We start from the raw sequence: 144,179 nt of genomic DNA on the forward strand, positions 1-144,179 counted from the left end.
TGATTTACGACTCTGCTTTTAATCAGTGCGTAGCCTCACAGGTGCTGCTGCTGGTGATGGTATATATATATATATATATATATATATATATTTTTTTTTTTGTGTGTGTGTATGTATGTTGTATGTGATGAGTCAGGGGTTGGAATTTACCTGCAATTTTTAAGTTGAAAACAAGTGACAAACAAACATTTTACCTCGTAAATCACTTTAACAAATAATGCACTGATATCTCAAATCTTTAGTTTGTCCTGTGACTTTTATACTTTTATTTTTTGTCACCTTACCCGGCGTACATTTATGTTAAAGAGATGCACAAACATGTGAAAGGCTGCTTGAGAAGGTCAACTTTCCCACCTTGTGAGGTAAAATGAAAGGTTTTGTCAAGAGTGTCTAGACTTTGAACAGAGAGGCAAAATAGCTGCATTTTACTGGCAGAAAAGGCTGTCTGATGGCAAGATAGAGCTATAATAAGATACCATTGATTAAATAAATTGTGATTTTTATGTTTTATGTTTTTGTCTGGGTCTTGCCGCTGCCACATCAGCACTGCATTGCATAGAATATGTGGCAATACTCCTGACTGCTTTTCAAAACTACAGGTTCCAGACCCCCTGAGATCACCTGTAGATGATTTACTATGAATATATACGCTCCCTTAAGCTCACTTGGACCCTTTTTCGAAGACACCAAATTGTCCCTTTACATTATGAGCATCAATGGATTATTGCTACATAGCCTGGCCAGAGGTGTAAGGAAACCCAATTAGCTACAATAGCATCCACAGTTTCTGTGAACAGTGACACTTTTAGTTTTACTCATTTAACAGACAGATGTATCCGAAGCAACTTACAAGTGAGGAACACATAGGGGGAGCTCTGATGAGGGCATTGAAGACACGCTACGAGAAAAAAACAACAGAAAACCCACCCGTATTTAGTTGTATGTTTTAGATTTTCTTCCAGCTTTGAAGTTGCAAATAATCTGCAAACCATTGAAAAAAGAACACATTGATTTATGAACATGTGTATAATTTTTCCGAGTGGCCTATATGATAGTCGAAGAACATTGAACAAACAACCAGTAGGCTGAGATACTGCAATTTTAAACTTTAGTTTCCAGCCCCACATCCCACTATTTTGCTTTACATTATTCAGTATATTCAGGTAGTCTGCTGGCCTAATGTTTGGGCACACTCCTGCTGAACTCAGACCTGATCAAGCGAAGCAAACCCAAATCATAACGCTGTCCCCTTGAGTATGTGGGCACAATGTGTGATGGGTGCAGCCCTTAATCACACACTGCGAAATGGGGTCAATCTGGACTCGGACCACATGACCTCTGAAAAGTCCTTTTTCCTCATTATTATTATTATTATTGTTTCATTCGATTAGCCCAGGTCACATTGTGCATAAGGAAATGCTCCTACTTTTACTAAAGAGTAAACATATTTCTTTTTTTTCTAAAGTATTTTTTTGGGCTTTTTATGCCTTTAATGATAGGATAGTGTGAGAGAGACAGGAAGCAGGGGGCAGAGAGATGGGGAAGACACGCAGCAAAGGGCCGCTCGGTGCGGGAGTCGAACCGGGGCCAGCTGCAACGAGGACTCTGTACATGGGGCGGGAGTAAACATATTTCTATTCCATTTTACTGTGCAACATTGCAGAATACTTTTGATTTCCTTCGATTTGAATTCACCAAATGTTTAAGCGACCTATGTTCACAACCATCCAATACTTTCTACTGCTCGAAGATGATGGTTTATCACTATCTGTACAGGTTGTAATGATGCGCTGAGGGATTTTTAATCCAGTGTTAGTGGTTTCAGCAACCTTTTTTTTTTTTTTTTTGCTTGAAGAAGAGCAATGTTTTCAATTATTTTGGTTCTGAAACAGGGTAACATTTTTGATGACTACTGGATGTGTCCTCCGACTTGGCTGTTTGAGGAATACGAAGCGATTCACAGTCATCACTTAAATGGCTTCTTTCCTCTTTTTCTTTTCTTCACGCCAGGGACTGATTCTATAATAGATTTAGAAATAAAAGGAATCATCAAGCATTATTTTGTAACCACGAACCGGAAGTCCCCTCTAACTCCGGAGGCTTGACAGTAGATGTCCGGGAGCGTTGAGCGCGCACGTCTCCACAACATCTCTCCACTGCGGTAGGATCGGGAAGGCAGCAGACGAGGAGTAGACGGCAGGTACAGTTTTACTTGTTCCTGCCTGACATATTCCAGGAGGCGACTGTGTCTCTCTGCCGACTTCATCACTTAAGAGCTACTTCACCCTGATAGGACATACACCAGCATCTCCGTGGGCAATATTGCAGCCTGAAGAGAGCGGAGGAAAGAGAACTTTTGGCCGTGTGATTTTTTTTCTTCCTTAAAGCACATTCCTGTAACCTTGGAAGTCACACCTGACGGTTGCGCGAGGATGGGACCGCTGCTCTTTTTCATCGTGATGTGTGTGAGCGCCGCTGTCCCACAGCATGTGAGCGGTGAGTGGAAAAGTGACAGACTGTCACTATTGTTGTTATAACAATTTCACACCAGGAAAATGAGAATACCACAGAGCGACTGGTAGTGGTTGGGACGTCTTTATCCTTGTTGAAAGTGGTGAACTAACTATTTCAAAGCGAGGATTTCACACAAATAGCTTCATAAATATAAGGTGCATATTTGTGAGTCTATTGTTAGCTGCAGCCCGGTGTGTGTATGTTCACCACTCGTTAGTTAATAGGCTTATATATGTGTTTCTAGGACACTTGTTTGAGTCGATCAGACGGACAGAGGGGGGTTTGATCGTGCGTGAATTTCTTTTTGGTCGCAGCCAAATCAGTCTTCGCACTATGGTGCGCACAGTTCAAATAAAAATGGGCACCGCTCCGGTATGTTTGCGCGCCCTCACTGGGATCCTCATCAGCTGCATGCCTCCCTCCTCTGTGATGCTTCCACGGGATAAAATGAGCTGAGCGTCCAGATTTAGCGTCCTCGACTAACGCAGACAGGGCGTCACTCCTTTTTAACTAATGAAATTAGGAGGAAGAAAACGATAAATGGAAAGATTCCCTGCATGAGGGTCAGAGACGCACCAAAATGTTATCAGTTGGAAGAGGAGACAGAGAGTCTCCTCTTGTAATTATTGACGAGGATGACATCACTAAAAGGTCAATTGGACGTTACAAGTCTAATTCAGAGTCCTACCATTACCTGTCAGATTGCCTTATTTAGAAAGGAAATTTGTTGAAAACTTATAGATTGACCTGTACACCTAGATCAGCATTCAGATCACTCCACGTCCTTGCCTCATTTGCTCTCTGTAGTTCTCTGGGTGATGGGAATGTGTGAGCTTTTGCTTGCCGTATTTTGTCCACAAACAGCAAAGAACAGTACCTGTGGGATCTTCTGTGAAGAAAAGAGCGTACTGTAGCCCTAATAGAAGTGGGTCACGCCATCCTCCTTGTCTCTATCCATTTAACTACATGCTTGCCTCAGGAGTCACACATGTCAGACAGACCTCAGTCTCTACACAAGGAGTGTGCCTGAAGCAGAGTTTCTAGGGCTCCCTAAGCCACAGTGTCAACTCAGAGTCAGCTTTTACAAGACATAATACTCCCTGGTAGGCCGGGATAATGAATGTGGAGGAAAAGCAAGAGCCGTGGTGCTGTGGGTCGACTTGTTTCAAGGCTCACTGAGTTAAAAATACAACCCAATGGTCGCTCAATTAATCATATCCCAGTTAAATTTATGGTATTGGGAAGGGATCTTTGTCCATCTGTTTCCAAGCTGGGTACGGCTGTAAACTAATCCACTGTAAGGAGTTGGTATGAAAAGGTAGATGAAGGATTTATTATATATGATCTATGATTTACTAGGACTGAACTAATAGTGATTGAAAACATCACAGATTGACTGGGCCCCAAAGTATTCATACTCCATGTCTCAAAGAAAAACGTTATTCTTATCATTAGAAATCTTTTTTTTTTTTGCACTGAAGAAGCATTATGCTTACCCTTTGTCATCAGTCAAAGATAGCAGCTGTCTACAGAGATAGCTGGTAACAAACACTCTATTGGGGATGTCACGGAGTGCCACTGAAACAAATTGATGTGGTAGAAACGTTCGCCTTCAGGTAAAACAGACTTCATTGTTCCAAGTCAGTGTGCAATACATCACATCCTCTGGTTGGTTGCTGGTGCCGACTCTCACACATTGTTTGGGATTGTGCCTGTCAGGCCCGGACAAAGCACACGATTGCGCCCAGTGTATGGAAATGTAAGATGCTTTTGTGTCTGTATAGCAAGCGAGTTTTAATGAATTTTATGCATCTTAATTTCAGCTCCATTCCTATTATAATGGCTGCTAAATTAAAGCCTTTTAGGCAAATGGACAGCCATCTGGAGTAGCAGGGTGATTGTCTGCCATTGGTGAATCGTGTTTAGTGCTAAAATTGTTGGTTGCTTTTTATTTTGGACAGAGATTTCACTGTGTAATAAGGTTCAAGAAGTTTGTCAAACAATCTGCTGATGTAGAAATGTTGTCTTTTTTGGAATATTTGCAGATATATTGACTTAGATTGGCTTGATCATTTGCTCTCCAGGCGTTCAGACTAATTTGAGAGAGAAGGATGCTTCTTTGGCAGTGACTGGCACATTTGGATTAAAATAAATCTGTGTGGAAATGGAGAGATGAAACCTCAAATTAATACTTTATTGCTTTGTTACTTTTTGAGACAAATTACAGGATTAAGTTAATTGCTTACTAATCCTTGAGTTACTTTAAATTAAGATATTTCAAATCAACATGTCGCCCCCTGCCCTGAGCAGAGAGACAGAGCTTTTGTTTGCAAACAGTTAAATGGCTAATTAATGGAAGATGGATGTAGATGATAGCGATTTATCTAAAAGCTCATTACATTTACTGGCCACTGAAGGTTATGGCTGATGTATGGGTGACTTTTAGTAACAATGACTTGTGACCTACCTCCATGGTGTCCTTCGCTCTGGTTTTAAATGGCACAATCTTCAATCAGTGGAGAGAGGTCAGACCTATGTCAGATCGCCAGCCATGATAACCAAAGGAATCAAAGTGACTCAATGGACGAGGTTCCACGCAAAAGGAAATTCAGCATGGAATACAGGGAAACTGGCGACTGGCTCTCTTTCTCTTTTTTTTTTCTTTTTTTGGGATGTTTGTGGAACGTAATTGGGCAATTCATCGTCAGTACAGATGTCCCCTAATGCCTTTAATATTTGAGGGAGAGGTCATTTTTCTATTATGGTGACATGTTAATGGATAAAGTGCAATTGGTCTCGTGCTGTAGTCAGACCTCTGTCGTCCTGCCTACATTTCATGCTTGACATAATAGGAGGGCACTAGAGGGACGAGTATAGGAGCTGCAAGGACACACAGAGGAAGCGCTTATCAAGATCTTTGACAAAGCAACAAGATGAGGATGGTCACGCGGGGAGAAACATGCTCCTTAAAGGATAAGACCGTTTTTTTGACATTGGGCCCTTGATTTCACATTATAACATGATGTTCTACTCACCCCTGCTTGTTGTTGAACATTTGGAGCTGTTCCGAAGATATTCGCGAGGCGTCTGGCTGCTCTCTTGAGATATTCGGCCATGAAACGGTTTCCTATGGGCAAGTTTATACAGGCACAAACTATGCTGTTTATAATTTATTAATTACTCTACACTAGCACTGATAACGTGGAGGTGCGTCGCTTACTTAAAAAAATCCGGGTTACTAATTTTGAATTTTAGCCGAATGAATAAATAGGCAGCAGGTCTGTGGGCTGTCTGTGGCAGTAGCACGATGAGGACGTCAGTAACACCCACTTTACGACAAAAATTCAAAATTACAATAACCCGGATTTTTTTAAGTAAGCGACGCACCTCCACGTTATCAGTGCTAGTGTAGAGTAATTAATAAATTATAAACAGCATCGTTTGTGCCTGTATAAGCTTGCCCATAGGAAACCGTTTCATGGCCGAATATCTCAAGAGAGCAGCCAGACGCCTCGCGAATATCTTCGGAACAACTCCAAATGTTCAACAACAAGCAGGGGTGAGTAGAACATCATGTTATAATGTGAAATCAAGGGCCCAATGTCAAAAAAACGATCTTATCCTTTAAGCCAACACAGATTCATGTAAGCTTTCAGACAGAAACAAAATGTGAGCGTCTCTGTTGTTTTTGCAGTGCCATTGTATCTGATTTTCTCCTTTGAAACTGAGAAATCATATGACTTGTCTCACTACAATACCGACGTCAGTGATGTGCTGTGCTTCAGGCCCAGTTTTTAGATTTTCAAGGTGACATCAGACTTATCAACGTAGCCTTTGTACCTCTGAGAATGAAAAAGAAAGGTGTTTCAACATCTCACACAGACAAAAGACAAACACAAAAGACTGATCAGTAGTAAAAATAGCCTCTTTTCACACACAACATTGTTGTTGTTTTTTTCCCTTAATCCTTCAAATCAATGTCTTCTACTATTCACAAAACTCTGAAAACATTGACTCTGAATGTTCTCAGACATGTTGACAGTCTCATTTACTGAAAACAACATTACAATGGCACTCAAATCAAGCCAGTGCCAAAATTCAGAATTTTGCTCTGATAGGAAAAAGAGACCCCTGGATATAGTAATCTTTTATATTATATGAGTTCTTTCTAGATACTTTTTCCCACAGTCTGACATCATGCATGTTTGGTTATTTGGCCATTCTAAATGTAACATGAGCAGCCATGGTTGCTTTTCTTCTTTGTCTCTGTCATGGACTGGAGACACGTCCAGGTGTACCCTGATGGCTGTTGAGATAGGCTTTAGCTGCACCTGTGACCTTGAATAGGATGAAGCGAGTATGGAAAATGGATGATGTTTTGTTTACAGTAGATCATGTTGAGTGTACATTAGTTTTATACATAATAACACCATCATATAGCTTGAGCTTTAATAGGATCACACTGGTTTTAAGTAATACCACTTGGTCATGATTAATGACCCAACTGTATTTTAATGAGAAATAGATAATGGGAAATAGAAATGAAATTTTACAATGTAGTTTTATTCTGAATCTGCTGTTTCTGTGATCTCACAAATCGTAGTCAAAAAATTTGTCAATCTTTATGTCTCAAAAACAAAACAAATCCTCAAGAGAGACAACTAGAACTTTAGGAGTGGGCATAACAAAGGTTTGGTACGTTCAGAGGAAGATACAAGGCACTGAAAACTTGTCAGGCTAAAAAAACCTAGACGTCTGCTGGAGACAAAATCGGTGAAAGATCACACTATCCATTCCGTGGTAAAGAAAAACCTCCTTAATTACATTCAGCCAAGTGAGGAAGAAAGGCACGGCATTATCTAAGTCTACTAAAAAGAGAACGTTTCACAAGTGCAAATGAAGGGTTCACCATTGGGTTAACAGCACCCACAAAAGAGATTAGAACTTGCTCCAATAAATGAACGAATGACTAAATAAATCAATACATGAATAAATACAATTTAGTTGTATTTATGTAGTTTACAAACACTTTTCTGTGGACAAATCAAGTCAAATTATTCAGCTTGTACTAAATTATTGGGAAGATATTGTTATAGAATGCTTGGAAAGGCTCTGATTTAAATCATGCATCTTTACCTGTAAAGCATGTGGAGGTTGGGGGATGACATGTACATTGAAGGTTTCAAAAGTCACTGGTTCTCCTGTAGAAATACCCCAACTGTATTTTTCAAGACTGATTCTGATTTCAGAAGGGCTTACCTTGCGATTTAGGTTATGGTCTCTATCAGTTTTCATAGAAAAAAAACCCAGAAACATAGAAACAAAGATAGAATTTATTTTTTTAATTGAGATAGTTTTAATTGTCGTCACATTTGAACCATGACTATAAAGAATTTTCACATTTTCTCCAAAATGGCTCCAGTTTACTGAGCCCTCCGTCTCTATCACTGGAAACCTAAGAATCAAGTGCTGCATGTTTCTTGATGGAATTATTATTGCAAAAAAAGCATTTCTCTTAAGTCTGATCTACTGGTCACTGGTCACAGCAGGTCAAACTAAACGGACTCCAGCCAACAGTCAGGCAATCAGCATATCTCTAATCACTAGTGTTTATCGACGATATGACAGAGGAAGCTGGGTGAATTCTGATGTGCTTAGTGATATGCTGTCTGCTCACATTTAGCCTAATGCAGCAAAGTTGATTAGCCGCTGCTTCACAGTACAGATGGATAGTGACCCAAAAAATTCTGAAATAGTCGAGTCAATCACGCGAGCTCAAGCACACCAAACTACATTTCATTTGTTGAAGACAAAACTAAAGGCAGAAAAAAAGCAGAAATTTAAGGCTTCAATTTATTCTGTGCAAAGTAATAAAAATGAGAATCAAATTTGTGACCGTGTTACTTTATCCAATCAAATTTCACCTTCTGAAAAAAGTGGGTTCTACATCTTAAGCAGCTTAAACGTTCTCCCAAATTAGATTATGAACACACGTCTAAAGTGAATGTCAGGTCCACGTCACCAGCTAAAAAAACCTAAATCTTTGGGATCCAAATATATTAGGACCTAACAGCAAGCATGTTTTCTGATGATTTGTTTAGTAGGAGTCATTAAAATGCTGTTCTGTGTTATACACACATTAGCTGATATGTTGCTTAGTGGCTTTTTCTTTGCTACAGAAATGATATTGAATCACATCAAAATATTTTTCTTCCACCATGTGTTCAGGCAGTTGCCAGTTATAACAACTCATCCAGTTAAAGCTGCAGTCTGCAACTCTTTTTCAAGCATAATGCCTGGAACTGTCCGGTGATTCTGAAAGTAGTACATTAAATACCCCAATACAAAAAAAAATGAGTTCTCTAGGTCCCCTATATGTCCCACTAGGTCGCTCCAAAGCCAGCAGGTTTGTTTACAAAATTGCAGACCGGACCGGTAAAAGGTAACCAATCAGGTTTACGAGCTGGGCTCTGCTGCCTGTCAATCACCGATTGTGCACGCGTGATACAAGGTAGGCTCGTCCCCACGCTTATTTATCTGGACTATTGAACTTCATTACGGGCGAGTCTACTTACTGTGTCTTCCATGATCGCAAATGACAGGTGAGTTGATGAATGAGGAGTCGTGTAGGCGCATCTGGCGTGCACGTCTACGTGCACGAGTTCTCATGTGTTTTGAAGGGGCGGGACAGGAAGTTGAATAACTTTTTATTTTTCGGTTAAAAAATAAGCATTTCTTGCATTTTGCGACTACGGAGGTCACCGTTTTCAACTTCAAGCGTTCTGATAGATCATGTAAACTCTTAAAATGCCAAAAAGTAGGACTTTACGTATGACAACAACAAATCTTGCAGACTGCAGCTTTAAGGCTTACGTTGCAAACTTCTTTTACAGGCTATAATACCCACCACTTCACCTATAAACTAGAGGCCATTGTATGTGGTTTCTTGTTCACTTGAAAATTGTAGTACTACAGTAAACTGTAGTAAAGGTCCATTATTCCATTTGAAAGCATTTCTTAGACCTTATTTTAGAGAGTGAACCCGCATCATAGAGAAGGACTATTAGACATTTAATAAAGAAAAATAGTTTTTTAATTGGTCACATTCCAAAGACTCATCATTCTGCTTCTTTTGCTTCCACATGAAATGTAAAAGCCCAAATTTCATAATTTTCTGTTCTATTTAACTTCAATAGTATAATTACTTTGCAGCCCAATTTTCCTTTTGGGAATCAGTAAAGTGTTGCAGTTGGATGCAGAAAAGTTTGATCTCTATTCTTAGAGAGAAACAGAGAACAGAGGGGCTGCCTCTTTAGTTAAAATGTTTTCTTGTTTAACTTCACCACAATTCTATCTACGTATATCTATCTATCTGTGTCACCTTTTGATTTGTTAGTCCTTTTTAACTCCTGCCTGGTGCAGAGTCAGCGTAAGTGAGCCTGTTTGGATATTACCAGGCATGTCACACATGCCTGTGGGAAGGGAGTTGAATAACGAGACTTCATTGAGCAATGTCAAAGATCAGGGTGGATCTTCACTGCATTCCTTATGCAAGCCAAGCAAAACTTTTACTTTGTAGTGGGCGTGGCCCCTTCGTGCTTTAAACCTATCCCATTTGTCAGGGAGGTGTCTCGCCAGGATCAGTCTCTCCTTATCAGTGTTGGCTATGAATTAGGGAGTGCACCTCTTTATGGCAGATCAATGAGCGGAACAAATTATTTTGGATTCAGGTCAGAACTGCAGCAATTCTGTGAGGCTGAGGAGGCGTTTGCAGTTTTAGTTGGTTTAGGTTTTACCGGCAGACCAAAGCTCTGAGACAATGAAGTTTAAACTGCATTTGAAGTTTTTAGACTTTGAAACTCATTTACGGATCGGATGATGATGCAAAGGATGTTGAATATTTGTTGTTTGCACTGAAATGTACTTCCTGGCACATTTTTGTGATGTGCCTTTTACTTTCTGTGAAGGCATAAGATCTTTTTGCACTTGAGTGTAAGCTTGTAATCCTCTTCTTGTGCAGGGCTTGTTTAAGATTTTAATGGAAGGAGAGGTTGACAGTTAAAAACCAAAGATAATAACATTTACGATTGTATTCATTACAAATCCTTTAGCTGCCGTAGACTGCATTTAAGCCGGTCTTAGTCCAGACAAGATGGAGGAGTTAAAGCAATGAGCTTTGCTCTGGTGTGATAAAGTTTATCTTGTGGGCTCTTCAACACAATACATTTTAAACAAACCCAATCGATTTATTCTAGATCAGACAGGTGCAGGTGGCTTTTTTTCTCATGTCCAATGTGCCTTTGGGAGATGTGGGCCACTCATTCTTGTGTGCATATTCCTATAGGATGGTTGATGGCTCTGATGTGGAGCGGGATGCACATATTATGTCCATTCATCGTATCTGTCATTATTTTCTTTCCACTCCTTGTAAGGAGTTGTAGTTACATGCATTATTTGAGGATTTCTTTGTGCGTAATGTTTTGGTTTGTAGAATTTTAAATGATATACGGCCATATTAGTACCTGCAAAGACTGTGTTTAAATGTGTGTGGGTGCACAGAGGTGTGATTTTCTGTGTGAAAAATGTGTTCATGCAGAAATGTGATTTCACAGAGTGATTGCCTCATTTGCACAACCTGTATGTGTATCGATACTTTACTCATTTTCCTAAAAAAATAATTGAATAAATACACCCCTTTAATTTTCATGCCACACTGCGTTCTGCTGAGAGCTTGCAGGTGTGCTTTCTTGTCAAAGACTAAAATTAAGAGAAATAAGTATCTGCTAAAACAAAAGTTGAAATGTTCTTGGCTACCAGCCTGTATATATGCTTTTATCTCAAATATAAACAAACTTCTCCCAAAGACTTGTCTTTGGCAGGGGTGTTTTTGGTAATGGCATGTCCATTGAGAAGTGAAGTGTAATTTGCAGTGAAATATCTTCAGCCCAGGTGTTTTAGAATACCCCGAGGATGTATGGTACCAGACCAGAGAGGAGAGGGAGGGAAAGAGAGCTATTAGAGCCAGGATGGAAATTCCCTTTAATGTGCAGTTGAATGGACAGAAACCACTCACCTTCAAACTTCAAAGTACAGCCCGTTAGAAAGCTGAAAAATAATCATCTTCCCCACTGTGGTAATTGCTGCAACAAGTTGCATCGTGTTTTGGAGTTTAGTAAGATTCAGATATGAATCAGACGATGAGGATTTTTGCACCTTCGGATTCTTCATTTCAGTAATATTTGGAGTATTACAGGCCGTATACACAATAAAGTTCCATTGAATCAGAGGAGTTGAACTGATCATGATCATTGCAAAACAGTGAGGGAGAAAGAATAGGAAAGAAGTGAAGGACAAAGTCACTTCTAACATAATGGCAACTGGCAGTGATTTTTTTTTTTTGCGATGGGCAGTACTCAGTTCCTCTGAATATTCCTTTCTTACATTGGCTCCCAAGTAAAGCCAAGGTCAACCTGCATGTTGTTTTAGCTACTTGTGTAGATAATGCCCCTGCCTGACTTATATTAAAGAAATGGAATGGAGGGTTTGTCCCGAAAAGGAAACATGTAAGTGAATAAAAGACCATATAATGTAACTGTAAAACTGTAAAAGATAAAAAAAAAAAAAGTGTCCTCAGCATGATCACCCAGGTTTATGTACTTCCCAAGAGCCTTTGTGAACAGCAAAGCCCACGAGGAAAATGAGAACCATTGAGATTAGGTGAATCTGCTTTGCCTGTGTAGAAGGTGTTTTCAAATGAAATAGCACTCTGTTGACTGTACTCTAGTTTTGTTTGTATTAGCTCTCTCCTCACATTTGAATTAAGTCCTTCTATTAACCTGTTTCCCATCCACGCCTCAAGTGGAGGCTCAGTGGAGGCTTAATTCAGTCCTAGCATGTGCAACGCAGCCTGGACATTTTAATCTGGCCCATCATGCTTAAACATACATAAACACATCTTCATTTGTACATTATTACACAATCAATCAAGTAATTCCTTCTGTCACTTTTTTATCTTATAGTGAACGTTGTTTTGTATGTAACTGCAATGTACAAGATGGACTGTGCAGAGGCACAATCATCTTTATATCATTGCTTGTATTGAACAAATGAAAAGAAGACTCCAAGAAAGACTCGTTAGCGGAAAACCTTAAATAAATCTGTGAACACTTAGGTTTTGTTGACTTAATCAAAAGTGACAGAAAAGGGAAAACGTGTAAAATATGCCTACCAAACGTTGATGTAGGGCATTAAAGGGTTATTTGAAATGTTTGACTTTAGTTTCGTTTCCATATTAAACACCCAAAATCATTTCACCAAAATCATTCAGCAGGCGGATTATTTTCTTCATCTTTCTGTTTTGCAAGTAAACCATGCCTGGGTCGTCTGTATTTTTTACTACTGTTTGAAGTACGTCAAATATTTACCTGCATATCAAATATTTATATATGCCACCCAGTCATCCTTGCTGGGTGTATTGGAATGCAGATGCATTGTGAACAATGTGTCTGCCTTATACTGTATATATAATATGAAAACTGTGAGGAATCTGACAAAAAAACAATAATAGAAGCAAAAAATCATAATTAATTAGCTTCACTGCATTGATGAGGAAGCTTTGTGTGATATTTCACCTTCTGTTTCATTTTTTTATCGTACTTTCACACATGCTAACTAGAGGCTATTTTGGTACCACCTGAAACAATGGCTTTTAGGAACATTATGCTGCTGGGTGAATATTAGATTTAATGTTATAAATAAAACTGTTGGCTGGGTTTTACCTGCACCTTGCATTAAACTGACGTTTTGTGGGGCAGGGGCTTATTTCACAATGGATTCTTGTTTGTGTCTCATACTGTTCAGCTTTGCAGTAAATCAGCGAAGCTTTTAAAGGATTTCTGTGAATACTAAGTTTTGAGCTATGTGTGTCCATCAGAATAACCGCTGAGACGTAGCTACGGTATAATATTTGGAGGTTCAGTAATGTCCCTCAGAGACACATCATCACTGATAAAGCTGCTGTGTACACAGCCTTTTATTGCTTCCACACTCTGGCACTTGGTAAGCAAAAAAAAAAAAAAGGCAAAGAAATCAAAGTTTCTTAAGTCTGCCCTTTCCAGTGCACAGAGTGCAGAGCTTAGGCCAGTGAGGGCAACAAGTATTGACGATATTCTCTGACTCACCCTTCGTCTTCTTACCCTTTTTTTATGTTGTAGAGCAAGATGAGATGCAACTTCTCTTTTTAACTTTTCTGACAGTTTAAAGGACAAGACCGGTTTTTTGACATTGGGCCCTTGATTTCACATTATAACATGATGTTCTACTCACCCCTGCTTGTTGTTGGTAATTTGGAGCTGTTCCGGAAGATATTCGCGAGGCGTCTGGCTGCTCTCTTGAGATATTCGGCCATGAAATGGTTTCCTATGGGCAAGTTTATACAGGCACAAACTATGCTGTTTATAATTTATTAATTACTGTACACTAGCACTGATAACGTGGAGGTGCGTCGCTTACTTAAAAAAATCCGGGTTACTGTAATTTTGATTTTTTTTGTCGTAAAGTGGGTGTTACTGACGTCATCGTCGTGCTACTACCACAGACAGCCCACAGACCTGCTGCCTATTTATTCATTCGGCTAAAATTCAAAATTACAGTAACCCGGATTTTTTTAAGTAAGCGACGCACCTCCACGTTATCAGTGCTAGTGTACAGTAATTATTAAATTATAAACAGCATAGTTTGTGCCTGTATAACGTTGCCCATAGGAAACCGTTTCATGGCCGAATGTCTCAAGAGAGCAGCCAGACGCCTCTCGAATATCTTCGGAACAGCTCCAAATTACCAACAACAAGCAGGCGTGAGTAGAACATCATGTTATAATGTGAAATCAAGGGCCCAATGTCAAAAAAACGGTCTTGTCCTTTAAGAGTTTCCATTTTAAACAAATAAGCAATTCCCACGATGTGACTCAACTTCTGTGCAGCCTTACAGTAAAAAAAGTGTTAGCGGCAAAGGTTACCAGGTCATCCATACTGTACGTATGTTGGCATTATATCACATCTGGTCTCATGCAAGACTCAGTATATGTGCTTATTATCACTAAGACTAGGTATGACATATGCTTCATTCTTCCTCTAAAGAAAATATATTTTTTAATACTTATTAACAATTAAATGCATCTTAGTTCAACTAAGATGTTCAAGCATCAGATGTTGCAACCGATTCTAAAAGTATATACTTTATGCATTCAGTCACATCAGCTTAAAACCAATGTTAGTGAAATGGAAAGTGATAACTCTGATAAAGCCGTAATGATGCTCATATGCTTTTTCAAATCGAATGTTTAATGTGTGAGACATTCAGAGAAGCTTTTAAAACAGTTGGTTAACCTCTTGGATAAGCGTGCTCATTTGCTTTGTTGTCAAGTTTTAGGCAAACAGATTAAAACCTTTCACAAAGCAGTTAATTGAATATGTGGCTACAACAGACTGCTGCCGAATGTGTCATTTGGGATGTCTCCATCTGCACATAGATTACAGTGGAAAAACGTACATTTTTACCACTTCTGGAAGTCTTGTTGTCTCTGTGAGAGCACCAACACACCAGCTGAGATTTCAGATCGGTCCTTGGCCAAGAATTGGGCTTGGACAGAATTTCACAGTAAAATGCAAATTTTAAACTTTTTTTTTTTTTGCGAGGATTAGATAAACAAAATGATAATTAGCGAGCTTCAGAGCTGCTGATAGTGGAAGATTGTTTTTCAGACAAAGCAGGGCTCTCAGTTTGCTTTATAGTTAACTAACTGACTGCAGGCTCCAAGAGATGAGCTATTCTTGGCAACACAGCAAACGTCAAAATTTTCCACAAATCTTTTTATTCTTTTAATCATAAGAAAACTTAAAAATATATATAAATGATCAAAAGGACATTCCTGGATATATCAAACGTGAATAGCTCATTGAAACTATCTTTGTCTCCCTTCACAGCAAAAAAAAAAGACTAAACATTTGAATTTGCAATGCTAGTTCATCCTTTGTGAATTTTGAATCAGGGCATTTCTCAGTCACATTATGTAATTGTGTGGCATAATTTCCCTCTCATCCAAAATGCCACATAGAAAACATGATGGCAACAAGAGAGCTAGTGAGCAAAACATTTAACAAACAGGGTCAAATAAATGCCTCAGTGTGCTGTTGAATATGTATTCATCCTGCAAACTGACACACTTTTGAACGAAAAGGCATTTTCTCTTTGCCTATTTAACTTTCCTCGCCCGTTCATCTGCAGTGGCCCGTTCCATCACAGACACCGTCGTCTGCACTACGAGGATTCAGCTGGAATGTGAGCTCCTCTTCTTTATACATGTTTGATGAGTCTTTTTAGGCTGCTCCTGGGAAAAAAGGATGAATGTGGGAGATCTTGTCGGGGAAAAAAGGTACAAAAGATGGGAGGTGTCAAACTTTGTAATGAGGCTAGCGACGCTCTCCTGGCTTCCAAGCAATCTAGGACATCTGTAATGAGCATGCAGAGAGATGAGGGGATGGGGGCAGAGAGAAGAAAGAGAGACATGTTGTGAACTTGCGTTTAGTCACGCAGTAACATCAGCTGTTCGATGCATGCTGGAGGAATGGGGTGTCAGTCATGCTGTAACTCCCACTCAGCATGGGATGCTGAGCACATTTGGTAATTACAACTCCCCTCATACCTGACGGGTGTGTTTTCCCAAAAACTCAGCTCGCTTGGTTTTTTAAAGGACATGCGGCAAACTTTGATGGATAGTCAAACACAGGGCGCCACTTTTCAGAGAGACAGAGAGCACAAACAGTTTTATGAAATATTTGCCTTTATTTTTGAGTATCGACTGTTGTTTGATCAGCACAGTTTTGCGCGGACATGTGCATGTATAGAGTGGCATTATAATCAGTTTTTATTCTATCCAGCTCTTCCTTGTTGATAATGGCAAAACCCAACCAAAAAACTGTTGCTCATGCTTAATCTAGAAACGGCAACTATTCACATTGCCAACGTGACACGTAATGGCAGAGATATTGTGAAACCAGTGAAATATTTATGTAACCAAATTCGATTTGCCAACTCTTAATTAGCAAGAACCTGAAATAGAGTGCGAATGATATTAATTAGCACAATTCATCAAAGGACGTTGTTGTTATGTTTCCTTGCCAGTCTATGATTTAGAATGGAGAGGAGATTTTACGACTGTTCATTTGTTTAGGCTTCCTACTTTTGATTGCTGTGGCACATACTGCATGAATAGATACGTTGGATGTATGCAAGTCAGAATTTCAAAAGCATGTTTATGTTTTAAGTTTCTTCCAAAGCTTTGATTAGTTTGGTATATATTTATCAAATGGGTGTTTTGACTTAGATTCAAGTTTAAATCATATACAGAGCAAAACAGTGTCATTATCACCATTTATTAAACGTATCTGTCATTCTAAAGGGATATTAAATACTGCCTGATCAATTTGCCTCAGCTACAGTACATATTTAATAAATTGGATAAAATCAATTATTTATCGTGTAAGACCACCAAAATGAGGTTAACTAACTAATGACTCGAGTTAGTGTTGTTGTCAGAGACTGAAACAGAAGGGCTCCATTTGATACATATACATATATATATATGAATATCAATTAGTCAGCTACAGAAAATTGTAATGGATCTGAAGGCCGAACCATGAGATTCACCCAATAGACGCTCAGTGCATGAAGTTGATAAGTTCAGTTTTAATTATATGATTGAGTAGGAAGCATAATACTCACAGAGAGGAATTAACTTTGTTAACGTTTTTTGGCGCTGTTCATTCTAATAGTTGGCTATTTCAGAGTGACTTACAATGGCAGCATGGCAAAAAATCCATATTTCTTACCTTTTGAGCAAGCTTAACCTCGTAAGGTCCTCACATCCAAAATATTAATGCTGTTTTGGAGACATTGTGAATTTTTAGTCTGAAATTACTTCCTGGTTTGTACTGCTCATGGGCTATGCTATCACCCTGGGGAAGCTAGAGTCCTGAGTTGCTTGAAAATCTTGTGAACCCTGCAGGTCCAGGGCTGAGTGCATTATAGCTGCCCCTGGCCCATGATGAGGGGAGGTATCGATCTTATTCTGAGACAAAAGCTCTTTGTGCACCTTCGCAGGGCTTAGAGTTGGCTGTGGAAGGATGCACAGTAATGAGAGCTATAGAGGGCAGAATGGGGGACCAGCTTAAACCTAACGAGGGTGGAGACCTTTAAACTAAGGAAGAAAAGATGCTAGCTGCGGTATTTTTTAACCCATTCCCTCAAACCACTCTGTTCTTTTTTTTCTCAGAGCATAGTTCAAGTCTTAACCAGCACAGTTTACTGTGGCCTTGATGATTTTACCCAAATTGTAAGATTATTGTGGGATTATCAGCTTTCTGAAAAACAAATTTGATTTACTTCCAATATTAAGTATGAGTAACAAAGGAGGTGGTCCAAGACAATTAGAAGCATTTTTAAGAGAAACTCACCTAAACATAGGGTTTTAGGATCCCTCTGGCTATGAGGAACATTCTCTCAGCTCCCTGCCCGTAGACTTTTGTGGCAATAGAAGTGTTTTTTATGACAAGGACTGGCCTTTGAGTTGGGGGATAACATAATACCGAAGCCTCACCTGACAGTGACCAGAGCTCAGCCACAACATACTGATTGTGGATGCTGATTATGGGCCACAAAAGCTGTGCGTTTTGGAGAGGCTTGCAGAGAACTTAAATCCTATTCAGTGGTGGTGAAAATGGTAATGCAGCAGACACAAAAAATTATTTGTGCTTCTAGGGAGAGAAGGAGGAACTGGAACCCTAATGACATTTTACCTACATGCGTTACCAATTGGAAGTAGAGGAAATTGTTTGACATTTTGCTTCATTTCTATCATGCTGAAAGTTATTTGAAAAGATCAAAAACACATTTTAAAAAAACACAAAAAGGGAGATACAGATATGTTCTCAGAGTAAAAGCAAAGCACGCCTCATATACATAATACCATTTACTGCTTAAATTTAGTTTGTGAAACAATAAAGGATTGATTTTAAAGCGTCTCTTTCTAATCTGCAGTCATTTCAGTTTTAGTTGAATTGGATCTCTCTGACAGATATGTGTCCATTTTGACAAATTCCCAACTAGAGATGAATGTAAATACATACGGGATGGAACATTTAGGATGGATCAAATTTGATAATCATTTTGGCTATAACTGAAATTCAAAACCTGCTTTTTCAGTTGAAAAAAAAATCTAAAGAAAATAAATGACCCATAATTCTGTGTGTGAGTCTGCACACTCTTGGATTATCAATATACTCTGACACTATCACGCTGCCGCCACCCCAGGAGACATTCATCATAACATGTACCAAAGTATTTTGTCATAAAATTCATTGTCAGCTTAAGTTATTAGAGATAGGAGACTGCTTCAGCAGGGTTCACGAGAGCACTTATGTTCTGTTGTCTTCAAATGTAATAAAGACTTAGATCTCCTCTCTGGATCAAGATCATCCAAAAAGCTTTCTCAGACTTAGTGACCAGCATGTTCTTTGTTATCAATAACCATCCATCTCTTTGATGTGCTGCTTTTTAGGATCTCCCTTTAGTCTCTCTTTTAATTCCAGTTTCTTTTTCTTCTTTTTTTCTTCTTGATTTTTGCCTCTTTGTGCATTTATCTGTACAGAGCGCTTTCTTCACAGTTGGCTGTGTATGTGTTTGGCATACTAAGACCGCACTATGTTTCTTTAGTCTTCTAGGGATATTTAGCATTTTCAGCCCTCTCTAAACATCTTCTTTCTCTTCTCACTTCCCCCTCCCTTAGGCCAAAGCAAGTTTATTCCCTCTAGCGATTACATCCAATTAGGAGGAGTGAGGGTTTCACCCCTCCTTCCCACACTAACAATGTGGAATACAGTGGGATGAGTCGGGGCTTTCTCTTCTCTTCTTTGATGTGAACAAATTACACTTCACACACACACTTGGCAAGGAAACACAGATCCAGTTTACTCTTTCAAGTTGGGATTCTTTGTCATTTGGTGAACGACATGATACACAATGAAAGAAGAGATCATTTTATGTGGACTGATGCTTTTTTAGGCCAGTTACAGCTTGAAAAATACCAGCTAAAGCTTGGATTTGAATAAAAGCGACATAAACGTGTACATATAATAATTAAATTCAAAATTGTCTAGCTTTTCTCTGCGTTCCCAGGAACAGCATCAGCTGTTTAGATAGTATTGGTGTCAGATACGCTGACTTACTGCGGTTACTTCTAGTGGTTTCCCATGATTGTTATTCTTGTAACATGCTATGCATGAGCCAAATCTCTGCATGATCTACCTTCAGGGGCCCATCAGTTACATGTAAAGCAGCACTGCATATGGGACAAGTATCCATGATGATCTATAAACCTCTTCCTTTCTCACCCAAAACCCATAACCATTAGAACACCTCGACTTAATCTTTCCTTTTTCCTGTATTCTTCATTTGCAAAACTAGAAATGTTGGGGAACTTTATGATCTTTCTTGTTAAAGAAGCAGCACAAGTACTGGCTTTGACTCAGCATTTTATCTCCGGTAATGTGCAAAATGAAGAGGAAAAAGTACGAGGTGAGAGCTAAGTCCATTAAAACAGATGCCATCTAAAGTGGGTGTTTGCATTCAGGGCAGCCAAAGTCCATGAACGCAGCTTCAAAAGCCACAAATGATAAATCATTTCTGACAGTTTTGTATTTCATGTTTACAGGTGATGAATAATTACTGATTTGACAACTGGAGACAAACTAAAACTCAGAAATCCATGAGATTATTTTTAATTTTGCGTCATATATATATTTTTTAAAGACATTAGGAGTTAACCTTTAGAGCTCCATGTTTGATAATTGAAGCAAACACTAGTTTCTGATAGAAAAAGGGTGGAAAATTACCATAACATTTCCTGGAACAGCTTGTGCTGCTTAATGGACTCCATGTGCTGCAGCACTCACAGATATTATTTGCTTTAGTTTATTGTCTTTACATACTTGGGCTGAATTTCACCTGCATACATGAGGCTGAAGGCAGCATTTCTTTTTGGTGTGAGCCGCTCCTTTATGGTGGTGCCCTGTAGAGGCTTTTGCTGCCTGGCTTGTTCTGCTGGGACCTGTCGTCTCTTCTTCTTTCTCGTTCTTCTTCTCTCAGTACCCCACTCCCCCTGATATTTCTCCAATCTTAAATTTGATGTGCTGTGTATTTGCTGCCGCATAAAGTGAATCCAGAGACGCTAGGGTTTTTAATCTGACCACATATTTCAAGTAATGTTGTTTCTGTCCTGTTATATAAAACAGTAAATTGTAGGGGACAGGGTAAGAAACAGCTCCCTGAAGTGAGGACTTCTTGTCAAGACATTTCAATAAATAAGTTCGAGGACTATTGTTCAGTTAGGAGGCATTTTTGGGATGACAAGCAATAATAAATCTGACTGAATCATTTTGTTTGATGGCTTACCATATGTTTCAGTTTTCCACCTCTTCTATGTGGAATCAATCTAATTTCAGTACACAACTCTTATTTGCAACATTCGTTTTTGCATTTTATTGATTTTTGAGTAAAACTGTCAATTTTGTCTAACTCTGTATTCTTCAGGTATCTTCTCATGAGGTACTGGCTGTCAATATTGACAAAAACAAGCCTGAGAGCATATGTTATTTGCTCACATTTGGTTTTGCACACAAACACTTAAAAAGAAAAGAAAAATCATATCGATTTCATGTCAAAAACACAGTATGAATCAGGCCATGGATGTGTCCTCACTCTGTATTGACCACATTACCGAAACACCTTTGTTCCAGACAGACTGATCCAACGAGCTTCTCTTTATATTATGTTTGGAATAGCAATTTGATGCTCTATTTGACTGAAAATCCCTGTTACAACCAATGTCATACTTTACACGATTCACTAAAAAAATGTGATGTTAGGGATTTGTAACAGTCTGTTGATTTTTAGAATTATTAACATCCATCCTTCCATTTTCTTTACCCGCTCACTCAAATTCAGGGTTTAGGGGGTATTTGACTCTATCCCAGTTCCCGTTAGGCGAAAAAGATGGTACACCCTGGACTGATCGCCAGTCCTTTGCACGGCCACACGGAGACAAACAAGACAAACAACCATGCACACTCACACTATCTCCTAGGTTCAATTTAGAATCACCAATTAACCTGACATGCATGCTTTTGGATGGTGGGAGGAAGCCAAAGTACTCAGAGAGAACCCATGCATGCATGCACGAGGAGAACATGGAAACTCCTCACAGACATGCCCCGGTCGAGATATTATTAACAATATTTATTAAGTTCTATTTGGGACAGTTGTAAAAAGGAAATTATCTCTTAGGCCATACACTTTGTCATCATTACATTATTTCTATAGTTATTAGTATAGTTAGTATTGTATAGTTATTAATAGTTATTTCAGAACAGTATGTACACCACAAAGGTTTTTGTAAAGTGCATTTTGTTTGAATGCCTTTCGTAGACTTGCACTGATAGAGATATGTGCTGTGGTGGTATACTGTATTCACCAAGTTACTAAAGCTGGTATTATCATTCAATGCAGTGGCTCAGTGTCATCAGAAAGTGTGTAACTGATATGTTTATTCAGTTGTCCATTTGTGGGTAAGAACGCTGTATAAAAATGTGAGAAATCTTGAGTGGGAGGGGAAATGGGAAAGAGCAAAAACTGTTGAAAATGTGCATCCCCCTTCTCAAATTTGAGATTTCTTGCATGCACCTGTGTAAACATTACCACAGGATGTCCTTCAGTATTTGCAGCTTGTTTTTTTTCATTTATTATTATTTTTGTTACTCCTTAAAAGAGGCTGAAATGGCACGTGAAGCATCCCTGGAATGCGGATTAAATACGGGGAAAAAAGAAAGCTATATCATTTGAAGTTCCACGTCCAGGAGCTACTCTTTAATGGACACCTTTACAATGTCATTCAGCTTCTTTGACAAAAAAGAAAAAAAATGAGGATAGATAGGTTATTTACTTACAAAGAGATAGTGTTTACTACAGCATTTGACATGAAAGTTATGCTATTGTGTCTCGTTGTCATTAGTTGGAGATGGCTAATGATAAAGAAGTGCCTCAACAATACCTCCTTAATTATTGTTGGTATTGCGTCTGTGAGTTATTTCACACCCCCTCCATAGCAAGATGATTTAATGTTAATAAGCACAGCTGTGATGGAACAAACACTTTGAATCGTGATGGTATGTGGGAGATAGATCTGCTGTGAGCATCTGTTGTTGGTTTAGGAGAGTGTTCGCACGTGTCTGTGTGTTTGTGTATGTTAGAAGGTGGTGCAGGTAAAGACCTAATGTAGAACATGCACACTGACTGTCAGTCAGACATTTTCTTTTCTTATTTGTCAGAAAAAGTATATGACAAACTTTTAGAAATACATTTAAGAATCTAAAATACTTTTTTAAAAATTCAGCTAATCTGTCTCGTCGAGATTAGTCTAATCGGCTTCCCTACTCTGCCCCTGCCGTGCAAGTTGATTATCATATTTAATATTGCCCTGTTATTGCTAGAACACACGCACACCCACAGAAACACATGGAACATTTTAAGCTGCGACTTGAGTCATGCGCTAATTAAATGCAGATCTGTGGCAAATTGAACTGTTTTGTGTGATAAATTGATGGACTGCCTTTTTCAAGCCACTGGATCCTGATGAAAACTTCCCTTGTCTCCTGCTCGCTTCTGCATACTGGAAAGAAACACAAAAAGTTAAACAATTTTACTTTCAGAGAATTATAACTAGACACTTGACAGACAGAAACATGATTTGTCAGCCTCAGTGAGTGGTCTCTGGGCTGCCAGCAGTGACTGTCATTCTTGCTGCAACGCTGCTAAATGGGAATACAATCCATTAACTGAATTGTTTTTGACCTTGTCATGGCCTGACTCGCAATGAAGGTAAGAGTGACAATCTTTACCAATTCTACATTTAGGTGGAACTCAGCCTTCTGTCTGGCTAATACTGTTGGCTTTTCCCTTGTTAAATCTGATTTAATGCTTGGCAACATAATCTGTGCAGAAGTTGACTGCAGCCAACTGACAAACAATGCTGGTCACCAGATTAAGTTACAGTGCAACCTGCCATCTTGGACCGTTTGCCAAGAGTTGGGCAAGAAATTTTATGTAAATTTGTGGGACAGCTGCTCATACAAGAACACCTACTGAATGCAAAATCTCTGCTCTGGTAAATAACTGATATGAAGCTGAAGTCCCTTGTCAACCTTTCCAGAAAACAAAGCATCCACGGGGTCAGTGCCATCGTAAACGACATCATAAAACAGATGCTGGGTCTCACAGCTGTGCAATCCACTGCTATCATAATCACAGTTACTGCAAGCACTGTGTTGACCCCTCACACAGACAAATGCAGACACATCAAAACAGTAATGGGGTTACATGGTTAATGCTAATGCTCTAAAAACAACACTGAAGAAGGCACAATGCATTGTTAATGCGGTGTGGCCTGACTCAAAATAATCTGAGTCAATCAGATTCTTTTCATTGAATTTAATGGAGGATATTTTGTAAGTCATACACACACACATGCACTATATATATATTGTATATATAGTGCATGTGTGTAAGTATGCATATATAAGTTTTTTCTAAGAAAGCCTGTCTGCTATATTTTTTCTTTCTTCTCACTGAATTTCACCTTTTCTGGTTCTATTTCAAGGTGTTTGTCAGCTTGTAAAAATGTGATCACATGGTTTGTCTGAGGTCCAATTGCATTTCACACTTCCATACACTTCAAGTGAGCCTCTTTTCTATTGTCTCCTCTAACAAATATATCATGTTTACCTTCGTTATGTAAATCTCTACATCTCTGGAGCTGCATTACAAGCTTTTTTTGCCATTCATTTGATCTTGCAAATGTTACGTTAAATGGCAGTATGTGACATATCACTATGTTTGTACCAAGGTTTGGACTCCTTTTTAACTCTTACTGCCATTCTAAATAAATTAGGTTTCCTTCTTCTTTAACAAATGAAGCCCGGACATTTAGATGCTACTATAATTGTTTTAAAGTAAACTTGATTGATCTCATCCCTCTGATTGTACTTTGTGCATGTCCGCATGTTCAGACTGAGATTTAGATATGCTTTATTAATTCTAGATGGAAGGAAGTTATTACTGCCTATTCAAACCACCACATAATAGATTATTCTACAAAAACTCTTAAGTTCAATTATTTGATTTAATTAGATGAGCTCCTTCCTGGTTTCATCACCATTTTTTAACAAAATGATTAAATCAAAACTAAGAAGATTTTACAAGCTTACATGTCTCTATCTCGTTGCATTTGACACATTTATGTGTTTTTATTATGTACTGTATGTACTGTAGACATGCTTTGTGGGGTTTTTAGACTTGCTCGTACCATGCACTGGCTCCTCTATCTGCACAGAACACCTTGAGGTCATATCAGCCATTTGTTCGACAGGCTGGCTGGTTCCTATTTAGATTATGGATGGTCATTGCTGCCTCTTGGCTGTCAGTCAGATTAAACCAATGTCTCAGGATGGAAGCTTATCATGCCATAGAGTGGACATTCCCCTCCCAAGAGGAGTGGACATTTAAATAAGTCATCTGCAGAGTCCTCCATGTTTTACAAATGTATTAGCAGCATTACAACATATATGCATATACATCAAAACGTCAAGTGTTTATAATATAAAATGGTAATATTGTGCTTACCTAACAGGATGCCCCTCTAGCCACTGCTTGGATTTATTTGTACCTACACTGTTTATACCTGGGGTTAAAAACTGGAAAAAAATGCTAACAAGCATGTTGATGTTTTGAGAACTTCACATGTTGAATTTGCAGAATAGTTTTGATCTCAAGCTCGATTTTAGCACGAGAGTAAGCGATCCAACCTTGTCTAGCTTTAAGCTGACACAAAAGTCCAGACCAATTATTCCCCTATAACCACTGACAGCCCCTGTGCACTGACTGGCTTCATTTGGAGTGATTCGCTACACTAATTGTTAGGATTTCTCTTATGAGAATGATGGAGCGATGATTCGTCCAGTCACCTGCTAAGCATTGTTTTGAAGGTGTCTGCCCTTTTGCAAACAGTCTCCATAGTGGACTTCCTACATGTGACTAACCAACCATTGGCCGTGTCGGGCTTCTTTTGATAAAGCTGTGGAATTACCTACATTTTACTGTATAAGTACACTTTTGAATGAAAATAATTTCGTTAGAAAAACAGCATGATTGAGAGGAAAACAATTATCATGTACCCGTTTATTTGACAGTGTGTTTTTGGATTTTCTCTAAACGCCCAAACTGGCTCCGTGCCAAGCTGTGTTTAGTCAGGCTTAAAGTTGATAGAAAGAAAATATTTGGTTAAAGAAAAAAATAGGTTTCTAGATGCTACGAATGAACTTCTGAATCTTTCAAAGAGTTAATTACAGTGGGAGTATTTTACCTCAGAAAAAACTCTCTCTCTCCTCAGCAGTCTCTCCTGAAACTGATTTTCCAAGGCTAATGGGGTGGCTTGGAGGATGACAAGGAAGAAGAATGACAAGCAAACGAATACTTGTTTGTTGGCAATAGTGTCAGTTTTGTATGATTAGGAGGTTCATTTGGGAAATTCAAACAAGCTTTGACTGATGAGCATGTTGTCAGTGCCACTGCTTGGAATGTCATGATGGTATTGTTATAGTGGCAACAATAAATTTTCCCTTGTTTTTCTCCATTCATTCAAACAGCGAAAGGCTAGCTGTCAGCGTACTGACACAGAATTACATCTATCTCTGAATCAATCCATTTCAGATTTAGAATGTAGGAGATCACACAGGCAGGGATGCAGGTAGTCGTGTAAAGTTTTTTTATTTTCTCTTTGTTAAATAAATTGCGATGCTAGTGTCTACTGGAGATAAGCCGTGTGACGGAGCTCATACTGGGTGATTTTATAGTATTTTGTTCTCTCTCAGTATTTTATGAACTCTTACGATTCACCACTTCAACACTTGGATAAACAAAACAGTTCATTTTCTGCGTCTTTATCTTCTCAGCATGTGTATTTATGTGTGGGCGTGAGTAGTTGCCCGCATTTTGGAGGCATATGTTTTTGTTTATATATTTAGTTTTTCTTGTTTTTCCTTTGTAGTGAATAATTGCGTGTGAATACAGTGTTTGTTTAAAAACTTGCAAGTTTTCGCCTTGACCCTTATGTTAAGAGAGGAGAAGAAAGCAAACCCCACTAAGCGAAGCGTGGAATGTGCTTGGGGATTACATTGGCCCATGTGCACTGGAAGACACAAAGGGAAGCTTCTGCTGCCAGACTGATGAGAGGCTGGCAAAATGCCTGGCTTTGGCACTTTGGTTGAAACTTATAAAGGAATGTAAAAGACCCCCGCTCACTCTTTCATTCTGTTGGTTTATCATTGTTGTCTTGAAGTGAATCGTTTTCCTCTTCAATTTGAAGATGTTGCTGCATGCACTGCGACCCTGGGGAGGCCAGAGACACCCAAAAGTTTGTCACTGCCATCAGTCCAGATTTAGTGCATCTACTAAAGGTCTTAGTAGATATTCAGTGGATGCACTGGATACAGACCCCTTCCACAGAAACAAAGTACCACATGCAAAAAGAGAAGTAAAATAAGGCATTTGGAAATTATTTTAAAACCATCTGAACACATTTTAGATGTTCACAGTCAAAAATACCTCAGGAACACAAGTTAAGCCTTGATGGTTGATTTTACAAGAGGAGAAAATCGACTGTATGTTTCAGAGTTATGATGGGTAATCAGATCTGATTACTTTTTTAATATGGATTTGCAGCTGTATGACATGCAGGGATTCTCTAATTGTCTGGTGGCCTGCTTCATAATTTATGTGGCCTTAACTCTCTCTATGCTAATACCTAATTAGTATTCATTTTAATTAAGCAAGAACCAGCAAGCAATACCATTAGCTGTATTTAGAAACAACATACATGTATAATAAATTTGTCCCGTGAAGCAGCAAATCCCAATCCATTCAGGCATGGTTGGTGTATCTATCAAATTTCTGATCATCCCCAACAATAATGGGAGTCTTTTTGTCATCCCCTGCATCTAATGGCCTTGGTCTGATGCCTCTGTAGCTTTGTCCAGCTCTCAAGCACATATTTTGGAGCAATTTCATGAGCAATGATGGAGACGGAGGACTGCTGTAATGATGGTAGACAGGCCAAATCTGAGCTGGGGCTGTAGCAAGCAAGTGTGTATGCCACAGGGGCTAATCCTACAGTGGTGCAGAATGATGAACACGTATTAGTCAAAGCCAAGTGACCAGGACAAAGCATCTAAATGGTGGGATGGGCTCTGTCAAAGTGCCAGGTCATGTTCCATTAAGTATTTCTTTTGGCAGGAAGTGGCCTACAGGTGGCAGGTGGTGTCTGGCTCTGCTTACTGTATACTCCAGTGAATTACATGTGAAATGTTTTTTTACTGTAAGTATGGTAGAGCTGTGCAGTTAACAGTTGAGTTAATGCAGCCCTGAAAACTGTTGCGAAAAAGCTAATACAGTTTATTTTTCTCTCTTCTCCTCCCTTTTTTCCCCTGTTTTTTTTTTTTTGTCTCCACAGCAGCAGATGGCGAGGAACCAACTTCAGCAGGTGGGCCATTTTTATGTTTGGTAACATGATCTCCCTTGTTTTTTGTTTGTTTAGATAAGGATACAGACAAAAGGAGGTGGGGTGTACATTTAGTTTCAAGATCTTGGTCAAGTCCCTTCCTTCCTTCATTACTTATTTAGTCGAAACCCTTCATCATCCCACTGATCTCGCCTGATCAACAGCACTCGTGATTATATCATTTGGTAGTTCTGTTCATTATTTAAACTTCTTCTAATAGTGTGGCTCAGAGAAATATCTTGTCTCTGAGCCACACTCTGGTGCCACATCTCAAGTTTTGAGATTCAGAGGCTCGCAGTTCAATTTGGTGCACTGATTGCTTTTGGTTGATTGTTTTTTATTGCAAGTAAATATTCTGAACACCTGAGTATTCAGCATGATTTTGGTTATGAAAATCATTTCTAGTGTGTGAGTACAGACTTTATATTCCATTAACATTCAGTAAAAGCAACATTAAACTACAGCAATTTCAGCATTTTTATTCCAGAGGTAAATGCATTGTCTCCTAAATACACACAAATAACATTAGTCTGAATATGCAGCATATCCACTTCCAAAGAAGTGCATCTAATCAGTGTAAAAGTGCAGATCTCATACATGCAGACACTTCTATCACAAGAAATGTCTCTGATTGACAGGACTAATGTATGACTCCCAGCTCTGTTACATAAGGAAACCCACCGAGAGCAACACTAAACAAGAACCTTATTCATCTTCATCAATAATGCAATTAAAATGTCACTTTACATACTGGGGAAGTTCCGCAGCTGAATACAAAATTGTAGTTCTAAGTGCACTCTAAGCAACTAATTGTCTTTGTCTGTGTTTCTGTCATTAATATTAATTCTTGGTAGCTTATTAGAGATCAAGTAGGTTAAATCTTTTTTTGATTAAGCATAATATCCCAGGAATCAAAGTAGTTTGCTGTTGCAATGGAAAGATTTGTGTCGTCTCAGATTCTTATGACTGAAAAAATGGAAACCCAAATGCATTTGTGCATGTGCAGGCACATATTAGCAAATGTCAATTGATTAAACACTTGCTACCACAAAAAATCTTTGCAATTCCAAATGCTTTAAAGCTTTATTTTAAACAACAAGTATTAGTTGAAAAAATGTTTTCTGGAGAAGTAAACATCACACAGAACAGACTTGTTAAAACTTTATATTTATATTTATCACTGTAACATATCAGTGTTGCTCTTTGATAGTTTACTGTCATTTCTTAATAAATCAGTCTAAAATTAATCATATCAATACACTTATTTCTATATGAGTTTATGCTAGCAAGCTTCTGGTACAAAAGGAAAGCAAAACGAAACAAAAACAGTAATCTATGTAACCAAAAGCACTTTATTTATTCATTTATTTATTTTTTGGGGGGATAATTTATTCATTCATGTATTCCTTCATTTGTTTATTTATTTTTCTATGCACACATTTCAGTTCAGAACAGAAATAATGTGACAATCTGCTCAAGAAGTAATAATCAGATTGGAAAATGACCTGAATTAGGTGTGATTTGTGACCACTGACCTGGAACTGGACTGTTTGAGAATATAGGGCAGAGTGATGTGAAAGACCAAATTACTTCTGACAGGTTTGATGTATTTAGCATATCAGCTGCTCTTTCACAGCCTTCATATCTGTGATCTGCATAATCTAAAGCTTTGTCTGCAGTCTTAAAAGGGGGTATTATCCAGCATGTATGGCCAGTATTTATTTGCGTTTATGTGGATTTGATTGTACTGTTTCTGTAAATTGGTCTGAATCTTCATGGAATCCAAAGCTGATGTTTTAGTTTGAGTGGGAAAACCTGCTTTGTGTGTTAACTTGACAGCATACTAAATATGAATTTGTTCTCTCAATCTGGGTGGAATAATAAAATAAGGAAAATGGCCGCATTGTATCTACAAGAGTTCTTTGAGCTTTGGGCAAAGCAGCTCCGGAGGATGGCCGTCTGCAAATCGGAAGGTTTCTTACATTGGGAAGTGTCCTTGGTCAAGATACTGAACCCCACATTGGCTCTGATGCCTTTATCAGTGTGTGAATAGGTGATAGAGAAAAAGCACTGTGTAGCCTGCTTAGAGAATAACAGGTGCTGTGTGTGTGTGTGTGTGTGTGTGTGAATGGGTGAAGGTAGTGTAAAAGCTTTAAGTGGTCAACTAGACTAGAAAAGTGCTTTGTAAGTACATTCTATTTACCTTTAAACATGTTTTGGAACCACAAGTCTTTAACCAGTCACTGCAGTTACTGGCTTGCACCTGCATGACTGTGCTTGAATGGTTTACAGAATTGAGATAGTGTTGAGTTCTTGGTTTCACTGTAAAACCATTTTATAAAACCATAGATTCCTTAATCTAAGACAATCTTTTGAAATGAAAAGGTCTTTAATGAGCCTGTTGAGTGAGCAGTCAATTGATCTTTTCGTAAAGGCAATTTTGTCAGATAGCTCAGATTATCGCATGCTCAACACATATTTTGAATGCGCAAGCCCCATGTTTGCAAGTGCTGTCAAAATACCTTAAATACTAGTGAGACTGCTAGAAGCATTCTTAAGCCTCAAGGTTAAGTGGATAAGTACAGTAATGGTTCCTAGGAAGAAGATGAAATTATTGTAAAAGTAGCATCAATCCCCATATACAATTTTCTATAGCCCACAAACATTAAATGAGAAATTACAGTTTGTTTTTCTTTGGAAACCCCTTGGTTTCAGGATACAGCCCTGACATTTCACTGACATTTCGCCTCCACCAAGAAATCCTCTATCTTTTCATTTCTCTGGATCCTCAACTGCTGCTCCGCTGTACGACCTCTCCTTTTGGATATTTATTTGACATATTCCAAACCATTTTGTTTTTGCACGATTCTTACCACTGTCCTCGGTAAATGCATTTATCTGACACCGTCAAGTGCTGATGGGCTGAAAAATTGTAAGGGCATAAAAAGAATGGGAGACCAAGCACTCACTAAAAGCCTGGGCTCTCATGCTGAGAGCCTTGATGCCTTATCGGTGGTGCAGTGCCAACTTTCATCAGTGCTAGAGCAGGATGGATGTAATCATCACGAGCCCAAAAACCAGTAAAGCCATCGTAGAAAAAGAGGTTGGGTTAAAATAGATTTGACACAATTAGGCCATGTTAGATTTTTCAGCGGTGTGGCTGGTTGCACATTCAGAGCTGAGGAGATAAAATGCTAATTTCACACTCTTAATGCAGGTGATTTTTTCTTTTTTTAAACAGTGTGGTAGATGGGTCAGATTTCCGTGCTCAATTCAGTCCTGTGTAAGATGGACAAATTTGAATTAATTCACGCTCAGCTGCTTTGTCATTGAAAATTGCTTCTGTCAGATATATTTCTCTTTATTGAAATAAAGGTTTTTCAATAAAACCTAGTGAAGTATTGCTCAGTGCAGCTTTTAAGACGAAAGAATTGTGTTCATACACCCCAGCACAATAAATGCTCAGCTAGCCGCACGATCTCAGACACTTCACTGGGATCAGCACAAACGTGTACCAAGGAGCAGGCAGCAATATTTTGTTCGCTTATCTCTGGACATTTTTCTTTCTCTGGCTTTTGTATGATGTGTTAGGTTTATAGATACAAAGCACACCTACACTGGTTCTTTTTTCCGAATGAAATCAGTCATTTTTTTGTACATTTAAAGTGTCCAAAATGTTTGTGGCAGCTTTCAGCAAAGATGCAAGAGCACACATGGGGCCTTACCCTGAAAATGTCAAGTCTATGAGATTAATCTCCAAGGAAACGGAAGACGCTTTCTTGTGTTTAACCATTGATCAAGTTTTCACAGCTGATTGATTGGCCTCTATTTGCAGCCAGAAAAGAAATCACAGAGCTTGTGCTGGACGCGACACAGGCTCACATCAATCAATGAGGGTGCATTGGCTTGTACAGCAGAGCAGCAGCTGACTTTCACACAATGTAGTTGCTAATGGCTTTCTGGACATGCATCACACAACATACAAAAGTGAAGAGAACACCCGCTGATGGCATGTTTGTTTTCTTTGTGTTTTTTGCTGTGCCCCATCCCAGCTGATGGCTATGGCTTAATATATGAAAGCTTCATGGAAATTGACAGAATGTATTGGGGATTTGATAGCTTTAAAGAATTCGTCAGTTTTTCAGGAAGAGAGAAATAGAGACTTTGTTTGTTTTTCAGTGACCCTTGGACATGATAGTAACAATAGCAATTGTGCACTGTTGTGACTTTGTTCACACCTCATCTGTGGATGGTCTTTTCATTACCCGAGCTTGTGCTATGGTCAAATAATAAACAGATTTTTCCTGTGTTGGTAGCTGTTACTTCCAGCTTCAGAGCTCAAAAAAGAGCCTACAGATTACAGACCTGACCTACAGACCTAAATCCAGCTTCAGTCTGTGGGTCTGTAATCTGTATGTTCTTTTTAAATGCCTTGTCTGCTAACCTGCCTCATGTATGTCAGCATTTAGGTCCCGTTTTAAGTCATAACAGCTCTATTGTGTTTACCTATCAGTGGCAACGCAGCCGAGTCGTTATATAGTAATACAGTAAGCTTATTGGATGTTTGATTTTTTTTCTTGTGTGTGTGTCCATGCGTGTGTGCGGATGTGACTGGCACCTCATCCTGACTCAGCCTTTCTGAGACATGCCATGTAAAGATATGCAGTGTTTCCAGCAGGCTGAAAGATTTTGGCTGAAAACTGACATGCAGCTCCATACGTCAGAATCATTCAGTCTCTATAATTTACTCCTTTATAATGTTTTAGAGCTGCTTTTAAAATGAATAAATAAATAGAAAAAGTTCAAAATTGACTGGACTCAAAAGTAGCTGTCAAACAGAAAACACTCTCTATGAAACACACTCTCTCTCTCCTCGGGTTTCTCTGTTTCCCTCCATTCTCCTTTCTTCCTGCTTTTTGCTTTACGCACTCCCTATTAAAAAGGCTGTCAGCACAGCCTCGTGCAACTATAGATCATCACATCAAAACAAGCCTAAAACCTGCCATTCCACCTTCCCTCTGAAAGCAGGACCCCGTTGAAAGCTATTATACGTCTCTCTGTTCAACTGATTAGCCACTGCTCTCATTATTACTGATACAGGGCCTGGCTTAGAAATGGCAGAGCTTTGATAGGATTACGTCTTTTTTAATTCACATCCAGAGTCCCACTAATACCAAGGAGAGTAATAAGCTCGGTAGTGATGTTTATTTAGATGTTTATTTTCTCTACTGAGCTCGTTTTCAATTTGGATTTGGACTAAAGCTAAATTGTTGCCCTGATGATGCTGCATACAACTCAAGGCACCACTTGTTTCCGTCACATTGTCAAATGTTGTGCACATGACTATTGATTTGTCAAACTCACTTAAGAGGGCACGATGCTCCCACCTTTGAGACTCATTAATGTTGTTTATCACTTACAATGAAATAGAAGAGCCTGTCAAAACACAATTCACCTCTCAACAGTAAGACATGACTGTAAAAAGGCCAGAATAGATGAATAATAGTATGAAAAGATAGCTAGTTCACAAAAGGACGTGCTCATGGGACAAAAATTCTTTAGTTTCGTCTTGTTTTTCTCTCAACAGACATTTAGAACCTTTAAACTAAATATAATTTAGCATATAAACTACTGGAGATTCATTTTATATCAAACTTTCATTGGTGAACATAGCCGATATCCAGTGACAGATTTCTTTATTTTTTTCTGTCCCGCCTCATTCTGCAAAGTTTTGACAGTCTTGGTGTAGCTCTACAACTCAACATATAAAAACTGGGCGTGACTGGCCTGTCTTTGAGCCAATAACTAGTGTCAGGTTGATTATATTTAGCCAAAAGCTGCAGGTAAGTCCAGGAGAAAGTTTAGATGACAGTCATATAGCACAATCTTCTGGACTCTGCCAAGTTTCTGTCATTCAAACTACTTCTGGTTTTGATAACTTTATCATTTCACATCAATGGTGCAAATTATGACGAAAGTAAAGCACCCCAAAAACCGAAAGTGAACCAACAGAGGTAGTGATTGTTGTATTTCTTTGAGGATTTATTTATTTATTTTTTTTCATTTTATGATTGCCAATTTTTTTCTCTTTTTGGTTCCTTTGATTTATTTGTTTTTTTTCGCTTCTTGAATCCCGCAAAACATGAAATTACAATTGGCTTCATGGTGTTTTCTACAACTGATTAATCAATGGGAAACAATGTTAGTGAGCAATGAATGCTGTATACACTGGACAAATGGAGGTGCTTAATGACCAAAAATATGGTTTCCCTTACAAATTAGTGTTCATAAGAGCTTTTGTATGCTGGGCTGTATTGATGGTCTGCCAGGAACAGGATACACAGCCTCTGAAAGGTGTTTGCTTTACCTTTGAACAAGTGATTTATACCCAAAGACACTGCAGGCTGTCCTCCAGTACAACTCTGGAAAGGTTGTACTTTTGTAATCAGTTTTTTTGTAATCAAAAAAGTTCAGGAATTTTTTTCTGTATTTTAGAATGTTTAAGATGCATTTTAAAGTTAATTATATGTATATATTTATGTAAATTTAATATTAGCATTAGATAAATATGAAAGTATGTCATATCTGATCCAACACATATCTTGACCCTTTCTAAAAGCACATTTGGCAGCAATGCCTGGCACACAATTCCTCACAGTTTCATGATCAGATCTCTTTGGAAAAACTACTGAGTTCAGGACCAGATTCCAGGGCCCAGATGTATAAAACTGTGTTTAATGTCATAAGTGAATGTGGTTCTCTTTTATAAATGTCAATCATTGTGAACTTATATGCATGTGCACACACTGATGCCCCTACCCAATTTTAGCCATGAATGGGAGACACTCCCCTATTTAGTCATTATCATATAGAAACATCCTACACAGTATGGAGGGAATGGATGAGGTGTTATCAGACATGTGACTGGTTATGCCCAGGTGTTGTCAGTGAGTGTCAAAAAGACATCAGGCTCAGGGGGCGCAGACTGTTCAGGTGGAAAACACAGAAAACACACCTAAAGTGATGAAGAGCTGTTGTGCAGTCAGCTGTACCCACAGATTCACAAAGAAGTCAGGTTTTCGTTTTACACAACTCTACAGAGTGACGAGAAGAGTGCCAAATGGATTTCTGTCATTCATAGAAACAACTGGAATGCAGGCTCAGAAATCTGTATTTGCAGTGAACACTTTCTAGCCAGTATTCATCATTGTACGATAGTATAACAAATTGTAACTGCTCTTTTTTAGGTCTGCCTTTTGGATGAGTCAGAGACAACAATAAAGGGTCTATTCTGACCAAATGTTTTAAAGTTAGCTGCAACTAGGTTTAAATTAGGTTAATTATTTAAATTGTGCTGTGGGATCACATCGCACTCCCAACCTGCCCATTGTAATCCTGACCCCCAAGAGATGTTTCCTCAGTGTTATGAGCTTAATGGAGACCACAATAAAGTAGCAAAAAGTTAGCCCCTCAAAACCTTTTGAAACTGTCTCGTGACTTTGTGGATTTTATAGTATATTTTTATCCATGCTTACAGTTTTCTATGATCCAGTCATCAGTTGCATAAGGTCAATTATTAATCATCCAGCTAACCTGCGCCTTGCATCCAGTGGAGCAGCAGAATTCTCACAAATGCAATCACTTAAGTAATCACATTTTCAGAGGACTGTTTTCCACTGTGGAATATAAATAAGGTACACTCTTAATAATTAGCCTTTTAGATTGCAGATGCAAAGACACGAACTAAGAAATAAGAAATAAGGTATTTTTATCTAGTAAGTTGTGCATTATGATGGCCATTCTTGATTCATTTAACAAGAAAACTTGTTGCAGCTTTAACGAATACCTTACTAACTGCCCATTTTGTCTCTGCATTTTTTGTCCCAAGTTTAAGTATTCAGTCAACTAAAATTAAACTACCGTGATACTTTCACATGTGTGTATGTGGTCATGTCAGTGTATGTGAGTGGTTGTTGCCTTCAGTAGTTTTAAGTGCATATATATGTGTGATGGGGCTCTACTGTCGCTTGCAGCTAGTCTGTGCTCTCTTCTCAGCACTGTCAGAGCAAGGTGTTGCCTTCCCATAGGGGACATACGCAATGATTTCTAGTCCGTGCCTTGGGCCGCACTCTAGACCACTGAGACCAGCAGCAGTAACTTAACCCAGACTCTTCCCACTCCCCTGTGTCAACCTCACATTTGCCTGTCAAACTGTTTTACATGTGCACAATCTCATGGGATCTCTCTATATATGATGTATGGATCAAAACGTTTCGACTTTTTTAATTTCCCTTCAAAACACAACGAGTCCTAAATACTTCTGTTTTGTGGGGTTTCTTAAATCACTCTCTGTGGGAGGTGGTCCGAGGTATAAATTGTTGACAGTTTTATTCATGCACACAATGAAAACCTATCTGCTATACAAAATTGCATATATGTCCTAGATTCAATATGTTTTTATCTACACATTAAAGATGCATAAAGTGAAAGATGCAGCCCACTATACCTGTCTGCTTCCCTCTTTTTTCCACACAGGCCCTTGCCATCCAAACCCTTGCCACAACAGAGGAACATGTGAGATCAGTGAGACCTACAGGGGTGATACCTTCATTGGTTATGTATGCAAGTGTCCCCCAGGCTTCAGTGGAGTTCACTGCCAACACAGTAAGTGGGGCTACTCTACATGTCATGTCTGTGAAGCTATGGGAAACATTTGCCTCCTCTGAAACACAAAAGAATATGATTTTTTATCTTTGATCAGAGCGATGCTCCAACACAATTAATGACCTTGTGTGGTGACTAAATGTTGAACAACTGACAAAATGTGACTAAGTGTTGAAAAGACAAGTTCTGCAGAATAAGCACGAGTGTGGTAGACAAAAAAAAAGCTGATCTCGCTTTCTTTTGGTGAGCCTTCTCTTATTAAAAGATGTCAAAGTTGTTTTTGCTCACTGTGAGATACCACTGTACATTTGACTGTGAGTATTGTTCTTACTCCCAACTGACACTTTGGACTTTCAAACCAGGTACACATTGTCCTGAGATCAAGGAATAATGTAAAATGTGGGTGACAAGCACAATATCAAATGCAGTTAAATGGCAGATATCGCAGTGTGTGAGGGCGCGTTTTCAAGCAATTTTTCAAAGAAAGAAAGAAAGCAAAGGGAAGGGAAGGGAAAGGAAGGGAAGGGAAATTAGCATTACTGCTTTCCTTTAAAATATTGAACACTTGTATTGATTATAATTGCAAAGCTCTGTCCAGTCTGCCTAGACCTAGCAGCCCTTAGTGACAAGAAACATCGAAAGGGAGCTGTCTTGGTATTTTATAAACAGTATTTATGCAAAATTCACAAAAAAAGTAAGTTGTATTCACAAAATTTGCAGTCCATATCATTAAAATAGTCAATTTACTGTAAGTAAATGTGGCTACTTACAGTATTTGATGATGAAAGGAGGTCTTATAGCAGCTGGAGGCAACAGCAGCAAGCTTGTATTACAAATATTCACATGCAGCATCAAACCTCCACATGCATGTCATGCATTTTGAATATATCCCTGGATTTGGAAATTGCATTTGGCTTTGTGTGTTAGTGCTAAATCTTGCTAAATCCTACAGTTTGATATATAGGCCAAGTTCTGTGGCTTCCCTGCCTGCGTATGTGCTTGGCTGAGCTTTGCATTAGCTCACATAACACATTTGTCCTTCATTACAAGTGCACATGTAAGTAATGGATTTAATGTATCACTATGCAAACTGCAGGAGGTAATATATCTTTATTGGTTTGATGGAGAAAGAAGGTTAGGCAAAATGACAAGTGCAAAGAGATTTTAACTAATAAAGTACCTAACAGATAACATGATGGTGGTGCCAAACTTACAAGGTTGTACAAGAGAGAAATTGAATGGCGGACTCAGAAAAAGAAATATGCTTCTTCCCTGGGAAAGTTTTTGTCAGTCATTTTCATTACTCGTTTTCACAGCACTGATATATAGTGTTTTCTGTTAAAAGGCACAAAACATCCAAGGAAATAGAGCGAGTCACTATATCAACTCTTTGTCACTGTGTTTGTTTTGTTTGCAACCAGAGAAATTGAGAAACAGTCTAGCATGTCATAATTCAGTTATTGATTCCTATTAGGGCCAAAGAGTGGTGAGAAACTGATTCCACATGGGCTGAACACACATAAATATCTGCCAATTGGCTTCATGGTCATTTTGGCTGAATGTAAGTGAATATATCTGAAGACATTAATAATCAAACCTGCATATCCCTGCAATGGAATTATGAAGACACATAAATAATAATTCCTATTAAATTACAGCTGAGCTGGCTTAGTTATGGCATGGTGGTAGCTATGAATGAATGGCAAGCTTAATGAAAAGGATAAACGTGAGAAAAGCATAGCCTGAAAATTCAGTCACATGAACGAAACGGCAACAGATAAGGTTCTTCTTGAAACTAGAAGGAAATGCCTTACAATGACAAAGAGCAGAGGTAACTTTGGGCTCTGTTTTTACCCCCGATTTAAGGACAGCAGAACATTCCTGAATTAAGACCCCTCGTCACATCTTCAGTAATATACTTATCAAGATTGGATGAAAGGTTGTTTGAATAGGAAAAGAAACAAAGAAAGTCAGACAGATAGAAATATACACATTTATTATCAGTGAGATTCTTCAGCCTCCTTTTTAATATGCTCTCATATCCTGAGAAAATATTTGACTAGATCTACTCCTGTGTTTAAAATCGCTCTTTATTTTCCTCAAATTTTTTGGAAGGGGGTGCTGTGTTCTATACTGTTCCAACCTAAAATACATGTAGGCTTGGTTTAGCTTTTTACTGTTGCGCTTAATATTTTCCTGCTCTGGCAGAGCCAAATCCAATTTCACACCTTCGAATGTTATCCTAAATACATGCACGACATATACTGCTTGTTAGACTGGTTTCATGAAGCACAGCGAGGAATGAGGTCGCACATGGACAATGAGGAGACATGGAAGACATACAAACTTATCCAATGAGAGGGAATTTTCTGTACCCAATTAATGATTTGATAATATTTCTTTCTTTTTTTTCTTTTTTGTCTCCTTTGGGGCAGGTGTCAGTGTGATGGAGTTGTAGGCATGCAATTAAATGATAATGTTCTGTTGGGTTAAATTTACTCAGCCAGTTCATTTGCAATTAAAACTCCCAAGATCTTTTTTTTTTATCCAATGAAAGATCACCTGAATCATGTTAAATGGCGACTTTTTTTGTTTGTTCTTACTGCATTGGATACTGTTTCAGACCATTTCTAAATCAGTACACGTGATAGTCACAACCACAAATGAGAAAACCAGGCTTAATACTGGGTTAGTGTCACTGCTTGAGCCATTATTATCACCAAGTCATTTATCTTTGGAAAAGTGTTGCGTCATGTCCCTGTGGTGACAAGCGAACAAGTGTGGCATTATTGGGCGAGTAGCCAAACGGTGTAATGAGCTGTCACAGTGTGAAGATTGGGACTGATTGCCTCAGATGTCATGAGGTGGCAGATCATTTTTTGGGGACATTTTTTCAGTCTATCAAGGACAAACGTGGTGTGGAGTGTTGGAGTTGTACTTTTCTGAGCTAGAATTTTGCTGCACTGCCTCACCAGAAACAGGGATGTTTCGATCGATATGAACATCATCATTTGTTGTGATACGGCTTCTGATTTAGCCTGATTCATTTAGGTCTCGCTCAGAGATTCAAATCACGTCAAAAGTTATGACTAATGACAAAACTGTTTTCTGATAGTATGAGCCAGTATGATATGTTATGCAGGATTATACTGTCTCCACTCACTGTGAGAAGAAAAAAAACCATGAAATTAACAAGTTAATGGAGCTAAATAGCCTGTCTGATGACTGGCATTAACTTTCTAACTCTATATCTCCAACCTTTTTTTTTTCTTTCCTGTGAATCCTTTAAATGTATTTCATCTTGCTCTTTGATCAATATGAGTCTTGAAACACATCAGCAGGGCAGGATAGATTGAGGCTAAATGTAGGACGTGTGAAATTATTACTTTTTTTCTTAAACGTGGCCTCTATTTGATCCTGTATCGACAGTGATATCATGCTGTATTAGTCCTGCTGCTTGTACAGATCCTTGGCACAGGATAATATGTAAATGGCTGTGGCCTCGTGTAAAGCCGTGAAGAACCATTACTTATATTCCGTTCACCTGAGGCAGATCCGAGGCTGCTTTTTATAAGCCCGAGAGAAAGAACAGACCTCATAAAGACCCACTCTGAGCTTATCCTTTGGTACCCCGCTTAGAAATGCATTAGTGGCCTGTTTTGAAGCTGTTGCACCTGGTAAAGAGATATCTAATGGTAATTGCATTTTCTTTTGTTGTATCTTTTATTTCTTCAAATGGATTTTATGCAAAGTAAGTAAGAGAAACTGAGATCTGAGATCTGACCTTTTCTGCTCTCATTTGTGTCTTCTGTGCTAAATTTACTTCTTTATAAAAGATAGAAAACACAATAGCAGCACTGTATCCTGAGGTAGTATGAACGAGTATCAGAACAACAGCAGTTCTATAAACATTTGATCGAAATAAGACGCTGTGCTTCCCAGGTACAATGCAGTGGACTGACAGTACAGTGATGTCTGCCTTAGTGAGCACCTCTAAAGTTGTACACCGAGTGGTTACCTGCATCTTCTCCAGAATAAAGTGACTGGCCTTTCTCAAAATTGCCACTGCATCGCAGGTGATGAGCCGGTACAGTGACAGCAGATCTACCTTACTTTGTCATGGCACAAGTGCAAAAGAAGGGAGGTTTGTTAGCGCACACCCCCCACTCCTCCCGTGGAGTGCAACATCAGACTATACAGTCAGAGACAGACTGGGTGGCTTGTAGAGCTCTGCTTCCTCTGAGGCAGTTGTTTTATGCCTGACTGTGAAGGTGGGCTGTTAAAGTTACTCAACAAAGATCACGATGAAGCATGTGGCCATTTTATACTCCTGTTGCTGTTTTTTAAAATTCTAATAGCAACTCATCCTTCGAAGGGGTGAAACCATATTGAGCATCTGGCTCTTCAGCAGATCTGCATATTTCAGGACTTTGCATCTCATCAACATTGTGAGCACTATCAATCCTCTTCTGACGGATCATGGAATTCAGAACATGGGGGGCTGAATATGTTTTATTTACTTGCAGCGCTGTGCCCTCTGTCCAAACTTAGCCAGTAAATATATTTCTAGCATGTGATGCAAATTGTCCCTGTGTCCACAAAATCAGGTTCCTATTCATCTCAGTTGCAAAGCTTCACAAAGTGCTGATGCTCTTCAGTTTGTAGCTCCGGGGTAAGTTGCTCATTTATAAAAATGCACTAAATGTCTCAGATGATATAAGCTGTGCAGCTAAATATTGTTTAAGGGCAGATTTTGAGTTCAAGTTTATTAAATGACTGTTTCAGGCCAGGCTTAGCTAAATGGATTAAGATTATTTTAAATACAAGTTAAGTTGGTGAAAAAGTTTGCTCAAGGAAAACTCGGTAAATAGGCAGAAGCAGCACTTTCCACAGAAAGCTAATCTGCTCTCAAAATAAACAGAGCCATTGGTTTAGTCATAGCGCCCGAGTTCTGCACTTGTAGGTATAAATCTGTCTCGTTTTTACCAGCCTCTGGGTTACAAGAGTTGAAAAAGTTTTACTGAAATTATGCTAATCCGAACACCACTCTTTTTTTCTGTATGCATAAAATTAATATTAACAACTTTTAGCGGCAACCTGTTCACTGAGTAACTTCTTCCTATTCTCAGATGTAGGACTCAGGTCAGAGATTTAACACACATAACTGCTGTTTGTGTTACAGCTACCTCACGATACAACACTATTTCACTGCTCATGTTTGGGTTATTCATACAAGACTCTCCAACAAAGTCACCTTGACTCTAATGGATTTTGTGAAATTCTTCCCAGGATCATGATTCTATCACATATCCAAATAAATGTGTCTCACCATCATGCGGTAGCCTCAGAGGTATAATAAACACTGACAACCTAAGGGCTCTCACCGCTATTAGATTTGTTTGATGATGAGCTATGTGGTGAACATAGCCATTTCCAGGCACCGTCTCAGTGTCGCATTCACAAGCCCACAGCCCACCCACAGCTCGCAGTCTGTGGCAAGAAAGCTGCATTTACAGGAATAGTTGAGTGTGGAGATTCCAGGGGGAAGGGTCTGTAGTCCATGAAACATCCAAAATAGTGACCACAAGTGAAGAGCCAAAGCCAAAGCCACCAATGATCGGAAGCTTGTGGGAGATATATGGTCTGCAGATTGCACTGAAAGATGGGTATGCCTGTGGGCTGGAAGACATGTCGATGTAACTTGTGCACATTTAGTCTCTCATTTTTCAAAGCACCATCCGCTTATGTCACCAGAAATGACTGAACTCCTCTTTGGTTCTTTTCAGATAGTTCAGTAAATTCAACCATGCAATGGATTTTGTATTTTAACCTCTTATACTAAAACAGTAAAGTATGTGAAAATCATTTTACAATGCATAGAGCAGTGTTCTTTTCTTTATTTTGAGAATGAAGAATAAAAAAACAGGATAAACAAAAGAGTAGAATTCACTGTTGTTAGCATGAACTATACAGATCAGTGCCTGCGTATGGGGACATAGACTTGTTTACACAGTTGTATTGTGTTACCCACTTCCCTTTGGGGACCAAAAGCAAATCTCCAAATGCATCCATCTATTTTCCGTTACTGTTTTATCCTGTTGAAGTGCTGCTAAGGTAATGGTTTTTCTAATTTAAGGGCAGGACTAGTATCAGGATCAGGGAAGTTGTGCTAATGGTTAGAAATAAAGTGACTCACCATTAAATTGAATGGAATTTAATGTCTTTAAATGAAATTTGAGCAGTGTGTGTCTGTGAGCCTCTCACAGACACACACTGCTCTTTTTTTTACTTCGTGACTGCTACAGTTGTTTTTGAGAGCGGCTGATTGTCTCCTGGTGACTTGGCTACTCTTGGGGTTTTTTTTGTGAAAATGCTCTCGTAGAAGCAGATGTCTTCTGTTTGCATGGTTACTGGCTTACTCGACAGATGCTTAATTATATCCATTGTTGGGGTAGTGAAGGCGCACTTAGTATATTACTCTGCAAGAGGCTTTAGTCAAATCCAGCATTTGAGAAGCTTTCTTCCACGCTGAATTCTGGGAATTATTGACAGTTTTCTGCTCTTCTCTCGCTTAGAGAAACCATGTAATAATGTGTCGTACTTTGCCCCAGAAAAGTCACATGTTGCAAGCACAGAACTTTAATACCATAAATCCCTGAGTTAGCCCAGAAATACTATTGGTTTTAATTATGTGTTCACATGCTATTAGGGCTGCCTTTTGCAGCCCGTGTCTGAATGGAGTGTCTTTTGTGTATATCTTCAGAAATTACAGCAAAGCGCAATAGAGTCAGTGTCGAGGACAGATATAACAGATATCTGATGTCCTCGATTTAAACTCAAGACAATGTGGCTTTTTTTGCTCTTTGGCTATAAACACCTTATAATGCTGCTGTCGTAGAAAACAAACCTCCATCTGAAGCCTTACATGCACAGCTATACACATGAAAAAATTGTCAAGCTTCAGGGGCTGAACAAATATATGTTAAAGAGACGAGGTAGGGTAAAGTTACAGGGCCTAACAGGAATAAATACTGCATATTTTATATACAGTGAGAAAAAACATGCTCTCAAAAAGACATTAAGAACTATATAGAATATTCTAGTTTATCTGTAATACAGTTTGTTTTTTCTGACCTGAATGTATGTGCAATATCAGTACGTGTGAAATGTAATGTGAACTGAAAGGCTGCAAACTTTACATTTTTGTGTGAAATTGGCAAAAACTGACCAATGTTACGTATAATAGAACTTTTTTCCATATCAGTCTAAAAACAGAACTGAGGTAACTCCATCTGTGACATAGAGGCGATAACAACAAGGTTATAACTTAATTGTTAGTCTCTGATAAAAAGCATAACATGGATGAACAAGCTGTTGTTTCAAGCGTTTCCCATCAGTCATGATACAGAGACATTCAACTGTCTGAATGTAAAATCATGTCTCATTAGTTTTATTATAGGAATCAACCACACCTCCAATCTCCCCCTATTTACAACTTACCCAGAGTTGAAGGAGAAATGATCACGATCCTGCAAATACATATGCAATATGTTGTCTGAGGTCTCTGATGTGCTTACTACTGACCTTTGAATGTTGAAAGCCGCAGAAATTGATTGTGTTTATTTATGGGAGAGTGTTTTTTTCTTACTGAGATCCGTAGGTAAATCAATGGATTCATGTGGAGGATAGCAGCTGTTTCCCAATTACCTTTGTTGGGATTGTATGATTCATTATCAGCCACCTGCAAATCTGACACAATTCTGGTATCACAGGGCTCACTGGCTCATAGTAGCCACACTTGTGTCTTGCAGTACTTGCTAGAATACAAATATAGATACAGTATCAGTTATAAGTAGTTTATTTGAAATGGGTGGCAGCCCAGTTGACATACAAATAGTTGTTTTCTATGGAGTAAAATCTGGTATTGTTTCATTTGAATGTCTCGGTTCTCTCATGCTACACTTTGTTAAACATTTACAGTATTTGTGTCTCCATGCAACGTGTCTCAAAGGGCCTCCACATTAATGAAACACGGAAGTGAGTAAAAAACGATGGCGTTGGAACAAAAGAGCAGTGATTTTCAGCAACTGGGTGAAAACATTTCTTTACTGCGCACCTTTATCAAGAAATCATCAGTATGTTGACTCGGTGGTAATTGTACGGATAATTCGCAAAGGGAAATGCTTCAGCCTTTCAAACATATGAATATCTGCTGTGCCTTTTTTTCTGTTTCCGTGTATTTGGTCTCAGTGAGATGTAGAGATCGTTCAGAATACTTGCTCACTGGACTGGATCTACACAAGAGAACAAATAATAGATAAAGGGAGTTAAGAAGTATATGGAAGTATTGTAAGCAGGCACTGTTGTAACAAGACACAATTATGATATTAATGTGAATATTTCCTGTCAGATTCCAGAGGCCAGCTAGGAAATAAGCTATAGTGAAGTGTTTAGAAGCACTTTTTTTTCTTTTTTTTCCGTACCATTGAGAAATGTTTTCATCACTCTTTTCATGGTGGATCGATAAATACACGAATGAATAAAGTTTTAGATTAAAAAAAAGAAAAGAAAATAGTAACTAACCAACCTGCTAAATAAAGAAATTAACAGCACACTCCCAAGTCAATTTATGAAAATAAATGGCAATTTACGGAATTAAAAAATATAGCAAGGCGTTGCTTTGCAAGCACACCGGAAAAAAAAATCAAAATTACCAGGTATATTTGTCTCATTTCTAGTCAAATATCTCATTACACTTAATATAAGACACAATTGCCTAACAAGTACAATTTCAGCCAGATATAGGGACTTATTTTAAGACAATACATCTTGAATATCTTGTTAAGTGAAATCTTGACAAGCTGATTTTCACTAGTTCCATTGGCAGATTTTAATGCTTATTTCAAGCAAAAACGTCTTGTATTTGTTCTCTTTTTACTTGTTTTTGTAGGGGCATTTTTTCCAGTGCAGCATCACAGGTGTGGTATTTTTTTCTACCACTTAGCATTGCTACAAAGATAATGGCACAGAATACTTAGAAGTAGTTAAAGCTATATGAAATGAACAGAGTGCTAGTTTGCGGTGCTATCTTTCAAAGTGCAGTGTGTCACGTTTGTCTTCTTATGCCACCCCGTTGAGATCATGTTAATGTTTCAAAAACCCATTCACTTCCTTTATCTCTTTTTTGGAGGCGCTTTGGCCTTCCTCAGTCACTCGAGGTCTTCTGTCGCCTTTTGGCCCCTGCGGTATGGACCTGTTGGCAGGTGACAAAAGCATAAATAGAGATGCAATATTTTCAGTTTGACGATACAGAGCTGCAGTCATACAGATGGTCAGTGTGGACCAAATTAACAACTATGTGATTTAGTAAAAATAAAGTTCATTCAGTGGGACTGATAAAAAACATTAACATTTATGGTCATGGACAAACTGTGACGTGGGATTTTGTGCTGTCTGGCAGGCAAATCTTAATGATCAAAAATATTAGTCAGCTTGGTGGAAAATGCACGTGAGGTTTTAATCATTCATGCTTTGGTGTTTCTGATGTTAAAGAAAGGGTCGGCAAGGAAATAAATAAATAAAATGTAGGTGAAATGACTTCATTAAAACCGCTGGTACATCTTAATTGAGCAGCACTATTAATGTAGCCATCAATACCCTTAAAAAAAGCTGCATTTCTCTTTTGATAGATATAATTCTGTGTGCGATCAAGGTGCAAATTCTTTCTTCAGATGTTAAACTTAAATCAAACCTATTATGCCAGCCTGTTTTTATGTCTTGCCTTAGAGCGTTTATTATTATTATAGTTGTTTAGCCATTCTACAAGCATATTTCTATTGATGGATGGATTACTTTTTTGATCAAATGCATTATTCCCAGACAAGAAATCCTATAGGCTTTGGCTATCCCCTGACTTTTCATCCATCGCCTTTTTCAGGCTGTCATTTGTAACTACACACATATGGACATGCTAAAGTGTGTGAATTGGTAATTTAGGTACAGGGGGGGCGGCCTTCCCAGTCAAATTATATGTTTGCAATTTATCATTATATATACTAATTATTGCCACCACAAGGTGACTTTTTAGACATTGCGGGCAGGGGCAGTAACATTTTGGTCAGTAACAGGGAAGATATTCCTTAGTGGCTGTTTTAGAAGCTGCTATAGTAAATGCATTACTTAATTACTCTAGGTGGCTGTACAATAAAGAACAACCAGCATAATTTGTGTTACTCCTTTTCTTTTACTTGTTAAAAAAGAGGAAGAAAAGTATCAGAATTAGAGGTAAATATACAGTAGTGGCTTTATTTGTGCTACTTCTCCATAACCAACACAATCAAACCTACTTCATGATTTCACAGCAAACACAATGAGCTGTAGCTTGACTAAAAGTCTTACTGACTACGGGCAAGGTTTTTAATGCGTTTTTAAAACAAACTCATCTAAAGATCACGTGATGATTTAAAGGAGAGATGACATCAGTCTTGTGCAGTTACGAGTGCCAGGGTTGGCACAAAAAGAATCTTTTCAATCATCGTGCTGTTTGGACAGGTGCATTGAGTTCATGTGCAGCAGGATTTCCTCTCAGTGAAGCGACTGTTTGCAGAAACGGGAAATCCCACTTTCAGAAATTCTCGTCTTCTCTTTATACCTCACCTGAGAGCAATGTTCTTCGAATTTATAAAAAAGTGGCTGAACTGGGACTGGTAATTCCAGTCTCCCTTGTGGCTCCAGAGCTGGGGTTCAGCTGTCAGAGCGAAATCAATACAGCCATGCTAAGATTTAGCCACACTAAATCTTCTTCCTGGTCCAGGCAGACCAGATGGAAGATTTGGAGGAAGATCTGAGTTTAGCCTACACTACAGTAGATCAAATGTATCGGTTTCAGTTTTTTATTTTTATTTTTGCTTAGTTTCAGGTGTCATTGCTTAATTTGTTGGCTGTTTATTCATAACAACCATAGTGTTTGTTTTGTGTCATGCTGAAATAAAATCACTGAAAGCCCAGTCAGTGAATGAATAATGTTTTTTTCTGTATTCTGGATTGCTATTAAATGCTACTAAGTAGGCTAGGTCTGCTGAAATTAAATACATTTCAACTAAACTGATGGGGTAATGATAGATACAACTTTTTTACAAATTTGCCTGATATTTGATGAACAGTGATGAAGTGTCATGCCTCTGCTTAACACGTTGGAATGATCAAACGTCAAGAGGAGGCACTCATCACAGCCCGGTACTCGAGGGGCAGCCTTTGTACCCTTACAGCAGGAGGGCTCCACTGGAAGGACAAAGTTCATTCATGGTTGCTACTCTGTGCGCTCACAGAGCAGAATTGCTCCCTTTGCACGTTTATTTTTCTGCTCCTGACACCCTTCTGTAGCTTGCATCAAGCCTGGTTTATACATGCATCAGTTTTGTAAATAACTAAACACAGTTATAGTGTGAAGTTAATTTAGTTTGTTTTTGTGTTTTCCATGTTAGCATCAGTGTCAGTGCTTGACAGTGATGTTAAGAATCCACATATGATATGTGCTTTAATTTGCTGTGTCAACACATTTATGTAAGTATAAAATATTGTGCCCGTGTGGGCAGATCTAAGAGGAGTAAACGCCTTGCAGGAGCAGGTGTTGTTTTCCTATTATCTCTTTTCCCTTTGTAACCCACTCATCATTTAAGCATTCTATTTAGTGTACCCTGGCGATATTATAGAGCATGTGGATTAAGCTCTGTTTTTTTTTTTTGATTAGTATTCCCTTCACACACCTGCCGTGGAGCCTCCATCTCTAAGCTTAAAATGACACTTAAGGCTTTGCTACAAATGTCATTGTACCTCCAAGCTGAGGGCTCTTCATATTCGGCACATCCCAGCTTTGGTGGATCCCCTCCAGTCTGCACAATGAGTGTTCTGACTCTCTGATACTCAAGCCTCTGCAGTGCATCCTCAGATACCTTTTCAAGGGCTTCTGGAGTGCTGCTGTGAATAACTTCTCAGTAGCCTAATCCCACTTCAGAAAGCATGTCCTTGGAATACACCACTCTTAATTTTGCATTCACAGCTTCATCTCTCCTGAAACGTGCAGCATGCTGGCCTTTAAAAACTAACCTGAAAATAAAAGTAAGATTTTTTATAAAAGAGATCAATAACATCAATACTCACACTAAGCTTGGATGTGCATGCTTAAGCTTCAAATGTATCACTGTGAAAACACATTTCAAGGATGCACTGGGTGAAGTTGTACCTTGATACCTTTCAACTGGCTGTGTGACTCCATCAAACCCCAGATAGGAATCCTGTCTCGTGAGATGATTGTCACCTCAGTGGCGTGGCTACGGCAAGGCGAGACTGACAGCATAGGTTGACGATGAAGACAGACACTTCCTTGTTCAGTCCTTTATAACTGACTCAACTAGTAGAGACAGGGCATGTCTCAGTCTTGTGTACTGAGGACTAGACACATTTCACTGCACTGGGACCTGTCAAACACAGAATCTAAAGCCGATCTCCCATACACCAAGAAACAAATTCTGTGGACAAGTCAGGACTTCTCAAAGTACAGTAGCTTTTTAGGACTTTCCATCCTAGAAATACACATGGCAAGAAATAGCACATTCAATATAGATGATTTATTTACAATATGTGTATAATTCATCTACAATATGTTTAAGTTATCTGTAGCATATGTTAAATCCCGTGTGACCAGAATGGAAAGCACCTGCAGATTTAAGGATGTGAACAACTGCAGATGCAAAATCATGTATCTGACACCACTCAATAAATTATGAATGTACATAAAAAAAACAAACACTGATGGGTCCAGTATTTTCCACTGAGGCATAAATTTGGGTGTTTGTTTAAAACTGCCAGAAATGAGAAAGGATGAATAATATCCTCAAAAGAAATAAGCATGGAAATTGCATAGCAACCAGAGGTGAAGAACTGCTACTCTGTCATTGGCTGAACATGTTAAAATTGTCATTGTGTTAAAGAAAAAGTGTTGTGTGACAAGCATGAAGTGACACAAAAAACGGATCTTTTCAAATTAACTTTATCATGGGACATTAAATTGTTTTCGGAAATTCCATCTTCATATCAAGTCTCGACGAATCCAATATAAAAGCTGGTGCATTCTCCTGAAGAATTGCAATATTTTGTTTCATTAGTAAATTTGTAGGACCACAATAGATCACCAGGCATCAGCAGCAATGGTCTCAGGGGGGAACTCTAACCTCTGTGAAAGAATAGGAAGTCTGAATGTTTGAGGTTAGAGGTTAATTATGTGATAGACAAAAGTAACAAGTTGTCCACTTCATTTATTTCAATAACTAACCTCTAGGGTCAAACTTTTGCTCCTTGCTTAGACGGAGGGATCTAAAGGATCAATTTGCTTACCAAACATTTGTGCATCAGCTTGTCTTGGAGTGAAAATTCTGATGAGATAAGATAAAACTCCTCCAGGGGAAATCCTGCCTGTGAGCCAAACTAAGTCCAGATGTAGAGCTGAAACACGATGAGGCATCTCCTCATGAAAACAAAGCCTTGACTAACCTCCAATTATATGGCTCAGTGTTTCGGTAGAGAAAAAAAGGAGGCTTTATCCACTTTTACATCGTTACATCATACATTACAACATCTGACTGAAATTTAATAAAGGAAATGACAGGGATGTGGGGGCAATACTGCAGAGACACTACCTTTCATTTCGCTAATTAAGTTCGGGGGCTTTGCAAGTGTGAGAGGATTACAAGCTATTAGCTGGTGTTTATTGCATGCACTTGTGTGATTTATACTATTGTTTGAGGCTGTTTAGACTCTCTCATGCAATTCTATATATCAGCAAACATTCTAGTCAAAAATGTGTGTTTCTTTATATATATATATATATATATATATGTATCAAATCAAGCTGTATAAATCACATTGCCTTTGTCCATCCAACAATACGGCTGCGTCTCGGCAGCTTCAGGTGCTGTAAAAGTCGCTGCAGCCCAGAGCACAGGTGCCCCCTCCCTTTGTAGGCCTTTTCCTGCAGCTCCCTGGACACACCACAGCCAATTTAACTTTAGATCCTGACATTCAACACTATTTATTGCTCTCATTATTGTCCATCTGAGACACTCTATAAGGAGCACAGAGGAGTAAAGCCAGGGAGAAAGACAAGCCAGTGCATGGATGAGAGTCTGACTGGAGACTGAATTAATATAAATTGGTTTGTCTGAAAGCCTTGTTTTTTGGAGGCTTGTGCAGGGTCAGAGATTAATAAGGACAGCAATGATAACAAGTCTAGTTTTTTTTTGTATTCAATCCATATGTTGAAAAGCAACCCTGCACCATGACTTTAGGAGCAACTGGTGATGATGTAGTTTTTAATTGGATTTTCCTATAATTGTACTGTATGTACACTGAATAATCAAAACAGCATAATACTAGAATCCAGTGTAATTCCACTACCTGCAGTCTCAGTTTAATGAGTGTCTCTGGCAGAGATCCAACAAAAACATACGAAGCTTCACTGGTATTACTGGACGGCCAGTGTGTTGGATTGCATTTAACTGTCGGCCATTTTACTGTCTCCATCAACTGAAAAAAATCTTTACTTGAATTAGATTGTTAATTTCTAACCATCCTCATTAAACTGGAGACATCCATGGCAAAATGTTGTTTTACTGTGTTTAAAGCTTTAATGGAACATTTAAATTCAGGATGGCACTATAGATTTAGACTATTGTCAGTTGGGGAGCCTCTTTGGATGCATATCATTGGCTCTTTTAAAGAAGTGGAAACTGAATTTATTTACCCAACCACATTTTTTCTACCCTAGTCTCTTTTCATTGAGCTATTTCAGTCCATCCCTTCCTCCCCATGCTTTTCACCTCTTGTCTAATTTTTACCAGATGGATTAACTGCTTTCTCCGAAGTAATCCCTTTTCTCTCACCTGATTTACTGGCAGGCCGACTTTCCCCCCACTGATCTCCCATGGGCTGATGGCCTCTCATGAAAGGGAAGCAAGATGGGCTAGCTGTGTTTTTCACTCACTCTGGGTTGTTGTGCTTCAGGCTATTTGAATGGCCTGGCCATTTGGCTGTCATCTCAATGAAGCAGCATTAGACCTTACAGAGTAAGGTGACAGCGTCACACATCCAAATGGCATTAAAACAGTAACAAAATGATAGTGGCTTTTGCTACAAACCCTTTATATAGAGAGGGTATGTTCACTTTCCATATGCTTTACTTAAGAAGTCATGAGCTGCGCCGGAGTTGTTTACGGCTGCATTTGTTTATTGTCAGGTTCCTCATAGCCTTAGTGTTTCCTAACTAACATAAGTAGTGTTTCGCATAGGCATGCTCACATGAGCCTTGATTAATAACTGAGTTTTTATTTTTGTTGCTATTGTCATAACATCTTGCAATTTATGGTTATGTGGAACCATAAACCACTCATTTTACGGGCAGTAAAAGTGATGAAAAGCTGAATTGTTTTTGAAAGAATTAGCCACTGTTTCAGAAGGACAGGTGCTTTTTTTGGTTTATAGCTGTGCTAATATTAGGTTGTAAATAAGAGGCCGGTTTCCTGTATTAATCATGCTGGACATTTAGGTACAGAAACTTATTCAAAGCAGGATTTCGGTTCTTTTCAATCTTGAAATCATCTGTGAAAAGTACACCATCAAGCAATTACTGTGTACTTACTTTTATAATGATCAGAGTAACACTGCTTATATTTTATCCCCGCAGATGTTACTTTGACTCTTGCCACCTGCCTAAACAGTTTTGTAAGAAGAAAGGCTCAAAGGAAAGTCTCAAAGAACATGGCAGAGATGTGTGTTCAGCGTGTTCATCAGGTCTCTCAACACAGCAGATACCAAACTGATGGGATATGATGGCAGCTGTGCGACCTTAACCCAAACCCCACAGGGCTCAAATCTATTACTGATGTCCTGTTACCAGATACTCTGAGACACCTTTATTTTGTTCGGGCCTTGACTGGTCAGAGCTCTTTTGTTCAGCACTAGGGCCTTCTCAGTATTAGGCAGGTGGTCATAATGTAATGGCTGATCAGTGTAATAATAGCCATTTGTCAGGATATTAAATTCACTAAAAAAAAAGCACACATATCCGACCGATGGATTAACATCAAACTTAAGTCTTTGAGTGGTTTTGTGTCTTGATGCATGAATTGTTAAGGATTTTGATAACAACAAGTACGTGATCTTGTTCATCCAGATTTGAACAAATAGCACACATATAATAAATCGGAACCGTAAGTGCTGTTCACAGTCATTTATTTAAAGTTGTAATCTAACGTTGTGTTTTTATCCTCTATTCTCCAAACTTAAACCATAGTTCCTTATCAAGCATGGCATTGTTGAATAGAATTTTCGTAATTTTTATCACTACTGAGCTCCATGGACCTCAGCAGACAATTTACAAAGATTCTTTACACATGTTCAAATGTTTCCCGAGACATTTTTGGAGTCATTTAACATAAGAAACATCAAAACATCAAAACAAAACGGTCACAGTTGGTGCACAGTTCCTGTACCCTCCAAATGACATAATGGTAACATCATGCAAAAATAAGACAATGATCATCACAGTAAATCCCAAAAGTACAAAACTTCAGAGCTGACAAGAAGAACAATTCTTTCATTGTTCTCTGTTAAGAATGATATGTTACATTGTAATCAAACATGAGTCAACAGGCATTGTGTCTCTCAAAGGTGGTGCTTTTATTGCCAGATGTGTGTCTTCGGCATGACATGACATGCTAGTTGATAAAACTATTTACTTGAGTCTTCTGAATGATGAAGTAAAACACACATTGCGTTTTAAGGCTCTTCACCGAGCTGTTCCCTACATGTTTGATATGTTTCACTTCTAGTCACAGCACCTCAGTGACCACTACGTGCAAAAACCTTGACTGTAACACGTTCTTCGAAGATTTATTTGAAGATTACAAAAGTGCTTAAGTGACTATTACATATATAGATGAGATCTCAGATTCAAAAATAAAAAAAAAAAACATTATAAAATACTTATTTTAATCATGTTTCACTTATCCAAACCTCCAACTTAGTTACATATTCATGAAGGCAAAAATGTATTTTTGAGTCACACACAGCTCTGGGTGTGTTTTGGATGATTTAAAGTCTTGTCATAGCCATGTTTGGAAATCATTAGAAATTTGTTCAATTGCTGAAAAGTCCCTTCTAAACCATCTCTCTCTTTTGCAAATGGTTATGGCTATAATGGGTTTTCTAGGTATAGTGGGTATGATGGATGTACTGGGTATGCTGGGGATTATTGGCAGGGATCTTTCCACTCACTCAGCTGGTTAGATAAATTATCAAAGGGCCGTTTCTTAAGAGCAGTTTCAAAGGAGAAGTAATTTGGGAAAAGTCCATATTCATTCTCTGTTGTGCTCTTTTCTGTTGTTATACTTGAATGGATTTGTGGAGGATATTTAGGATGTTCACTGCAAAATTACTCTCAGAGGTCCCAAGTTTTTGAAAAAGTACGATCTTCTTTTAAAAGTACTAAGATTACACCCGAAGTTAATTGGTCTTAACATTTAAAAACCATGCCTGGGTTCTTGGAGTGATATTCAACCGATGAGTCATTTGATTTATTAGCTCTGGAAAACTCGGTGTCTGTGTGGGATCTTCTGTGGGAGCACAGAATCAAGTAACATACAGAGAAAATTCAATATGTACGCCCTCACAATGCATTTTAATGAGAATAAAGCCTCTCTAATTGCCTACATGCCTGCATCAAATAAATTAATGCACCTGTTCTTGTTTCTTTGGCTCCTCTAGATATTAACGAATGTGAGCGAGACCCATGCAAGAACGGGGGCATTTGCACTGACCTGGTTGCCAACTACTCCTGCGAATGCCCAGGAGAGTACATGGGGAGGAACTGTCAGTACAGTAAGTGTTGTCTGTCTTTTTACTCTTTTAGAACTTCCCATTTATTGGTGTTGGTAATATTAACCAGAAAACATGTTCTGGTTTGCTTCAGAAAGTTGCTGGTCATTCCCATAAGGATCTATCTTTTACGTTAGCTGATAATGCACCTACCTCTTATGAAAGCTTTGTGTAGTCCATTAAGTCATGAGGGCTTCTTGTAGTTTGTTTGAAATAAGAGGCCCTTTTAGAAGGAAATAAAAGAAAAAAATTAAACACTTTGTCTTGAGCAGTGGGTTAATCTTTATTGCATTTGCTGTTATTTACAGTCGCCTACGTTTTTTTTCTTCTGCTCTGTAGTCTCTGTTCTGCTGTGTGTGTGTGTGTGTGTGTGTGTGTGTGTGTGTGTGTGTGTGTGTGTGTGTGTGTGTGTGTGGATGTGTGTTCATCATAGCAGCAAAGCTGACCAGAGCACTAGCAGCTCTCGTACTGATAACATTGCAACTGCAAAAACATGTTTTTAGAGTTTGAGCTAATCGTCTCGTGTATGTCTTGTATTAACAGGATGAATTTCAGGTCAAGCACACATATAAACTGAAGTATACCCACTCTTTATTTTTTATATATATATTTATATATATATATATATATATATATATATATTATGTAGAATGTATTACTTCTTTAAAACCTGAATATCTGAAGTTTCCACATCCCTTACATTTTTCAGGGGTTTTTTTTGTTATGTTTGCTCAGGCATTGAAAATTTATCTTGAAATCTGTTGCCTGGGAGTGTTTTTTTAAATGTATAAATAAAGACCTGTAGGAATGTAGTCAAGAATTTTGAACATACCTTCAAGTAAATTAAGAGTTCCCTGAAAGGTTCAAAGGCCATGTTTGTCTTACAAAACCAACTGTTGGAAAGTAGATAGTAAAGTAGGGAGTAAAGATGCACAGTCTGACTCCTTATATTGGATTATTTAGTGAAAAAAGAATTGAATAAAAATTTCCACTTGTAGTTTTAATTCGTGCAGAGATATTGCACAACTATTAATTCTGCCTTTCCCTTTGAAATTTGTTGAGCAGTCTTGATATTGGAGTGTTTTTTTTTTTTTTTTTACTCGGTTCGCCTACAACACTTCAGATTTCACGTGAAATAATGAAAACAAGAAGCTAGTTTAAAATACCGACTCTCCACAGTAATTCGATGGTGTTTACACCTGCAGAAGAAGAAATGTCTACAAATGTGCCCCATTTATACATATTTTCTTTCTGGCCATTATAAATGTCAACAGCCCCAAACAGCCCTCAAGAATAAAGTCAGCAGCACCATTAACGCTTCGTTCCTTCATTTCACACTCAATGCCCTGTAACATGAAGCGCTGGAGCTTTCAGGATCAACTGTAAACTTTTTGTGTAGCAACTTCATTTATTTTACTGTTTTATAGGCATTGGTTGAAATGGAGACTATTTTCTCCAAAGACAAGAAAATGTTACAGTTAATCCAATATTCAGTCCGATTTCTCAATGAGTGATTGTCCTAATCAAAAGCTGTAGATTCATTGCCACTGACCTCCCCATCTTTAACTTGAAAGAAAAAATTGGATGATAACTCAGTCAGTAAGTGAAACTGTTATATATGTAATATGTATAAAGATATGAAATGTATATTATATTTGAAATTTTTGCAAAAGAACAAGTGTGACCCAACTCTTGACGGACTCATTTAATCAGTATACATTGGTACATTGCTTGCTTGAATGCACTGTGGATCTGAAACAGTAGGATGTTCACTTATACTATTGACAATAATCTGTTTTACCTATATAAAGTGAGATTGCAGTAATGGATTACAACATGGATACTTTTCAATAATATAAATGGTATGAATTTGTCTAATTTCCAAAAATACATACATTGCTTTGAGTTAATATGCCTGTCAGTTCATAGTGTACTATAGAAGCATACAGCATGTTTTAAGTCACAAATCTTCTAGAAATTTCATTTGCGTACCATGAGATAAGGCAGATGCAGATCTGTTTTTCTGATTTATTTCAATAGTTGTTATTTAAAAAAACAGTTTATGAGATTTCTTCTCAAGGGAGGAAACCTTAGTTGTCAGAAACTGTCAGATAAAAATGAGACTAATGGGGTATGTAGGGGGCCACGGTACCGTACCAGTGTGTGTCCACAACAGTCCTTTTCACTTTATCATGAACTCGATCAAATTAGTCTCAAAGAAAATACGTTTTGCTTTTATTTGTGGGTTAGTCAGTGGTCCTCGGCTAACCTGCTGTCCTGCTGTTCCTTCTGAAATCTAAATCCAAGAAAACTGAAAAACTAGGTTCTGCATATTCATTTTCAACTATTAGTAAAGAAAGGTGTCCGTGTGTGTATAAAATGGGCTATTATATCAATCATCCTCCTAGGAGGAGGGGAAGTCCCTTTGGAAATATCTTATTACTCCTCCTACCTGCAGAGTATCACTCATACATTTTGACTTTATGAATTTGAATTTATTACATGTTGAATTCACTTTACAGTTAGTTGGTACCACTAAACAATATAGAGTGCTATATGGTTGAATGCCTGTAACACAAGCACTCATCTTCTCTTCTGAATTGTTTCTTCAGCCCACATCGTCTGTGTGGGCAAAAACCTGCACACACTTGCTGATGCAGATGTAGCTGCTGTACATTTTCCTCCTGTACCGTTCTATAATAAGCATGGGAATATTATGTGAAAGTTGGAGTGAGGTTTGGACTATTGCTAGTCTCTTCAGCAGCTGCAGGACTTTCAGAACTGATTTCCGTGAGATAACAGAAAGTGGGGAGTAAGAAGAACAATATCAGCTATTTCTCGTCAAAATGAATTCTTGTAAAATATCCAAGGAAGCATAAAATTTAGTAAGATAACACCTACTTACACGAGATGCCTCAGCCTCTCTACTGCAACAAATGTAGGATTGTTGCTGCTGTAATCGTAATGAGACACTCTAAGATGTTATTAGTGTTAAATGGCCATAGTTAAAGATACTGTTCTAAGGATCGGTGATGGTTATTGAGGATCTTAAGTCTTAAAAAAGCACATGGTGAGACAATGAATCTGTTAATAACAGGATATACCTTCAAAACGGATATTTGCTGGAAGATGAGAATGAAGCTGGTCATGGTGGCTGCCAAGAGAGCGAGGTAAATATAAAGGAGCAGCAGGACTTTCTAGCAAGTGCTAGTTGCTCAGTGCATGTGACTGAAACCCTCTGTATCCCTCATAACCAAGCCTCTTCTCATGAAGAAAAAATCCAAGCCCCTCTGAAAGGTACAATTAAGGTGCAGCCAATTTTACTGCTGAAAAATGCGTTATGGTCTGATGAGACCAGCATCAACATCTTCAGTCACATCAAGCTTTTGGGCTGCTTCTTCTTTAAAGGAGGAACGTGGGCTTTAATGAAGGTGGAGGGAATCACGACTAGCTTCAAATACCGTCTTATTTGGCCCAAAACCTTCAGGTGTCTGCTTGGAAGCTACAAAATTATTTATTTTTTTTATTTTTTACCCTCCTCCTACCTTGACAACAGCCCAGAATTTACATCCATCTCAACAAAAGAGGGAATTCATCAAAAGAAGATCAAAGATTAGTAGGAAGGATTAATAGTGTTTTGTTTTTTTTAAGCTACAGTTGTCATACGATTTCTTAAACTAAAATATAAGTGTAGTTATTAGCATTAAAGACTCTTTATTAGACTTCCAGAATTGCTATTAACATTTTATTTGATTATGTTATTCTGATGTCAGTCGCCATCTTTCTTAAATGGACAAACAGCTGCATTTCATCCAGTCTCATTTGTCACCTGTGGAACCCCTATTACATGGCTGGCATCTGTTTTGTCTGTTTATTATTCTTTTCCTCATCCTCGCCTTACGCTGCATCCTCATTAGTATTGGTGTGTTGGCATTAATTTCAGCCGAGCAGTAATTTGTTTAGGGTGTAGGTAGGGCTTGTGGGAGATGGATTCAGCTGTCACCACACAGTAGTGTTGGTGTTAGCAATGCGTGCTGTTGCAGGGCTGATGTATGCTCAGAGGCCAGCGGGGCAAGGCCCGAGGGCTGACTGCCACTGCTGCTCTAACGGACGGCTGGCAGACAGCTCGTTAAGAATGGCCCATCATTGCCACAAGGTGAAAAGGACCATGGCTTTGTAACAGTGCACTGTCACAACATCTACACATATCTTACAAGGATTCTGCTGAAGAGGTAAAACGTCCAGACGAATATAATAATTTTGCTGGTGCAACATTGCTCCTCAGTTTGTATCATCAGGACCTTTTCTGGGAAACTTGATATCAAGTCATTTTCGGGGGTAAATCTTGGATGAAATAACGAAAAGAGCTTCTCCCTATGTGCTTGTTTTCCCATTCTAACCAGTGACAAATTAGAAAAAAAAAAGACAGAAAGAAAGAAAACAATGCACCCAGTGACAATAAGAATATTCCCATTAGATATGCATAAATGTTGTGAAGTGTGAACTTGAATTTCAGCGGCCCAGCTCAATCAAATGTTTAATAGCCAATTAAAACCAGAGGCCTCTGTCACATTTCGTGTTAAAGCTACCACTATTGCTGAACCCTCCATTCTGCTGCTCTTTCTTTTGCCTTCTTTTTATCGTTTTTACCAGCTGACTACAAACCACCTGTGAAGGAAAAGGGACACCATGGAAGGGCATCTCTTGTGATGCCCAACAGTTTTGGAGGAGTAGCAAGAAAAATAATCAATCTCACTGTTTGTGACACGTGCAGTGGGAAGGGGCCATAACTCTACAAGCTTTATATCAAAATATTGAATCGTTTAAATAGTATATTCTGTTTGCATCGTTTGTATGAGAGAGATGTGATAGGTGAAAATGACTGCATGTTGCTGTCTGAGCTTGAAACACGTTTTCAGTCATGTTAGTATCATAAATCAGGAAGTGGCATAATCCTTTAGTGTTTAACTGAAAGCCCTCCTGCACATACATGCAAGTAAATATTCACAAAGATTTTGTCTTCTGCCTTTTTAGACTTAAAACATGAACATAACATACATATAACAATGGAATTTTTTTTTTTAGATAGTGGTAAGCTTTGAGATGCAAGGACTGATTAAATTCAAAAGTCTTCAAGCACACCACCAGGCATTGTGATTGTTAATATACAATTGAATAATTACATTTGAAAAATGGGGAAAGAATTCAGACTTAAATTGAATTGCTCTCTAACGCAGAGAGGAGAAGTCTATCTTAGCAGAAAATCCTCTAAAAAAATGCTGTGTTTGAAATAGATTCTTTAAATATTAAATACTTGAAAAAAATCTACTCTATGACCTTTATTTGATAAATAGGTATGAAAGAAATAATGAACTAAGAAAGTATTAGACCTGGAACATGATTATGAATTTAATCTTGATTACAGTTAAGGTTGATTTAACACAGGAGGAGTTTGAAAGATTAAGTATCGATCTTCGTGTGTTCAAGCCTTTAGTTGGCAAGGGTATTTGTGTAAAAATGTATGAAAGATTTTCTCCAAACAGAGTCATTCCACTTGGTATTGGAAAGTAAGATGCTTCTCTGAGCTGCAGCAGTAGGCTGTAGGTATCCACCTACACCAGTCTGGAAGCAGTGAGTCATAAACGAGGAAGAACTAGTGAAGCGAGAGTGATTTACCATACTAGAATATATGAACACATCTCTTTCAGAACACACAGATATACACACACACACAGATATTCTCTTCGCTTCCTTCCAGCCTCCGGTTGATCCTCCTCGGACCGTCTTCAGACATTACTCAATGTCTCCCTCGCTCCCTGTTGGCCAGAACCCCGATGTTTTAACAGCTGGATAAGTTGTGTGAGGGTTGTTTTAATTGTTCCATTCTTACCTCACTCTTGGCATTCCTGTGTGTTGAAAGTCTTCTCTCGGCACTGCCAGTTTTTGTCTGCTGGCGGGTGTGTGTCTTTTCTGGCTGTGTGTCAGCCCTGAGTTTGAAATGCTCAGGTGTTTCGCTTAAATGGTGAAGGAGGTATCATGGCTTTCAAGTGGCCATTGCCCCAGGCTTCCCCTAAAGGCACAAACACAGTTCAGCCACAGTTTGCAGTTCTGTTAACATAAGCGAGCCGTGGCTCTGACTTGTCTCTGAAGTCTTACCTTGACCTGCTTTCATTCTTATGGGATAAGTTTCCTTTTCCTACTTCATTGTTTTACACAGATGTTTTTATTCATCTTTGAACAGTGACACACAAATGAGATAGTCAAATGGTTAAATTTGATTCAGATATCCTTCTGATCCGAAAAACAAGTATAAAGTATTGCTTGTGCTCTGGTAAATCTCTAATTGTGTTTGTTATTAGACATAAACATTCAGAATAGAAATAAAGGAAGCCATTACTTCTTTCCTCAGCTGGATGCAGTTGTGTGAATCAGTGAAGTTAAATTCAGGACAGCCAGTAATAAGCACACTCGAAAGGTGCCTCCTCCACACATACCAATGCCGTATTTGGCTGTTTTTCGCAAAAAGAGTTCTCAAAGTGCAACAACATTGGGTCTTTCTTGTGCCTATCCTTTACCTATCCACTGCCAATCATTCAGTGTACAAACCAGCAGCTTTCATCACATGTTTCTCAGGCCTCACCTTGGAATAATCTTTTCTCGGTTGTAATGCTAAACTATCTTTCCATTTGGAAAGACAATTTGAAGCTGAAAACAGATACAGTCCAGCAATTAAAAAACATGTCAGAACACTGAGCGGAGACCTAGTTTTGTTCCTCAAACGGACTAAGCTGTCCACTCAGTGTAAGTTAATCTTTTTAGGGAAAGACCAGCTTTACCTGGAATAATTTCCACGTTTCAGCAGAACAGTTTTTTTTCACAATCACGTTGAAGTTGATATTTTGAAATGAAAATATATTTTTCTGTTATAATCCCTTGAATTTATGTCAACTTTTTATCCTTACTTAAAGACAACTTGAAACTTAAGCATCTGTCACGAATAATGCAGCAAATCCTCAGTGAAGCTTTTGGACGGTTTGTGGTTGGAGCTTTGTTGTGGGCCAGAAGACACGTAATGATGCAGGGTTTTTTAGATCACCAGTCTGTAATACAGATCCTGCCCCCTCCCCAGATTGCAAAGTATGAGGGGGAAACCTCTATCCAATTTTAAGTGAATAAGTTGCATATTACAAGTCAAGCTTTGCATAAGGAGGACTTGAGAGGACACACGTTCATTAGAGACACACAGCTCTTTTGCACAGTTTGTTCAGGCTGAAAGAATCTGAAGAACTTTAGACACACCTAATTCATTTTTGTTGGCAGTGTGCCACAGCTGTTTCAAACAACTGTTCAGTTACTGTTTGGATATTGTGTTGGCACACCAGGGCTTCTCAGTCAAGATGTCTTTGCACAAGCTTAATTATCTTGTAATTTTAGAGGAATCAATAGAACCTCCTTATGTGTGGTATTTCTTAGTGAATCTGTCCAGAGCTTGTGGGTTCTCACATCCTACGTGTTTGGATTGTAATAGCCAAATTTGTGTGTGTAAGTGAGCAATGGCAACATTTATAAACATTCACTTTTATGTAGAAAAATGACGCTGACATATGCTACTGTACATTTCCATGTCCCAGTTCTGTCTATTGCTACATTGTCTTTCATGTGTTTTCTATTATTATCTCGATTTCCCCTTACACCTTTTGTTTTTTTTTCTTCTAATATTGAAGCACAAAAAGATGATTGTTTTGCAGAACAACAAATTCTTTATTGGATCGCCCTTGCCAGAATGCCTTACCACAGGCATTTTTTCCCCTTTTATTCGAATAAGTTTGATATGTCTGGACATGCCAGTTAGGATTAACTGGAAAACAAAACACTTAGAGAAAGGGCAGTGCTTTTCTTTTCCAAAGATATATTTTACTTCCTCACTTTAATGCTATAGTCTTTAAGACATTTAAAGCTGTTACAAAATCCTGTTGACTTTGGGGATGATGCCTGCCAGAAGTGGCCACAGCTCCTTGGGAAAAAGCCTGAGGGCTTTGTTCCTGATAGAAGAGATGAACGAAAAAAACTTAAAAAAATTTAAAAAATCTGGGACGTATGAAGGCAGAAAAGAGTCTTCCTGTTGCCAGCTTTGCCCTCAAATGTTATAAGTCAAAGTAACAGTTGTTGTGAAAAAGAAAGGGTCCACAGAGACAGAAGGAACAGTTGCACTTTATATGAACATGTCTGATAGAAGGATCTGTGATTCATTTGGACTCAGATGAACAAGTATATCAACTCTGATAAAGTGACATTGAAAGGTGAATAAAAATGCGGAGAAAAATAAAAATCAGTGACCTTGAAGCTGCTGTTTTTGTGGTATTTTTGATAAATCTGTATGCATTCCATAGACTGAGTTGCACACTTTTTTTGATTGTTTTCAAGGGTTCATCTGTGTCTTTCCCCCTTTCTTCCCTCAGAGTGCTCTGGTCCGCTGGGTATGGAGGGCGGCATAATCTCCAACCAACAGATAACAGCCTCTTCCACCCACCGCGCTCTCTTTGGCTTGCAGAAGTGGTATCCATACTTTGCACGCCTCAACAAGAAAGGCCTGGTCAATGCCTGGACTGCTGCCGAAAATGACAGATGGCCGTGGATCCAGGTACAGTTCAGTCACAGAACAGGCAGCACGCAAAGCCGGGCCAGAGCCAGATATAACTCAACTAAGGCACAGTCTTAATTATATGCAGCCCCTTGTTTGTTTTTTTTCAGCAGGGGTTGTAGCTGAAACCGTGGTCTGTCCTGGGACCATGGTCTCTGGCACGGACCAGTGGTCACTACCACTAGGGGCGCTAAAGACACTGGTCCTGACCAGCTCCTCAGTGGTCTGTCCCATGGTCCTTGTGGTGTGAATGGTCTGTGAAGCGTTTTTTGTCATTTTAATACATATTCTCCCTTTTCAGGTCGTGGTGGCAGCACTGTTTGATGAATAAATCATAATCTTTTGTCCATAAAATACAAACTTCCATCGTTTGTATTATTTATGCGGGTCCATGTAGCCATGACCAGCTCCTCAGTGGTAGCGACCAGCTGGTCTCTGGCACGGACCAGTGGTCACTACCACTAGGGGCGCTAAAGACACTGGTCCTGACCAGCTCCTCAGTGGTCTGTCCCGTGGTCCTTGTGGTGTAAATCAGTGAGTGGTCTGTGAAGCGGTTTTTGTAATCTTAATACATCTTCTCCCTTTTCTGGTCATGGTGGCAGCACTGTTTGATGACTATAAAAATCTATAAAATACAATCTTCTATTATTTATGCAGGTCCATGTGGTCACGACCAGCTGGTCTCTGGCACGGACCAGTGGTCACTACCACTAGGGGCGCTAAAGACACTGGTCCTAATGCTGATCAGCTCCTCACTGGTTTGTCTTGTGGTCCTTGTCTTCTGCCTGTTGTCTTAACCAGAGTGGTCTTTGGAGTAGTTATTAATATATTTATATATATGCTTTTTTTAACATAATTAATTAAATTATTAATATATTAGATGAATGACCTCATTGACCTGGTAAAGCAAACGCTGTCCTTGGAATACAGCTTCCTGCCAAACACTGACTTCATTATTGACGTCATGGTGCCAGAGGTATGTTCCAATTTTAGTTGTTGAACAGACATAAAGGTATCCATTAATGTCACAGTTCTAACATTCTAACATAATTATATTTATGGGTAATCAAGTAACAGTAAGCTCAATTCTATCTGTTAATTTAACATTAATAAAACTGGTAATGTGTCCTTCCTCAATTTATTTATTTTTTGCCTTTGTTGTCCTGAACTAAAATCTCTTTTATGCAGGCCACAATTGACATCCTCATGAGGTTTGAGGATTTCTCGAGATTTTATGCCGAGAGAGTCCTTGGAAGGATCATCGAGTGATCAGGTGCTGGATAAAAAAGATTTGAGATTATTAAACTTTTACATTTTTGGATCTCCATTTGATGTCTACATTTCTTCCACTAAATTTATTTGACCGTTTCTAGAACAAGATTTGATATAAGGGTAATGCGACAAGCTCTTAAAATGCAACACATTAGTTTAAACTAGTCAGGAAGACAAGGACCTGCATAATCGATGCACTAGTCATGCAACTTCAACTAATGATAATTTAATCATTATGATTTCTATTAATATTAATGATCAATATTTGACAGACAAAAGATCATTTTACATGTATTCAGCACAGTGTTGCCAACAGAATGAGAAAAGGGAGATTATTGGATTTAGTATTGAATACAGGCCACTAATATATTAATTTAATTAATTATATAAAAAAAACACAATATAAATATATTAAATACTCCAAAGACAACTCTGGTTATGACAACAAGCTGAAGACAAGGACCACAAGACAAACCAGTGAGGAGCTGATCAGCATTAGGACCAGTGTCTTTAGCGCCCCTAGTGGTAGTGACCACTGGTCCGTGCCAGAGACCAGCTGGTCGCTACCACTGAGGAGCTGGTCATGGCTAGCCTGACTACGTCATATTCACGATTCTAGTCAGAATGTGAGTCTGATACAGCTCAATAGAGATTTGAGTATGGGGCGTGTTTCAACAGAACCAGGAGAAAAAATGCCTCTTCGCTCAATTGGATAGACCTACAACCAATCAGAGCAACGTAGTATGTGACGTAGATTAAGCAACACACACTTGTTGTAGGAAGGACGGCAAAAACATCTTTTCTATCGATAAAAGCCTTTATCGCGTTCCTCTGTTCGTCTTTCAAAATGAATGCAATGTGGAGATCCTGTAGAACAGACTCAATGGCAGAATCTACACACCCTAGCTCTCCAGCGGCAGCCATGTTCAGCTCTTTAGTGACGTGTCGATAATGTCCCTGTTGATCATCTGTCCATCATCGTATAAAGCCCGCCCTGGCAATCTGATTGGGTCGACCGATTCTTGGTCGGGCATAATGATTTCCCAACTGAGCAGAGCCAGACCGAACTTCCTGACCAAAACTTTTATGGGCAGGGCTAAGTTCGGCTGGCACCCAGGCTAGATCATGGCTACATGGACCCGTATAAATAATACAAACGATAGAAGTTTGTATTTTATGAAAAAAAGATTATGATTTAATCAAACAGTGCTGCCACCCCGATCAGAAAAGGGAGAATATGTATTAAAATGACAAAAGCCGCTTCACAGACCATTCACACCACAAGGACCACGGGACAGACCACTGAGGAGCTGGTCAGGACCAGTGTCTTTAGCGCCCCTAGTGGTAGTGACCACTGGTCCGTGCAAGAGACCAGCTGGTCCTGACCACATGGACCTGCATAAATAATAGAAGATTGTATTTTATAGACAAAATATTGTGATCGCTGACATTTATTAATCAAACAATGCTGCCACCATGATCAGAAAAGGGAGAATATGTATTAAAATGAGAAAAGCCGCTTCACAGACCACCCGCTAACTGATTTACACCACAAGGACCACGGGACAGACCACTGAGGAACTGGTCAGGACCAGTATCTTTAGCGCCCCTAGTGGCAGTAACCACTGGTCCGTGCCAGAGACCATGGTCCCAGGACAGACCACGGTTTCGGTTACAACCCCCTCTCGTTTTTTTTGTGGGGGAGAGGGGTTGATTTGTTTTGTTTTTGCATCTTTAAGTGGTAAAGTTTGTTGTACTTATAACTTCTTTTTACAACTTCACTTAATTGAACTTGTGGATTGACATGAATTGATGATTTTCTGCAGTTTTATCTCAGTGTGAATTTCAGAAGTTGGATAAGGATTTGGCGGCTAGCTTGCTGGTAATAAAGTCTGATGAAACTTGCAAGCTTGAGGGTAAAACATACTGAAGTGGATTCAAATGTGAGAAAAAACAAGGACAGCCTTTTTCATATAGTGGCTGATTTGTTGCACTTAATGCTGATGAAATTTTTTCTCAACTTTGCCATAACTTTTTTTAAGATATATCCAAAATGTCATACCATGCACTACATGTTAAATAGCTTTGTGTGTCATTGTTCAGCATTCAGTAATGGAGTGAAACCTGTGAGCAGTTGTAGATATGTTTTCAGATGCTCTTGATAGCATACGTTACAATAGCTCTTCCTGAGAACCTTGGTGCCAGTTGAATGGCTGTCACTATAGTGACACATCTATGTACACTGATGTGACTGATGTGAAACAATACAAACAAGTTATTATATTACATATTACACCTAGCAAAGTCACTTAATATACGCACACTTGAACTTAAGATGTATTCATTTCACACTCAAGTGAAAAGTACTTGATAGTGTCCAATATGCAATTTACGCACTACTGCCTTCATATTAGGGTTGAGACATAGAAGAAATCTTTATTTCAACCCATTTAATAGTATGCTTGTATAACATTTTGCAAAGCCTTTGTTAAGAAATTCACACAATTGTAAATTCACTCGCATAATTTTGACATTGGAAGATTTTAAAGCAGCAAAGTCTATTGCACACAAAATCTGAATAGTACACTGGTGATTTATGTCTAATTTTGCTCTCAGCAGCGATGGTAACAATAGTTTTCATGTTCAGCTTGCTATCTTTATTTGCTTTGTGTATCCTAGACTGTTTCCATGGCCACCTGCAGGGCCTTCATCTTAAACATCAACATAGCTGTGAACTGAAAAGGAAAAGTCCATATTCATTGCAGCAAAGCATTTATACATGAAACTCACATCTTTCCTCGAGCTTTGTTGAAGATAACCTTCATGCTGTGCCATTAGGCAGTGCTTATTTTCAAAGAGCAACATAAACAGGTCGATAAAATGGATTACCTGCACATCACATCCCTTGATTCTGTCCTCGTCGGTCCTGTCATGTTACAGATCTCATTGCTTTTAACTCTTACTGTAACTGAATTGTTGCATTGAACACCTGTGTAGTTTGAACTTTTTTTTTAATTATTTGCTGTTTTTAATTTGAGTAATTCTTACAGCTTTTGCTATTTAACTTTAGTTGCACTTTGGTCAACACACTTGTTTTTGAATGTGCCTATAATTAAAGTGTCTTGGATTGACTTCGGACGAGGCAAAGGTTGACATGTTGACAGTGAGGCTACCTCACCTGAATTATACACAGACTTAAGCAGAAATTATTATTATTATTATTATTATTATTATTATTAATAATATAGAGGAAGTAGTCTCACATGAGAACATTCAGCTGAAACAGCTGTAGCTTATGAAACACCTGTTTTTGTCCATTGTGTGTAGAGCAACAGAAGTGAGGATGCCCCTGTACAATAGCATGTGAACGTCGAATGATTCAGAACTGAATCCACTCTAAATGACTGTTATGTTTAAGTTGACAAGTAGAATGTTTCATGTTATAAATAATTCTGATTTCTCCGACTGTGCAAATGAGACCACACAATACATAATACATAATCTACATGGATGATGTGCCAGAAACAATCCTAACATTGCACTATATATCACAAATCTGCTGATGAAACTCTGTTAAAGTAAAAGAAAGTTCTTGGGTCCGATCGGGTCCAGCGTGTTTGGCAAGAATCTTGCGAAAACCACCGCAGTGAGTCAGCAGTCCTGACATTGGAGCACAAAGATGGAAGTGTGATCATACAACGCAGTGCAAAATATGTCAGACACTGTTTTGGAGTATTCATACCAAGAGGACTCTCGTTGCACAAGCTAAAAAGAGGGGGCGAGTATTTCCGAATACCAATCCAAAGCTGAATGCCAGAATCACACAAGAGTTTAAATAGCAAATATAAACTGTTTGTTTGAAGTCAAACTCAGTTCTCCATCTAAGGCTCTGTCCAAAAGTGAGAACACTTCCACAGACAGAACTGTGCAAACAGTACAAATAATTAGTTTATAGGCATTTTTTCTTACTGTTGCATCACCTCTGCTCTCATTAGATACATTATACACAAACCACGAAAAAAGAATAATAGAAAAATATACTACTCTGCAACAGAGTTATGGAGACAGAGCAGCCCTGCCTTACAATATTCTTGTAACAACAAGAGAATAATAAAACAAGGCAGAGATGGATTTGTGGAATAAAAAAGGAGAAGAGAAAGAGAAAAAGAGCATGGTACGTGGAGAGGCATAAAACATTCAAGCAGTGCGTTTGACTTTAATGATGCCACGTGGGATGTTACGCAGGATGCTGTTGGCATTGTGTGTTTCTTCGGAGGGCCCGGATAATTGGGACGTGAGTACAGAGGTGTGCAGGCATGTCAGTGTTTTGGCATTAAACTAAGCGGTCGGTGGCGTGCCTTTGAAGTGTAGAGTGATGTGGCATGACTGTTTGCATGTTTGTCATGCGAAACAGGTTAAAACTGACGGATGAAAACCTCATCAGGTGTACGTTAGTATGGCTATTTCTGTGTTTTTTCTCTGGTACAGCACCCCAAACCTTTTTATGTCGGCCAATTTCATCTCTTTATTTCTTGAACCTTAAACCTCAACAAATGTATCAATCAAAAACAAACAGAAAAACAAAATTCTTTGAATAATACATCACAGAGATTCAGACAACACATGCAGACTGAAGATGTGCTTGTGCTTGATTTGTGGGCTTTTGAGTTGTGTGTGTGCTTGTGTGTGCTTGTGTGTGCGGTAGCTCGCTATTGCTCACACACCTACGTACTGTGAGAATTTTCCACACCCTCACCACATCTAGCTCACTCATAAAATTGCATTTGAACACTCAAGGGAAATATGTTGCCAGTCTAACCATTATCAGCAAGATATAACTTTAGCCAATCGTGTTGAACGAATGAAACAATACAAATCACTTGTGAAGGCTAAGCAGGTGTGAGCATCTTTTAATGGAAGTCAAACAGTTAGTGACATAATGTTTTGGATGCAGATCTTCATCAGTTTGGTTGCATTTGTTGGCGTTGAAATCTATAGGGGCCAGATTTACTAAGCCGAGCAAATTGGCTTTTGGTTGCTTTCCAGAAGAAAATGCTGATGGGAGTTGCCACTTAGGCTGGTGATGTACTGACATTGCGAAAAATCCATCATCATGGTCGAAGCCAGTTTATATTAGTGATAAAAATAATATTCCAAAAGCAGCTAAAACAAACAAAAAGATCTGTTGATAATAAGACGAAGAGCGCAGACGATTCCTTGTTTCGTGCACGAACGTGACTGACCCTGCTTACCAGTGTTCGAATTACGGGGGTACCGGGGGGGTCTGACCCCCCCGATTGAGACTTGATACCCCCCAAATGGGACTAAATTACACTTTTGGGGGGTACTGAAAAAATTGATCTATTATTAAAATCAGGTGTTGAAAATGTCTTGTTACTTAGTATTTTTCAATGTGTACTATGAATAACCAAATAAAATGCGTTTTGGAACACCCCTTCAATGGACTGTACCACCAGCGGGCGTTTCGCATGTTCGCAGGCAGCTCGCGCATAGTCCAAAACATCGGCAGCACTGAGATGCAGGGTTTTGATGCACGTTAAAATGATGTTTGAGATGCGAGCGCGTGGATTTAAGGTGTCAAGGTGGAGGTTTCCCGTGATTTGTTAAATGAAACTAACAAATCAGACTAATATTATTTCAACTTTAAAGCACTGAACTTACAAACACTCAAGACAGGTGACCGCCCTTCCCTTTCTCCCATGAGAAAAAAAGTTAGCCTAGGACTACATCAGAGGAATTCCATCGAGTCAACATGCACAAGTAGGCTAGTCTCAGTTCAAAGACAGAGGCGGACTGCTCTAATCCAGAATACACCAAACAACATACCTGATGTCAGAAAATAAAATACAAGGCTTATCATGTGTTTAAAGCACAATTGGAATCATATCATTTAACTAAGTTAGAAGAAGGCAAATGGATAGTGTGACTCCACCAAGCAAGCAGCAAGGATAGCTGTGTCTTGCAAGGAGGCAAATATGATAGTATGCCCACAAAGAGGTAGGAAAAATGGGATTCCTTACCATATGTCCGCCGTGACAAATAAAGGATTAATTATAATTTTGACTCTGTTTGAAGCCATTTCATGTAGCAGCTAGCAGTATACCATGACTAGCACCACGGGGCTGTCTGATAGCACTTTTCAATCTCAAGAAAAGCGCACACTGTTTACAGCGGACATTACAAGCTATGTTGAATTTGGCAGTTGTAGTCTGATAATTTACAGCTTGATTCTGTATGCGTCATTGGGTTCACTTTGCTGATTGACATTTCTTGATTGCGTCTCATGGGCACTACATAATGTAGGCTAGTTGCTAGTTTGCTTGTGGGCTTTTGGTAAGCCATACAGCTGTTTGAAGTTGGGTCGTTGCTAGGTTTAATATATGTATTATTCTGCATGTGTTGGTTCTGCTGCTGTGCTTGTTGCTAACTGGAAAGTTAGTAACGTCCTGCTGCAGCAACGTGTGTGAGACAAACTTTGGCTAGGTGGTTGAACTTGACAGTGTTGCGTGCAGAGTTGAGCTGAATTCACCTGCGCAGCGCGGATTTTGCAGGGTTGCCAGATGATTTCCAAACATGCTCAAACCCCGCATGGAGACACTAAATCTAAACTAAACCAGTCTAAACTGAATTCTAGTTATTTCTAGGGCCATAGAGCCATATACAGATACAGAAAAACTCGCCCAATACCCATTTTTACCCGCAGACGGGTAAGGGAGTTTGCAAATGATAACGTATTGTTGTGTTTGCATATCATGATATTATTATGATATTTTTTTTTTTGTGGGGGGGGGGGGTGACGTCATCAATTGATCCGCAAAAAATTCCGACCCCCCCGAAGCCCGGTGGATAATTCGAACACTGCTGCTTACAACTTACTTTCTACATAACTGGTGGGAATACATGTAAGTGAGTGAATGAGAAACACTGGGCACCCTGAGTACAGCTGAAGTTAAATAAGAGACGATTGACCCTTTTATATGCATCCAGGAAAACTGCGGATGAAACTGCCACTTGCTGTGTCCCAAACACATGAATTCAACGCTGTTGCACCACATAGCTGAAACTATGAGCTTTTTCTCACTGGATTGTTCTGGCACTGGGATGGACTGGCGACCCGTCCAGGCTGTATCCTGCTCTCTCACCCAATGGCAGCTGGGATAGGCTCCAGCCCTCCCTGATCTGGATTAAGTGGGTATAGAAATGAATTTTCCATTCTCTTGCATCTTTTAAGAACATCTCTTGGTTCAGAGTCCATTCTTGCAAGAGTATCTATCTCAAACACCATCTCATGGTTGACTATGATTCTGTTTACAAAACAGATAATGTTTTTTTTATTACTTCACACAATAAGCATCAGAAAAAAAAGCAATAGATAAAATGTTTTCTGTTATATAAAAATGTATTGCTTGGAGTTATGCCTTTTTGAATATGGGTGCATTTGAGTGTGTAAAGTACATGTGCTCTTGTGCATTGTTACAGAACAGTGCCACAGGTCTTGAAGGCAGTTTCAAGGACAATCTGATAGTTACAGTGATGTTGCACCTCCTCCTACAGTTGTGATCTCAGTGTGCACAGCAAAAGTTATATTTATAGTTTCAAAGATAACAGTTAGAGCATTAGTGTTAAGGATGTTTCTATGTTAACTCAGGCTTTCCTCTTCAGGCTCTGTGCATGTTATCATAAAATGAGCCTTTTAAAAGGCATTTGGCTCTATTTCTGCACAAAATACACCAGTCACCTGACCATTAATTCACAAGAGCAGGTTGGCAGGTATGGAAAATATAAAAATCTCATACAGTTGCTGCAAGAGTAATTCCAGCTGTTTATCTCATGACAGCTGCAGATAAAACTCTTAAACTTTTAACTCGACAAGAAGCATGACAGAAACCTACATAGAATAGTAAGCTTACAAGTCAAGAACAAAATCAAAACTATTTTTATTGATTGACTATTCTCTTATATATAGCCCTAGAGTAGTTAATGTTTTAATCATCTGTTAGAGCAGAAATCATCATTATAGAACTGACAAAGGACGACCTTCATGTTGTTATGCCGTGACTGCAAAGCTTCTTTGGTGACAGTATCACCAATCAACAGTTTTGGATGTAACATGTTCGTTCAGCTGAGAATCTACATCCTAGTTGTTAATTAAGCGTCCATCCGGTCAAAAGGTTAGCTTTTTGTTCAGATTAAAATCCACCCGTAGGTCACATACTTGATAGTTTAAATACTAAATAGGATATTTTTGAATAAATGTTGTGTTGTGGTTAAAGTGGGCATTTAGAATGATGAACATCTAAAACCACACTGGTTGGCTTTTAAGTTGACTAATGACGGTTGGATTATTGAGTTATTGTCATTCTCTTTGATAATCCAGCGTTCATTAAAGGTTACTTAAAAGCTTTCAATTTAGCCGTAATGTTAGATATAATTTTCAGTATTTCTTCCTGATATTTAAATGTTGTTTCAGTCTGAGTTTAATGCCTGGGATATCATCAGAATGAGAGTCAGTGAAAGGTCTGAAACTTTGAAAAAAAAAAAAACTCTTCAGTGCACTGTACGTGAGTACATGTATCCATTCAAGATGAAAAAAGAGAGCCACCTTCACGACAGCGAAAATGCTGACTTTCGGCACACAACATAGCTCCCAGAGTCCCTAATCTCCATTCATAGTACCCCTCTGAAAATGCCTGAATGAAAATGAAAGTAAAAACAACAACAAAAAAGTCATGTTGCTCTTCACTGTTTGAGCTTTTTATATGGTGCGATCTGACACGTAGATGAGTCACTGCAAAGTGACAGATTTGTTGGGTTTCTTTCCCACTCATGGCTGAGGCTGTCACTGACAATTAAAATCCCTATTGACTGTACTGTTGATCATTTTCTTGATGAATAGATTATCCATTTTGTCTTTGAAATGTCAAGAAACTGTGAAAAATAGCCGTTATTCCTCAGAGCCAAGTTGTCTTTTATTGACTAGGGGTTTTAGCTGTTACATATAAATCTGATTTAGTTCTAGCATCCATATCTTATGGCTCTGTGCTATAAATCTCAATGTAAACATAACTGCTAACAAAACAAAATGATCTTCTTTATTTGTAAATGTAGCTCATTCCAAACATAATGAATGTGCCTTCATTTTTTTAGATGTTCTTTCTATTATAGTATCACCATTCATGTAATTTATGTTTTTTTTAAATACGTTAATATTCGATCATTCTCTTTGCAGGAGCAAATAGGTCAGAATGTATTAGAAATGCTCTAGAATTCTTTATCCCTGCAATTAGTGCGCAGTACAGCCAGTCACATAGTCACTTTTAGAAAGTCACCGATGGTTACATGCTGAACATTATCTGAGGGTGGTGCAGGTTAAACAAGTTGAATCATACCTAGGGGTGGGCGATATGTATCGCTGGCGAAATTATCGTGAATGTTGTTTTGACAATGAGTAATTTTGCAATATCGAGATATAGGAGATATATATATATATATATATATATATATATTTTTTTTTTTTTTTTTTTTCAATTGCCAAAAATCAGTAAAGTGCGACGCCAGTGGTCCTCTGCCCTTACCACGGCGCCACGCCACGCCCTGCTTTGAACACTCTAATTTTTTCAAAGTAAACGCTTCGGACCCCGCGGGACACTCAGCTAAGAGCATCGAGGGGGCGCCGAGAGGCAGGGGCTGGGACAGACGGCAGCTCGCCTCGCGGCGGACCGTCAGCTCGATCCCGAGATCCAACTACGAGCTTTTTAATCTGCAGCAACTTTAAGATACGCTATTGGATCTGGAATTACCGCGGCTGCTGGCACCAGACTTGCCCTTCAATTGATCCCCGTTAAAGGATTTAAAGAGTCCTGTATTGTTATTTTTCGTCACTACCTCCCCGAGTCGGGAGTGGGTAATTTGCGCGCCTGTTGCCTTCCTTGGATGTGGTAACCATTTCTCAGGCTCCCTCTCCGGAGGGAGAAGTAGCCTGAGAAACGGCTCGATGTTGTCTAGAGTCACCAAAGCGGCCGCGGCACCCCGAGAGGCACCCCGCATGGGTTTTGGGTCTGATAAATGCACGCATCCCCGAAGGTCAGCGCTCGTTTTGCATGTATTAGCTCTAGAATTGCCACAGTTATCCAAGTAACGGTAGAGCGATCAAAGGAACCATAACTGATTTAATGAGCCATTCGCAGTTTCACTGTACCGGCCGTGTGTACTTAGACTTGCATGCTTGTGTTCATTTTATTGTGATCTTAACGCAAGTTTTAATTTTTTTTTAAATATCGTCAAAATATCTTTATCGTGAAAATCCTAAAAAATATCGAGATATTTTTTTTCCCCATATCGCCCACCCCTAATCATACCATGTTATGTTCATAACAAGTGTTTTTAAAGTTTGAGATCTGATCAAAGGGGCACGGTTTCCTGAGATTTATTGTTTCCGCATGTTTAGAAAAACTTGGGGTTGGGAAAGGTTAAGAGTTCATTTTAAACTTTCTTCATACTTTTTGGTGTCTTTGTGTCTCCGCAGAAAACTTACAGAGAAGCAACCTCGGGCACACTTTTTGTCTGTTTGGTTGCTTTGATGCGAGTTATTTTTCTACAAAGAACAGGCAGTTGTGTCTTACTGTGTGTTTTTTTTTTTTTTACCCTGCACCACAGTAAAGAAAGATCTATGTTAGGAAGAAAAAAAACAACACATTGTACAGTGCATCTTCTTTTTGTGATTTTCTTGCTTTGTGTCCTTTAAAATTTTGCAGATGTCCTAATTGATAATGCATTTAATGTGCTTTGGAATTTGTCACAGTTTTCAAAGAAAACAATAGTTATAATAATTAACAACAATCACAACAGATGTAAGCTGGAACAATAAATAAAAAAATAATAAAAAAAAAAAACAAGAAAAAGGTGAATCGTTGAGTTAATCTTCTGGGACTATTTTTATCAGCAGCAGTCTCCATCAGGTGTTTCTTGTAGCTGTTTATGAGACTTGCACAATAACAAGTGACTACTGTTTTTCACCGACTCTTGTTTTGATTTAATTGTGTGCTTTAGGTCACTGTTTTGTTCCATTTTCTTGTTCCAACTTCTGTCCTGATCTGCTGTCATTGCCATGTAAACTTTTAGAGAGCTAATTTGAAATTAATTATAAACTTTGAATTATTTCCATATTTGCCAAGCATCCTGGCCCTGAAGTAGCAAAGCAGCCCGTAACCATGATGCTCCCCCTAAATTTGGGCTCAATTGGACAATTTATTAGACCAGCTGACAGTTTTCTGGTTTCCAAATTAACTATAGTTCTTAAATGCTAAATTTAATATGGTGTTACATGTGTTTCTTAGTGTATTTTTTTACTCTCCTTTATGCATTTCCAGTCATGTTGTTGAATGAAACATTTCCATCACAATGACACACATTGGTCTGTTGACAAAAGGAGGATGCTTCAAATGATGCCTCACTTAAATAAGGAAATGGATCTTTATTAGCACTTAAGTGACAGAGGTGCATTTCGGAGTAGCCATTTAAAAAAATGTGAAGGATCACCCCAATTACTCCAACAGTGGCCTTTTAGTGACAGGGCTTCTAATTAGTCTAAGGAACACTTATCACGGTAAAGAAATTTGAGAGGAGATAAGAAATGCTATGAATGTGAAAATAAGGGTCATCTGAGGCTTTAAGGCTCCAGCAGTGATACTTATGTGTAATTAACATGACATGTTGGTTTAAGCAGGTAAGGCAGAAAATATATGTGATTAAGTCTTGTCTCCGCAAATGGAAATTGGATTTGAAATACCCAGAATTTTTATACATTACTCCATCGGGTTTTGGCTTTTCAGACAAGGTTGGTGAATATTAACAGTTCTTTTCTTGTGCTGAATCCATACGAGCAAAACTCTCATCTCAAATGTCCTCAGGAGATAACGCTTCGAGTTTCTTTTACACCAACAGTCAAGTACATTTTCCTGTTTCAGAGTAACACTATGATGTGTTCACCTGAAAATGAGCACCAGCTTCTTAAGTACCATCCTAACTGAAGTCATGTTGTAACTGATGTTAGACATTTCCTGGAATCGGCTTTGAAATTATTCCTGTTTTTAAGTGTAAATATTCTCAACCTCGGTCATGATGAATCTTAAGTACAGACCTAATGGGGAAATGTGAAAAGTGTGGTAGACTTCTTCAGAGAACACCATCAGTAGGTCGGGGTGTTTCTTTAGCTTGGCAACAACCCAGCTGATAATATCAAACACAGCATCAGCAGGTAACCGGTGAACATGGACTGCAACTCATAGCCAGGGGTTCACTATCTGGGGTGCAAAGACGTCCGTTCTCATCAACATGTCCAGATTTACACCATCTGTTGTTAACAAGCAGTGCAATCCCTCCAATTGCACCAGTTTCTGTCATCCCATATGAACTTAAAGCTGACTAGAGAGGTGTTAGAACTGTTCCTGCAGCCATGTCTCATGGAAAACATACTATTGCCCTCCTCATATTACTGTTGGCCCCGTTATTTGCGAGTGATCTTATACTCCCATGATGATCAAGTAAATAAATAGTTTAAGCTTCTTCCTTCTTTTTCTCCATTTTATTTCTACTATGCATCCTAGACATCATAAGGTTTGAAAGCTCAATTATCTGCTCTCACATGCAAACACCTTTCTCATTGCCATGGTTATGCGTCATAATAAATGTAAAAAAGTGACACTGTTAGCAGCATGAATCCTTTCAGCAACACAGCATCCAAACCAGCATAGAGAAATGTTAAAAAAAAACAGCGTTTTCATAGAAAAAAAGCTCATGAGAAAAAATCTCAAGGAGATGCAAAGAAAGGCACAATATGTCCAGAGCTACTGCAGCCGGCTGCCACATGGAGACCACAGTTCTATTCCCACAGGTACAAAGTGATTTCTGAGGGTCAAGACTAGGTTTTAGGGCTGGAATTTGGCATAGGATGAAGCATTTATTTGTGATAGTTAAGGTAAGGGGCTAGGGAATACGTTGTGCCAATGAATGATGAGTCCCCATTGGCATAAATTCACACATAGTGAGTGTATGTGTGCTCATGAGTACTGCTTTGAACTCTTTCAAAGGAGGCAGCAAGACTTATTTTCTTGTTTATTGAAACCATTTCAAGAAATTAGTTGGATATCTACCTGGCAATCTTGTGAGATGTTGTGATGACACGATTTACGGTGTGGGATTTCTAGGCATAAATCAAATCAAATCAAATCAAATTTATTTGTATAGCACATTTCATGTACAAACAGTTCAAAGTGCTTTACATAAAATAAAAGCATTGCAGCAGGGAGTGCAAGAAGCATTAAAAATACATAAAATAATATAAAGAGAAACAAATAAAATCATTTAAATGAATTTAAAATCAGGCAACAGTCTAGATAAGTTAAAAGATATTTCATGCATAGACACATGAGAAAAGAAATGTTTTTAACCTGGATTTAAAAATGTCTACATTTGGTGAAAGTTTAATCTCCACTGGCAGTCTGGCATAGAGAGCTGCTTTTCCTCTTTCAAACCATCTGTCGGCGAGCACAGAGTATGAGTAATCCCACATGACAGCGCTGCTTAGTCACTAAAGGCCACTGTTTTTGTCACAATGAGGTGAGCTGTCATCAATTGTCATCAGCTGTCTCATTTTTTTTATACAAGCTCACCAGAATTACAACACTCTTCAACCAGCGATGACAGGTTGCAGACTGTAGGAAAACATAGATGTGTCATGTGTAAATTATCCTTAGTTCTGAAGCCTGCTGCAACCTTGTAATTGGAGGCAGACTGTTTACGTATAGTGTGAGTTTTTCTTTTTTTTTTTTTTTTTAGTACTAAATAGATACCAACAAATGTCACTATGAAAGAGTGAGTCTCCTGTCAGTCATTCAAGAATGCCCGGAAAAGAAGCTGTATGCACCCTGAATAGGTTACCAGTCCATTACAGGGCTGAGACAGAGACAGACAACTATGCACTAACACAATTTAGAATCAACAGGCGACTTGATATGCTTATCTTTGTGGGAGGAAACCCAGGCATGCAGAGGAAGAACATGCAATCTCCACATAGAGAGGCCACTACACTTTGGGTTACCTTGAAATAGTATAGTATATTTCATAACCTATTTTATATTTTTATAATAATCTTGATTAAGTGTTTTTTTGATTGTTTGTAAGGTAAAGACTACCTCAACTGCAAATAATGCCGTTTTTTAGGGGTGTTACAGTTATAGTACCTTTACTTTTATATTTTAAAGACTGTCCAATGTGCAATCCAATCATCAATGTAAAAGGAAATTTTGAGGAAAAGGTGCGTTTTTGTAGAAATGAACAGCTTTTCTGTAAAAGGCCTTAAAATGGTATACACATACAGTACACTTAAGATCCAGCTCTGTATTTGCTCTTTAGGATCTATGCTTATCGTCTTTTAACCAATTTCCTTTTTTATTTCTCTTTTTTCTATCTCCTCTTTTCTTCTTCGCTCACCATGTTGCTTCATATCGGCACCATATCTATGATAACATGTACTAGATGTGGGACATTGGGACTCATTAAATGTTCTGTTTAATCTCTGAGCTTCTGAATAAAATGGATGGCCCCGAAGAAAACAAGGGGCTGCATTGATTCCTATGACAAGCATACTCGCACAGATCGTGCCCACGGATACACATCTAATGTGTGTGTGTGTGTGTGTGTGTGTTCCAACAAAAAACTTTAAAGCTATAATTTCATGAATTTGCCTTTCCACAGATAAACCTCCAAAGGAGAATGAGGGTCACGGGCCTAATTACCCAGGGTGCAAAGCGCATCGGCAGCCCAGAGTATGTCAAGTCTTACAAAGTAGCCTACAGTGATGATGGGAAGACCTGGAGAACATATAAAGTCAAGGGCAAAGACGACGATATGGTGAGAGACACGTGCGAGCATATGGACAGAAGTGTGCACATTCATTGTCACCTACTGTTTCTTAGTCTTTATACGTTTGCAGAGATACACACTTATGCACATGTGCACTCATAGAGCAGAGACTGTGTACTTGTTCAAGGGCAGAGTGGAGGACATGATGAGATGGATTTATAATTAGCTTGCACACACTGGGCCCATCCTGCTGCCCCTTACCCCTCTCCACTTTTATGACTTTTAGATTGAATTTTTATACTTTTTGGGGATGAACTGCCACCAAACAGGCCACACAACACTCCATCACTCCTGACAGCAAGCCAGTGCTTTCCTCTGCTTAGACCAGCAACGAAATACCACAAATCCAAACTTCTTATCAAATTCCTGATATGTAACAATATTAATCTGTGGTTTAATTTTATGTCATTTCATCACGACACTGAGGATATTTATGATTTAATGCATACGTCTCAGTCTGATGTGATAACATTATCTTCAGCCATTAGTTTGGAACTCCCCAGCAGGTATAGCAATATAATAGAGGACTATTTTAAAACACACACTGTTCTTATGAATTAGCTGGCTCAAGTGGTGCGGGAAATTGGTGATTTTTCACTGTAATTCAAGCTCATTGACCTTGAATGACAGCAATTTGTTGAGTAGACAAAAGAGACAGAAGCAGATAGACAGGTCACATGCCAGCAACGTGATCGACTTCACTGTCCTCTCACACCCCCATTTGCTTTTATTTCATCCCTTTCAACAGATTTTCAGAGGAAATGTTGATAACAATGCTCCATCAGCCAACTCTTTCACACCTCCCATTGAAGCCCAGTATGTGCGCATTTACCCCCAAGTCTGCAGGAGGCACTGTACCTTACGGATGGAGCTGCTCGGTTGTGAACTAACAGGCAAGTTATCTTTACTGATTCGACTGAATTACAATACCTTCATCATGAATGGAAAGTAAAGCATAGATTATTTAAAAGTTGGGTGCAGTGGAGGTGGTGTATTGTTAAGATGGTTAGACTAATTCTATTATTGTTTTGTTTCAAGGCTGTTCTGAACCTCTTGGGATGAAGTCAGGCCATATCCAGGACTATCAGGTCACAGCCTCCAGCATCTTCAGAACACTCAACATGGACATGTTCACTTGGGAGCCTGGGAAGGCCCGTTTGGACAAACAGGGCAAAGTCAATGCATGGACAGCTGGACACAGTGACCAATCACAGTGGCTACAGGTAAGGTATAATCTGAGCTAAACCTGCTATCTGTGTTATCGACTGTAGAGAGAAATTAATGTATTAGCTGGGAAATGAACAGACAGCCAAATTCTTGCAGAAAGCTGACTTTCAGTGTGATGAAGTATTAGCTTTTACATCTCTGGCAAAGTTATTGATGGTGTGTACGTGGCAATGTATTCCAGTGAATTTAATTGTATTTGATATGGAAAGTTTTCATTTATGGATGCAGTGTTGATTGCAAATTACATCATATCTAAAAACCCTACTCTCTTTAATTAGCTTTCAGAGTCATTCTAAGAAAAAGTTGTCAACAGGTCGATGTGTCTTTTCATTTCCGTACCGGTCTTATTGTATCCACTGCCTACACTGTTGCAGTTGTTTAGTTTGGCCAGAGAGTCTCTATTATGAGGAGAGGGAAAACTGGCGGCTATTTCCGGGTGGTACTGCACTCTAGGGGCGCCAACGAAGCAGTGCAGAGCACGCCCAACTCTATGGTGGTACTATGAAATCCACCTTAGATGTATTTTTTCATTTTCATTTTCCTAAAGGCAGGATAAATTATCCTTTCAAACGGCACTTGGTTTGATTTTTTTAGACTCACTAGATTTGTTTAAAATACACATTTATTGTCAGTATTGCATCCCGAGTGACGTCACGCATGTGGCATCACTTTACGGCATGGTCAGTCCTAGTGCTGAGCTAGCAGAGAGGGGTTAGCTCAAATAGTTACAGATTTCAGCACAGCCCTTTTACATACTCTCTGACTAGCCTCTGGTTTAGCTTTGGTTGTCGTTAGCGGCACCAGGTTAGCACTCTGGCACAGTGGACGAGTGCCGTAAAGCAGCCGGTCGTAATCAGCCATGCGTTCTTCAGATTCCGTTAGCTAGATGCTAGCGGATACTGACTCGCAAATGCCAGACCTGTAAGAAAACAGAAAGCTATAACTCCCAGGTTATTGTACTTTCGATATAAATCCACATCCCTCTGTCAGAAATCACAGTATTATTTTCAGGTTTCAGCCGCCAGCGGGGACATTTTTTGAGTTATTAGCGCCAGCCCTATGGAAAATGGTCATTCTGCACTCGCTCGCCAGCGCCCCCAGAGAAAATCAACTGAACTGCAGCCAAATTTTTTATAATGGGGCGAATAGGAAGCGGAACGGCTGTCTGTAAAAGGGCTGTGGTTTGGCCTTGTAAAAGACCCAAAATAGGATTTGAACCAGGAACTCTCTTGCTGTGTGGCAACGGTGCTAACCACCTCTAAGAACCTCTAATTGTTATCATTACGGTAACAGATGGCTAAGCATGTTTCTTGAGAAGGATAACGGCTCTAAGTGAATGTTCACCTCCATGTCTTTCTGTTTAGCATGTGGAAGTGATGTGGGCTGATGGAGTTTAGATTATATATCAATTCCTCATGTTCTCCATTCTCTCACATAGGGCCTCATATTGGATTTTTTTTTATATATATATAAAAGGCATTACATGTTCTTGCTTTTAGAGTGAGAACCAAAATATTTTCATTTTAAACCAAAATTGTCATGTGGATAATCTTCTCAGGGAATTGAAGATCAAAAAGATTTTTCTTCTTTCTTGGAGTTTCTTATGCACTCGCTTTACAAATAAACCCTCTCTGGCGCTGACACAGTTAACGCTCGATAGTCACACTTACTTCTCTGTCCGCTATTAGAATGGTAAGATGCATGATTTTCCTCAGAGCTTTTCTCGGAAGGTGATGGCATGCGGGGATCTATGTTGGAAGAGAAAGGTACTTAGGCAGGTTCCATCTATGTCATGGGGCTCGGCTGAGCAAAATTGATTGCTTTGGGTGAAGGAAAACTTGTGGCCTCATATTACATGCAGTGCCGGCAGAAAAGGGGAGATGCTACAGATGCAGTGAGAGAATCAATAGCTTCCATTTCCAAGGACCATGTCTGAGCACACAGGCATATATAATGTCTAGTTTTTAAGGAGCAAATACTGAGAGTTATATTTCACAAAGTGCTGTTTCATATTTCTATTGATGGAACTGCTGGAACTGAGTACTTTGTACATTTACTTATAATGTGCATTTGTTAATGTACCACCGTCTCTATCTTTTTGGTACTGTTACCATGGTAAATAATTGATTCTCAGTGCCATTACTGAAAAACTTAAAGCCTCACTGACTAATGGAATAAATCAGCCTTAATTATGAAGTAAGTATTCTTATTTATCAAGACAGCTGTTTCTTTTTTGTGGAGTTAGAACAGGGGGAATCTCTCAGCAATCACCAAGCAATAACATCTGGATTGCTTGATGCCTACAATTGGGCAAGATCTTTTGTAAATAGTATGCAGCTAATTGTGTACGCTTCTTCCCAGTACGCTTTCTTTTCTTTTTGACTTATCTTTTGTTCAGTTGTTTTTCTCTTGTGTCGTCCCATACCGTGCGATTTTTGTGCACTGGAAGACAGGAGCAAAATGAGCAGTGATTCTGACAGATGAGGATTTTGGACTGGCAACAGCAGTGCCTAAAAACACAGATTCAGACTGCCAGGGTTTCTTACATGTAAACCTAAGAGACGAATCCAGTCAACTTGCAGTGTGGGACATGTTGGAGCTGGCAATTAGGAACAAGTTTTGCCTCCAATATTGGCAAAGCATGATCATTAGTAGTGAAGCCAAAGGCTATTATGATCTATTACTGCTATGTGTCTAACATTTCAGAGACTGATACATAATTCTCACCACTTACTAACTTGTTTAAGTTTCTGCAATATTGCCATTTGTCATTGTATAGTGTGTAGCAGTTTCAGTGTTTCAGCTGACTTAAAGTTTAACATGTTTGCTCTGCTGCAGGCAAATGGATGAGAAGTGGGCATAGGTAGAAAAATGTATGATGAAATGTATGATGTAACAGTCCAGTCTGATAAGCATATTCGCAACATATTTTCTGCAGACTGAATACTCAAGAATTGAATGTTTTGCCACAGAGCACTGCAAGTCAAAACAAAAACACAGATGACCTGGGGCCTCATGTACAAAGACTTGCGTGGATTTCCTACTGAAACATGGCGTACGCTCAAACCCAAATGCCCTCCAACGTCGGCTGTATGAATCTGTGCTCACGCATCAATCCAAGCACATTTGCTTTGTACATCCCAATCAACGTGGAATTGAGCGCACATGTCGGAGCACCCGACTCCTCCCTGTCCACACGCCTACTTAAATACGCAAATCATATTTAAATTAACCCTGCACCTGCGATTCCCCTCTGTGTACGATCAGAAAATAAAGAAAAAAGAATGAATAAGATGGGAAAAAATTAGAACGTTACGGAAAGCGAGATATCGGTGCTACTTTCTGAAGTGGAGGTGCGCAAAAATGTGTTCTTTGGCACGCTGTCCTCCGGCATAAGCAGCAAACTAAGATGAGTGGGTGGGAGAGCCTGTCAATGCTGGGGGGTCTGAGAAGCCACACAAGCAGAGGTGAAGAAGAAGTGGTCCAACATTAAGGTGGATGTGAAGCAGAGAGTGGCTGCCCACCACCGCAGTGTGGCCAAAATAGGTGGGTGGGGGGGTGACCGACTCTGTTTGAACAGAGAGTCGGGCAACTATGGGTGACACTGCTCTTTGCCCACAGAGACGATCAGGGGTTTGTTAGAAAGATCTTAAGCTGAAGTTTAACCAGCAAAAAACAGCAAGAAACTAACTTTAAGACGGGATAGAAACTGGGGGCGCACATACTCAATGCGCGTCACGGGGAATAATGTTAGGACAATTACACAATAAAGTTACTCACCAAGAAGCCAGCCATCGCGCACAGTGCCACCCTGTAGTCTGTTCCCAATGATGCTGTTACTCAGAATGTATGAATCGTGCGTTGAACCAGGGCACCTCGCCACAATGTTGGTTAATTGCATTTACGCATCACATATGATCTGTACATCGATCGAATGAAAATGTTTCCTGTTAACATACAAATTCATCATGTGATTGCGCTTTTATAGCAATATGTGTGCAGTCGATAGCCCCGATTACAAAAGCGGCTCTCGCTTCAAATTGAGCTTTAATGTTGGCCTGTTGGGAATTTGATATACGTGGCTGCGGATAATTCTGTCCCACACGGCTGGCATGGCTCGGCTCAGGGTAGACTGGCACAGTCCCAATCGGTTGGCCACCTGCCCCTGGAATGGAACCCCAGTGTGCACATCACCTGTGAGCACAGGCAGCGCATGGCTCCTCGCAGTGTTGCGCTCCAACGCCGGCTGCAGCCCTGCGCAGTTCCAGGAGGATTTCCCTCAAAACGGCTAATGAGTAATCAGTCGCCATCATATGCCAGTTAATCCTCTCTGTTGTAGTGAACACACGCTCTCTTCGAATTGCACCATTTGCAAAGTCTTCTAATACTGCTAAAGCAGCCATTGTTTTCAATGGTATGCATTGCACCACTTTGCGCATGCTTTTATATCCACTCGTGTATAGCAGACACATTTGGTGGGTTAATTGTTTATCAGTATTAATTGTTCATCTATCTCAAATGTGCACATCACTATCTGAGGACTAATTGTTTTCACATTTATTATTATAACAGTTTCCCATCATCACCTTAGGTGTCGCCAAAGAATCAACAGCTGCAGAAACGTGCGTACGCCAGCCCTGAAGTTGGTGTGAGGCACCGCACATTTCCACGGTCATTTCGCTCTTGATACATCTGATCGTTGACATGAAAAGGTGCGTACGCCACTATTTTGTGCGTACGCACCCTTTGTACATGAGGCCTCTGGACCTTCTGGGTACCCATCCATCCATCCATTTTCAATGCATGCTTAATCCATCGGTCGGGTTGCGGGGGACTGGAGCCTATCCCAGCAGTCATTGGGCGAGAGGCGGGGTACCTTCTGGGTACCATCCAAGTTTTTTCTGGCCTGGCAGGAGATAAGATTACACAGAGGGAGACTGCAACAGAATCTTTCAAGATGATTTCATGAGTCACAATGAGTCTGTCAGACTGAGCTGCCAAATGTCCCTGCTTGCATAAGCTGATGACTTAATTATGCACCTTGATATGTCCACATAACAAAGAAAAAAGGCTACAGAGACAGCGGCTACTTTTCAGTTCAGTGCTGTAAATGCTGCATATTCGCTGCAAATTTTCTCACAAGTACTGTTCAGGACGTGGAGAGTTCTGTGGTACATTATGATAAACATGCTTCAAACAAACAAATTAACAAGGTTGGAATGGAGTGATTGTGATTTTTATTCTGTATCTGTCAACAAATTGCTTAGCAAACATGCACTTTTCTGAGTCACAATATGAAATTTCGAATTACATCTCATGTTGCGGGGAGCAGTGAAGAGATTCTGGGTGGTGGCTATCTCTACCGAGAGAAAATGAAGAAGAAGAGAACATAAAATTAACTCTGTATCTTTACACTTAGCTCAACGGATCTGACAGTCCATTACTGCCATGCCCAAAGCCATTTCAGAACATGTCTGATTTACAAGTTTAATTTGTTTTATTATTTTTGTCTTAGGTTTAGCATGATGACATTAATCTGAGACTAACCTAGAAAATTTCATAGAGGAGATTTCTTGCAATGTGTATATTCCACATAAAGTGCTCTCGTAAAATATGTAAAATATGAAGCATAGTTAAATTGGACCCCAGCATATCAAATTCTAGTGCATGTGGTTGTATAGGCACTCATACAAAATGTGTCACTTCATTTGCAACTTCTCAAATGTATTCATAGCCAGCAAAGGTTACAAAACAAGTCATGATCGTAATTCCTTTCTGGTGGTTAATTTATTATCCCCTGTCTCCAAGGTTTTCACACCCAATTATCTCCTTAAAGTGATAAATATGTGTTTTGTGTAGCTGTGGCAGCCCAATAATCGCCTTTGCCTGAGATGACGCCATGTGAGCTTGTGTGAAAACTTTGGAAAGACTACAGACCAGCAATTTAGCATACAGTCACTGCTGCAAACCTGCAAACACCTTACCTAATATAGTGATTTAGCATGAGCTGTGGCTTCTTATCACACTTTGCTGACAACCCAGATACAGTATGCTGTATAGTCATTCTCATGGCTTTTTTGGCCTCGAAGACAATACAGTTGTTGACCCAGATTGTGATTCGCAAATTCAGTGTGTCTGTGGTCTTGATGATTAAATATGTTTGTTTTTAGTGAATGAATATCGATGCTTATATTAGCTGAAAGAGATTTTCCAACACGTAGTCTGATGCTCTTCAGTTTGTACAATGGTTTGCCTGTTTCTGTGGAGGAGGGTGCAATGAATTCACAGGATCCTACAAATGTGAAAAAACATGGACTAATATTTGCAGAGCACACACAATTTTGGGGTGGGCTACGGTTGTGGTGGCAGATGTTGATGAGGTAAATTGTGGCAGTTTAGCAGGTAAGGCAATACATGCACACTGGGAAAAAAGTGTTTCTCTGCGGGAGCACACAGGACCCAGGAGAAAAGAACAGTGGGGGACTATGAACAAAGTAGTGTGAAGACACACAAGTGACCTGTTACTGTTCCAACTGCAGTTTTTACCAACAGGCTCCTGCTGTTGTTATTACCCGTCTACCACTTGTTTATCTGTACACATTCCTTCATTGTCATTATATTGTTCTCTCTTCCATTGTGACACCCCTATCGTACAGGGGTGCATCACTAAGAATCCAGGCAAATAATATACTGTAGCTAGGGTGTAAGAACCAACAAATGGCACAGCCTCAAAAGTGGCATTCTGAGGCAGAAAGTAAGTTATCCACACACCTGTACAACAGAACTGTTTGTGCAGTCAATGCAGAACCCTGACTCTCACTAGAGATGATAAATCCCAACGAGGAGATACCTGAGCCACTGGACACGTTAATGCATTCCTTTTTGATATGACAAAATCATATCACTGAAGGACATTAATCTGTGTTCAGATTGCAATCGAATCAAATTAGTTTCCCAAATCATATGCATACTCAAAGTTGTCACAGATCTAAAACTCTAGAAATAAAGACAACATTGACAGATTCATCTTGCAATATTGAAAAAATGTAAAAAAAAAAAAAAAAGCTAAGTTCATGCTCTTCCACTGCTGCTTTGACTTTAATGTTGAAGTTATTTATTATTTTTTTCTAGCTGATTAGAAGCTACACTGAATTTTAGTTGGCCTTGTTGGTCTTTATAGCCCCACCCCCAGCTCCTGATGTAAGGCCTTATTTGCTTTGGTTAGTGTCTGTGTAGCATCAATTTTGTGGCAGCTTGTGCCAGTACATGTCTGTTGAAACAGAAAGAACTGGCTCTTAGGCACAGGCTCCAGACCCACTCTGAAAGCACTTTAGTTGAAAAAGCCCCATTGAGTTAGAGGGTTATACCTTGGATGGCTTGCCAATCCACTACTGAACTAACACAGAAAGAGACTCAAATTCCTGCACCTATACCTATAGCCAGCTGAGATTCACTAATTATTCTGCCATGCAGCTCTTTTAAATCTGTGAGAAACTGGAGCACTTGTCAACACACACATGCACAGGAAGAGCATGCAAACTCCACACAAAGATGCCCAGGCCAAGAAATCCTTTTTAGCAACAGTGCTAACGATATTACAACCATGCTACCCCATAGATATGGGATGAAATCTAATTAAAACAAATGAACACTTTTTTGCCCTTTTTATTTTGTTGCTTTTTTGTTTATTTAATCGATCTTTATAAGCTGTTGTTGTGTGTAGTTATTGCTGCTGGCAGGAATTACCTTATGTACAGTTTTGTGTTGCAGTGGAGCTCAAGGAGCCTCTTACTGAACATGCTCCATTGTTTCAACTCTATGCTATGTGGAGGGTGAGCAGTGTTGTCTATTATGTTCCTCAAATCGGGCAGCATTCTCCACCTCCGGGGGCTCCAGAGCCTTCTCCTTCCTCATTAATATCAAGTGAAAACTTGGCTCAAACTTCCTCCTGTTCCTCCGTCTTGCTCCTGCTTAACATCCATTTCGTTCTCCCTTTAAATCTGTTTGTAAACAGCTCTTCTAGGCATGGTAAGTCATCAAAACGATGTAGAAAAGTGACAGAAATTCAAAGAGAATCCACTCAAGCAGATCAGCTTCCAAACCACTGTAGGCTGAAAAATCTCTCAAAAATCACTATTTTGTGGAAAAAATAGTTTAGTATGAATCGCAAAAATAAAAAAGGAAAACACAATGCGATCGGAGCGACTGCAACATGCTGCGACTTTGGTGTGACTTTGAAAAAAACTTCATACAAATTATAATCATCCATTTAAAGTGCCAAAATTGATATACTACTGAAGGATCCCATCTGTTTCAATGCTGCCTAAAGCATTAATGCATGTTGACACTTCACATAAAGCACTGTTCCATGCACATAAAAGGCTACAGGCAACAGTAAGAGGATGTGATGCAAGATTGATCCCCGCTCAGTGCCTGCAAGAATGCTGTTGATGCAATCAAACCGGGTATTATCATTTCCCCAATTTTGCTGAGCACAGTTTCCTAATCAAATCACTACCTCCAATGTAGCACTGATGTCAACAAACTCTATTTTTTCTATTCAATTAAATTAGCTTGTAAGTTGTTTCGCCCATCCACAGACAACAATGGCTTAATTTGTCCCATTGAAGCTCTGATCGCCTCCTAAGTGTTTACGCACCAAAGCTAAAATGTGTCCTCTCTGAAAGCAGAAAAGCCACCAAAGAGTCACGGAAGGCATTGCAGCACGGGAGGATTTAAAAAAGGGATTCTCATTAGTCACTATGGCAATGATGATCATTTATTTTAAGAAACAAAAAACTTGTACTTTTCTGAAACTATTTTCATGGAAAATATCAACAGGAAAAATTTGTTGGGCGCCATCAAAAGATGAGCTGTCTTTTGTGTCCGTGTTTGATCCAACCAATGGAAAACAATCACTTTTCAATAAGTTGGTAACACAGTCCTCAAGAGGATACCCCTCTTCGGTGAACAGAAGCTATCCTCTTAAATCCAAGACTTGTATTACTCTCATGTTAAATTTATTGGGTCAAAAATAGATTACGGCACTTGTCCCTGCAGATAGGACAAGTCGTCATTCTAACTACATTCGTAAATGAATTAGCTGTATGGTATGGAATCAATATTTGTCCTACTCTGCTACACGTGAAAACCAAATCAATAGGAACGGCACCTGTAGCTAAGTTTACTTCTGAACAAACTAAAGACGTATAATGCCACAGGGCCAACACCTCTAATTGGTGTATGCTGTCAATGAGGAGAAAACAAACCACATTCAGTAGCAACTCAAGTGTATGAGTAGGCCTATGTGTTTGGAAAAAAAAAAACATGTATAGCTATATGCACCACAATAATATTTTGATGTGTTTTAGTAACAGTTTAATTCACGTTAAGAAAAAAAAAAAAAAAAAAACTCAGTGATGTAAGCTTTAGGAGAAGCAGCCAAGCTTGGTCTAGTTTAGAAGTAAGGAATATGAATTAACACAGGGTTTTGGTGCTCGAGTGATCGAAAATGTAAAAACACATGCATGACAGAACAAATTTCAACCCTGCTAGACATTAAAGAGACCAGAAATGATATATAATGAATAGCAGCTTGACAGCTCACCTGAAGCAGGTGACAGGTACAGAGTGGCCAAAGGGGCTTCAGCGTTGGTGGTTGAAGCTAAAACTCTGGCATGGGTGGAATTGCATAACTATCCAAAGGAAGCGAATAAGAGTAAAATTCACTCGATGTAACTGATGCAATGGAATGTTTTAGGTGGTGAAAATGTAATCTTCAGTGACCCTCTTAACTTAGCTCCCCCATCAGAACTCCTCCCTAACTTTCCAAACTGAGAGTACTCTGACAGTTGTTTACTAAAGGTAAGACACCGACTATTCATACAAGGACCTCCTTTTAAAAATTATATATATCTATATATATATATATATATATGTATATTTCTTTCCTTCTTCAAAGACAAAATGCAAAGTCTCACTGCCACCAGCGCTGCACAGTTAGATGAAACAGAGACACTTCATCAAAGGGATGTGATATGATGCGTTGGGGGAAAAAAAGCCTTATTTTTAGCATTTAAGTGCCTACTTTTTCTACTGAAGCCCCTATGTTCCATATAATACATTAAATTGATCAGTAACATCATGCAAATTCACATTTTTTAAAAACATCATGTGCACTTTGCAAATATTCTAACCTACAAGTTGCACTTTAAGTATGAAATATATTAACTCCACCTTGAACATACTTGCTGATGTTTAAGGATATGCATGTAGATTTGATCCTGATTCACCACTCAATAGAGTTTATATTTCTAAGCTGACATTTTAATGTATCATCCTTACAAATGTACCCTGTGTGGTGTGACTGTTTTGTTTTCATTATCCAAAGAAGCCATCTTATCCTTCTACAGAGCAACCTGATCCTCATCTCTCTCTCTCTACCTCTGCACCCCTCACTCCTTCTCAGATTGCATCTATCTGTTTTATCTTAGGATGATTGATTCATGAGTCTGCAGCAGTTCCTGCTGAAATCGCTGGATCTGCAGGAACTGTCAGAAGTGACTGCGCTATATCTTAAATCAGTGCAGCAGACATTGGGCCCAATGAGTTGTGCATGGGGATCTTTTGTTCCGGCGTGTGTTGAAGCCATCTCTTGACACGCAGGGTATCCTCACATCCATACATTTAAAACATCTCTGAGCTTTTTTCCCAGGAGAGTATGGACTGCACTAAAGGTGCAGTGTTGTATGCTTTGGTAAAATGATTAAATTCAAAAGAGTCCATAGTCAAGCTAAGGTTCCCTATGTTTAACTGAATATCATATTGAAGAGGAAACTTACTGTAAGTTAATGAATGGCATCAGTTTCCTCATTTTGATTGTTTAAATTTATCATACCATAGTATTTCTTCCTGTGCGCATGTATGTGTGCATATCTATGAGGATTTGAAATGAATATTTTATATACCATGTGAGATGTAGGGAAGGGGAGAGAAGAATGAAGCATTATGTAAATGCCTGAGTCAGAGCAGTAAACTGTTTTTTTTCACCTCCAAAATCTCTTGCTGGACCTTCAAAACCTGTACCACCGTTGTAAAAATGGCAAAAAAAAAAAAAAAAAAAAAAGACTGGTACACTGTATTATTCTATTAGATTTCTTGCTCATTTTTTTTTCACGAGAAATCTGTTTCCTTTACTCCGGTGTGAACCTGCTCTCTTCCAAATTTAACAGTGAGTAAGAGTCCATCAGATGTCTAGCCACAGTAAGCATTAAACAGAGTGTGAAATTCCCCAAGTGTGCTATCTAGTGTGCTGTCAAGGCCATTTTTATGCATATGGATCTGAATCACTCACTCATACTGATGTCAGAATCACCTGCATGGTTCTACAGATGCTGTTCTCCTTGCTATAGTAGCTCTAAATGATCCAGACCTCCATGGTTGATTCCCCTCATGTTCCTTTCGCCATGGCCAATTCTCTTCATTGGTTCCTCCAAATCTCTTTCACTGAACTTGTCATTACTGAAGTGAGGCTCCATCTGTTTTATAACTGTTTGCTCTAAGTAGCTTCTTATAGGCCTGTCTGAGTAGTAAAAGTTTGTGCTATAATGAGTAGCTTTGATGAGATGCTGCCTTTATGTTGTGGCGACAGTGAATCAGTCACCTGGGAAAATAATCAGCAAATTAATAATCAGCCTGACATCTAATGTTGCGAACAGCAATTAGCTCCACCTTCATCAGTTGCAATGACGTTGTATTTTTTTATTACATTTACATGTTTATATGCATAACATACTGATATAAATGTAACAGTGTAAGAGTCACAGAGGCCATCTTTTTTGTTACAATAAATGAGAGAGGGTATTTTTGGATTCATGTAGAAGTAGCAGTGCACCTCTGTCTTTTTCTTTCATGGAGATCTCACTCTAATAGCCTTTTTACACCAAAAGTAGCTTGTAGATGCAAGTGCACCTACTGATGCAAGGCACTAAATCTTTTTATTTTGCCAGCAGCAACACATGAAGTTACTACTATTTCCTCTCAGGGGACAACCCAATAATATACTACAACAGGAAGGGATAGCGTACACTGAATTCCTCAGGCTGCTGTGTATCACAATTTCTGATAAGTATGACTTCCTGAGAAAGGTAGTTATTTTTGACCGGACGGTGGGATTTATCCCTACCCAACAGGACTGACATTGAGTTGCCAGCTGCTGTGCGGACTGAAAAATTGATCCATTGCGTCTCTTTTTAACTGCAGGTTGATTGTGTCAGTTTCCAAGCCTCAGTGATATTCAACAGTCAGAAAGAATTCTGCCTTCTTGCTGGTCCGACGACAGCATGGATAAGCTGTTTTTATTGCTGTTGATCTAGGTAGACCTAAGCCGATAAAGACCCACGACCCTTTCCGATTGCAGAGTAAAGCCATCTGTTAACTGGTTAAAGATGGCTTTTTTGAGAAGTACGGAATGGGTTTACGTAAAAACCCACAAGGACAAGACTGCACACGTCCAAGCAAGTCACGGCTACTTTAGAGCAGGGTAGAAGAAGACTCAAGTGCCCCAGCAACAGAGAGTTGTGTTTGTCTGAAAAAGTCACAAGATTTATCACAACTGATGTAACAAAGTTGCCAAGTTGGCAAAGAAACAGGCAGGGAGGCTGATTTGTGCTGAAAAGTACAGTCCCTCTGATTGGTCAGCGCCACTGGCCCGATGAGGCATTCAAAATTCATGAAAGCAGTAATTTCATGAACTCCCCAATGAAACACCATTTAGAAATACCTACAAAATAAGTATTTATGTTGTTGCTGGCCCAGCTACTTGTGTATAGGGTATATATCATACAAGTTTAATGTATCTTTGATCAATCCATGTATAAGTGTTAAATTTGTTTGCATCCCACCACGTTGCAATTCACTGTGAGTCACTGCAAAGTCATCTGAATCTGGAGAAAAAAAAGTGAAGATATGTCTTTGAGTAAACTGCATATGACTTACATTTCACACTCAACACCCTCAAGATCAATCACACTGACCAGGCTGTGATTCCCCCCCCTGTGACATTGCCTCTTTTATGCTGGATGCTGCAGGGCAACTTCAGACTGCCTGCACACCTTCCCGTCAGTGTGAGAGCTCAGCAGGCATTTATTCCTTCTGACATCCCATCAACGCATGGGAAAAACACCAATCACTGAGGGTGTTAGGAAGAGATTGACTGCGGTGTGTTTGTGTGGGTTCTCTCTGTCTTCTGAGAAATTCCAAAGAGGACATAATGCTAATTTTCAAGCACAGATGATGGACTGTGTGCTAATGTATGAAGCCTATTTACTCGTAAACTTCAATTTCAAATCCTACATGACGAAGTGAGACAGACGGCGTCAGACACACAACAAGTGTTTATCTTTCAAAAAAAAAAAAAAAGTGTATGCAAGATATAGATCTGGAGTTGCTCGACATCGAAGAAGAACAGCTTCTTTTATTGGAGTTGGCGAAAATGCAAAGGAGGAAGCCACACAGACAACCGGAAAGGCACACCGAGGACCAATCACAGCCGCTTTTGTCTGCGCACTTCCGTTGGTGGTCTGCGTGCGTCTGTCGCGTAGTCAGGATTTTTCTGAGGTGCACGACAACGCGCGCAGAGCCTCTGCGTGGGGGAGTGGTCAAGATTTTGACGCTCGCAGAGGCTCTGCGCCCGAGCGTCAGAGGCTTTGCGTCTGAAGCATAAATCAGCCTTAAGAAGAAAAAAATTGTTGATTGTTTGTGGGTGGGTGTTTGCATGCATAAGAAAAAGTGAAGGAGAAAAATGTATATGACATGTTGCATTTACCAAAACAGTAAAAAAAATTAAATTCTCTTTATTTATACCAAGCCATCATTCAGCAGGTATTTGCCAAAGAACAGTCTTCCAACATGTTTGACAGACTTTAAAGCATACCCAAGTTGAGTATTTTCCTATGACTTTGAGATTATTATTGAGTCCTGTATTCTTTTTTTCTGAAACTAAATATTGCTTCCTCTTTTGTTATTCTTGCCCACTCAGCTTGCATACACATTTTTAAAGCATTATCGATGCTTCTTTGTCTTTCATTTTCCCAGTATTGTTGCCATTTGGAGTGAAAATGATTCTTAATGACAGATTTAGCCTCCAATTTTCTCAGGGCTATCTCAAGTTCAGCTCTGATTTGAGTGATTGTTTTGCCGAAACATCTGCTACTGAGTTTCCCTCTGCACCAACATGAGCAGGAATCCAAACAAAACTAACAACTAAACCATTAACGTGCAGCTTATGATATATCTTGAGCATAATGTCCTGTCTGCATGACTTTTTTTGACCTGTTACTTATAAGCACTGATAAACTATCTGATGAAATAATGGTAATAATATGGTTGTTTTCCTCAATTTAGTGAAGGCCTGATGTTATTGCTACAAGCTCTGCTGTAGGTACCGATAAATTATCTGTTTTTCTTTTCTTAATTACTGTGTCATACTCTGGAATGAACACAGCAGCATTGACTTGTCTAGTCTGCAGAATTTTACAACCATCTGTAAAATATGTGATTTTCTTTGCATAGTGATGTTCTAAATGGGTTTGAACCATAAACCAATCGGATCTCTGGTTAGTCTTGTCTCATAATTTGCTTTGTAATGAAATATGTATCGATGGCTTACAAAATAACCAAGGAGGGATATTTGAATTGGGAGCTGTTGGGTAGTACATCATAACTGATGTATACTGCTTGCTGGCAGAGAACAAGTGAAACCAAGGAGTATATATACTGAAGATTAATGACCAATTGCAGGTATTTATGATGGGAACAGAACAATGAGATAAACCACCAAACACAAACAGTTGTGATGGAAACAAGGGAAGCTGCAGGAACAAAATAAATGTAGAAATAAAACAGGAAGCCGATAGAAAAATAGACTGAAATTAGACCATTATAAAGGAAAAAACCCAAACATGGCCGTTTTTATTGCAAGGCATTTTCTTGATTATCAACAGAAATTTCCAGTACCTGATGCTACATGTTACCTGAGGGATTAAGAGTTTTACTGCACATTTGGTCATGAACAAGCTATTATGTCTTTAAAAGCTTCCTTTTCTTTTTTTATTCATTGCGACCGGGATATATTTGTATTTAGTAAAATGCATAAAATCTATATACTTCACCTCACAGTAAAAAGGTTCCTGGTTTGAATTCCAGCTGGATACGTTCAGCTCATGCATGCGTGGGTTCCCCTCGGGTACTCCTCTCACCGTCCAGAAACATGCATGTTAGGTTTCTTGGTTGTTCTAAATTGACCTTCAGAGTGAGTTTAAGTTTAATTGTGCACAGATGCTTGTCTCATTCGTCTTTGTGCTGGCCCTGTGATGGACTAGTGACCCGTCCAGGGTGTACCCCGCCGTTCGCTCAATGGCAGCTGGTGAGATTCCAGCCCCCCTGCAACCTTTAACTGGATTCGGCGAATATAAAAAAATAGATGGATGGATGGATGTATTTTACATTTTGATAAGTCGTCATGGTTCTTTGTCCAGCAGGCCTAGTTTGTAAAGGTTGCAGTCTGTTTGTTTGCTACATTAATAATAAAACAACCTCAATTATTCATTTTTCTCAGCCAATATAAGCGCTGAGTGAAGCTTGATTTATATATCTCTGGTGAATCTACATCATACATTCTACAGCTTGAGGTACACCTTTCCAGTAAAATAATTAAAAGTTGCGGCAACACAGACCACATCAGCTGTGATTGGGCTGCTTGGTATGCAGTGTAAACACACCATGTTGATTTGTTTTGCACAAAGGCAATTCTTCTGCAAGTCTAAAATAGAAAAATGTGATAGGTTGTTCCCTCTGAGCATTTTTTAGTGGAAAATTCACCTAAAAGACATTTAAATGCCCCATAGATGTTTAGAATATAATAGGACTATAGCTTAAATATCAAAGTTGTTTTTGATGTCTAGTCTATTTAAAGATCTTAATGCAGCGTTCACATTTAGCCCAGATTTCAGCAGCATTGGTAGGATAAATGGACATGGCACACCTGGAAATCCAACCTGGGATGTTCAACTTGCTAGTGGTTTTCATAGCCTAACAGTAGTGACTGTTGAATCATTGCCATTTATTTCTGTGTGCAGAGCGAGTCTAGCTATATACCACATTTGCACCAAGCAAAGTTATTGTGTTGTTGTTATGTTTTAGAGAGGGTAAGTTGCTATTTTCCCACAGCATATTCTGCCGTTCCTTTTTAATCTTCTTGGAAGCATACAGCCTGTACAGATCTATAGTTATATAAACATTTTACATCAAACATTTGTTGAATTAAAATGACATTGTTGCTGTAGTTTAGTAAATAGATGAAATGGACTAACCACACTGATATACTGTAGATGTGGACATAACTTCAGTGTCTACAGTTTCAGTTGCTGTTGTTTGAACTTGAAGAAACTCAACAAGAGTGATAGAGACAGCCACCGAGCTTTTGGTGGTGTAACTGTGACACACACTCACCTGCATATCAGTGTAGACTGTGATTACGGAATACTTTAAGCTTAATTTTGCACCATATTTAAAATATTTTCCTTTTCACTGTCCTGATATCGGGATGATATACTTTCAAGGAATAAATCATATTTTATGTAAAATATTTTATTCTGAGCCCACTGCTTAATCTTATGGAATGAGCTTACCCAGCTTACATCTGTGTGCAACTTAACATTTTATCTTTAACTCAGAAGTATCATGACTCAAACAGTCTTTGCCTTACACTCAAAATTGCTGCACTTAGTCAACCGTCTGTCTGGAAATTGTCCGCCTGCAGCTTCATCCCTCATTATGTTGTCATTTTAGGTGTGCCTTCCAGTTGCAAGTGCTTTTATGGAGACTTAAGGTTTGTAAGAGGACATAATACAGTGCATGTGAAAGTATGTTCAGGGAATAGGTAGATCTGAGATCTCATGAAAAAGTTAATGCAAATGGTCTATATTCTGGCTAAAATCTGCTAATGCAACTTTAACCCTTGACACCAGTACTTAGAATCCTTTTTGGTTAAACTTTGTCCCACGATACAAATCCTGCATTACCCTGAACTTCAAGGGCTGCAAACCTTAAGTCTAGATCCTTTCTTTAGCATGAGCCTAGATAAAGAAAGTATTGATAGACTAAATGCAGTCAACTCATGTGTGCTACATGGAAACATATGTTTGAATGTCTGTCTCCTTGACACATGGTATAAAGTTCTTCATGAGTTATGTAGCATTTTTTGGAGTAAATACTCCTTGAACATAACACTTTTCAATGTGATGTTTCTTAATGTGGGTCTGGTCTTATGAAAAGCCTTCATGAGACCTTGTGCTTGTTTTTAGCATGATAATGAGTCTTGATAATCACTGTTATTATAATAACGCAAGGGCTTTATGTCCAGCATGCCCATATGAGAAGTTTGATATCAAGGATTCCGAGGTACGGTTAAGTAAATGGAACTTGTATAGGTTTGTCAAAACTCCCGAGGTGAGAAAAGCACTGGAATATTGTGTTTTCATGCTCCCTCCCACTATGGCTTAGAGCATTAATGATTGCCGCCCCGTTGTGGGGTTGATGAACCATAGCACTTTCCTCTTTACTTCTCAGCCACGCATTTCTGAAACCTGTACTGTTAACTGTCAGAATACACACACACACACACACACAAAAAAGCATCATACACTCATGCACATGTATTCCCCTCAGACTGCAAAGATTAAATGAATCTTCATCACCTACACTAAGATCAGCACAGCTGGTGGGAGAATGTTAGCAGGTTGCTCTGTATGCACTGTGTTCATTAAAAGAGAAAACTGCGCCTCATTCAGCTCCCCATAAAGCCGCTACTTGCTGAATTAATTTTTTTATCCTCCAATGGCAAAGACACTTCAAATAGGAACATTGAATTTGCACACCAACTCTTGTCTTAATGAGCAGAAGAGATGCCAGAAGTGTTTGTCTGGCAGAAGTGCACAAACGTCACTCTTTTTGCCCGCTGCCATCAGAGAGAAGTACAAATAAGTAATTGACCCAGTCTCCCTTTTGGATGTGTTGTTGTGTTTTAGGGAAGACAATGTAGCCAGATTAGAGCTAAATGAGTCTTATTTTGTGATCTCAGATACAGCGAGAAAAATCCTGAAATTGATTCATGTTTCATTTCTTTGGAACATCTATGCCACAAGCATTGAAAGATTGCTATAAAGACTCCTAGTTTGTCTGGGGTAAAAGCTCACAAAGGAGCAAAAGGGGTTGATTGTGTGTGATGGAAAAAAAGAACACAAGGCGGGGGTTGGAGGAGAGACCTTGCTTTAACAAGCTTATCTCGCTCCCTAATTCAGTTTGGGCCATCAAAGTGTTGAGAGCCGGCGTCGCTAGGGGCGGTCGTATTTTTTGACCGCTACCTGTGACAGCAATTACAGGTTTCGCTTCAAGCATGCCTTTGTTTCGGTGGCAGACTTGGCTGCTTGGGTTGAGCAAGATTACCTCAATGCTGTGCAACTGTAGCATAATCAAGCCTCCCGATGCAGGTTGTCAAGCTCCTCTGAAACAGCCGAACAGCACCTGCCACCGTTTCTTCCTCGTCCCTTTCTTCAAGGAGTTTGTCATGCCTTATTGGTCTTACAACAGGGCTGTTGTTTAAATGTATACGCATACATCACAGGGAAATATCCTTCACTGCTGCCACAGCTAAAACAGAAAATATAAGTCTTTTACGCCCAAATGGAAGCATATGCAGAATTTTCTTAAGACAGAAGTTCGTGAATTGTAAATTCACAACAAACGAAGCATAAATACTTACAGGATCTGAACAATTCCATACATGTAATCACAGCATGATGAACATGTGCAAACTTTTGTCTTACTTTTATTAGCTAAAGGTCTCACAAATGGACAGCTTTGAGTTAATCCACATACATATCTTCTAGAGAGGAGAAAGTAGGACACAAGGACTTAAGAGAGGGAGAAAAACTCGATGTTCAAATCGGTGGTAGAGAAGCTCTCAAGCATTGTTGAAACCTTATGGAAGATGAAGCCTCTTGAGTAATCTCACATTCACCTCACCACTCTGAGCAAAAAAATATTGTTTCAGGTTTTGGAACATGATGCAGACAACAAAGGTGTTGTGTGATGTACCAAGATGCACTGCAGTGTGCAGTGTTCAGACCAGAAGCGAGCCATTTTTACCTCATGCATTAGAGTTGTTGCTTATTAGTTTAATCTACAGGGAGACCCACCCAGTTTTGTTTTGTCAGAGCAGCATGACACAGGATATGTTGGCCTGTGACCAAGCCAATTAGTTTGATGTATGGTTGTCCCTGTGTTGTGTACTGCGTATTCAGCAAAATAAAAAAATCTCTGTGCTTACATTTCTCTCATACTCCCTCGGTGCTTCGGAATTTTGCCACCATCTATGTCAAAGCCAAATGCCAAGTTGAGCCTGGTCTTCATCCGGTGTTGATGGCAAATTTGTGCTCCACTGATCTGTGATAAGTCATTCAATTCAATTCAATAATGCCTTATTAATCTCCAAAGGGAAATTGTATCGCTGCAGTATTCATGATAATTAAAGATATGCTTCCGTTATTGATAGATGACAAAATAAAAATAAAATCTGACAAACATGTAGAAAGTTGAAGTGTAGCAGAGAGGAAGGTGTGGTAGAAATCTTCAGAGGTCATCGTTAGTTGTTGATGTTGTTTTTGTAACCTGACAACAACTTTGCAGATGACTGCACATGCAGCGTTGGCAGGTAACACAGTAGACGACATGGACAGTAACTTACAGCCGATAGTTCTACATCTGAGGTGCAGAAGAACTCCTTCTCACTGAAATGTCCAGGATTACACCATCTGTTGTGAACGAGCACTGTAATCCTCCTCCTTCACTGTTACCCCTCTGTCTGCAGTCTCTGTCTGACCGTATACTCTTGAAGCTGAGTAGAGGGGTGTTACAGTTGTTCCTGCAGCCACGTTTCTTCCTGGCCTTCCTGTTGTGTCCTCACTTATGAAGCCATGGAAATGGCATGCCTTTAATGTCTCTTACTTGTGATATTTAGAAGTATGAAATGTATGTTATAGAACACTAACAATAAACCTTTTGTGTGACATATTTCACAAATGTAAAGGTATTTCAGCAGTTACTACTGTGTGCCATGAGCATTAATATTACACACTCACTGCTATATTCTTATTTAATGTGGTTTGAGCGGTCTGTTTCATAATACTTTACAATGCTTTCCACTTCACTTCTTAGTTAGATTATTCTAACACTTCTTAACACTTCTAAATATCTCACTTGGAAATAGATCAAACCTATATAGGCATAATTGCACATATTTTTCTCCTCACTTCAGAGGCAGCCAGGTGTTCTTGTTGTTATACATTTTGGAGTTGAGACGACCTCGATTTTAGTCTCAAACTAACTGCTTTGAGTACATTAAGAGAAATAGAGAATAAATAAACACTAAGATATCAATGCAATTAACAGTTTGTGTGTAAACTGCCAAGAACCCTTGCACAGTAAATTGGTCGCAACAAACGGGATGCAATTAAAAATTAACGCAAATGGAGAAGTGTGGCTCTCAGAAGCTGCTGCAGCGTGCAATTTCTCTTTTGCTGAGGCAAGGGAGAGGACTTAGCCCTGTTGTTCAATATATAGTGAATAATTGAAACTGACTTGACTTGTCTTCTTCTTTTCTACTAAATCTCCTGATGACACCAAAAGAAAAATTAAAAAAAGATGCTGAGTGTATTGTCAAAAGTGAGCATAGATTAACACTCCCTGACTTGCTAAGTTTCTCGAGCAATAAAATGAATCATTCTTCTCTTTTTGTTTTCCTTCCTCTCTGTTTATCTCCTGCCCTCTCTTAGGTCGACCTGCTGGTGCCAACCAAGGTTACAGGTATCATCACCCAGGGAGCTAAAGACTTTGGCCATGTCCAGTTTGTTGGCTCATACAAACTTGCTTACAGTAATGATGGAGAACGATGGAAGATATATCAAGATGAGAAGCAAGGGAAGGACAAGGTAAGTTGCTGTCACACTGGCACACAAGTTGTCTTTGAGCAAATTCAAGTCTTGTATCTAAATATTTTTGGCCAGGCCGTATACAATATTCAGGAACACATTTTTAATAATAAACAAAAAGAACAAAAAAATTACTGTGGAATCATATAATTGTGGGTTCTTTGAGAACTGAAGTTTTTAAATACATATCGCACCATTGAAGAAAGGGTGATTCTGGGTGAATATTGTCAGCAGAAAAAAGCATGTAAGGCACACAAGCATAAAAAACAACAAATGTCAAGGTATTCACTGTGAAGATCTCTATTTTGCAAGCTTCTCTGCTTCTTCTCACCACTTCCCATAAGCTTCCTCTTATCTGTGGCTCAGATGCAGCCTGCCTGGTCTGTCTTATTGCCTTTGCTTGGTGTGGTATCAGATAAGACCCCATTGGCAACCTGGCTTGGCCAGCGCTATGCAGAAAACCTTATTTACGGCCCTTCAGCAGAGTTCAGTGTCCATCGCAATCACTCATGACAACAGAGGGAGTGCAGAGCTGCAACAGCCTCTCTGCTGATATCAGGAGAGGTGCAGGCTCAGTGCTACTGCTAATGCCAAAGCCTCGTGTCTTTCAAATTGTGGTAGTGTGAGGGGTAGTTTTTGCTTTTTCTTACTTGCTATGTTATTAAAAGATAAGCCCCGTGTCCTCTTGATGTAATGCTAATGAGTTGTCAGTGGAAATCAAAATGTACATGTATATAATGTACATATTTTTGCCATGAGTTAGCGTATTCTCCCCATGCACGCGTAGGTTCTCTACTCGGGCTTTCTGCCACAGTCCAAGAACATGCATTTTAGGTTAACTGGTGAATCTAAGTTGCCCGGTGGAGTGAGTGTGAGCGTGCAGGATTGTTTGTCTCTGTGTGGCCCTGTGATGGACTAGTGACCCATCCAGGATTTACCCTCCTGCCCAATGGCAGCTGGGATAGTGTCCAATCCCCCCGCAACGCTGAAATGGATTAAGCGGATATAGAAAATGGATTAAAATGTAAGACTGCACAGTTATCATTTTGTTATCTTTTGGAGACTCCATGAATTGACGTGTAAAATTTTAAGTGTGTAGAAGTAGTTCCTTGTAAGTGAAAGACTTGTGTTTTTGCATAAGTACCTTTAAGATATTCTCATGCAGAAGGACAGTCTTCATGTAGAAGTGTAACATTTTTTGTGGTTTTCCTATATGGGGTGAAACAATCACCCAAAACTGGTAACTAGAATTAAAATTATAGTCATAGCTCATTCATTTATAAATGTCTTCTAGGCAGTGAAGATTAAAAATCCAATGTGAAAGCTTTTTGGCTTCACAGATCATTCTCCAGTCTATGCCCCGCAGTCTCTTCACATCAGACTTCACAGATGATTTTCTGGCTTTGCCAAAAGAAAAGAAAACAGCTTTAGACCTGTTTGGAAAGGCTGCATGGTAACTTTCAAAATGGTGAATTCTTATAGAAGGACTTTGACATTGTTTGGCTTAGCATGACAAATTGAAAGCAGCACTCTTACAGGGCGCATAACTCCCATGCAATTTTCCTTGTTGTGTGTACAGTTGTGTGTGCTGTTGCCTGGAAATATTTTTTCCACATCTAAAGTTCAAATTTGTTGCTTGATGAGTTTATAACTCTCATGAGAATATTTGGCTGGGGGCCAGTGCATGCTCAGCAGGATTCTCACTCAAGCAATTTCAACCGCCAACACTGCATGCCTACTACATGCCCGGAAAAGCATCATCTGTCATTGCTAGAGATGGAAGTACTGGCGACATGTCAGGGAACTATTATACTACTATTTTTCAAACATATCTCAAACACATTTTTCAGTTTCTCAACCAATTTACACCGGAGAGGATCCCTTTCAGTAACCATCTATTCTCTATCCTTTGTTGATATTTTTGTATAATTTACAGCAGAACCCATGATAATCTTAAGAAAAGTGCTCTGTATTGGGCAGCATGTTTGGTAGGGGCCATGGGTCTGTTCAGTTGTATGATTCTTCAAGGTGTTTCCTCTTTCAGCCGGCTGAAACAGCCATTAATGCTAGAGGACACATTTGGTCATTAGGCTCCCAAGGCTCCTCCTGCCACACAACAATGCTTGACTTGGCAGGAATATACTGCAAATGTGCACGTGCCTGCGTGTGCATCTGAGTGTCTGGCTCGAGCACATTGATAGAGCCTTGTAAGTATTCTTCTCAGCTTCCCCCTCCAGCTCCTGTGTGGCAGAGACTGCAGGCACTTAGATCCAGATTGAGAGAGGAGGCTCTGTCAGAATACAGATGTTGTCAGTGCAGGGCACAGTGGCACACACACACATGCACAATGATATCTTTCAGCAAAATCCATAGAGGGCTTATTTGCCTTTTCTTAACACACAAAATCCAAACAACCACACTTGTAACTGAAACTGGTAACAGTAGCGCCTGTTGCTAAAACGTACCATATTTCCCCAAATCACCTATCCACGCACTTTCCACACCTCGGTCACTATGCTGACTGGTCATCTTGTACTGCTCTTTCATTGCTATCAATATTTACACTGTCCCATTAATGGGAACAATCAAGTACAAAAGTAATTGATTCATTTTTAGTGTTTCACTGGTGACGTGGGCTTAATGAACCATTAGAGCCTTCAATTCCCTCCGGGTTAGGTCAATATGTGTCAGATAGATATGTTTCCATTCATTGTAAGATTATCCTGTAATAGTCATATTTCATTTTCTTTGGCCCTAGAAAATATTATCTGAGTCTCATTGTGCCTCAGATTTAGAAAAAACACTTCACAAGGTAACATATTAGACGAAGCTTAGTTTTGTCCTTCAGTTTGAGCGAAACTGATTTTTCTAAGACACTCTGCTGCTGTCGGTGAGCACCGCGCCAAGTTGGGGGCAGAGTGCAAAGAGATCTGAGCAAGTTGATCCCTTGACTTGTCCAGCAGCTTTAAGTTATGGAGAGTGGGCAGTTTAAATGTACACACAAGCCCTGTCCCAGTATTGTGTTCTCCTGTCTCTATCAGCCATTGAAATCAATAGCTTGGATCTGAGTTGTAGCTTCTGCTTCAGTCTGAAAAATCGCAGGATACCCTTTTTACATGAATGTAAACAAAAAGCGAGTGCTGACCTAGTGCTAGCTCTATTGCTATTTTGATTGCAATAGGACATGACGTGTACCTGCATTTCTCCTCTTCTATAATCAGCTGTAAATCAGGCCCATTTACAATATATTACCCCAGACAGGAAGAAGATGGTCTATGGTTACAGTATTCAATCCATTAGGCTATGGATAGATGGCCTGTAACAGCTGTAAATGGTTTACCCCCACACACATGCACAACTGATGTCAGGCAGCAACTGAGATTGGGTGGTGACAGAGACCACCAACTCATGTTCTGCCAGTAGGTGTATGCTGTTCTGGATCCCTATCTGCGGCGTGTTTTTATCAGGCATTATGTGTGCTGTAGTGGTGTTTGCTGTGTATGCCTGCTAAACTGTCATCCTCACCCTAGTATTAGTTGTGAGTTCAAAGACTCAACAAGTTGTAAACGCAGCAGCGCGGGTCCCTATTGCATGCTATTGTGAATGTTGCTCTTTATAACAGTAGCATTCATAAATTCACATTCCTGTTTGCAAGGAGATTTGTACTGCCAACTAACAATTTAAAAGATGTGCAAAAGGAAAAGAAACCAGGTAAATGATTCCATTGCACATACATGGCTGCTTCTTTTTCATATACATACCAGCATGTTATCTTTAATTTCTTCTTTTTTGTATTAGGCTAATTAGATGCTGCAGTGTTTTGGGTTTTGATTTTTGAATTCTTTTGTTGTTGTTGTTGTTATTCTTGCTTAAGGTCATGGTTTTAGAAGTGTCAGTGGTGGTGTCACTCTGAAACCAGTTTTACTGACCAAAACGCAAAGAGTTGATTCTATATAAGGTGCAGTCTTTGAACCAGCACGGGAACTGCCTCAGTTAAAAATGGATAATGAGGTATCTGTACCTTATCATTATATACTGGCTACTGGGCAATGTACTTCCAACTGAGATGTAGTAATTAGCCTACGCATTGGACTAAACACTCTGACCAAATGTTCCTCATCAAGGATGGAATATATGTTAAGATAGTTATTTTCTCTTCTGAATTATTAGTGATGCTTTTTCAATTCAGCAACAATTATCTTGAACTAGCTGTTAAGCACATTGAGACAGTCTTGATGCTGCTGTTGTCTGGCACACTAATCACAAATCAGACACAACAGGTAGAGCTACATCTCGTCAACAGGAAAAATAAAGCGACAACAATACCTAAGCATAATAACTTATTAGAATGTTTAGTTTTTGAAGATATTGATGCTTTGACAGTGAAAATGTAAAAGAAAAAATGTCAAAATTCATTCAACGTTTACCCGGGACTTAATGTCGAAAACATTAAAGCTGGTGCAGAATGGTTTTTGAGAAAGCATAGAAAGATTACTCCTTAAGGCACTTTATCAATGTTGAACATATGTAGATTCATGAATAGATTCACAAGTGTTGAACATTGCACATTTGGCAAAATGTTGTGAAAACTGCATTGAGTAATGACAATCGCATACATAATTCATAAAGTTCACCAATAACTCTCTGTGTGAGTTCTTAACAGTAGACTCACAGCTGGCTTAAAGTTCTGATTACTGATACCAAATCAATAACTAATTCATATTTTGGTCTTATGTCACTTTTGTTTCAGAATTGCCTTAAGCAATGCCTCTAAGTTGTTTGCCAATATGTTGTTGTTGACCCAGTCGACACATTACTCATCACTATTTTTGTTTTCCTCAAAACACTATTTTCTCCTTTTATTGTGATATTTGGAACATCTGGCTCCCCAACTAATCTAATTTTAGGACATGGTTTCTGACACTTTGTGTGTCCCCAGACAGTCTAAGATAAGCCCTTGTCATTTTTTGGTCAGCTGGAGATTTTATGTCCGTCAGCCCCTGTCTTTTGTATTGTACTGTCATGTGTCCAGGCTGTCACATTGCAGTCATGGCAACGCTACAGTGTGACACATTTCTTGCCAACCACTGTCAAGTATTCAGGCAAAATGGAGCTCTGTGGTGGCAATCTTATGTTTAAAAATATCATCACTTATCAGTAAGGCGCAATAGAGAAACACAGCAAACAACTACTAAGATGGATGTTTCAGTTCTTTAAACAGCATACAACACTATTTCAGAAATGTTTATTCTGTAAAACAAGGCAGGGCGCTGCACACACCTGCTGTGGCACACGTTACCACAAATGTTAGTTTCTTGCCGATGCTTTACCAACAAAAACTGCACTCTTGATGCATGAAAAGGATTTTGAAAAACCAAGGGTGCAACTTTTATAATAAGACGTGATGATTAATTAAAAAATGCTGCGTTAAATGTCACGCTGTACCTTTTGGGACAATGAGAGTTGTTTCCAGCAGAGTACTTTAACCAGATCCAGTTCAGCCAAATTTCATGAGATTAGGGCACCACTATACGGACCCATTTAGCACTCTGAGGTCATTAAATTGATGTAAAGTGATTTATAAATAAAATATATTATTATTATTATTATTATTATTATTACTAAATGCATGTGTAGAAGTTGGAAGTTTAGTATCAGACCAGTAATGAGGTGGCTTAAAAGGCAAGATGGAATCAACTTCAAAAGTGACGCAATTCAAAATGTTCTATAAAAACAGTTAGGCTTTGTTACATTATCCTCAAACTACATCACTTCTGAAGTATCTTTATTACACCTTACTCATATTTTTGTTTTCCACACAACTATGTGAGATTTTTTTTTTGTCCTTTCCAGAGAGCTGATTTTCATTTTCTCATCAAATGAAATTGAAACAATGGGCAGAAACTATGCGAATGTCTTTTAAACAGAAGCACAGAAAAACACAAAACATATTTATTCTTCCATACTTTGAGGTTCTAAATATGTGCAACAAAGTACGAGGGCCTACACACAGAGTAAGATGACAGAGAGCGTAAAACTATGTGATGATTAGTTGCTTGCTTGTCAGTAGATACAAACTCTGACAACGGCTGTGCTCCAGGCCACAGTACAGATGTGAAAGAGAGGACAGAGCGCACTGCATAAGGAAGATGATGAAAAAGAATGTAAGATGAAAAAGTGGCCCGCATGTATTTTCAACCGACATGTGAAATGAGTAGACTAATTAAAGTGAACACCTGTCATATAGTTACTCGAAAAGAGAAAGTCACAAAAGCCCAGAAAAGTACAAAAGAAAAAAATGACAGGACAAAAACATGCTGTAAAAAGAATTACACAAACATAGGAATATTAATAGAACCTTACGCATTACTTCTAAGAGAATAGGTATGATCTATTGTCACATCATTGCATTTTGCTCGGGGGACAGTTGTTCTTCTTCTGCCGGATGACCAGAACAAATGGTCCATGAAAGTATCTGACAACTGAAAGCCTCCTTTCATACCAGCTTTCTCAAGATTCAAATAAGCACTAAAAATGCTGTTTTATAAAATACATATGTGGGGTGGTCCGTGTCGTAGTGGGTACAGCAGGCACCCCATGTACAGAGGCTACAGTCCTCGCTGAAGCAGGCCCCGGTTCAAGTCCCACACCGGATGGCCCTTCGCTGCATGTCAATCCCCTTCTCTCTGCCCCCTGCTTCCTGTCTCTCTAAACTGTCCTATCCATTAAAGGCATAAAAGCCCCCAAAAAACAATTAAATAAATATGTAAGTGCGATCAACTGGCTTCCACTAATGTGACTATGAAATGGAATTTCCAGTTATATTGTTGCAACATTTTGTTTCAGTTTGTGACAGCAGCCACGTGAAGACTTGTTTAAAAATTAAAAGATTGAATGGAATGTATGTTGCATGTGTAAAAATTTTCAGCTATGTTCACTGATATTTGCTTTATCTTTTTTAACATTAAATTGGGCTCTTCTATTAAATATTAGTCCCAGTCACACAAAGTGTAAGCTTTTGTTCTCCCGATTCCTCATGCTCTAATGAATATTTGAATTTACTAGAAGTTTACTCAAAAAATGTATATCCCGGTTTTCTTGCACCTGTTTGGATTCAGCCTGCTGATTCTCTATTCTACACGACAGTGACTCCCATTACATTCCAATTACACAGACATAATGACAACTGTTTATATGAAATGATCAGATCCTTCAGTGAAGTACTCCCTGTTGATGCATTTATTTCTAATATACAGTACTAGATTCTGCTGTCTGTTAAGCACACACCAAAGCTTCTAATAATCAGCAGTGAAGCACATGTCCCCATGTTATGATTAGAATCGTGTGCACTTGGTCAATCCAGGAGTTGTTTCAGGGTGTCATTTAAAACCATTAAAACTGTCCAGTTTCAGGCTGCCAGCGGTGGAATAACAGGGTTTGCTTTTATGACATCATGGTGTACTTGGCATCCACCAAAGCCTTTATTTTATTACCATTTGAAAAAGTACAGAAAAGTAGAGCGAAATTGAAGAGCAAGAGCACCTAAAGTGCATATTATTAACGTGATTCAGCAGTCAGGTAAAATGGCAGTTGACAATGTTTTTCTGATTGCTAAGGTGGCACTTCCAGCTGTGCCACTTAAACAACATGCAATTTTCCTCAAGGGGTAAAGCTGTAAATGTGCTCACGTGTGATAGAAGAAAAGAGTTCAATTAGTGTGTTTGAATTGAAGCTCTTACTAACTGTGCCTCGTTTAGTATCTGCTCAGGCATGAGGTATTCAAGGTAACAAAGGAATTAAGGAACAAAATCACCGAAAATAATCTGCACCTGCTCCCCTGTATGATAGCTGCCAGATTGTTTTTTTTTTTGTACCACCAGAGATACATTTCAGAACAAGCTCATTGTTAAAACGTGTTGAGGCCCTTTAATATTACCGAGGCATTAAAGGGATATTTTCAGATTAGTACGTTTCAATAATGACCCTGATATCATTTTTCTTTAGATTCAGTTCTTTGTTGAGATGTATCTACGGAAAACTAATAATTCTTTCATGCTTTCATTTTTTTCAGGTGTTCCAGGGCAATTTTGACAACGAAACACACAGAAAGAATGTGATAGATTCCCCCATCCGTGCTCGGCTTATTCGGATCCTTCCCTGGTCGTGGTATGGCAGGATCACTTTGCGTGTAGAAATACTGGGATGCACAGAGGAAGAGTGATGTCATTCCCCCCATCTTTCTGGCCATCGTCCCCCGTCCCTTGGCATACTGGAGTATATCATGCAGTACTTCAGAAATAAACTGTTCAGCCTGTAAAAAGAAATCAATTTCCAATGGATTTTTCAAGAATATGTATTAAGTTGTGGTGGGTTATTGTTTGTCCTTTTGTACAATGATTTAAAACCTGCCCCGTTCCACTTTTGTCTTTCAGTTCCCTATTTAAAGCGTGATCTTTGTCTTTTTATTCTTCTCAAGAATTGCCATCCTGTTTAGAATGAACTTCGATAATATATATATATGGGTGGATTGGAGTTGGGGGTGGAGTCAGAGCAGGGGGGGGTCTCACTGTGGTTTTAACTTGTTGCCATGGAAGCTGTTGTACAGTGTCACTTTTTATCAAAGATGTAAGATCTGTCTGTCGTGCTTCACTTAACAAGATTAACCAACTTCATATCATAATCAGACTGACAAAGGTACCATGTAGGGGTAATATCATGTTATAAAATCTGTTTTCGATTTCATTACAACACCTCCTCAACCCCAAGCTTTTACCCTAAGGGACACTGACATTTCTGCATCAGTCAAAACACTATTAATGCTCTTGTATTATATGTAAAAGACTAAGAAACTGCATGGTGCGTGAATTATTAATGTATATTATGACAAATCATTTAAAAATCTTCAGCCCTGAGAGCAAATGGCTTTGATTTAGAGACCTATTTTTAAGTGCATTTTTAAGTTGTTCTGAAACATTTCGACACACTGCAAAAGTTTACTAAAGACGACTGATGTGTGAAACAATGAGCAAGGACTGCGGTTGAAACTGGCACTGACACTGAGGCATATAGGTTGCATGTAGTTTAAATGTTTTATTGCTCACACAAGGAATTCAATTTTTTTTTTATTTGCTACTATTTGTCTATGGACAGACTTTTTCTAAAATGTAATTGTCTGTGCTTGTTTTTTGTTTTTTTTGTTTTTTTTTTGTCACGGTTGTCTTTTTCATAATATCTGTGTTTAATGTCCTTGTGTTGTTTTGTAGATATAAGTTGAATCAATTAAAAAGCTCAGGATAGATGTCATTCATATTAACCCACAATGTAAACTGTTTGACCACCGATATACAGTGGCCATTTATGCTAATGCTCATATGAGTTAAGGCAAGTATTTAAATCATCCATATGTGCATAATTCAAATGCAGAACGCGTTTTTTCTTTTTTTCTTTAATACTTATGACACGATAAGCCAGAGATTTGATGAATTGCCTTATTTTCAAAATAGAGAAAATGCTCAAAATACTAATATATGGATTACAATAATAAGAATCTACAATGATAATGAACCGTGGCCGCAGTATAGAGCTCTAAATTAGTATTTCCTTCTGAGGCGCTCAATCAGTGTTAACATTCTGGACTAAATTAGTGGAGTAATTAAATGTTAAAGAGCTTGTGGGTGTTTTCCCATGATATGACAGCAGGATGCTGGAATATATGAGAGCTAAAAGATTTCTGAGGTGTTGCTACGCCAGTTACATTTTTTTTTTTTTTTTAAATGACGTGTCAAAACATTGGTCGCATTCTGCACTTAGTGAACAACAATGCCTGGCTGGGTGAATAAATGCAAGTAAACAAGTCTCGAGGTACTGTAACATTGTCGACACTTCTTTTAACTCCTGTCTTCTACGCTTAAAGATAGGCCTGGATTACTCTAGTAGTTTCTGTTCTTCACTAGTTATTCCTGAAGACCTGCGCCATCTACTTTTCTGCTTCATGTTTGAGTAATAACTCGTCAGCTTTCACTCTCAACAAACCAATCATTTAATATTTTCAGAACATGATTTATTTGCCTTGAGACTGCAGCCTGGGAGGAGAAAAAAAGACATTTACAGGCTAAATAAGTGCCACAATAGTTTACACCTTTTAATATTTAATGTCTACAAAAAAAAAGATTGGCGTCTAACATTTTTAGCACTTAACTCTGCTCCACAATAATAAACTGCACAGCAAGAAAGCGTCATGAAAAGTCATGTGGAACTTTACTTGATATTGTTTCGCTATGGGACATTTTCTCTGATGGTATGAAATCTAAAAACAAAACAAAATGTTTTGATCAGCTGGAACCGAGCATAATCAGAAAACTTCTGGTTTTGACAATGGGATGCACAGTATATGATATACTTGTACATGTGGAATAATAGTACTCTGTAATGGCTTTGACGTGTCTTAAGACAGGAATATATCTGAAAAAATAATTGTGTAAGTTATACTGAAATTACTGTTGATTACCAATATGTGACAATTGTTCTTGGTGTGAATCAGTGACTGTCACTCTGTAGGTTCATGGGCACAGAAAAAGCATAAATTGATTGTCTCACTTATGATTTCTGTTTTTGAATTTGGACTCTTTGATGCTTTATTGCCAATAGCTGTATGTTGTCCAGCATCTGCTCCGATTGAGCTTTGTAGTTTGCTTCCTGTAAGCATCTACCATAGAGCAGGCCTGCTCCGAAGCTCTGAGGAAGTTTGCATGATGTATGAGTTTGAACAGTGCAGTATAACAAAGATGTCCACAGGCACATTCCATTCTTGCATATCATAAAGATCTAATAACCTTTATTTTGTACCCACCATCGGTCTTGTGCATTGTTAAACTTTGTTTCACAAGTGCAAAAGGGAAGCAAATTGGAAAGCCATGCATCTTTGTATTACTGTGTCAGCTGTTCACATATTATTTCTTACCTCCTCCATCCAAGTGTCAAAGGTCATCTAAAAAAACAAGACTAGTGTAATACTGGTAAGGTTTAAGCCTGCAAAGGAGGATGAGAAACTGTATAGTCTAAAAAAATGTTGCTTAAAACAAAGCCTCTTTCAGTTTGACAAATAAAAACATATCTGTGAAAAAAATGGTGTGTTTGTTTGTTTTTTTAAACATTCTTCTTACTGCAAGGTGTATTCTGTGTCTCTACCTACTGTTCGTCAGTATTAAGCTACCACAGCTATCAGGTGTTGCGGACTAGATGTATTCAGCTGTGAAGACAGCATCGGCAGATTTAAATGATCAGTGTTTACCTTGGTTTTTAAGCTATCACTCACATTATAGATTTATTTTTTGTTCCTTAAAATACCATTCCCTGCTGCGGCCATAAAGTTCCAGCTGCTGCTTTGAACTTAACTGTATCTACAACCAAGCTTGCTGTTGGATATTTTCTTACTAAGAAGCCAAAAGAGGCTGACAACCGAGTTTTACAATAAGGGCAAATTTATGCCCTTGTCATGTTTACACACAAACAGCCGCATTCAGTACAAAGGGTTGCACACTGCACTGTTGATTTGGATCTACTGTACATGTAGCTATTAATTAATTGCCCATAAATGTTCTACATAAACGTTTCTTGGCTTTACACTGCACTGTTTTCAACTCATTAAACTTGACACAGTGCAAACATTTTTTTACTGCTTTAAGTTGCTTTCATTGATTTACTGTGGCGTGCCACTGCCAGTACCTGTAACTCCCTGAGGTGAGTTCTCACAGCTGCGGCAAGATATCAAAAAGTGAGTCCCAAGGCTGACACGGATTGGTGGCAACTGAACTGTCCAGTAATGATTGTGTTATCAAAGAGTGGAGGGCCGGCATGTAACTGAGGTGAGGGGAGTTACTTGGCGATTAAAAACTGATTGAGAATAAAGCTGTAGGTTGACACACATTCAAAGTGGAGTGACCTCTGTCTGGTGGTCTTTAAGGAAGACTGTTATCTCTGAAGTATATGCTCACTATCTAAACGGATACACAACACATAGTTTCCATGTGGGTTTTCACACTAGCATTATAATTTAAATCAATGTGTTTATTACATTCATTTTACTAGCATTTTTTCAAATGATTAGAATACGTTCTCTCAGTATTTTCCTACAAACAGCCGCATGGTAGTCTAAAAAGATATATGTATATATGTAGTGTTAAATTTCACTGTCCTTCCTGTTCAGTAGGTGGAACAGAACTATTATGTTCTATGCTGTTGAATATTAAAGGGGAACTCCGGGGCATTTGAAGCGCAATCCCATTGCTAGAGGTTGTCAAATACTGATAGTAGGACACAGACTGGTGCAAATCGGCGCTCCCTGTGCGGAGATTGTGCTGTTTGCGCAGCCTGTCATGCTAGCCAACTATGTGGTGGCTAAGGGGCAAGTGCTAACCCTTCCACGTAAAACAACAACTTGCACACTGCAGAAACGTCACACCACTTTATAAACCATCCGACAATAAAGTCACAAGCCTTACCATCAAAACCATATGCATGGTTCTCACATTACTGGCATGGGGACGTTACAAAACAACTTTATAAACAGCATGTCACTTACCGGTTGTTTTTATGCTCGCGCATGTGAAAGCCCAAAAGAGTCAATGGACGATAATCCCAAATACAAAGCAATTATCTTCTCTAGAAAAACTGCGTTCAAGTATTTAAAACATTACAACAATACATGCCCAGTAATATTGTTGTAATGTTTTAAATACCGACAACCGGTAAGTGACATGCTGTTTATAAAGTTGTTTTGTAACGTCCCCATGCCAGTAATGTGAGAACCATGCATATGGTTTTGATGGTAAGGCTTGTGACTTTATTGTCGGATGGTTTATAAAGTGGTGTGACGTTTCTGCAGAGTGCAAGTTGTTGTTTTACGTGGAAGGGTTAGCACTTGCCCCTTAGCCACCACGTAATTGGCTAGCATGACAGGCTGTGCAAACAGCGCAATCGCTGCACAGGGAGCACCGATTTGCACCAGTCTGTGTCCTACTGTCAGTATTTGACAACCTCTAGCAATGGGATTGCACTTCAAATGCCCCGGAGTTCCCCTTTAAAGCTGCCGTCGGCAACTTTTTATTAGTCATATTAGCTTGAACTGTCATGGGATTCTGGAAGTAGAATATTAAATAGGCTGTTTAGGAAAAATCCCGAAATCTGTAGCTCCCTCTGAAGCCTGTAATCGTGCTTGCAAAAATCGAGCGCTCCCGGCTGTTTTTAACCAATCACGTTAGGGTGGAGGAATCGCTACCTGTCAATCACAGCTTGTGCACACGCTGCTGAGCGTGAGTCTGCCCCAGCTTGTGTGCGCGCACACTGGTGTGAACTCACGTGCACAACCTCGTCCACAGAGGGGGAGGGGTTTGGGGGGCGGTTTGGAGCTTGGTAGAGGTTGGGGGAGGGACCTGAAAGTTGTATCAGTTCGAATTTTCCGACTTTAGACTCGGAATTTTGAAAACCTGCCGACGGCTAGCCTGGAAATCTAAACGCCCCTAGCGGCTGCAAATGGAATTTGCTCCGGGGCTAGTCTAGTCACTTGTGGTCGTTTTGCAAGGTTCCAAATCAAAACTTAATCGAGCCAATCAAATCGTGAGGAGCGGGGTCGGAGGCCGGGCTACCTAGTGACGACAGAGGTGCGACGTTTCAGTGTGTAGTTCCAGAGAGAGGTAAAAAAAAAATTAGCTAGCTCTCTTTAGCTTTATAGGGAAACGAAGTAAACTTACATCTGAGAGAAATCCCCAGTCAATTGCGAGCATGATGTACCGAAGACAGCGGGCCGATCTTCGTCTCAGAGCTGACAAAACTCTCCGGTAAGGCATTTGAACGGTCAAATTCCGTTAACGGGACGAGAGTAGTCAAAACGACAAAACCGGAAGTGCGTTGCTCACTGCGGCTAGCTTTAGCAGCGCCGAATTCGTGGGAACAAAATTGTAAATAGCCGGTATTTTGTCAGATTTTCAACACCTTGGGGATCTAAACGACTACTTTCTCGTCTGAAAATGTTTCAAATGTTGCTAAAGTTTACAGAGTTTAGAGCTTAAGAGAAATCAGCTTTTCAGGCCATAGACTACTGACCACAATGTAAATTCTGTCGCATTGACTACGTAAAACTTCTTCAGCGCTCTGATTGGTTGTTGCGCCATCCTATTGCGTGGCGTGGAACTTGACAGACAGCCGTTTATCCCGCCCACACTGCTATCTAGTGTCACTAGACCCATGTACAGCTTTTTGCTGTACGGGTCTGGCTTGCTAGGCTAGCCGACGGCAGCTTTAACACATTCATTTTTATTTTTAACAGTCTGCTATGATTTTCATTTAATTGCAGACTGCTTTCAGAAATAAAGGAAGAGAAGTGACAGGATGAAGGAGATCTCAAATACAATTAGCACCATTTATACATTAGTCGGTGAGTTATTGCAGAGTATGAATACAAATGTGCGATATCACGACTGCATCCTGCTACCTGCTGCTACTTCATCCTTTCATTGCTATGCATTGTGTCACATCATGGAGCAGCTGCACCTCAAGAGGAAGAGCGGTTGTCTGCCAGTGGAAAAGTTGGGTGGTTCGATCTATGGCTTCCGCAGACCATTTTTCAAGTGGCAAGGCACTGGACCTCCTGTTTTGTGAATACGTCGGATAGGTAAAAACCAATGAGTCCTGTAACACTGTATAGTCCAAGAAGTGCTGCATGAGTATGTGTGTGAATGGGTAAATGCAACCTGAATTGTAAAATAATTTTGAGTGGTCAACAAGAATAGAAAAGCACTATGTAAATACAATCCACCTGTCATGGACATGATACATTTCTAACGTTTTATTTTCTCACTAGAGATGACCCACACATTTTCTATTTTAATTTGTATATCTTTTTGTCTCTTTCTTGACCTTTAATTTCTGACAAAATCTTATTTCTTTAATCTTTTCTTAGTCAAAGACATGTCATATTTACTGGACTTGATGATTAAATCTAGTTTTGCAAGCAGGTGAAATGGGTGGAGAGATTAAAGGATCACCAAACTGTGAAAAAACCTGAGGTGGAAGGACACACACTCAATAACAGTGTGTATGAAAGACTGTCTATGAAAAATGAATCTTATTATACCCAGATAAAAGAAAGAAGAAGAAGCTCATTTGTTTGTGCATTGGTTTTCAGTGATAGCTATAGGAATTGGTATGACATAGCACAAGTGGCATGACTGCCAATGTAATATGTGATAAAAAAAAGAAATCTTGAATAGCATTGAATTTTGAGTATCGGTGGAATAATGAATAGTAGCGTTTATAAAATCATAGTAATTCACTTCAAGTACCTCAATAAATTGTGTTAAATATTTCACCATGTCATGAAGCTTACAATATTGATATAATATCTATAGCCTGCATTTTCAAGTTTCCATCATGGTGCTGCAGAAAATAAGATATATCAAGAATAGCTTGATGATCCAAAGAATCTATTCTAAAAAACTAGATTGAACTAAATGAGAAAGAGTCCAATTTAATCTGAAGTCTTTCTGACTCCCCGCCATACAGATCTGAAGACAGTCATTTTTTTTGTCAAAGTGGATATTTGTTCTTGTTCCCACCAGGGTTGTGTCCTCTCTTGTTTTGTAGAAAATTTACCTTATTGTGAGCAGAAATGACAGGGTCTAAATTACATTAAATGAGTGCCTGCTGTTCACATGTATAGAGGACAGATAGAGCTGCAACAGGGATGGCGCTGGAGACCAAAGGAAACAAGCTTCTTCCTGCAAGTCAGAAAAATGTCATACCCAGAAAATTCTAGAACAATTTCACCTAATCTTAGCTGTCTTGTCATATTGAGTAACAAATTCACATATTCTCCACCAAGCCCTCCAACTGGAACAACAGCAGTAATCATATAAATGTAAAGGTTTGGTTATATTTAGGGACATAAACAAAAAAATTTAGGACAGCGATTTGGATTCAGTCAAGTACCTTAACATTAGAGGGCCTCCATCGTCACGGTAACAAAAATAAACAGATGATAAAGTGAAACAGGAGGTAAGCAGTGGTTTTCCCTGCTGAAAGTTCTATAATTTGTAGAACTATCCATTTATCTTGATCTCTTCTGCTTTTAATGCCGCATGAACTCCTCCTTCCCTATCGTGGTAATTACCACAGCCTCTATTGCCTCAATTGTCATTGATTTTTGAGATTATACATATAACCTCTAACTGTTTATAAAGTAAGAAACAGATTAGTGGTGAGTAAGCAGCTTTTATTAGCCACAACTAAATAAAAATACTAATGGGATGAGCGGCTTGCATCTCAAACCTACCACTGTATGTTGCATGATGGCAAAACTATTTCCAGTATGTCTTCATGTCTGTCATGTGTTACTATATGTTATCGTTTTTTTTTAAATACACGTATGTTAAAATCTGCAGGACCTAACATATTGATCAGGATGAAAGAGTCCAAGGGACCATGTAATAGGAAAGGTTATTGCCCACTCAATGTCTACATCCAGCTCTGGATGCGTCTGACAATTGTAGGTCCTGTACTGTCATGAAAATAAAAATGAAAATACAGTATTGAGGGATGAGAAGGATGAAAAACACACACTTCAAATATAAAAGACTAAATTGATAGGATGGTTTTGGTTTTACATATTTAATCTCTTGAGGTTTCACCTTCATTTCCTTTTTCCTCAGTTAACTGTACATGTCTGAATCATGGAATCAAATGTATTTGAACTCAGCTTTTACTTGTCAGTATCATGCATGTTAACCTGTACTCTAAATGGATGATAACTTTTCTTTCGTGGGTTAGGGTTAGAGTATTAAAGCCAGAATGGCGCACACATCACATCACTTTAGGTTTAGGCCCAAAATCCATCTGTGATATGTTCAGAGAATATAAACCTAGCAGAGCTCTTAGATCCAAGGACTCAGGTCAGCTGGTCCAGTCCAGAGTCCAGACTAAACATGGAGAAGCAGCATTTAGCTGTTATGCTGCAAACAAGTGGAACAAACTGCCAGTGGAGATTAAACTTTCACCAAATGGAGACATTTTTAAATCCAGGTTAAAAACATTTCTGTTCTCATGTGTCTATGCATGAAATCTGCACGATATCTTTTAACTTATCTAGTCTGTTGCTTGTTTTTAAATTCATTTAAATTATTTTATTTGTTTCTCTTTATATTCTTTTATGTATTTTAATGCTTCTTACACTCCCTGCTGCAATGCTTTTATTTCATGTAAAGCACTTTGAACTGTTTGTACATGAAATGTGCTACACAAATAAATTTGATTTGATTTTGATTTGATCACTTGGTTTTCATTAAAGATCAAAACTATACAGTGGTATAGAGAGCTCCATGTGCTCCAAATTCAGATGTTTCCCTTGTTTGCATGTGTTTTTTCCAAAACTTTAGAGTGCTGAGCTCACTCGGCTACTCTGAAACTATTTGGTTAGGGTTAGAAAACAAGCACGCTTAAGGCCAAATACATTCTTTAAATAACACGACCATCACCGTCATCGAAACAATTTCTGCATTTTAAACGGAGTTGCTCCCATGACCACCAGAGGCTCCAAATTCAATCCATGTCATTGCACGTTATTTTCACCAAATGATCCATGGAGGAAGGTATGGTTACAGATGGTCTATTAATCTTTAATATGTGATGTACTAACCACTGATAAAACCATTAGTCACCAGAAATAAAACCTTTAAAAGGGGGCCAAAGAGTATTAAAATAGCAACAGATTTCTCTGTCAGAAACCTGCTGTATCGGTTCTCATCGAACAAGGTAATGCAACAGTTTTACTTTTTGAGACATTCAGGACGCGTCAGTCGAGGGATGAATCACTATGGCAACAAGGAAAATGTTGGTGAGGCTTTCCATTATTGATTTTTTTATTTTTATTTTGTATTCTAACACCCAACTGTAATGTTTTTCTGATTTTAATTTTTAATGCCTAACCTTTACTGCTTTTAATAAGTAACATTTATAAAGTTAATGGGCAAGGGAAGTTGAAATGAAAACAAAAAAAAAGGGGTAGTGAGAAACCGAGGTGTTAAGTTTGGACTTGGACATGAGTTCCATGCTTGGGAGCAGGGTGTCTCTAATCCTCCTCCCATCCAACCACCCTATGTGTTTCTTGTTTATAACCAAGCAGTACAGAGTTATGTTTTCCTGTTCAAGTTTAGTGTCCGCACCATTGGTGCATTACTTACTGCTGCAGATGGATAGCTGTCAATATGCAAGATAGGATACTGATGGGAGAGGGGTATCCTGTGCAGTAAAAGTTGGCTCTTGACCAGCTGTCAATATGTGAAATATTGGGTATGAGAGTTTTTAATTTACAACAAAATATGACAGACGGTGAGCAATAAAGATTTAACCAGCTTTAATGAATAGGCACATTAACATTGTCTGTTGAGAATAAAGTTACATCCACTAACTTTTTTAGCAGTAAATATCCAATTAAAGTCTATTTAGCACATAATTAAACAAGATGATCATAAGAAATGTTACCTCATGGTGACAACATAAACATTGGCATTGTTTCATTTCATTGGCAATGTTTTACCCTTTTTTTCAAGTAAGGTCCATTTCATGGGTAATGTTGTGAAACAACTATTTACTCATTTATTATAGGAGTATCTTATCTACCAAACAGAACAGGCACCCTGGCTCATACAAACATGCATCTGTGCCATGGGACACGCCTAAGGATTCAGTCATAGGTCATTTAGCTTTTTATCTCATCTGGAAACTGATGGCTAGTTTCATAATACTGATCACAGCACAACCAATGTTAGAGCGAGATTTTATATATATAGAGAGTGGGATTTTTCTTTATTTCTTTGTTTATTTTGCCATTAGCATTGACAGAGAGCAAATGAGTTAACGTTTCTTGTGATAGCACTCTTGTTCCCCTGTTTGTGTGGTCTTTGGGGATATATTTTCTAAAAGGTAAAACTGGGCCAGTCTTGCATGCAAACTTCTCTCTTGTTCTCTTTTTTATTTAAAGTGATTTTTTTCAATTTTTTAATTTTTTTTGGTTCAGTAATTACATCTGTAGAGCATTCGAGAGGGTCTCAATTTACCATTAATGAGCTCTTGAAAGCATCAAGCAACTTCTTGTCCTTTATCTCTGAGGTCAGCTCGAGTGTCTCCCTACAGTGTACAGCGAGGGGAGCGAGTCTCAGTGAGGCTAATAAAACAACTCCAATTACTGTGAGAATGGAACACATGAGCAAAACATACTTCAATCAGATGGTTATTCCAAGGACATCTTAGAGAAATTGTTGGTAGGATCTCTGCCTCAATTCACAAGATTGTATGTATTGTGGCATTGTTATATACAGTATAACCTTTTCATGAAAGTACATGCCCACAGGGCAATTGAGACTACATGTGTCCCACAGTGTCTACAAGGTAACTAAATAATTCAGTATGAATGTATGTGTGAGTTCACAAGAAGTGCACCCTGAAAGGCCAGAGAATCAGCAGTTGGCTTTGTTTATTAATTAGTAAAGCACAATATTTTAACTAGAAAATATAGTACATGTTTGTCTGTGGATGATGTAAGTTTTGTAAATAGACTTACATAGATTTTGTTTGATTAAAACTAAAGTTAAACTAATATCTAGTTGAATATTAATCATTGATCAAATGAGAATGTTTGAATGTGGTCTCATCAAATGATGAGCAAACAGAAAAAGATCACCTTGCAAATTCTTTGAGTTCAGATCTCAGCATTCAGACATCAAAGGGGCATCCAGTCGAAGCCCAGCTCGATCTCTTTCAGCTAAACACCAGTTCTGTCAGAACCACTCTCGTCAAAATGAGACGAGAAACAGAGATAAATTTCAGAAGCTTATTCTGAATGCATACAATTTGTGTTTGGCGGTATGGCTCTGTTCGGAGGAAGTTCCCGACTTTTCCATGAGCTCCATGGAAGCCAAGACAGGGAACAGCAGCATCCTCAGGTGGAGTGCCGTCCATTTACTGTAAAGGCAACAAACCCCCTAGAACAGAGCAAGCAACAATGACAACAGTATGACATTGTTTGGCAATGAGAAGTCGGTGGAGCAGGGGAGGTGGTGGGTGCAAGCAGAAAGCAAAAAAAAGCAGTGACAGCAAACCAAGTTTAAATGAAGCGCCCCAAATGCCAGCATCCAATTGCGAGCAGCAGCTGATTACCCATAAGCACAGTTGGTTTGTGGACAGCCATAAGGGTTGGGTCGGCGTCAGCCAATAGGCAAAGGGCGCGTTGACTACGTGGTCTGCCAGAACTACCGCGGTGCTACATTTGCTTATAGTCTCTGAATCGTCTCAATATGTCCAAATAAAGGTGGAATGTAAAGTATTTTCTTGTAGTTAGTGAAACTAATACTTTTCTAAAAAAAATAAAAAAAAAAGTAAACAGGTGAGCTGATGTACACTGAAAGCTGTAGGAACAGCCACCAATCTCGGGATGGGTGTAATATTACCACAGAATATTTTCCAGATAGCAATCATTTGTTCTTAAGAATATAGTTTTTTCTTTTGTGGCATTGTTAAATAAAGCAGCTTTCTGTTTGGATTAGTAAAGGAAACAATTTATTGAAGGTGTCTTGGAGCAGAGTTTTTTCCATTTTTACACGTGGACAACAGGAACCAGGAACCCTCTTGCTGTGAGGCGACAGTGCTAACCACCACACCAACGTACATTTAGTAAACAATTTCATTCAAAAATCTGGATAACTAAATAAGCATTGACTGAGGCTGCTCAGCACCAACAAACAAGTTAACAACCAATGCAACGTTTAGCATATTGAGCAAGATATAATGTAGGTTTCATTTAGACAAGTAGACTCTCCAGTTTGCCTTTTCCTATCAACAGTAAGTGTGGCTCTGTTAAGACTGACTGTTTAGACACAAACATTTTACTGCACTACGTCATCTTTAAAGTTGGATTTCCTGATCAGTGCTATAGCAAGTATGTTTACCTGGCTTCCTGATAACATAACTCAGGGTACAGGCAGGGTGCACGCTAAACAAATTGCCCGTCCATTAGAGGGACAAACAACCAAGCATGCTAACACTCACTCCTTAAGCCATTTTAGGATCAACAATTAACCTAATATTCATGTTTTCGCAGAAGCCAGAGTACCTGGAGAGAGGCCATGCTGGCTAAAGGAAAATCTTCAAATTTCAGAAAGTCCCCAGCCAAGATTTGACCCAGGAACCTTCTCGCTGTGAGGTGGCTGTGCAGCCCTTAAACTTTGCTGCTCCAGATAGAATTTCAAACAAATATTTTCCCCTCCATTTGAAAAAAGAAATCCATCCAGGCAATAACACAGGAATTGCAAGATCAGTAGGTGATGATAACGTCTACATTGATGACATGTGAAAATACAAGAGAAAACTTTCTGTGCATGCAGATTGAGCTGATTTTATCTTTGACGAAAACTTTAGAACCAAAACCACAGTTCGTGCAACAATCAAACTGAACGGCAAATGCAATTTGTTTGTGTGCACAGATAATGAAATAGAGTTGTGGCTCAACATGATACAGCGCAAAGGGATGGAAGCCCAGAAACTTACTTGAAAATGTTGTGGTTTCTAGCACATGCTCATTTTATAAAGCAAAAGTGGGCATGTGCAAAGCAGGCCAACATGCTCCAAACCACTATTTATCACATACACATGGACAATTTGAACACACTTTCTTGAAAAAGAATATTCCTTTTGTAAAGTGTTTCTTTAAATCTTTGTTTTTGTAAGAATGTTGTTTGCAAGTGGAAGAAAGGTGCAATGTAGAAGAAAAAGTTTTTACATCAGTGTGGACAGGTAGTACAGGACAAAGTCTGTGCTGTGAATTCAGCTACACTTCCATGTAAGTTGATCTCTCACAGACAAAGTCAGCACAACATCTTTTCCTCACAGTTGGCAGGGTTACAGCGGCGGTCATACTTCAGGCAATGACTGGATTCCTCTCCCATGTGTATGTACAGTATTTAACTAGTTCTCGTACTTGGAGGTAGCAAAAGAAACATGCTATCAGACCATCCTCTTGTTATCCTGTTGTTGCTCTGGTGGTTCCTGGTTAAGTTTAAGAGTTTTAAACAAAAACCTAATTAAATTTAATAACTTAGTGAGCTGTGAGCAAAGCGCAGTGGTGAAATTTGGCTAAATCAGTTTTCCTAAAGTATACAGCACAACTTTCCTTATTTAGGCAGTGTAGAATATTATTTTTTATATATATTATTATTTCAGGCTTAAATGTTATTATATTATTATTATTATTATTATTATTATTATTATTATTATTATTATTATTATATTTAAATCAGTGTTTTATTGGTTAATGACTGATTGTACTAAAATGGTTTAGTTTACAGAGCTGCCATAAATAAATAAATAAATAAATAAAAAGAACAAGATTAAATAAAATAACGGGTTGAAAATTTCCAGTCTTTCTTTAAAAAGTGGGAGGGGTTCTTGACGTGTTCTGCCTTGTGTACAATAACTACGAACATGTGGTGTGCTAGATGAGCTACAGTGAAAATAAATTGAAGACAGAAAAGAACAGATTTTATGGGCTGGAAATCAAAGCCTGAGAGGGAGATGATGAGGGAGAGAAAAGTCATTCCATCTGGAGACGAGGTCCTTGTCCATCAATGATGATGAGACCTGATGATGGAAATGACAAGAACTTAGCAGCAGGGTGCATGAAAGATGCATTAACCGAGCTCCAGTGAGCCCCCAGTTCATGTCAGTTGAGAGTTCATAGCCTCTGAGAGACTTTAACAACAGGCAGAGAGCTTGAACAGAGATATGATCTAAAATACTTTGTGCTGCAGGTAATGCTTGTAGGTTGGAGCACACGTTAGAATCCTGTTAGAAATGTTCCCTTTTTCCAAACAAAAAAATCCTCATAATAAGCAACATGCAGAAGTTTGAAATCTTTAAAAAATCTTTACACTGAATCTGACTTTACACTGAAGTGCTTCTTGATAAGTTTTTACAAAATGCACATATGTTGACATTTTATTTTACACTGCACAAATCTGAATTAAACTTAAAAATATACAGGATGCTGTTAAACTGAAAGATTTCAATTGAATGGTTGGATTTTTTTTCACAAAGCATGCAGACAAAAGTCGTCAAACAAAAGCTTAAGTTTAAGAACCGTGAGACGTTTAGATTCATATTCATCACACAAAACCATAGGGTAGGCGCTGGATTACTCCCAAAATTAAGCATCACATCTTCTGTCCTTTTAAAATGTGAAGGTAATTCCAAAGCCATGATTTTTTTTTAAATAAAGCTTAGATGTGCTGCATGCCACAAAAAAAGTAATTATTGGTAAAAATGTCTTTTTGCACCTTTTAAATGGAAGTTTTAAAGAAAGAAGTATCCACAAGGCCACAGGCACTAATTCACTGCTTTGCCATCAGTGATTTCTGAATGGTGTTTTGAGATATGAATAAATGTGAGAAATTTGGAACATTTGATGATTGCACTCATCCTTTGTCGCCTGTAGGCTTGTGAATCTTGTTGAAATAACTTCTTTGGGTGGTGTTTCAGTGGGCATGCTGCTCTAGATCCTCCATGGAGCCAATTAGTCAAATAATAAAAACAAACTCCCTCAAGGTAGTGATAGTGTGGTGTGGACATTTGTATCAGAAGTGATATGGGGTGCTGAGAGCTACTTTCCCTGTGTATATTTTATAACAGTACTTCAATCTCTTCTAGTTTTGGGCATTTCACTTTTTCTTTTGAAATGTGTGGGCCCTGAAACTCAACAAAACTCCTAATGTATACAAAGCCTTATTCATTCATTTGACCTTTACAGAATAAATACTGTCAATCTGATTGTGTGCCTACGTTTTATTAACCTGCCAAAACTGAATTTTCCCTGATAATGTTTATCTATATTAAAAAGTGGAGGAAGGTGAACATACTGTTAATGCTGCTCTAGCATCGATGAAGACACATTTTTGAGACAACATTAGTTATGATAGATAAGTCTGTGATAGGTTGGGACCTTGGTGGATTTTCTTGGAAATGTGGCATGTTGAGCCTGTACTTTGACATCAGAACAAATCAGAGGTACTTCAGAGTTTTCTTACTTAAAGCTGCAGTCTGCAGGATTTGTTGTTGTCATACGTAAAGTCCTAATTTTTGGCATTTTAAGAGTTTACATGATCTATCAGAACGCTTGAAGTTGAAAACGGTGACCTCCGTAGTCGCAAAATGCAAGAAATGCTTATTTTTTAACCGAAAAATAAAAAGTTATTCAACTTCCTGTCCCGCCCCATCAAAACACATGAGAACTCGTGCACGTGCACGCCAGATGCGCGTACACGACTCCTCATTCATCAACTCACCTGTCATTTGCGATCATAGAAGACACAGTAAGTAGACTCGCCCGTAATGAAGTTCAATAGTCCAGATAAATAAGCATGGGGACGAGCCTACCTTGTATCGCGCGTGCACAATCGGTGATTGACAGGCAGCAGAGCCCAGCTCGTAAACCTGATTGGTTACCTTTTACCGGTCCGGTCTGCAATTTTGTAAACAAACCTGCTGGCTTTGGAGGGACCTAGCTGGACATATAGGGGACCTAGAGAACTCATTTTTTTTTGTATTGGGGTATTTAATGTACTACTTTCAGAATCCCCGGACAGTTCCAGGCATTATGCTTGAAAAAGAGTTGCAGACTGCAGCTTTAAAGGGGAAGTTCCTTTTTTTTTGGTAAACCTGGACCTTAAAATAAGTTCATCTACTCATCGATAACAGTTTGGTGATTGGACTATATTTAGATTACTCGAGATCGGCGTATATCCATATAACGGGAGAGAACAGGGCACAGACAATACTGCCTCTAAATAAGGCATTATCTGACTTTATTTCACCAATACTTTAAGACCAATGAATGAATGAATGCGTACTGTGGCACTTGTAGCGTTACCGGGTATTTATATACCTATTAAATATAAGGATTTATGAGATGTTCTTACAGTCTCAAATAAACCTTACCTCGAATTCAGGGCACCACCTACCTAGGTTTTTAACTTAATTTAAGTCACAGTCAGGTAGGAAAACTGTTTGAAATCTTACGATCCTGGTGTTAAATTAATTAATAATTAATATTCAATTAATATTCAGTCTCATATCTCGCTACTTTCGTGAAGTTCTCGTTTGGTTGGACAGACATTACGTAAAGAAAGCATACGACACAATCTGTGATTATAACATATATATAGATATATGAGCTGTTTATTACAATGATATGATCTTAGACATGAACCTTTAAACAAACAGGAGATGCATGGAATATGGGTGATTATATAAAACACTTAGTGAATATAAAATAAAGTTCGGGAATGGAGAGATACTGGATTTATTCAAATAGTTTGGGTTGGCTGACTATTTGAAGCTAAATACTGACATTTCGCGTTAATGTATCATTCTGTGAAAGCCTCGAGACATCCATCAAACCCACTTTAAGGTGAAAACGGGTCGGTCTTACTGTGCTGAAGTTCTGTTCAGTCGGTTCGGACCATGGTAGCGGCCACGCGGGTCCGAGGGGATTTCTCTTCCGCTCTCTGGGCCTTCCTGGCTGTGGTGGCTGACTTTAGCGGACTTCTCAGTTGCTTCTTTCACCGGGAAACCGAAACGATGGTGCCGAGGACTGTGGTTAGCTGATCGAATCTTTTGAGTGTCAGTGGGTCCGTTGCTTCTCTGATGAAGTGAACTTAAGTTCACAGAAAATTAATAAAAGGTTGCTTGGAGTTGGCTTTCTTGGTAGGAAAAGGTGATGATGGCGTGAAACAGCGGAGGTTAGGACGTGCGACGTAGAAGGACGTGGATGGCGAGGGACGAACAAAAACACGTAAAACGTGCATCTTCAGAGTATTTCAATCTGTTTCTTTGTTCGGGTCTTTCTTTCTCGTCTCCGGGGTCTCACTGGGTTCTGGAGGGTCTCCTCCGGTCGTCCGCTGCATCGTTATCCACACGTCCTTCCGCTCTCTCCTGAGATTATGGGAAAACTCCCAAACTCCGGCGAGCTCTTCTCTTCTGCTTAAACCATCTCTAAAAGTCTCTGAGCAGCTGTTCTCTGCTCAAATCTCCTTCTGAAACTCTGGGTTGGAACCCTTCTGGAACAAGAGGCAAGAAGCAAGAGAGCAGACGCCTGAAGCGAGCCAGCAAACGAGAGAACTAGAGAGAGACAGAGAGCCAGAGAGAGTGTGTTTTCCGCGGGTTCCGGGTTTTGACTCTCGGAGGCGGGGCTTACACTACTTTTTCAGCCAATGACATGCTTGAACTGTGTGCATGTCTGTGTAAGGTGATCTGTGCTATATGGGGATTTCTGGATTTAGACAAAGAAAACTCTTATTTCTCCATTACTCCCATCTCATAGAACATTTGTCTCGGTGATTCTGAAAACACCACATCTTGTTAAGATATGCAGATTAAAGATATAACATAGACTTGTAATATAAAGACATCAAAATAACACACATGATAAAGACAATTATGACTTTCAAAATTCAGATGAATATCTATGAAATCGTGACATATGAATAGTGAGCCATACAATGTTCATTTTCTGTGTTAACAATGGGGACACCAAACAAATACCAAATAGATACCGAAGGGACATCGTTAGAAGTTACTAGTTGCATATATTGTCCATTTTACTGAGTCCTCTGGGATTTAAATGTTCAACTAATCAACACTGCAGACCACTAGGGGGCAATGTGGTTCCATCAGGCAGGTTGGGCGTTTTCCACCAAAATCAGTTCTTTGTCAATATTTAAGCCAGAATCGTACAAATTGTCTCTATATGCGTCTTGTGATCAAGCTGGAAACCTGAAAGAAATTGTACACGGTTATCAAACACATTTAATATAGTTTTAAGATTCGACTAAAAGTGAGTCTTCTCAGTTCGTGTGTAGCCATCTGGTCGGTTTGCTGGTGAAAAGGGGTGTTAAAGTGTCAACTTTCGAGTTATGGTCTAGATAAGATAGTAAGTGTCCCACTTTTCCAAGAGTGAGTTCGACTCCCCAAAAGCTCTTAAGGGTGTTGTAAATTAGGCAGTTTCTGTCTCTTTTTCCTTTGTGGAAAGAAAATGAAGATCTGGTTTATATCCACATACGTAAACATCCCCCACAGGAATGTTGGTTTTGTCAAAGTTTGAAAAACTCTTAATCCACACGGCACTGTGACTGCTACACACTGTTAGTTCAGAGCTGCCGTGTGGTTGTTGTTATTGGGGGCTATCGGGGGCTTTCTACACACACGTCTACTGGGATGACGTCATCGATCCTTCAGCTGCAGCACAGCTCATTTACTCCGTGCTCTGTGACAGTCGGCTAACTTCACACGGAGTTTGCTGCTGCTAGTTTTGTGCAACATGGCAGGATATTTATCAGATTTTGACGACGTGGACAAAAACTTTGAGTACGATGGATGTCCATAACAAATCTGTTTGTACGAACGGTTGTTGCATGAGACTAATTATGATGAATAATGGATTTAAAAAGAAGAAGAAAAGAAGCTGCAGTATTTTAATTTCCCTTTGAAATGACTGAAATGTATTTTCATGTAATTTCTTTCCATTTAATTTTGGCTAAGTTTAGATAATAAATCTTAAAAAATAAATAAATAAATAAATCTTAACTACTTGTAAAGGCTAGAAAACAGTCGTGTCAAGGCCTAAAATACGTCATGTTTAAAGGTTCCATTTTGTTTGTTGCCTTGGTGATATGTTACAACCAGAACACATTTTTATCACTTTCTAGTTGTCTTTGGCAATAGAACAACTTATCTAAGGTTAGAAATCAAATTTATTTGGACAGGGGTATAAAAACCCTAAATGTGTGCTGTTTTAACACTTTAAGCTGCCGTCGGCAGGTTTTCAAAATTGCGAGTCTAAAGTCGGAAAATTCGAACTGATACAACTTTCAGGTCCCTCCCCCAACCTCTAACAAGCTCTGAATCGCCCCCCAAACCCCTCCCCCTCTGTGGACGAGGTTGTGCATGTGAGTTCACACCAGTGTGCGCGCACACAAGCTGCGGGCAGACTCACGCTCAGCAGCGTGTGCACAAGCTGTGATTGACAGGTAGGATTCCTCCACCCTAACTTGATTGGTTAAAAACAGCCGGGAGCGCTCGATTTTTGCAAGCATGATTACAGGCTTCAGAGGGAGCTACAGATTTCGGGATTTTTCCTAAACAGCCTATTTAATATTCTACTTCCAGAATCCCATGACAGTTCAAGCTAATATGACTAAAAAAAAGTTGCCGACCGCAGCTTTTACGTGGAGTTCAATTCCATTAAATTTAATTCAGTTGAGTTCAGTTTATTTATATAGCGCCCAATCACAACAAATGTCATCTCAAGGGAATTAGTTGCTCTTTGCTCTTCTTCCTCAGGTCTTTTTATTTTATTTTCCAAAATTCCAAAAGCTGTCATCAAGACATTACAAATTCATGATGTTTTTTCCAACGGGAAACAAAAACCCCTTTCTGGCTGTATCCTAAAGGAGTCCTATGAGTACACAAGTCCGTGTAGACATACAAAATCACCCCATTTGCATTGGCAACTTTTAACTCAATTCACTATTTGAGAAGGCAGATATCATACCCAATTGGTGTGCAAGCCCAATGAACCCTCTGAGTGCAGCATTAGACTTCAGAGAGCCTTTCAAACCAGCCCCCTCTTATCCCTGCCAACGAATGCCGCATGCCATTAAAACTTAATGCCAAAACACTGGACTTGAAATACACATAAAAAAGAAAGGGAAATTAAAAGGCATAACAACTGATCTCATCTCTGCAGTTACAGAGTTTCTTTGCAGGAAATTAAGTCATGAAGCTGAGTGCAAAGAAACCTAATGTGACAACAATGTGCTTGCAGACTGCAAAATCCACAAAAGTGGCATGGTATATGATATGATTCTAACATCACAGTAGTGTGTGCTCATTTTAAAGATTGCCAGGAGACCACAAACTAAAAATAAAGTATTATGGTGCTATAGGAAAACACCATAATAAGTAAGTTTACCGGAGATTTACTCTAATTTCATTTAGGGATGTACCCTTTGTGTTTAAGATTGGCCATTGGCTACCAACCTGTATGGATTGCTTTTAACATTTATTCTTACTTTAATGCCAGGGAAACAGTATTTCAGTCTATCATCACAGTGTGTTTGAATGACCATAAATTCTTCCAAATAAATGTATCCCAAAAACTTGTAAAAATACTCTTTGTCTAAAAATTATAACCGTTTCAGAAGATTTTTAGCCTTCAAAACTATTATCATCTCAATTACTTTACAGTGCTTACATAGGTTCTGTTGTACCTAACAAAATTAGATGTAAATAAAGTTTCATGGCAAAATCAATATAACGCAACCACGACACCCCAGATAAATATCCGTCACTGCCCTCACTTAATGTTATCCTATTTGCCAAATAGCACCCAACAATCTGATCACCGGTCAATACCGATGCATCTGTACATCCCTGATTTCAATCCTGTTTTTTCTAAAAATGTGAGTAAATGTTACACATGATCATCAATTTGCTAAAGTGAGATACTAACCTTTTTGGCTTGTCTCTGTTGTTTAAAACCCACAAAATGTCGAGCCAAAGCTTAAGAAACCCTTACATTTTGACGCTGGGGGGATGATGAAAGGAACGTGGGGCTGAATGTGACTGGGAAAAGGAAATAGCTGTGAGGCCTGCAATCTCAGTCTGGTCAATCAGCAATCAGAGCACACTGAAACACTAATGAGGGGTTTCAATTCGGGATTCAATAGCACTGCAGCAGATGCAGATGTAATATGACAGTTAAATCATACAGAAATCAGCCTGTGTGGTGCGCCGAGGGAGTGAGCTGCAGTCAGTCTGACACTTTGAAGGGTTATTTGAGAAAAAGACAGGATTATATTCTTACAGGTATGACATCAAATCAGAGAGAAGTAGCAGTCAAACAGTCCAGAAGTATTCATAATATATAACACTGGTTATAACACTAACTCACCGTGTTGCAGAGTACTTTATTTTATTTTATTTTTAACTGCTTGGAACATGCCAGAGGGACATACCAGTAGGTGGACTCGTAAGTACAACGGAAAAAAGGTATATTAATAATAATAATTAAATCTGTCAAAATTGTATTTCAGGATTTTGTTTTTGTCCTTGAAGACACACCAGAAATGGCGTAAGCAGCACAATCTTCCGCACTGTTTTGCTCAGACAAGTAGAACGCGACCACACAGATATTGCTTTATTAAAACAATACCTGTGGTAGCTTTCTGAGCACCTGGTAGGTGACTCCGGTCCAAGAACTGCCGTGACAACCCAGCCTAATAACATGAACGGTTATTTCTCTCCAAATGGCAGCATCTGTCCTGAGCAGCAGTCCTTGATTGGGTTCTCATCTGCCCAGATCGCCGTACCGATCATGACCTCGTTTGGACGGCTGGGAGCTCAAACATCACCAGAGAAGATGACGGCAGTTGTTCAGCTGAAAAATGCTTTGGCTGCATCCGTCCACCGCTCAGCCAGTTTGAACTGCATTGTGAGCCTCATGTTTAACACGGCACATTGAGCCAGATCTGTTCAGCAGCAGGCTCTTGTTCAAGCATGTGGGGTCACGCAGATGGCTACAATGGATAGAGGAGATTCATTAGGTAGATAGATTTTACTAAAAAGACAGGCTTTTGGTGCCCTTAAAGTTCACTTTGGCTTTTAATAAACCATTTTAGATTGAGGGTGTAATCTATGTGAGCTTGACGGCTAAATTACAGATGTCAGTACATGGCTGTATTCATAGGTGTCACAGAGGGCAGGGAGGAGGATAAAACCAAATCTTCTTTGGTTCAACGTCATGACATCTTCTTACTTTTGATGTCTTAATTGTAATTTAAACATTAGTTTGTTTGTTTGCATGCTGCAGAGTGGAAACCTATGAAAAAAACCAGCAGCGTAGCAGCTTTTATTGTATGCAAGACGAGTAGAATTTTTCAGAGAAAGTAACGGAACATACCAGCCTGCAGTTCCATTTCTAACACTGAAATGAAAATGCCTTCCTGAAAATGAGCAAACCATCTCAATTTAACGTGTGTCAGACAGGAGATATACGTGTATGTACATTTCCAAATGTTTGTTTTCACAAGGCCAATTGCACACCCGCATTCATGTGTGAACACATGTCGAGGCTGTGAAGTGAAAGGAGCTATGAATCATCAGAGCAACTGATCATGAAACCTAATTTACTTCTTTAATGAGATATATGCATGAGGCGACTATCCCTGCAAACCAATCTCAGTATTGCAAAGAAGAAATGTAATTTGTTAATTGTCAAATTGCCGTGCAGTCTGTTGCAACCATATATCCCATTACTGAGACAGCTGATGTGAAAATGGTTGCAGCATCCAGCGTTCTCTAGGAGCAAGGAAGCTGTATCTTCCTTGCAGGCCTGCGTTAAGAGCTGTCTGTGAGGTCTGATAAGGAACCGCAAATTAATGACATTTTAATTACTGAGTCATTTGGATTCTTTGCCTTTGTTTTTTTTTTTAACAAGGACACTAAAATAACCTCAAGGATGTTTAAGTTTACCCTATCTTTTCAGCCCCTTTGTTCTATAGAAGACAACACTGTGGGGTGCAGTGTTAACATACAATGTTAATATCACTGAAAAGGAAAACATTTTTGCAGAAAAGGACTCTTGTCATCCAATCAGTATCCGTTTCTTATAGATTTTTGATGTGAGCTCTTTGTGATACATCATTAAATTCTTTACCTAATTATGGTTTCCTCACCTCAGAACACGATTTTTTTTTTTTCATTCGGTTTCACCTTTTCTTGCATGCTCACACCACAACACTGTCTGCGGAGAAAATTCTAATTTCATCTAACAGGTTAACACCTCAAACACACTCCTCATTACTGTCATACCACAATAACCCATCACAAGGATGAACAGCAGTACGAAAATATTTGTTTTTCCTAATGAAAGCGCTTTCCGAGAATGAACACGAGCTTTCTGGCTTCAGGTTGAATTTTGTCTTCCTCTTTTACACCTTCCTCTTGTCCTTTTAAATTTCATCACTTCTCTTGCTGTTTGTGGAGGCTGTGTCAGGATGGACTCTCTGTCTTGCATTTGAGATGTAAAGTGGTTCTCTTTTGTTTTCCACCCTCCCCTTATGTATTCGTAGTTCTAAAATTCAAAGGACTTTGAGAGCAAAACTAGGTATTCTGCAATACTATGATAAGCTTTGAGAGCAGGTATGAACAAAAAAATATTTGTTACTAGTGATATTTTTTCTGTGGACTTACATAGCTGATATATCAGTTATTATAATTCATTGATCTTTTAGATAGAAATTATCATGACATCAGTATCTACTTATGAAGGCTTTAAACTAAGACATTAGCTTCTACATTTACCTGCACAGTTAAGTCAAACTACAGTTATAGCTTGACTTAGACAATCAAGTATGTCTCATGTCTTATGCCACGATAGTCTGTGGGAAGAAACAAGACTTTCTGCACATCCAACTTCCCCTATGGGAGATCATTGTATGTGTAAGGATAGAATAATTAACTGCACAGAGTTAGTCTTCAAGTTACTTTTAGTTATATACATTGTTATGTCCTGTCTAGGGGTACCCAAGACACAAAATGAAAATAACCCATCTTCCTCAGGTCTTAAGCAGCCACATAGTTAAGATTTAACAGTATGGAGTTAAATTAACTTCAGGATTCAGCAACTTCTTCATGTAGTATCTGATGGATAAGAAAAAACGTATCCTATTTTTCATGTATAATCTACTTCAATGTAATTGAATTTCAATGTGCAGTATAAATGACTTCATCCCAAACACACCCAGCAGTATCATGGAAGTAAAGACATCACTCAAACTTGTTGAGCCGTGTTTGAGATAGTTTTCCTGTATGTTAACAGATTGGGCAATAGCATAGCAGACGCTCCATTAGAGCATGAAAAAGAAGATGAGGGGGGAAACTTTTTTGCCTAAAAACAACATTAGCGAAATAGAAAGCAGATGATGCAATCAGGACCATGCTAAAAGCAAGACTGTATCTTTTAACTGACATCTGAGCAGAGCATAAAACCTTTCATAGATAAAATATGTGAGCACCTTGAACTTTTTTACTTCTTACATATTTTCTTCTATCTTTACTGTAGTTTTTCCATACACTCACTGTTTCATTACCTTTCCAATGCTCTTGGTAATCGCACTAAACTGCAAAAGACTTGAGCCTAAATGTGAATCTTGGTAAACAAGAAAGAGCTGTCATTGGAATATGAATTTATCCGTATACAAATGATTGATCATCTTTCTTCTTGTTTGTTAAAGCAAAGGGCAAATCTAAATGATGAATCCAAATACTCGCAAATCAAATCCAAACTCGTGCACTTGAGGAAACAGCGAGCACACTGTTACAGTTCCACCACAATTAAAGAACCTTTCAAGTTACAAAATCAAAGTCATTGATGCACGAATCCAACTGAGGGGATATATCCATCGGGCAAAAAGTGATCATGCTAAAGAGCTAACCATGGCCTACTGTGCTATCACATCGGACCACATGGTCTCTTAATAAGGAAAAATGGCTGCGGCATGAAGTAGTGGGGTGAAGGCCACTAATTTCCTTCGTCTGGAACGTGAGATAAGAAGAGATTAAGATTAACAGTGTCCATCCTGTTGAAAGTGTAACTATGAGGCACTCAGTGCAGTGCTTTAGGTGCTACCTTACGCAGGCAGTTGAGACTAAAGTCAGTGTTGGGGAAAAGCCTTGTATGTCCAATAATAACATTTTTAAAAATCTTTCCAAATACAGATAACCACTTTATTGGCTAAAATTGTGTTTTGTCTCTATATATTATCAGATAATTGAATGTATCAACATATTATTACCATGTTACCGTAATCAATCTAAAATTTTGCTGATTTTTTTTTTTTTCGTTCTTTGAGGCGGCCCCTGTATGACATCACTTACAGGTTACAATATGTATTGCAGTTATGTGTTAATTCAGTTTTACCTTTCATGAATTAAAGTCTGTGACAATGTTTTGTTACTAAAGATTAAATGGGATTAACGTGCTAAAACATAAACTTAAAACTATACCTATGAGAGTGAGGGCAAGCTTCAAATTAAAGTCAAATGTCTTATGGCGTTCCTTTCTGCTGTAACATATCTCAGGGCTCATGATATTGTCATTGATGAATATTGTGTTTCTTATTGAATAAAAAGTATTCAAGCAATTCCATAGAAGAAGACGTTACAGCTCTTGCTTAATAAACTTGCTTAATAGCACTGCCGTGTGTTCCTCTGTAATGTAACGAGGCCTCACCCAAAAACTGTGGCTCCATACTGTTCCTTACTTCTACAGATTAACAGAATTCTAAATGGTGGCAGATAAACATAACACTATTTAGAAATGTCTAAATTAAGTTAGTTAGGCAGTTCAAAGATGGAAATATGAGGTTTTATAGGCAGGCTGAGGATCTGAAGGAGTAACAAGATTGAATCACAAACTTTAGTTTTATATTTTTCATTGGTTATTCATATGTGGAACCACAATGTTTTTGTGTACGTGAGTGTGCACGTACACAAAAACATGCAACATCCGTTTTAATCTTTAATCCTCCCTCAGTTTTCTAAATTTTTAATGGGGCCTCCTAGGTTTCAAATGTCAGCTATTCCCATGACTTCACATATTGTTTCATTGAGTCAGTGTTTTTTTAAGTGTCGTTATCAGTCTGAATCCACCTTGATACATTATGTTGATGAATTATGAAAAGACGAAATTGGGAAGAAAGAAAATGGTTCAGGTGAATACAGAAATTTCATATGTTCCTTTATACTAAAATCTAAATGTCTTTATTTCAAAGCTATTGGAGCTAAAAGACCAAACTAAACACAACACAGACATTATATAACTGTTTGAGGCTGACAGAGAAATGTTGGCATTAGTTGTGTTTTAGATGGATGATTTGAAGTTGGAAAAAAGTTTTTTTGTTTTACTTCAGGTGTTTTCTTTTTTAAAAGTATTGATGCGAATGTGGACAGATGGAAACAGTTGATACAAATCAGTTTTCATATCCGAACATGTTACTCACGTGATTGATCACATGAACAATCAGCTGTTTCTGCTCCTCTCTGCCGTGAAAACTGTAATCCCAACATACCAGTTTCAATACAATTTTTGAAAAACCTTTCTCCTTTTTTGGCCACGTCTAACTCAAACCCATCTGTTTTCTTAAGTTTTGTTCTTGTTGTGCAACTGCTTGCTATTTGTTGCAGTCATGTGACTTTAAACTAGCATGTATTATGGTGCCTACTTTGATCACTCCAAACCAAGTAATAAAAACAAGCATAATGCGCATTTGCTATGAAGCAGCTTTTTAAAAATCTGCTTAAAAATTCCCTTCCCAGTTGGGTGGAAATACAGCCACTGTTCCATCCTGCAGACACGAGGAGACATGAACATTCATTAGCAGTCATGTTCCAGGGCATCTACTGTTGCGTTCACGGTTCACTCTTCTTTTTTTGGCTCCGTGTTTTTCTCCACCATCTCCTAAGGGAGGGGGCTGTTTAGACACTGACATAATTGTGTCGTTATGCTGTCTTACATTGGCCGGGTAGTTTGTCAAAGCTTTTTCATAGAATGCCGCTGCCTTCTGTGGCTGAAATTAGGTTCAAAAGAACAGTGACAGTTAATCACAACAGTGAATTGGTAAGCTCTAAAGTTAAAACAATGAGCTGAAGATGCTAAAAGAGAAACTCCAATATGAGACAATCATCTCAACCGTCCACCGTTTCAACCATCCGCCTTCACGAGAATAATCTTTAGAAATAAATCACATGCTTATTATGAGTAGACCCTCAGTGATCTTACAGCTTGTCAGCACTCATAGGGTTAGATAGTGGGCCCAATTTAGAACTTATTATCATGTGACCAAATTTATACCGTATAATTACCTTGCATTCACACAATTTTCAACTGCCATTAAATCTACAAGAATGGTGTTTTATAGGTTAATTACAAACACCCTTAACACTTTTAACAAGTGGAGATGCTAACTCTTTTTATCTGTAGTATCAGTCACTAAACAAAAACAGGAAAAACGCAAACCTCCACGGATTTGTAGTATACCATGCTGCTGCTGACAACAGGATTGTAATTTTTAATCAGTGAAGCTATTTTTTTGGGGCTCCTAGCTGGTCCTGAACAGCACAACAGATGGAGAGACCTTCTCTTACAGCTATTTGCTGTTGTTTGGCACTAAAGTGCAGCCTTAGATGGCTTTCGGAGCCTAAGGGAGAAGGAGTGCATTCTGCTGTGGTAGGAGTAACTTGTGGGCTGTTTATACATGCACAAAAGCCCACATATACATGTGTGCGTGTTCAGTATGTGTATGCTGTATACACAACTGTGTATTCTCTCATGTAAATGTGTTTGAAAAAGCACAGATGGCGCCCTGTGCTTGTTTGTGACTATTTAATATTGTTCTGCAAAGCAATGATACAGTATGGCTCTGTACAATTGTATGTGTTAGTGTGAATATCTTAGTGTTCCTTTTATATCCAGTCTTTCCTTTCTATCTCATGCATAATGCATATCTGTCACCTGTGCTCTTTCTGAGCGACTAGCTCAATATATCAAATCATTTTCTGACCTGCAGAGGACTTCCCTTTAAACTGGTAGCATGAACATACAAGTTTAAACAGTGTGGAATGTGCTACTGTAAGGGAAAAAGGGCAATTCTGATTCTAGAAATCAAACTGCCATTGTGACAGTGTTAATGTGCACTTGTACTTTATAGTAGTCAGAGTTCCAGTGGTCACACCTTTACATGAAATGGTTTATGAATAGACAAATGTATTTTGAATACCGGTAAATACATTTTCTGCTTAAAATTCTATGCAACGCCTAACTAGCAAAAAACAAAATTGTTTTTTTTTATACACAGTACTTACTATTGAGAAAAAATCTTTCCATTAGTTTTGTCTGCCTAATCGCACAGAGGGTCATGACAACTGGAGCCTTTCTTTGTAGGTCTATCCAAGAGCAAACCAAAAGAGACAGATTTATGCTTATGGCAAATTTAGATTCACCAATTTACCTAGCATCCATGTCTTTTGACAGTGGGAGGAAGCCAAAGCACAGAGAAGAAACCAACCCAGGCACAGGGGGACTGTGCAGACTCCACACAGAAAGCCAACAAGCCAGTTTGAGACCAGAACCTTTCCCACACAATGTGTTGTGTAACAAAGTAATAGGAAAGGAGATCAAGTCAATGAATTTCTTATTTGTTGAGCCAAAACAATTCATTCAGTTTGCAGATGCTACACCGGGTTTTGTTTTTGCAGCTCTCTGGTCCTTTCACTTTTTAGTGTGACTCAATAAGAAGCAAGTGGATAAAATCTTTAACAACATTATTATAAACGTTATGAAGAAGATTTCTTTCTGAAATTCATTATTACAGACAAACTAAGTCAGTCGTAAACATACTAAATTATACACGTACTGGATAGCAGTTTAGTTGTATCAAATCTGATGAAACTTAAGCCACAATTAACTCAGCAGCATCTTTTCTTAAGTGAAACTGTTTTTTTTTTTTTATTTCCTTTTTCTATTAAGCTTTGTTGTGATGGTTTGGCTGTTTAAGGACCAACATTAAAATTTTGGAAAAGTGCCCATGCTGTTCATGTTTTTTTTCAAGAGAAGCAGCACATTAAAGTGTTTGAACACACAACTTCCTCCTCCACCTCCTTTTTGTTTTTCCTTTCTGGTTTGTTGCTTTTGTTGCTTTTTTAGTTTTTTTTTTAGGAGTACAGCGAGCCAATGGTACACACATTAGTTGAAATAGTTGGTTTCACAGAACTGGCTGCACTGCCTGAGTTCATTTTCACTTTATACTACAGAGCCAAACACATGCATTGCATCCAAGTTAAACCAAGTTAGTGTTGCTCTGTGTCTCACACATAATTAGTGACTTCTTGCAGCCTCTAGCCATGAATTGTGTATGCCGATTCAGAAGAAACCGCCTAATCAGCACTCTTCGCAGATTGGTGGTGTGCAAAAATCAGCCCAGTTGTTATACTAAAACCCTGCTGATTTATGGTTAATTTACATGGTGATCTTTCTGTGATGTCATGTTTAAAAAGACAAAATTCCTCTCTGGAAAACTTTCCTAAACATTCAGGCCCCTCATTCGATGTGTGCCACACACATTACCAGGAAAGTGTAAAAGTTAAATTGGGTGCCTTGCTTTCAAACTGTTCACTTATCCTGCATTTGGAGATAGCAAAACAAACAGACTGCTGTCAAAATTGGAGTCAAAGTGTGAACATTGATGCTGTTAAAACACCTGGAGGAGGGAAAGCGGGGGCAAATCAAACAGCTGATCTTATCTCTGCCTCCATCTGGTCTTCCAGTCAAACCGAACAGCTCCGTCACTGCTGCTGATATCGCTGCACACAGACACAGCCGCTCACTTATCACTCTCCCTTTCCAGCTCAGTGTCTCCCCATGCAACAAGCTAAACCCCTCATCATCTAGTGCATTGGTGTGTGGCAGTAACTGAATAATGACTCATATGTAAATACCTGCATATTTAGGATGGAGTTTATCTTTTTCTCTCACAGTAGTTGGTACTGCAGAAGTTAGCATGCGGCCTTTTCTGAAATCTGAAGCTGTGGCAGTAGGTTGACAAAAACTGTGTTGAGATCCTTCCACTGTTTCTTCATGGTAGTCCTTGCCCTTTTCCTTTTGCTGCGATAAAATTCTGCCCATACAAGTCTCCCTTTGACCCTCCACAGGTCACAGGGTTTATTTGCCTTGGTTGTCCGGGTGACCATTTGTCCGTCATAAAGTTCTTTTAGAAATTACATCATACACTTGACTGGAAAGTCGTCGTCTGAGTGGGCTGAGGCCCCTGAATAAAACATCCAGACGGAAGAAAGAATTGAGAAAATTCTACATAAAAAAAAAATACAGTATGACATGAGCTGACCTGCACAGTGCAGATATGCGTACTCCATCCCCTGAGCAGGATATTGGATGGTGTGCCTGCTGATGTGTGACAGCATTGGTGGAGCTCCGGGGCTTTAGGGGGAAACGTTTGGTGATCCATGTCTTGTAGCCCTGTAATTTAGCCTATCAAAAATATACAATGCCTCTTCCTGGGGTCAAATGTGAATGCCTTGAATGAAAGACAAAATATATATATTTATGAATTGTATAATTGTATATTGTATAATATGATAACAATATTCACATTAATTCCATGTTGCAATAACAAAATGTTTTTATAACTGAAGAAGGGAAACAAAACAAATTTAATTTGCTCTTCAGTGTATTTCCTTTTTTCATTAAACCCTTGTATGATCTCCACTTTTGGGACCCTCTGGTGTCCCTCAGGTCAAATTGACCCGGGACATATTTGGGGCTTTAAAAACAATTTGAACTTAAAATTTTACTTCATAAACCATTAACATATATTGTCTTTATCTCAATTTCAAACAACTGAAATAACATATATGTTTAATGAATACAATCAGTCTCTACTAGAACACCATTAACAATGGAAGTGTGACGACTCTTTTTGTCATCAGGTTATAATTGATGTTAAAAATCCACTATACTCAATACTTGGGTGTCATAATTCATGCATATCTTGGAGAATACATGGAAGCTCTTCAGAGACATTGTGGCTCTAAAAATTGCTCTCCCTGTCTCAGCATCCCACAGACTGTCAGTCGACTGCCCTCTTGACCTGTAGACACCAGCAAGGATGAGGATGCCAAAGTAGGCATGCAGATGCATGATGTCTATCTCTCATACTGGGGATGAAGACCATTCAATTTGTCCATTCTTAGACAAATATGTCTGTGTGGCTCTCCCATTGGCTGGCTCTTGGGCTGCTCCTTGTGTGCATGTGTGCTCCAAAATTATTTTTTTTGTTTGTACATGTTTATCACAGAAAATAAGCTAAGGCCATTGAGTTTCAGGTAAAAAAAAAAAAAAAAAGGATCCTTGTACAGTTCCATTTTTCTTCTTTTAAAAATTTGAAACGGGTCAATTTGACCCGAATACCATACAAGGGTTGATAATTGTTTATATGTATTGGGATCCTTGAACCCAACAACAGTGATGTTAAAAAGATGATTAACAAATGCTGCTTGTGCTTCTCAGAATAGTCCTGACCCTGATTTAAATTTAGCCTGTCCACTACAGGTGACCCTGAACCTTTGTCTGTGACCCAGTGTCTGGCCCTCTCTCCTTCCTGCAGCATGTTCAATAATGCAGTGCTTGGCGGTGCTGAGGGGGAATGCTCAGGATGTATTAAGAATGCTCCACAACCTTTTTACTCTTCCCTAACAAAATGGAACAAAAGGTGAAGGAATCAGGCTGGTAGAAGAAGGCCTAATCCACGTCAAAAGACAAGACAAGAGGTGCACAGGGGAAGACTTGATGTCAAAATGTGGAGGATTTCAAGTGGCTTGAAAAATACTCCTTTAAATCAACAAAAACAGACTTCCTCCCATGTGTCCCCACGGTCTATTGGAGGGAATCTAAAAGGATGCTTTTGAAATCAAACCAACCGTGTACATTTGATATCAGGGTGAAAAAAAGTAATTTCCTCTTAGCAGACCATCTGAGGTTTTAGCTGGAGCTCACTGACCTCCCAGCTGGAATGAGCAGCAGGTGGACTTTTGGGTAAAGAGACCTGAGCACAGCTTCATGCTCTCCAAGCTGACCAAAGACCCAGCAGGCCTAAAAAGGACCATTATGTAGGAATTTCACAGTGGAAGATCAGCTAATGGAATTTATAATCACCTGGTTTTAACACTGTAGCCGGAGACAAGTGCTGTTATGGATACATTTGAATTACACCAGTGTGGTAGCGGCCTTTATGAAAACACATAATTAAGTCTGTTTGCATGCAGTTGTTTTGCTTCATTTTCATATGAATAAAACAGCTTGTGTGGAATATATGACATCTCGTTTCCCATAATTCACTGAAAAGGGGCACTTTCTGGATCCATCTAATGAGAATGTAAATTATTTAAAATGTTTGAATACAGTATTTAAGTCTGTCTAGCATTCAACTTATAGCTCAATTCCTTGCAAACGCTAATGACTTCGACCCAAAGCCTGTATTCATGCTGCTTTGCATATAAATCCATTTGTTATTATCAAGTTCATTTCCATTAATGTTTTTCCTCCTTTTCAAATAAACTCATTAACTGTATCTTTTGTGGCGTGGTGTCTTCAGACATGACCCAAACGCAGGGATATGGGCCCACACAGCCCTGGGGCCCCTTTAAGGACTGTAGACTCAACAATACAATACTTTACTCTTTGGTGTGTCACAAGGGCTCCTGTATGACTATCCAAATAGCCAACTGAAATGGGAAAAAAAGTCAGTTTCTATCATTTACTCAACCATTCAGAAACATTCAACACACTGAGTGTTGGTCACCTTCTCTGTTCATGACGATGATAAAGTTAATTCAGGTAAAACTCATTATCTCTTAATGATTTTGCTCATCACGTCCATCTCCATCTCTCCAATTTAATTTGAAATTGAAGAGATGATAATATTTCTTCAAAGATATTAACTATTGTAACATATGTGCGTATCTTACAGTGTGCTGGAGCAAAAAAGTGTTCCAATTCTTAGTCAAAGTGTAATTAAAACTGCTTTGAATTTGATCTGTTAGTTAAAGCATTTATCAAATGAAGTGAACATCCCGCTTTCAAATTTAAACCCTATTATTGCTGTTGTTACAACTGTATTATGGAAATGTTCATTTTTCATAGATTAAGGAGCTTAAACTTGATCAATATCTACAGTTTATATTTGTTGTTTTTTAAAAACATCCTTTTTGCAGTGCATCCTCTCCACACCACCTGGACACTAGATGTCCAGCTGTTCGAATGCATCGTCAGCAGAGAATCTCCTGCTGAGAAGTTCGTGGGTGTTGTTGTTGTTTGCACTTTTTCCAAAAAAATGTTCAGGTGTGCATTAAAATAGTTTAAGTTTGTTTACTTTTCTTTTTCTTTTCCCACCAGAACGCAGCTGCTGTCGGTCAAACTCACCTATACACATACACCTACAGGCAGTAGCAACTAGTTAAACCTGTTCACCATTTCTTTTCTATTGCTTATATAAAC

The 144,179-nt window shown here is 38.9% G+C and overlaps 1 protein-coding gene across 2 annotated transcripts; it reads left to right on the top strand.

The window, feature by feature from the left end:
- Positions 1-2,117: 2,117 nt before the first annotated feature.
- Positions 2,118-113,071, top strand: edil3a (EGF-like repeats and discoidin I-like domains 3a). 2 transcript variants are annotated; one of them, XM_075468798.1, is made up of 10 exons: positions 2,118-2,496; positions 28,190-28,216; positions 36,770-36,898; positions 54,716-54,829; positions 63,286-63,467; positions 79,515-79,670; positions 80,431-80,575; positions 80,721-80,905; positions 101,801-101,956; positions 110,028-113,071. In XM_075468798.1, the coding sequence occupies exons 1-10, from the start codon at positions 2,433-2,435 to the stop codon at positions 110,175-110,177; spliced, it is 1,308 nt and encodes a 435-aa protein (XP_075324913.1). In that variant the 5' UTR covers positions 2,118-2,432; the 3' UTR covers positions 110,178-113,071. The 2 variants fall into 2 exon arrangements, with proteins under 2 accessions (XP_075324913.1, XP_075324912.1); XM_075468797.1 differs by having other exon boundaries at positions 2,120-2,496; positions 28,187-28,216.
- Positions 113,072-144,179: the final 31,108 nt, after the last annotated feature.

The sequence above is a fragment of the Odontesthes bonariensis genome, chromosome 6 (genome assembly GCF_027942865.1).
Source record: "Odontesthes bonariensis isolate fOdoBon6 chromosome 6, fOdoBon6.hap1, whole genome shotgun sequence".
Lineage (NCBI taxonomy): Eukaryota > Metazoa > Chordata > Actinopteri > Atheriniformes > Atherinopsidae > Odontesthes > Odontesthes bonariensis.

Excerpts from the sequence above, each read along its gene's own strand:
- edil3a (XM_075468797.1), top strand. The coding sequence starts at position 2,433 with ATGGGACCGCTGCTCTTTTTCATCGTGATGTGTGTGAGCGCCGCTGTC. Across the intron at positions 54,830-63,285 it reads GGGGAGGAACTGTCAGTACA|AGTGCTCTGGTCCGCTGGGT; the intron begins GTAAGTGTTGTC and ends TTCTTCCCTCAG. Across the intron at positions 80,906-101,800 it reads ACCAATCACAGTGGCTACAG|GTCGACCTGCTGGTGCCAAC; the intron begins GTAAGGTATAAT and ends GCCCTCTCTTAG.